Here is a 144179-nt window from a genome sequence, read left to right as displayed (position 1 = left end):
GATGCTGGTTATTCAACAATTGATACGCGCTGACCGGACAGGTTTTATGCAGGGGAGACAAGTGAAAAGTAATGTTGGATTAGTTATTAATGCACTAGAATACTTGGGAGGGAATGATCAGGTTCCTGCTGCATTTGTGTTTTTGGATGCTGAGAGAGCTTTTGGTCGAGTTAATTGGCAATTTCTGTTGAGGATGTTGCAAAGGATGCAGATAGGAGTTTTTTGTGGTCAATTAAAGCAATGTATCAACAGCAAACGGCTCGGATCATGGTCGGTGGAAGTTTGGCAGACTCTTTTTGGATTGGAGGGGGTGCAAGACGGGGCTGTCCTTTGTCCCCACTATTGTTTGTTGTAGCTTTGGAAGTATTGTTGAATGGGGTACGGGGCTTGGATGGTCTGGAAGGAGTTGGGGTTGGGCAGCAGGAATGCAGAGTGCATGCTTTTGCAGATGATTTGGTCATAATATTGGAACAACCGCAGGAGTCTGGTACGGTTTTGATTGGCGTGATTGGTCAGTGTGGTCATGTGTCTGGTTTTGAAATGGACTTGGAGAAAATGGGGATGTTGGCCGTAAATATGAATACTGAACAAGAGGAGGAATTGGGAGGAATGTTAGGATGTGGGGTAGTCAGGGAGGTCGGGTATCTTGGAGTTGATATTTCAATCTCAAATGGGAAATTGTTTGAGTGTAATTGTGAACCTCTCTGGCATAGTGTGCAGGTGGAGATGAAAAGGTGGGAGAGGTTGCACTTGTCTTTGCTGGGAGGGGTGGCGGCAGTGAAAATGAATGTCTTACCTAAATTTTTGTTTCTTTTCCAGGTGATACCTGTGCTCGGAAAGGATGCGAATCTTTTAGAATGGCAGAAGGGTATCGGTGGATTTGTATGGGCGAGAAAGAGGCCGAGAGTGGAGCTGGAAATGATGCAAGATGCATGCGAGAGAGGAGGTTTGAAACTGCCCAATCTGGAGCTGTATTATGATGCAGTGGTGTTAGCCGTAATTGGTGGTTGGATCGATTTAACCAATGGTGGGATATTGAATATTGAGGGACATGATCTGGTATATGGCTGGCACGCTTACCTGTTATTCAACAAAAAACTGGACGGGAACTTTAGGAGTCGTATTTTGGGAAATGCTTTGTTGCAGGTCTGGAAAAAATATCAACATGGACTGGGTGACGGGATGCCCATGTGGGCAATTCCTAGACATGCAATTGAAAATATGAATATAGCACAAGGACGGGATGGAACTACCTACAGACAGCTCCTCATTTTGGAAAGGGGGGGCACTACAACTAAAATCCTTAGAGGTACTGAAAGAGGAGAGGGTGGTTCAGACATGGTTCCGGTATGGGCAATTGCAGGCCGGGTGGAAGATAGATCAAAGAATTGGTTTTATCCAAGTTGAGGATAATCTATTTAGACAAATGGATAATGCATATAGACAGGATATATAATGCATATAGACAGGATATATAATGTTATATTGTGTTTCTATTTTCTGGGGCCTTGTTGACAAGAGGAATTGATGCAATTACTGTTTAATGCTGTATGGTACTGGCTATGTACAGTATACATGTGAGTGTATGAAAATGAAAATGAAAATAAAAAAAATTGTGAAAAAAAATATTTTCCTAGGTCACTCCTTTAGTACGGTTCAGTAGAAAAAATGCACAGTGTTGTCCGCAGGTCACAGCACTGGGGTGTTGCAATTGGCATTGGTGAAATGTGTACTTCTCAGCTTGCTGCTCCAAAAACATCACTATGGTGTCAGGAAAGTCATGGCTATCGGGAGGTCTTCCATAAGAAACAAACAATTCACCATATCCTGGAGATGGAAAGTAGAGGGCCAGCCAGTGTTCCCCAGGAAGAGTGTGAGGATGCGTATTTACGATTATCCAAAAGGTCTTTTGGTGATCTGTCTCTGGGGTAACAGGTCACAAGGGTAGACCCCTAGAAAGGCCTTATTTCCAGAGAACAAGTGGAGGAGCTGCTGTGTATCCATACTCACATATAATCAAAAAGTACATTCCTTGTGTGACTTATTTCAATAAGGTTTTCAAAGATTGCATAGAGTATCATGTTAACGGTGTTGGGGAGGGCCTGTGCAAATCTAATTTCGGCTCTGAGGTTGCCGTTCCTGATCAATGAATAGTGCTCAGAGCATCCCTGATCAGGACTCAAGTCAAAACAATACAAAGTATACCCTTGCTTAAACTCTTCCCGGCTGATTAACATCAGTCTGTCTTTCATGCTTTTGCCTGTTGCTTGCACCATTTGCATGTACTCTCTCACAAAAAGACCATGCTCATAATCGGGCTGAAGAGGCTTTGCAAGGATCTGTTCGCCATCACAATGCAGGGTGCAGAAATTGACATTGCAGTGTTAAAAATTGAATGGATTTCTTTCATAATCCCCACTAAAAGCTGCATTGGCTGTGGAAGAGATTAGATCCAGCCGAAGCGGAGCTCTTATCTCCGGCCAGTTCTTCTCAGCTGCCTTTTTTTTTTGGCAGCCCCAGACAGGCTAGCCCCCCCCAGGACAAAACAAAGTTTTTTCAAGCTAGATTTGATACGGGAGGGTACCACCCCTGTGAGATTTATGCTTTTATTACTATCTTAAATACCAGCACCATTCGTCTTAAAGACTTCTTTGTTTAAATAGACTTCAAAATGGCGATTTCTCTCCGTGGATGATTACTGGATGTACTTAGCCGGGTTTATCTTCCTGCAGACCGCTCCTTAACAAAATAAACTCTTTTTCTTTGGAAATAGAGGGGAGCGAAGCGCTGCTTACTTGTTTATTTATTATGGCACCCAGATCAAAGAAGCGTCTTGCTACAAATGTGTCTAAAGAATTTAAAGAATCTTTTTTGGAAACACAGCCTTTGTCTCCTACGCCCTCTACTGGAGAAGTTTTAACACAGGAATATCTCTTTAAAATATTTAATGCCTTTAAGCAAGAAATTAAGGAATTTGTATTGCAACTTTATGATGATCTAAAATCTAAAGTTAATCAAATGAAGGCGAATACGTTTGCAGCCGTGTCTGCCCTGTCAGATTACTCTGCTGAAATAGAGAACAAATTGGAAAGTCTGGAGAAGGCTAATTTTAATTTGACTACCAATATTCAAATTTTACAAGAAAAAATTAGAAATAACGAAGAACAGCTTATGATGCTAAATTTTAATAGGAAGGCATTTTCAATAAGAGTCAGAGGATTCCGTGAAAAGGAGCAAGAGAATTTGAAACAGACCTTTGCTGAAGCCTTCAACCATGCGCTGGGAAGCCCGGGACTTAACTTTGATTGGCAGATTCGGAAAATCTATCGCCAGAACTCATTGATAGCGGAACAGCGACAGCTCCCGAGGGACATAATTATACATTTCTCTACAAAAGAATCTAGAAACGCGATTGTGCAAAAGTTTCATAATAACAGTCTCCGAGTTGATGACCAGGACGTGATTGTCTTCAAAGATATAGCTTTCCAGATGTTGAAAGCAAGAAGGGACTACACTTTTTTAACTAAAGAGCTTAGGAGTCAACAGATTCGATACAGATGGGAGGCCCCTGCCGGCATCACGGTTACATTTGAGAATCAAAGATTTCGTCTTAACTCTGTTTCGGAGGCTCAAGATTTCTATTGTAGGATTCTGAAGGCGGGACTTCCTGACGCGCTTGGAAGAGAGGAGAGACAAGCGGAAGGAGAAAGCAAACGGCTGGCCATGCGGCTGCAAGATGGAGGGGGTAGCCCCTCCTCCCTCGGAGAAGCAGAAGAACGCAGATCGAGAATTTAGATACTTCAAAAGACTTCCTAAAGTTGAGGACTGAATGGGGGTTTGAGACCTCTCTCCGGTAGAAAAAGTGGACTAATTTTTATCAGAAGGGAAAGCTGGGTGAAACTACTTTGAGCTAGATTCTAAAGTAACGTTAGCATAAATTTGATAGTGGTTAAAATAATGCGGAATGACTTATGTTGTTTAAACTTTGTTAGATGGGACTATTTTAAAATAGAAGGTTAACTGACTCTTGCTGAAAGTACTATTTGAATATGATCCATGCTATTTAACTTTTATTTGAAGGGAAAGTTGGTTGTAATAGTTCTGAGTTACTTTTCAAATAAACGCTAGTATAAATTTGATAGTGGTAAATATTAGACAAGCAAGAGATGAGGGTAAAATGCATGTGGAATGAACTACGTTATTTGTGGTAAATATCAGACAAGCAAGGGAAGAGGGCAAAATTTACGTTGTTTAAAGCTTATTAGAACAGGAAGCCGCTTGGGATTATCTTAAGATAACTGTAAAAAGAATGCGGAATGATTTATGTTGTTTAAACTTTGTTAGAAGCGACTACCTTAAAATAGAAGGTTAACTGACTCTTGCTGAAAGTATTATTGGAATATGTGGAATGATTCATGCTACAAATCGCTCTGAGTTATATTTTAAACAAATGGTAGTATAAATTTGATAGTGGTAAATATCAGACAAGTGGGGGATGAGGGTAAAATACATGTGGAATGAACTAAGTTATTTAAATCCTATTAGAAGGGGAAGTCGGTTGGAATTATCTTAAGATAGAAATTGATTCCTGTGTAAAGTAATATCTGATCTACGCTGCTTAACTTTACTAAGAAGGGGAAATCTGGTTAGATTATTTTGAATTACTGTTTGAAAAAGGGGTAAAGAAAGATCATTTACGTTGTTTAAATTTTACTAGAAGGGAAAGTTTGATTACTTGTCTGTAAAGTTATATTTGAATATATGGCATGAACCACGCTGCTTAAATCTTATTGGAAGGGATCATGAGGTTTAGGAAGGGAACGGGAGAGCCTACAGAAGGTCGGGGTAAATAGCAAAGAAGTAAGAGATGAGAATAAAATATAGATAGAATGATTTATACTATTTAAGCATAGATAAAGATGGGGGGCTGAGATCAACACAAAGAGTGGTTTCTTTTTTTCTTTTTTCTCTTTTCTCTTTTCTTTTTTTCTTTTTTTTCTTTCTCTGCTTTTCTTTTTTTTTTTTGATATATTACTTTTATTTTTTAATCCATATGTATACAAGATATTTTAGATAGAAGGTAGTGCCAGGTGTGGGCCCTGGGAAGTTGGGAGGATTAGGGATGGGGATTGTGGGGGGTGGGGTGGGGGGGTGTTAACATAGTCTTAATAAGAACAAGAATGTATTTATATACGGTGGTTCTTTTTTTTTATTATTATTATTATTATTTTTTTTCCCTTGGTTCACTTTACTTTTATCAGATCAAACAACACTCGAATAAAGGCATACACCAAGGAGGGAGGTAGAGGGAAGGAAGAGGGAGGAGTAAGGAAGGAGTAAGGGGAATGTAAGGAGTAAGGGGAATGTAAGGAGGGTGTCTGGGGAGTAAGGGGAGAAGGAAGGTTTGAGGGGAAAGGGAAGTAGGAGGGGAGTGTTAGAGGGAGAAAGGAAAGTTGGAGGGGGTAGATGGGGTGTATGGAGGATGCAAGGGTTAGGTGGGGTTGTGAATGATGAGTTGTGTTTCCTTTTTACTTGTTCGTTTTATTCCCTTTTTCTTTTTTTTTTCTTTTCTTATAGTAAATACCCTGTATATAAATGATTGCAAATGGAATGTGAAAATTGAATAAAATATTTTATATAAAAAAAAAAAAAAAAAAAAAGCTGCATTGTCCACAAACCCAATCACTAATTGTTTAGGCAGTTGACCTAGAAATAGATTTTCCTGATTACACACAAGACTACCTGCGGGAATGCTGTAAACCTTCATCCCCACTCGATCAATGGGGTATTTGGCATTGGAGGTTAGCAAAGCTTCTGCATGGCCAAGGCGCACTCCCGGGGCTACTTTCACACGTTTTACAAAGAGAGAAGCTGCCAGGAGTTGCACTTTGTAATTCTCATTGCCATCCTTCATCACGTAAAATTCATTTCTGCTTCTTGTGAGTTTGACTTTCACATCTATGCCATTAATTAGCAGTCTGTCTTGAAAAAACAGATCGCTATGCAGAGGCTCAAGCAGGTCCCATTTTCGACTACCGGCCGGGCGTCTCGCTCTCGCTTTGAAACCAGAGTTCCCAGCCGCTGTCAGTAGAGTACTCTCCATGAGATCTGAGTCATCTTTGTAAAATCCCCCAGAAGTAAATTGGGTGCCCAATGCATCACCACCAAAGTTGAGAATCAGTTCAATTACGGCCCTATACGAATAGCAATGATGGCTCTAGGTAATGAGTCGATCTCCCAAGGTAACATCCAGCTGGTTAAACAGAGATGCTATGGGGTAGTTGACCAGGGCCACCCTTGCCCCATCATCAATATCTGACCCATCCGCTTTTACAATCTTGCAACTCACATACAGGAGGGTGTTGTTTAAATCCGTGTAATGCTCACCATGCCCGGTGATAAAAAATTCCAGGGGTCCGTTGGGCGTTAGCGCTGATAAAGGGGGGATCTCGATATAGGTACTGTTTTCAATACTGGTCTGTGTAGGCGCCAGTTGAAAAAGATCCAGTTCAGATTTGACACATTCCTCTGAAGCAGAATGAATAAATGACATAATGTATTAGAATATGTCTTCCTTGTCACAGGGTTTCCTCTTCTGCACACGTCTCCTCTTGGTATGATGGGGCTTTTTCACAAGTCTTCTCTTTTTAAATGGAATAGGCGGTCCCGATGCGTAATTCTTCCTGGCTATGGCTAGCCCTGACCCATCCTGCCCATTCTCAACAACACAGGATACAAGATGCCCCACAACATCTCTGGTAATGTTTTTGGCAGCAGATTTCACATGCGGTTTTATGATTTCTAATCCTCGCCTCAAAAAAGGCATTGCTTTTTGAAAAAGTCCACGGAACAACCCTCCTAAACCAGTCCCGTACATAATGAGGGCTCCTCGGAAGCCTGGAAGGCCTCCCCCAGCTTGTGCCCTGTAGTAAGCCACATAGTCTTGAGGTCTCCCGTGCTCCTTGTTTACAACCATCCTTCACTTTTCCAAGGCCTAAAATGAAGCTTGACAATCACCTTCCCGTGATAAAAATGCACGTTTTTGTCCTGGTCAGTTTATATTTCTATATTAACGGTATCAATGTGATGTTTGCTGACTGGCACATAATGTGGACGGTCATAGGTCATAGTTATGAAATCATTGTCTTGTCCCTGCACAGGTACACAGCGTAGTAACGGCACATAGAAGTCACCTACTATCTGGAGCTCTACAATGTCTGTGTAAACATATAAGGTGCTGAATCCAGGGAACATACCTAACAGATGTCCAAGTTCACCACTAACTAGAATGGTATGCGGTTCATCTCCTTTAAGATTAATTTTCCGACCCACTGAATCATAATATAGGGTTGTCTTATGTCCATCCTTGGCATTTGATATAAGTTTGTTCATATTTTCTAACAGTTGTCGGATGCTATTATAGCACCCGCTTCTCAAAGAAAAATGCCATTTCTTTCTCTCATTAGCAATTTCAAAATATCCAGGAGATGTTAATGTATGCCAGCTAGGTGGATATTGTATCTCTGCTAGACCTACTTCCCATGGCCCTGAAAGATCCAACAATCTCGCTAATTGTATAGTAAAATTAGAATTTTTGTTTTGGGGGGAAAATTGCTGCTGATTCATTGCTGGGGAGGGTGATGTAAAAATCTGACATTTCAAAGATGTTGTACTTCAGTAGCCTTAACCCAACTGTTGAACTTCTCTGGCCAGCCATTCCATTTGACTAGAAACTCTCTGTGTCTCCCCCGCCCTCTTTTTTGGATAATTTTCTCTATTCTGTATATACGCTGTTGGTCAGCTGGAACCTTTTGGAGCTCCTCAAAGTAAAAAGCCCCCTCTACCGGGTCACCCGTGTAATCATTTAATCTATACACCACTCTTTCCCCCCTTGTCCCCAGTTCTTTGAGGATGAATATCTCATCCGTATAGGTTTGCTGATACCCCTTTTCAAACTTACCCTTCAGTCTAGATACCCTGACATGATCCCCCACCTTAAGACATTTTTCCTTTCTTTTACTTTTTAAATTTACCCCATAAAGTCTCAGCCACACATCCCTTTTGTTAGACAAATTTACGGTTTTAAGAGCAGTCCCAATGCTACGATGGTAAGTGCTATTGTACCCCTGAAGAGTGTCTGCCAAAATGTTGATGGGTATTTCTAGCTGTGAAATATCTCCAGAGTTTGTTTTTTAGGGTTCTATTAAACCTCTCTATAACTGCTGCTTTAGTTTCACTATGTGTGACAAAATGATGAATGCCATAACGTGCTAAAAGTTTCTTCAGTGCCGTATTCAAGAACACTTTACCTGCATCTGTCAGTATTTTTTGGGGTGCACGTCCTGTTTTAAAGATATTCTGGAAGGCGGATGTAACTTCCCTCCCTGATTTATCAGATAAAGGGGAGGCCCAGGCATATTTAGATAACCACATCGATAACTGCTAAGATGTATTTTTTTCCATGGTTTTCTTTAGAAATTTTGGAGACATCTATGAGGTCGGCCTGCCATTGATGATCTAAGCCGGACACTATGTTTTATTTCTAGGAAAATTAATTCTTGCAGGCTTATGAAGCATATAAGCATGTTGCCCTGACAGCCACGTCTTGACTTGCTTCATGGTCAGGTTTTTATCATGTTTTCTAGCTTCCTGGAAAAGGGTATTTACTCCTCCATAACTCCCTACATATCCTGGAATATAATAAATATGGCTTAGAACCTTTTCATGCTTCATTATATTGAAAGAACACTGACAAATGGGGCAAGCATTGACATTAACACAATCTTTTATTGGCTATACAGAGTTCAGAGGGTCATGTCCCCTCCATCAGAAAAATATCCCTCATCGCCACTATCAGAAGCAGAATAAAATAGCATAACATGCTATTTTACAATTCGTTGAGTCTGTATTCCACAAATCATGTCCACAGTCGCAAGCAAACCAGTCTTTACACAAATTGCAGCTCTTTAACTCACTGTTTAGATAGCGTGGGCTCTGGGATAGCTCAGAACCCCAGTTATACTCTAGATCATAAAAATCTGCAGAAGCTTTATGACCACGGCAAATAGCACTGGAATATAAAATCGGGGTGTCTTGGAGAGTTTGCTGTCTAGGAGTTATTATTTTGGAGTCTGCAAAATATAAACCGCATCTTGTTAGTGAGTTATCCACTCCAGTGTCATTTACAACATCATAAATAAAAAAAACATATTTACTGGTGTATGGTGCTTTTTAGATACAAGAAATTTTTTTTGAAATAAAGATGAACAAACCTGTTTTTATTTCCTAAAATACTGACAGGATAGCCTGAAAACCTGACTGCAATTTGAAACATGTTGTCTGCATAAAAACGGCTCTGTACTAAATGACATCATCGTACTCCTTCCCTATATTAATATATAATGATTTAGATATTAATATTCAACAAAAAGAGTGAGACTTTTTGAATTTCCAAGGCATCCTCTCTTATGATCAAGGGTCAAAAATGGTCCTGACTGTTGTCTACTAGTATTAACAGCTACTAAATGCCTTCAGGATCAAGAGAGGGATAGAATACAGGCAATCCTCATCTTACAATGGTTTAATGACCATACAAAGTTACAACACACTGAAAAAGTGACTTATAGCTGCTTTTCACGACCGTTGCAACCTATGGTCATAGGGTCAAAATTCAGATGTTTGGCAACTGATTCATATTTATGATGGTTGCAGTGTGCTGGGGTCATGTGATCACCTTTTGCAATCTTCTGAGAGTCAAAGTAAATGGGGAGCCAGATTCGCCTAACAACTGTGTCACTAACTTAACAACTGCAGTGATTCATTTAATAAGTGTAGCAAGAAAGATCACAAAAATAGAGCAAAAATTCACTTAACAGATGTCTCATTCAGCAATTTTGAGCTCAATTGTGGTTGTAAACCGAGGATTACCTGTACTGGAGTTGAGGTGTCGTGGGCTGATTCAGCATGGCTTTTCTTGCATTTCATATAATAAGTTCATAACATAATGTGATACTTCTAGAATTATGAAAGAGAGAGAATAAATATGGTTCTTTTTCTCTTTTATTTGATTCAGAGGAAGATTACAAATTGTGCTTCCTTGATGGAACTGTGTTTTTCTATTTTTGATTTTACTTTAATTCTGAAAAAAAAACCAATGCTATTCAGTTATTTAACACTTGTTATAGTGCATGTGATACATCAAATAGAAAAGGAAAAAGGAGAAGCATAAGACTCTTCTATCAATGAGTCGTACATATTTTAACATTTTTAACATCCTAGTAAAGTGATCCTTATAAAGCTTCTAATTGGTCAGAACAGGAAAACTGGCCTATCTTGTTTTTGCAAAACTTTCATGAAAACAATTGTCATGAAGTACTCTCCACAGATCACCTTTAGAGTTAAAGTGGCCCATTCAATTGTTTCCCATATAATTAAATAAATAAATAAAATGCTTAATGATCTGGGGAGCATAGAGAAGAGAGAAGTTTCCTGAGCAGTTTTCTTGGCTGGGTACTATAATGCTGGATTCCAGGAAGCAAATCTGTGCCTTTCAGAAATAACTCTGCAGTTCTACTATAGTACTCATAATAGTAGCTTCTCACATTTCATAGAAAACTTCTTTTGAAACTGACAACAGTTTCAGAAACAGTTTTGTTTGTGTATCTGGTGCCTAAAACATCTTGGTTCCCATTAATAAAAACCAAGGGGCTGATATTGCTTCCATTAATTTATCCTCATGGGAATTATGGAAGGAACCTATAAATCATAAGGGCTGTTATTTAAAATAGATACTATCTTAAACATGCAGAGTAATGAAATGTTTCTGATGATTTTTAAAAGGCATTTTCTAAGGAGTTTCAAAATTTGATATCCCTATCATTTTCATTTAAGAAAATAAATACTTAGAAAATTGTCTATGAGTCTACTTTTGTTCAATTAATGTGTAGTTTTCCTAGCCAATAAAAATTAATAAAATTTATTTGCCCTTGAATATTGTCAACAATCAGAACAGTTGTAATTTGAAAAATTCTCCGTTGTTTAAAAATACCTCATTTCATTGCAATTAATTTTGAAAACCAAAACAATATTGATAGTTCCATAAGGTGACCAGATTTTCAGATTGGTAAAGAGGGACACCTTTGACCGGGGGGGGGGGGGGGGGCTTGATTAAAAATTTTATATGGAGCAACAAAAATTTTCATACAACACAAAAATAGTATTGTAATATTTTTTTATTTCAACATAACTACAATTTACAAATATAATACGTTTATTTACATTTATATTTATTAAATATATTGACAAAAATTATGTACAGAATAATTTTACTCTGGCATATTTCTCACTTGAGTGATTATTTTTTTAGTACATTGCTGTCATTGTTTAAAAGGTCATGAAATTTTTCACACAGATTTGTTAAATTATATTTGACACATAAAATGGCTTTCAAAGTCTCAACACTTAATTGTGATTTTTCTGATGTCCACACTTGATTTACCGTAGAAAAAACACGTTCAGTCGCAGTATTAGTTCCCAGACAGCGCGTATTCCACAATTTTTAATACATTATTGTATGAAATATGGTTTGTTTGAAAATGATGAAATATTTCTAGCCATTTGTTCTCTATTGTCGTTTTTGCTGATGCCCAAGATTCAACCTTTTCCTTATTCATATATTGTTTTAAATATGATACCTCAGTAAAAAGATTAGTTTCAGAAATATCACTATTTGGGAAATTTTGATTAATATGATCGAATGATTTTTTGCACATCATGCCAATCAAGTTCTTTTTTTAATGCAACCCAATTAAAATGTTCAATATCATTATAATGTACTGTCCACTCTTCTAAATAATCTACGCAGTTACTATAGAACTTTTAAACATGATTCATGGTGTCTGCACGATTTATTGCACCTTGTTCTTCTAGCTGCCTTATACTATTACGGATAGTTATGGGAATAAAAATATTTTCTAACCACTCTTGACACTGAAATTTTAAATTATTAAGTTCATTTGCTACTTCGATTACCGAAATTTTGTCACCTTCAATAAATTTTATACTATTTTGAAAAACAACTGCTTGATTGTGTACAAACTCTAGCCAAATTTTTGAAGATTCTTTTTCAAAAAACTCTTCTAAAATTCTAGGACATTTATCCTGTGATAGAAAGTAGGACTTCAAAGGATCGTATATTTGCAAAATTCTTTCGACAGCTGGCAAAAGAGCTAACAGCACATTTTGCTGTATCCAAGTATTTTGCGATATTTGACTTCCGCATTTTCACAAAATTCTTTAAGTATTTCAACGTGCACAGTGTATATATAGAAATAAGAATATATTTTAACAATAATATTTTCCACATCTATGGGCAACAAGTCAGCAGCTGTTTGAATGGCGTTATGTATTATGTGCGCTGCACAACCAACACCAATAATGTTTTGATTAAGCTTTTTGTTTAATTTATAAAAAATATTATTTGTACCTCTTCTTGCTTTTCCTCCAAAATTTGCATTCGTATTGTCTCCACAATATGCAATTATTTTGTGTTTTAAATTGTTTTGTTCCAAAATATTAACAATGGAACTGAAAATTATTTCAGAAGTTTCGCCAGGCAAAGAAACAAAATCTAAAATTCTAATTTGTATTCCAGTTCCCGAATCAAAAAATCTAATAAGGGTTGGAAATAATTTGATATCCTTATGATTAGATGCATCAGAATATATGGATACAAAATTAATTTTCTCTAGATTTTTGTTTAATTCTGAGAATGCATATGGGGAAAGCACATTACGCACAATTGCCTCGGATTTTGTTCTAGCACAGGTAAATTTTTTGTTGAATAAACTTTTTGACAACTTGTGATGTACAGTCCATAGATCTGAAGGAATGATTGTGATTAATAGCATGAAAAGACATAAGTCCTTCTGCTAATGCTAATTTCTTTTCTTCATCTGCATACGTTGGTTTACGAAAATATTCCTGCATTCTGGAGGAAGATGCAGCAGCATCTACATATCTTTTATGTTTCTGCGTCTCCAAGTGCTTTGTAATATCATGCCTCCCACCGTGCGAAATAGAAAATTCACCATTACATTTCTCACATCTTACTATGTGATCGCTTTTGGTTGTTTTAAGAAAAGGAAATTCACGTCTTAGATCATCGTTGAATTTGCATCCTCTTTTCTTACTCATTATGTTAATAATCTAAAGAAAATTAAAATTATATGATTTTATACGATATAAAATTCAACAAGGGTGAAACACACCAAATCTGGCAAAGCTGCCTTGCACAAACCTGGCCTGCCCATAGAATAGCAGCCACTTTGAGACACATAAACCTGGTCTGAACATATTGCATCACAAAGAAAACATTTGCAAAAAGGAACATTTCTTGTAGTAAATATATTTTATAAACAATTTAAAAATAAAAATCCCCCCAAAATAATAAAAAAGGTATTCTATAAATAAAAGAAATCCTTAAAAACCATTGTTAAGTATTACACCAGCAATAATTTATACTGTCACCATTTCAAACTATTCCACACAGAATAAATTAAAGTAAAATCATTTTAAAAAATTCTATACTCAATACTTTGAAATGGACTCAGGAGTCATGATTGACACTGAGTGAATTTGCACTTTTAATAATCAGGAAGATACAATGGCATTGAAAAACGTGACTAATGACCATTTTTCACACTTAGCGACCATCAGAAATACGAATCTGTTGCCAAACATCAACATTTTGATCGCGTGACCATGAGGATGCTACAACGGTCGCTAAGTGTGAAAATGGTCGCTAAGTGTGAAAAATGGTCATCAGTCACTTTTTTCAATGCCATTGTATCTTCCTGATTATTAAAAGTGCAAATTCACTCAGTGTCAATCATGACTCCTGAGTCCATTTCAAAGTATTGTGCATAGAAATTTTAAAAATGGCTTGTTTAAATTTATTTTGGATAGAATCTTTTTTTAAATAGTCTAAGACAATTTAAAAAAAGAATCAACACAGAATAACACTATTTTAAAAAATCATATGCACAATAAATAAAATATTATTTTAAAATACATTAAAAAAATAAAAGAAAAAAACCTGGCTCACTTACCAGCAGGCAGGCAGAGTCAGCAGATCTTCGTAGCGATGGATGGAAGCACACAGGGAGCCTATATACGCAACTGCAGTAACAATGACAATGATGAAGGATTGGATTGAGTTAAAGAATAAAATAATTCTGATCTGAGAAGGCCATGACCTGCAGGCAGGCTGGCATAATTTCTTATGGAATGACAAACATAAAACGCACAAATACTTTCAAAATCATTTAATTAGGAGAACTTTACTGCAACAATGGCTCAAAATAAAAAAATCCACTATGTGAAAACCCCAAATTGGCTATCACCAACAGAAAGAACGACACACCCAAATTTTACAGATTGGAACAAAATTCTAAGATACAGAGATCTAATTGACAGACAGGGAAATTTAAAAACAACTGAAGAATTGGCAGATCAGAATATGAAAGGTGATTGGCTAACCTACCTCCAAATTAAAACTAAATACAATAAAGACACTAAAATATATGGTATTGAAACAGAACCACACGAATTGGATAAAATTATTCAAAGTCTGGACAGAAAGATGATAGGGAAAATATACAAATTCCTCTTGAAGTATCAAATGGAAGAGGAAATTGTAAAAGAACCAATGATAAAATGGGCACAGAACTTTGGCTATAACATTGAACTAGACAAATGGGAAAATTTTGGGGGAATAAATTTAAGAATGACACTATCAATCCCATACAAGGAAAACCAGTACAAAATGCTTTATTATAGATGGCATCTGGCACCGTCAAGGTTGGCCAAAATTTCAACAAAGGAGAGCGAGGTGGCGGCGGCTGCTTCACCTCGCGCAGAGAACTTCCACTCGGACGGAGTTTCTGCCGCCTGGCGTGGCGGCGCCTGTGCAGTGCCGCCACGGGTGGCAGAAGCTCCGGAACTGAGTGGAAGTTCTCTGCGCGAGTAAAACAGCTGCCGCCACAGGAGAGCGAGGCAGCGGCGGCTGTTTCACCTCACACAGAGAACTTCCACTCGGACGGAGCTTCTGCCGCCCGGCGTGGCGGCGCCTGTGCAGCGCCGCCATGGGCGGCAGAAGCTCTGGAACCGAGTGGAAGTTTTCTGCGCAAGGTGAAACAGCCGCCGCCGCAGGGGAGGGTGGCGGGAAGCGACCACGCCTCGCGGACTCGCGGCGTGGTCGCTTCCCACCGCAGCACAGGGGCCGCCACGCCGGCAGAAGCTCCGGGACCGAGTGGAAGTTCTCTGTGCGAGGTGAAAATCCGCAAAGGGGGAGAAGGAGGAGAGGAGGGCTGTCTCCTCCCCCCAGAGCCTCTCGATTCCCACCGGTACCAGTCCATTCCATTACTCACCAGTGAGTTAAGCTAAGCCTAAGCAGCTGCAACCAAAACAAAAGACAAAATGAAATGGAGACTCGCGCAGGCATGCTAAGCTAAGCGGAGTCCAGGCCAATCAGTGAGCGGCAGGCTGGGCTGGCTTAGATTTTTGTGTAGGATAGAATGGAATGAGCCAGCGAGCTAGCTGCTAGCAGCTGATGGGCGGGGGAGCGAGGGAGCTGCGAGCGCCAAAATAAAGCGTGTTTTTTTAAGAACGGCCCAGGATACGGGAAAATTTATGAAAAGGCGTGCCTGTCCCGCCAATTGCGGGACGTCTGGTCACCCTATAGTTGCATTATATAGAATCCACAGCAGGGAAAAACTAAATATGATCAATACAATTAATGTTTATCAAGGTAATTAGATAGCTTACTTTTAAACACAAGGTAGAAAACATAGGTGTTTTGAGTTCAGCGTGTAAAAACATTGATGAATCATTCTCTAGCACTTTTCCAAATATATTATTAAAAATACCCCCAAATTTTCAAATTTAATTTCAAAATCTATCTATCAAATGTTCATGGCCCTGCTGAAAATACAACCTTTTACAAATAAGTAATCGTCTGAACTGAAAAAGACATATATTTTAAAGCAATGCTCCATTGTTATCTGACTCGCACTGATTATAATCAAGTTATATAATCCTTCAGTTGATGAACCTCAAAATCCATTCTGTCATGCCGACACTCAAAAATGTATCCCAGCATTTGATTATGCTGCTGGCACAAATACTTTTAATGATTCATGTTTACACTAGATGTTGTCATTAAAATAGGGACCTCAACGAAAAGAAATTGGACATGTGCCCTGGATGGAATTAGCAGTGAGGGCTTTTCTTAATTGAAAAGATTAAAAAGCCTGTAAAAGTAGAATTTAATCAGTGCAATTTCCTTAAAGTATTTCAAGAAAAACAATAATAACTAATCAGTATTCATATATTATTTAAAAACAGTTGCTTAACATGTCTGAATATGTCATTGAAGACACTATGTTCAATTGGTGCACTTTGCCTTCAAATTCATCCCTAATAGTGCTCCACTTCTTGAAGAATCCCTCTTTAAATCATCTGGACATCACATTATTCTGGTGATTATCTTTTCAAAGAGGTCTTTCTGGGCCACTTAACATAGTTTATAGCAATTTCCCACAGGCTATCTCTGTTGTCTTTCCCCATTTTACACACTGATGCACAAAAATTATACCCAGTCATATAGTGCTCAAAATATCGGGGAGGGGGGGATGTCATTATTTTTTCATTGGTTTTTACAGAATCCACAGAATACCAGCAAACACATGCACTGCAAAATCTGTATTTCTGTATCTTTTGTAGGATTGAAATCTATTGTAAGCTACTACATGAAATTTGTTACACGTGGCTCTTTAATAACCAGCCTATGTAATTTTAGCATTAAACATAAATTTCAGATGAATCAAAATAAAGAGCTGATTGGTTCCATTTTGGCAAAGCTCTTGCATAGCAAGAAAGAACATGTGTCTTGATCTGATATTCAAATATGTCTGGTTGATTTATATTTCTTCAGGCCATGTAACAACCGACAGAATTGTAAAGTGAGCTGTTTCTCTGAAAATGTTAATTGCTATGATTAGCCGAGGTGGCGCAGTGGTTAAATGCAGCACTGCAGGCTACTTCAGCTGACTGCAGTTCTGCAGTTCGGCTGTTCAAATCTCACCGGCTCAGGGTTGACTCAGCCTTCCATCCTTCTGAGGTGGGTAAAATGAGGACCCGGATTGTTGTTGGGGGCAATATGCTGACTCTGTAAACCGCTTAGAGAGGGCTGAAAGCCCTATGAAGCGGTATATAAGTCTAACTGCTAAGTCTAACTGCTATTTTAATTCTTGCAGTCCCAAATGCAAAATAAAATTAAAACATGGAGAGTGTCTTTTGACAGCAGTTAGATTCAGGTGGAATAGTTTTCAATTACTTTGGGTGTTTGTTCAGCTTTAAAATTTCAATAAATCTACATTATATTAATGTTTTTAAGATAAATGCTCTGGAAACATCTTTTCACATTTTAACTCAAATTTTGATAAAACTAAAAAAAAAAAAAAAGAATGGATTTATTTAACACAACCATAGGAACCAATGCAATATGAGTTCTAGTTTCTAAGGTCTAAAGACAGTGAAATATGCCAGAATATCTTGATATAAGTTTGTGATGTTTCAACTGGTTACCCATGTTTGTGTTTATTGCATTTTGAATCTGGGAAAATGAAAGTAGTGTTTCCCCTTTTCCTGTGGGATTATGATGATAATTACTTCTATTATTGCCAGTCCAGTATTTTGGGAGGAAAAAAAAGCATGTTCTTTCACTCTGGGCATACAAATATTAACTGTAGCCATAGTTTTGATACTTAAAACCTTTTACTGTAGATGTGTCATGTGACAGCCAAAGCATATCAGGGTCCCTACAATGTCTCTAGGATGGTGCAGGAATTTCTCATTCATTTAAGTTATACACACTGAGACTGACTGAAGCTCTTAAAAGGGACCTCAGGGAATCTCTGCCATGCAGACCTATTTGAGTAACATTACTTTTATTTATTTAAATCCATTTAAACTTAGATTTAGGAGAATAATTAGAATTGATAGAATAGACCAGAAACGGTAACCATTTAACTACTTAATAAAATGGAATAAATCAAAACCAACTTTAAATCCTTTGCTGAATCAGGACTTACATAAAAACTAATTTATTAAAATCTGTTGGAATTTGTTGAGATGGCCTATCCTTTCTCTATCTGTTAATTTTCATTTCTGCTGAGACTGCAATCCCCCAAATCTGTAGCCAGCATAGGTGGACACCAAAAATTCCAACTATGGAAGGCACAGAATGAAGGTTGATGTATAAAAATGTTTCATAAATATTTCAACAATATGATCTGTTATACTGTACAGCCTGTATGTATGGTCACTTAAGGTTAAGATTGGAAAAATATCAACATTCATACTGATGACAAGAACGTAGCAATTTTGAAAATATAAAGAATAAGGAAAATTGGCCAAGATTTATCAGCACTATTTGTGAATGTAGGAATAATATTTAATGTACATTAAAATATTGTTAAGATGTATCTGTCCTGAGAAATCTGTTTTTATCTGCACCTTGTTTATCTTGACTGATCTAAAAAAAGCTAAAGAAATGGACCTGGTTGTATTTGGATGAAAAAGTGGCAGGAAATACCAGCTATAGATTACTAGGGAAGGAAAAAAGCATGCTGGAAGAAGGTACAGGTAACCCCAGGTTACGAGGATTCCCTTAGTGCAGTGTTTTTCAACCTTTTTTGTGCAAAGGCACACTTTTTTCATGAAAAAAATCACGAGGCACACCACCATTAGAAAATGTTAAAAAATTTTAACTCTGTGCCTATATTGACTATATATAAAGTGTTTTTCACACTAGTGTGCCGCGGCACAGTGGTTGAAAAACACTGCCTTAGTGAACGTTCAAAGTTATGTGATAAGCGCCCCCTAGCATTTATGAACAAGTCCAAAACTATAAAACTTGCAGCACCATGGCAGTTGTTCAATCTTATGAACAACCGCAGAGGCTCTGCAACATTTGTCCTGCAGTTCGCCATCCAAAATGGAAGTTTGGAGCGGGCCCTTCCCTCCGACTCTCTGTTTTGGCCTCCAAAGACCTCGCTTGGCAAGTTGCAAGCCAAATGAGCTTCAGAGGGGTGGATCTGTCTTTCCAAACCTCCATTTTGGACAGCAAACCTCCATTTTGGACGAGGCCTGTGCAGGCCTAAACGGAGCTCCGATTTGGATGGCAAAGTGCCAGGCAAGGTTTGTTCACACCAAAATGGAGTTGTAGAGGGGCACGCGCAGCGGGAGACTGGAGAGATCACAGCTTGCTAGATCTTCACATGATAAGTGACCTGGTGCGACAGGTTGAGTGGGGGGAAAGCAATTGTGGGGAACATGATTTTATTTTAGTGGGTTGAGGAGGCCTTGGGTGGTCTTAGGCAGGTGGCCTGTTCCATTACTAGGCCCCCATGGCCTTTCCCACCCTAAAATACTCATATGCACTTAACGAGCCTCACATTCGATTAGCAAATGCATGGGCGAAAGAGGGAGTGATCCCATTTAAGGTACAAGATTCACTCCCATGGGGCTTCGAGGGGAGGGGCTGCCGCCGTCGGGAGCTCAATAAAGCTCCTGCCAGGACTCTGGTTCGTATATCTTACAAGATCTATAGATATCTCCCCTTTCTGGCAGAAAGGGGCAGGGAGAAGGTCAGTCGTTAGGATCTCTTTGTAATTCATAGCTTTTTTTTTGCTGTGAATGGAGAAGAGGTTCAACATTAGCTGAGCCTTTACTCCGGCCAGTTTTCCGCGCTGCTTTTTTTTTGCAGCCTAGGCAGATTGCCTCCCCCCCCAGGACAAAGCTAAGCTATTTAAAAGCCAATCCGGGCGGGGAACATTCCCGAGGAACTTTCTCTATTACTATCTAAAATACCAGCTTCAATTTCGCAAAAGGCTCCCTTTCTTTTTTAACTGCGTCACAAGATGGCGATCTCGTAGCTTTTGTGTTTGATCTGACGCAGCTAACTGACTCTACCCTCCTGAAGGCCTCTCCGTACTAATTGCTAAAAGATTATCTGAGGGGAGCACAGACTTTGATTTTTGGCTCGCTGGATTGCTTGTCTTTTAATTTTATTCTGGAATGGCTCCCAAACTTAAACAGAAGCGCCTTCTTAATAATATATCTCTAAAAACTGCCATGAAGCCGCTACCCTTGTCTCCTACACCCTCCACGGGAGAATTGCTAACACAAGAATTCCTTCTCAAAACGCTTAATGATTTCAGACAGGAGATTAATCAACTGATTTCGGATTTATCTGATCAATTTGATGCTAAAATTGCTCAGGCAAAGCAGGATATGATCGGAGTAATGACAGTCATGACAGATTATATTGCTGAATCGGAGGACAAATTGGAACTTTTGGAAGAAACTAACCTTAATCTGATATCAAAAATTCAATCGTTAGAACAGGAAATTGAATCTGCACAAAAAGAACTTGTCAAATTAAATTATAACAAGACTGCCTTTGCCATACGTGTTAGAGGACTGCGTGAAAACCAACAGGAGAATTTGAAACAGACATTCTTTGAGGCTTTCAGCCGCTTGGTGGGAAGTCCTGGACTCAACTTTGATTGGCAGATTCAAAGAATTTACCGCCAGAATTCCTGGGTAGCAAAACAGCGACAGCTTCCGAGGGACATAATAATATACTTTAATACAAGGGAATCTAGAAATGAGATAACACAGAGGCTCTACGGAAAGAGGCTGAGAATTGACGGGGACGACTTGGTTGTTTTTAAGGAGATACCATTTCAAATGTTAAGAACAAGGAGACAGTATGCTTTCTTAACCGAAGAACTCAGAAACTCTCAGATTTCATATAGATGGGAAGTCCCAGCTGGTATTACAGTTACATTTGGCAACCAAAAACACCGCATTAACTCTGTCTGTGAAGCCCGAAAATTTTACTACGAGACCCTGAAGGCGGGACTTCCTGATTCATCCGGATCTGGGGAGAGACAGGAAGAAGGAGAAGACAAACAGCGAGACACGTGGCTACAAGGTGGAGCGTGTTGCTTTTCTCTTCCGGAAGGGCAGAAGACTAAAGAATAAAGACTAAGCGATGTTTTTAAAGCTTTATGATTTCCGTCTGGGATAAAATGGAAAAGTGGCATATCGATGATGAGACATGGAGACTGAAAGAAGCGTTGCTGATTGGGGACATATATTGTACAGAAATTTTGTCTGAACTCTAACTTTAATTGCGCATGAACTATTCTTTCAGGCGAAGAGAGCGGAAATTGTGATCTTTTTGAGCTGCGGTTTGGGACAAACGGAGTTGGGAGGTGCGTGGGAGAGGGAAGGGCAGCGAAAGTTTAATTAGATTACATGGGGCTAGAACGTAAGCTGATGTTTGTTTGAGTTGCTATATCAATATAAGGTTAAGAAAGTTTGGTCGGAGAATCTTCAGGAAAGTGGAGTAAATATAGGAGGAGCAATGAATGTGGATAAAATATATATGTGGATATGGATAAAGGCAGGGTGGAAGGTAAAAAATTTATATGTGGAGGTGGGTAAGGATAGAAAGGGAGGTGTTGGAAATGAAAAATGAAAGAAGTATTTGAGTTAATGGTGTTATAGAAAGGTTTGGATACTTGGATAAAAAAGAGATAAATTAAAGGTTTGAATAGATAGACAAAGCAAGGAGATTTTTAGTTGGGGAATTCTAATTGATCAACTTACCTGGCTCTAATACAGTTTGAAACCCTGCAAGTAGTAAAATAATCGAAATTTGGAATGAGTCACATTGATTAAGATTTATAGATAACGGGAAGCTGTGGTAATGTAGTGGGTTTATGACCCTTTTTGTTTCTTTCCCTTTTTTTTTGTGTGTGAGTGTGGGTGTTTTTTTTTTTTTTTATTTTCTATTATTTTTCCTTTTTCTTTCTGGCTTCACTTTTATCTTACTTTCTTTTAAATTTTAAAGTTAGCTGGCCTTATTATACTTAAATGCTTGTTAAAGAATTATGCCGGGCATGGGACCTGCGAAGCCGTAAGGGGGTTAGGGAGGGGGGATTATAGGGGGGAGGGGGGAGGGTGGAATTACAGTTTCAATCCTTAGAACAATAAGAATTCACTTGTGTACTGTCGTTTTTTTTTCTTTTTCTTTTTTTCTTTTTCTACTTTTATTGTAAAAAACAAATTGAATTGTATGGATACACCAAAGTGGGGAGAAGAGGGAAAGAGAAGGGAGAAGTAAAGAGGGAGTGAGAGGGAATGTAAGGAGGGTAAATGGAGGGAGGGGGAGATGTCTGAGGGGGAAGGGAAGTAGAAGAGGGGAATGTTGGAGGGGTGAAAGGAAAGTTGGAGGGGGAGAAGAGAGGGTGTATGGGGGAATGAAGTGTTATGTTGGGGGTTTTTTTTTTTTCTTTTTTCTTTGTACAGTATATAAGTGATTGTATAAAATGAAAATGAAAATGAAATAAAATATTTAGATCAAAAAGATTCACTCCCATGAATCCTCGGGTTACGAATGGAATGGGCAGGCTCCATTCCATTCGTAACTTGAGGACTACTGTAATTGAACCCACTGTGATTTTATGCATGAAAACTGATGGACATATTAATGAAATCATCAGAATCAAGCTCAGTTCAAAGGAGACTTTATCTTACCTTATTTGTATCAAAGCTGCAGAATACATAACATTTGGGATGCAGTAAAGTAGGGGAAAATTAGTTAACCCAGAAGAAAATATCTGCACAGTCAACAAATGTGAAGTATGTGTGCTGTTGAGAGTTTTTAAAACTATAATGAAGACTGTGCATTTTATTCACCTGAATATCACTGTTCAGCAGTCTTTCCCAAACTGGTGCTCTTTGCTGGGATTGCAACTTATAGAATTTCCAACCATAATAGTTTAGATCAGTAGTTCTCAACCTGTGGGTAGCGACCCCTTTGGGGGTCGAACGACCCTTTCACAGGAGTCGCCTAAGACCATCCACCTCCACCAGCGTCGCCCATGCTCAGGAGCGCATCCTGAAGCAGCAGGTGCTTGAAGAGCACTGGGTGGCGAAGCAGCCTCCTCCTAGCTCCGATGCCGCCTCATCCGGTCTCCACACCAGGGAAAGGCCGAGGCGCTGAAGTGGGAGAGAGACGGGTTCTTCTGGGTAGTGGATCAGCCTCAGCTCCAACGGACCGTCTGAAGCGAGCACAGTCGGCGGTGCCGCTTCAGCCCAGCTGCCTGCACAGGGGCTCGAAGGCACCCGGAGAGCAGTAGACCGGCGGGGCAGTCGGGCCACCTGATTCAGCCAGTGGGACAGGCTTTCGCCCAGGCAGGCATATGCTGGGATTCAAGCCGCCTTGGGCCTGGACGCTGCCTTTGCCTCCCCCGCCGCCGGTCCTGTCCTGCAGGCTAAACTGAGCTTGGAGGCTTTTTGGGCCCCGGGAAGGGCTGACAGGAGAGGCAGGAGGGGAGGATAGGCCTCGCCCACTCATTCCTTCCGTCCTGAGGAATTCCACTCGGGACGGAAGTACAGTTCGAGGTAGCTTAAGCCTCCGTTTAAAATCCCATTTAAAGGGCAACTTCTTAATCTGTGTTTAAGAAAGAAAGAAAGAAGGAAGGAAGGAAGGAAGGAAAGAAGGAAGGAAGGAAGGAAAGAAAGAAAGAAAGAAAAGGGAGGGAGGGAGGAATGGAAAGAAAGAAAGAAAGAAGAAAAGGGAGGGAAGAATGGAAAGAAAGAAGAAAAGGGAGAGAGGAATGGAAAAAAGAAGGAAAGGGAGGGAGGAATGGAAAGAAAGAAAGAAAGATAGAAAGAAAGAAAGAAGAAAAGGGAGGGGGGAATGGAAAGAAAGAAAAAAGAAAAAGGAGGGAGGAATGGAAAGAAAGAAGAAAAGGGAGGGAGGAATGGAAAGAAAGAAGGAAGGAAAGAAAAAAGAAAAAAGAAAAGGGAGGTGGAATTGAAAGAAAGAAGAAAAGGGAAGGGGTAATGGAAAGAAAGAAAGAAAGAAAGAAAGAAAGAAAGAAAGAAAGAAAGAAAGGAAAAAGAAAAGGGAGGGAGGAATGGAAAGAAAGAAAGAAAGGAAGGAAGGAAGGAAGGAAGGAAGGAAGGAAGGAAGGAAGAAAACTAGGTGGGTGGGAGGGGAACAGAATGTAAAAAAAGTAAAATTAACAAAGTGAAACTCATGTAAACCACGAACTGCTCCTGGAGGCAGCAGGGAGGTCGTTTTATCCTGGAAAATCCCAGCCTGGCTGATCTCCCAAACCAAGATTGGCAGATTAATCACTATGCTTTAATTATGTTCAATTTGTAATAATGAAAATACATCCTGCATATCAGATATTTACATTATGATTCATAACAGTAGCAAAATTACAGTTATGAAGTAGCAACGAAAATAATTTTATGGTTGGGGGTCATCACAATATGAGGAACTGTATTAAAGGGTTGTGGCATTGGGAAGGTTGAGAACCACTGGTTTAGATGCTGTTGGCTTGTATTTCTGAGAGTTAAAAGACCCAAAATATCCAGAAAACATCAGTCTGAGAAAAGCTACTCTTGTGAGACAGCATTCAATATGGACAGAAATATAATTTGAATAGTAGTTTGCGTGAATAACAAAGTGCTGACCAGTATCCAGCTTCCCATTAAGGAATAATATATTACTATGAATTGTATCATTATGGGACAGCAGAGAATCATAGGATGTCACATAGGCATGTTTATTCAATTTGGACAGTTTTCATAACTTTTCAAATAGTAGTACTAAACACTTTTTCCTCATGCTTAATACAGTCATCCGTCCAATTCTTAGAGAATTTATAAAAATATTTTTCATCCAAGAATCCTGATAAAGGTAAAAATAAGTATTTTATAGCAAACAATGGACAGACACACTAGTTAGGAGTACACCTTATAGCATCTATTGTACCTTTAAATGTATCCTTGAACTGCGATAAGAGAATACCAGTTTAGGTAGGAGACTCCCATTTAGAATCAACACATGAAGAATCATTAATAATCTTTTCACTCTTTATATTGTGTTCTAATATCCATTAACAGCCAGTTATTTTTGAATATGGCATGGCTGTTAACAGTTGGAAGCCTTCTTTTACATGTAAGGTTTTTTTTAAAAAAAAACATGCATTGTCAAACTCCATATTGTAGACAATCATGTCACACTAGTGGAGATCAGTGATGTCACCACTGCTACTAAGACAGGGTAGGAGTGGTTTGCTGCTTCTTACATGGTGAATTCTACACTGGAATGCATAACCAGAAGAGAGCTACAATCATGGCTTCTTCTGGCTCCTGTTATTTCTTTTATTGCCATTCTAACCTCACCTTATTTGCTGAAAAGAAAAGAAGAAAAGAGAATAAAAGAAAAGGAAAGGAAAGGGGGAAAGAAGAAAAGAAAAGGAGCCACTAGGCAAATGAATAAAAAAGGAAGAAAATTTGTTGAGAAAAAAGCTGTGGTAGCCATACGAACAGGAAATTTTAAAGGTACAATGAGATCTAGAGTTGTCCACCTAACTCCTCCTGAAGAAATTAAGTTTATAGTAAATGCCATGCATTCTTTAGGAATCACACATTTTCACTTCTTTCTTTCTTTTTTTCCGTATTATGTTGCCCATTTTAGACAGGCAGTTAATTTCCTTTTTTAAGGTGCAGAAGCATCTTTCAAATCTACATGGCTAACTTCATAAACAAATCCCATACATTAGTTTGACATGCTTTACATTTACATTAATCACCTTTGTTAAAATGACAGAACTGAAACTGGTTACTTTCAACAAGATAAAAAGTATTTTCAGTTCTCCCATAGCAGTGCAATGTTGTATGTTTGAAAATTGCAGATCTTATGATATTATAGAACAGCAAGGAACTGAGTAACATAGTAATTGTCTGGTTTGGGTAAGTTTAAATCCATGCTAATGTAAAACTAACTCACATTCCAGGCAGCCACCATTTTACCCCATGTCTGCAACCCCATTATACACATTTTTTTTCAGCTTGACTCAGCTTTTGTTGTGTGTGAATGAAATAATACCTTTAGGAAAACAAATGGGATAATTTTTTAACTTACTAGATTTTCAAAATTAAAACCAAAAAACAACACATTTGAAAGAAGTTGCTGCACCTGCAAAGACACTCTTTAAGCTTACTATGAAATACAAAAAAGTGCACTCTTCTATATCTACATATAAAACATATTAGAAATAAAACTTGTGTAAAATGTTTGCTGTGCAAACTATAAAAAGTCAGTCAGTCCATTGTCTTTCCTAATATTTTAGGTCGGGTCCTCTTGCTTCCTATTGCAGAGAATCACTGTTATCCAAGGCCAGCCCACTGATATTTGTAGTTGAGAGGTCTGTTCCATCATCTTCCGTGCTGTCTACAGATTCATCCTCACTTTGCCCTGCCATCATGACTTGCTGAACAGCCAAAGTAGTACCATCAGATGAAAGCGATTGGAGACTGTCTACATTCATGTTGACGGGAGCTGTAATTGTTACAACAGCCCCTAAAAATGGATAAAAGTACAAGTCCAGTTGGAAAAAACAATGAGATATTTTTAAAAACCCACAACTCATTACTGAAATATGCATTGGAAATGAATTACAATTACACGTACCATTTTGTCCATTCTTTTCCTCAGTAAGCACTTTAATGACATTTGTTCATTTTGCTTTATTCTACTTTGGACTAAATAAGAATTCTGAATTTTGGAAATGTTAAGGTGCTACCATCTTAAAGTAGCATTACAAGATTTGCAACATCTGGAGCAAATGTTTACATACCGTGTTTCCCTGAAAATGTTTGTTACAGTGTGTTATTTTCTTTTGACCCCTGGAATAAACACTTGGCCTTATTTTCGGGGAGGTCTTATTATTTTTCAGGTGCTGTGTTGCAATATTTTCGGGGAGGACTTATTTTTGGAGGAGGGCTTATTTTAGTGCATGCGCCCAAAAGCCCGATTGGGCTTATTATCCAGGGAGGTCTTATTTTCAAGGAAACAGTATACTAAATGGACATCAATAGTTAAGCTAATATGCGAAATTTGTGACATATGGAGTTTTTACTTGTGGAGAAGCCCCATTAAATGCCGGAACAGGGATATTTAGCTTCAATCCACTGCTATAAATGTACTTGTCTAATCATGTCTACTTTGGCAGATTTAATCATTTCTATTTTCTATGCCATCCATGAAAACGTATTTAGTAAATTAAACCTATACCAATTCATTATTTCCATTAGGCTTTATACAGATAAATTGAATATATTTACATACTGACTCATCAATCAGTAAAGTAAAACATAAAGTAGTTTTTAAAAGCAATTTAATGAAGTAAAGCATCTGCTTACCATCTGACATAGTAAGTTCATTTGATTGATGCTGAGCTACTCCTGATGCAATGGAGTCTGGCCAGAACCTCTGAACTGGTCGGTTTTGGGCTGTTTTCTTCTTGGTTTTTGGTGTTTCAGAACAGCTGGAATCCAACATTGGCTGGAGAATTCTCCTTCTAGCATTGATAAACCTAAACAAGGGTAAAATGTAAACTTCCAAAGTAACTTTAGAAATCTATGAACAAATTATCATGTTCCTTTCTGTAGCTATGCTTTGCAGATTCTTCCCCATCCTTAGAAGAGCTTTGTCCTGCAAAAGTGGCCAAATGGCATCCAGATTGGTAAATTTGGGCAATGTGTTGAAATCCTCCCAGTTGCTTGGGAATCCTCTGACCATGTACCAAAGGTCTTTCAAACTGGGTTTCATCAAACAATCGGAGGAAGGCCACAATCACCCACTTAAGGCATTCTTGTGTCACAATGCACAATGAAGCTATCCAGATTTGAGCATGTGTTCTAAAGGACCTTCAGGCTGGGTGGTTTGGGCCTGAACTGAGGTAATTTGCCAATTTCTTCTCAAAATTCCCAGCCTAATATTTCCCATTTGGCGTTATGAGGTAAATTACATATTCCCAACACTATCCAAATTTCTCTATTGCAAAATACACTGATTTTTTTTCACAGACTATGAATTTGTAGAAAATAAACACGCAGTATAGAAATTATAAAGGGACACAGTGGCCTTGCTGTTAAGATGCTGGGCTTGTCAACCAGAAGGTTGTGGTTCGAGATCCAAGCAATATGTGATGGGATTAGCTCCCATTCTTGCCTCAGCTCCTGCCCACCTAGCAGTTCAAAAGCATGCAAATGCGAGTGGAGAAATAGGTACCACTTCAGTAGGAAGAAAACATCATTCTGCGAGCTTTGGCATATAGCCATGCTGATCACATGATCATGGAAGCGGCTTCAGACAATGCTGGTTCCTTCGGCTAAGAAATGAAGATCAGCACTGCCCCCTAGAGCCAGATATAACTGGATAGGGGAAACCTTTACCTTTATAGAAATTATGGCAGTAAATTGAGACCTGGGTTAAAATCCAAATTTCCATTTGATCACAGGTGATTTTTTTCAGGGGGTAAAATATGATGAGATCTACAATGTACATTACTTTGAGTTTCCCAGAAGGAAGATGAGATAGAACTATAAAATAATTCTGTTCAACCTACCAGTTGTTAACCTGGAGTAAGGTAAGATTTGTTTGTGCTGCTATCTGTTTTTTCTCATCTTCTGTTGGATATGGATGCTACAGAAAGAAATATTTTCATTATTCTTTTTGAATTAAATTTATTTTTAAATAAATTACATTAATCATTAAAACAATGTCTTAGTTTTTATTACAACTATTCATATCCCATTTTTATAACCATCTGTCCAAAGAAGTTTATAAACAAGATAGTAATTACAGCTAAGAATACCATACATGTTATTTAAAACAAAAATGCTAGAGATTCAGTTAGAGGGGTTGCTGCTGCAAGTCCAGCAAAGGAGTCTCTGTGGTGGGGATCAGCTTTTTTACTCTCTTTTTTAAGAGATATTTTCCACAAGGCAATCAGTGGTAACATGTTTCAAATTTCCCTTACAGTATAAAAGAAAATTGAAATTGAAAAGAGATTTAATATTCCACAAGCATTTTAGTAAAACTTAATTGTCCACTAATAAAATAAAATATGACCAACTAAATTAAAATTTCTATAATGCATCCTGCAGTGATTTCAACTATTGTCATTTAATTCATTTGTACCTGCTAAGTTCTTTTAATTCCATTAAAAGGGTGTGATTTATTAAAGTAATACTAATGTGAGGACAGTACTCAGATTTCCATTTCCCAGCAATTAAAATCCTGGTGGTATTAATGGCCAACTTATAGTATTCGTCATACTTCCAAACTTTTCTAATATTAGAAATTACAGGCTCATAGGAAATCTCCTTCCTAAAATGCTTGATATTAATATTCAAATTATTTTTATGTGCAGATAATCACAAAAGAAAGAGCAAATTTTTCTACTATTCTATTAGAATTCTCTCATGATCAGCATATTGATGATACTTCACTCCAAATTGATAGTTCTATGAAGCATACACCTTCAAACTCTTGCAAGCAGTCCAAAAAAATTCATGCTTCACAGTATAAAAAGCTGCTAAAAGATCTAGGAGGACAAAGATAGTTGTGTCACCTCCATTCACAGGACCAACCAAAGATCATCCATGAGATCAACTAATGAAACTTTTGTCCATGGCCAGGTCTGAACTCAAGACTGTCAAGGAACCAAATAATGTGTATCTTCAACAGCCTTCTGCCACTTCAGTCCCCATTTTCAGAAAACCTTCCTAGGATGATAGTTTTTCAGTTTTATTTCATTGGATTTTAACAAGTGAGTAATCCAATGTCTCTGCAAGGCCCTTTGGCACCTCCCTTTTCCTCAAAAAAGGTGTTGACTACAGCCAGTGGTGGGTTTCAAAAAATTTTGGAATCTATTCTGTAGCTGTTTTGTGGAAGTGGCTCGGCAGTCATGTGACTAGTGGGAGTGGCTTGGCAGTGGTGTGGCCAGGTGGGAGTAGCCAACTTGGAAAATGTGGTGAAACTTACTTAACAATGCTCTTGCTCAGCAACCAAAATTTTGGGCTCAATTGTGATCATAAGTTTTCTTTCTTTCTTTCTTTCTTTCTTTCTTTCTTTCTTTCTTTCTTTCTTTCTTTCTTTCTTTCTTTCTTTCTTTCTTTCTTGTGTCTCTCTCTCTTTCTTTCCTCCCTCCCTCCCTCTTCCTTCCTTCTTTCTATCTTTCTTGTGTCTCTCTCTTCCTCTTTCTTTCTTTCTCTCTCTCTATCCTTCTTTATCTTTATCTTTCTTTCTCTCCCCCCCCCCCTCACACACACATCCCTTCCAGTTGGTGAAAATTTCTGTTGAGGGCGTTTTTTAGAGGCTTTTTTAAAACAGTTAAGCAGAGTCATCCACATGGTGACTCTGGCAGCAGCTAGCTCAGCCTACCTCAGCTCTTGCCTTTTTCCTTTTACATTTTTTTTCTTTTCATGATGGCAGGCAAGAGCACAGTTGAAATCCTCTCTGAAACAGCTGGAAAAGGTATATGTGTGGGTCGGAGGGAGGGGGAGGAATTCAAAAAGTTTGACTGCATGCAGAGCCACATTGCCTTTTCAAACACACACAAACACACACACACACACACACACACACACAGACATACACACACACAGCTGGATAAAAGTATATAAGCCCAGCTTCACTGATTACAAGTTTGAAAAGGCATCATGGCTCCACCTGCAATCAAAGGCTCGGATTGGAAGGTAGCAGGGGAATTGGGGGGAGTATGGCAGAGGAGCTGCTTTCAAGCCATTGGAAAATATATCTAATTCAACTTCTGTGTTTGTGTTTGTTTGAGAGTGAGTGAGTGAGAGAGGGATCCAACTTCTCTGTGTGCGTGTATCTGTTTGAGAGAGGGGGGAGGGAGGGAGAGAGGGAGGAAGGAGGGGGAGGGAGAAGAAAAAGAATGAAGGAAAACTTTTTTGGAAAGGAGAAAAATAAATGCTGTCGCTTTAAATCGGAACTGAGCATGCCTGGCTGTGGAATTCTGGGAGTTCAAGTCCACAAGTCTAAAAAAATTTGAAACCCCTGTGTCAGTGCCTCACCAGCCATAAACCTCACCGCACGACACTGCTAGAGAGACAGTAAAAAAAATTTTCCACAATACATTTGATGACAAATATCATTTCATTATGGATATAATAAAAGTTGTACAATGCTGTCTCCTTTAATCAAAACCATCAGCACTATGTAGTACCCATGGATTAAATGTTATAATTAGATAGACAGAGTATGTATGTAATATAAAATAAAAAACTTGTGGCAACATTTATATGAACTTTCAGTTAATGAATAAGCTGATTATGACTACATAAATCACAGGATAAATGTATGATCTTAAACTAACAACACATGGGGCCCCTTTTGACTATGGAGTACATTTAGTAAAGCAAATCACATAACAATCCTGCTTCTGCATACAGCTAAACATTTTATACAGTGAATTTCTCCCAAACCCTGAGGAAGTGGTTAGACTGACAGAAACTTAAATATAATTCTCAAAAGACTACTGATTGAAGGAGCACATGATTTAAAAAAAAATCCTGATACAAATGAAATAAAACCAGAAAATCACAAGTTTACCTAAGAGCATTTACTGAAAGTCTGATTCATCTTTCACAAATCAAGTGGAACCATAGAAATAGACCAGTGATGGCTAACCTTTTTCTAAAGGTGTGCCAAAATTGTGTCTGTGTGCGCTATTGTGTGCATGCGCGTGCTCCACCCACCTTCACGTGCAACCCACCCACCCCAACATGGGGGAGGCGAGTTTTCACCCTCCCCAGGCTCCGGAGGCTTTCCTGAAGCCCGGAGAGGGCGAAAAACAGCCCAACAAGAAGTTAAGGAATGAAATTCTGGTTGGCCTGTCAGGCCTGTTTTTCGCCCTCTCTAGGCTCTGGAGGCTTTCCTGAAGCCTGGGGAGGGTGAAAACAGCCTCTCCCAGACCTCTGGAAGGCTGAAAATTAGCTGGCTGGCGTGCGCATGTGTGCCAGAGCTGAGGGCTGCTGTGCTGGCAAATATGGCGATGCATGCCACCTGTTTGCCATAGCAGAAATAGACTTTAAAAAGTATTGTCCTTCCTGAAATTGGTACAGGAGAAAATAGCCAAGAAAACAAAGAAATGGATTGTTGGATAAATCAATGCAGAAGTCTCACTCAAAGTACAAATGGTCAAGCTTAAATTATTGACTAGTATGTGAAGTCCTAGAGAAAAGACCAGAGAAAAGGCAGATGGGAGTCAATTACAGCAGCGATGTGTGCACCATTGGAAGATCTGAAGGAGCAAACTGGAAACACTTCCTCCTGGAGAAAATGTGTGTGTATAGTCATGAAGACTCAGTCCAAATTGATGGCACATATTCAATTAATCAATAAAATAAAATTATAATCAGTAAGAAACTTTTTTTTTAAAAAAGTGTTCCCAATCACTGAGATAAATTCTTACCCCTATATGCTGGAAAAGCCAAGATCTCATCACGTTTGTAGCATGTTTTGGAAGAACGCCCCTTTTATTCTTTGATGATCCATCATCTTGATGCAAGATGCTTAAATCTTGGTTTAATTGTAACTGGAGCTAAACAATAGAACTTTATTAAAACACCATAAACATCATCAAAAAATTCTTAATATTTCACAAGAATAATTAAAAAGCACAACTTTTGTATTAAAAGTAGAAGGAGCGTGACACATGTACTATTTCATATTGAATGCAAAAACTATTTCAGTGCTATCAAATTATGAGAAAAAGTTCTAACCCTATGCTCACTAGATGTTTTCTATGCACAAGGAATTTTACTGAAATTTTATTTTATTTTTTGGTTCGCGTGCCATAAGAAGGGGGAGCGTATGGGGGTCGTGCGCAGGCATGCCGCACCCATAATGCAATGTGCGACACACACACCCCAGTGTGCATGCATGCATGACAGGCGCTCCCCCATTTTTTGCACGCTTTTTTTGCCTTCATCAGGCTCCAGAGGCTTTATAGGAGCCTTCCAGAGGGCTTAAACCAGCCCTACGAACAAACCAGAAGTCCGGTTTGCTCGTAGGGTCGTTTTTAGTCCTCCGGAAGCTTCAGGGAAGCCTCCTGAAGGTCCCTGAAGCCTCCAGAGGGCTTAAACCGACTCTACGAGGAAACCAGAAGTCCATTCCCGAACTTCCGGTTTGCCTATAGGGGCGATTTTTGATGCTCCGAAGGCTTCAGGGAAGCTCCTGAAGCCCCCAGAGAGCCTCCGGGGGCAGGAGAGGCTCTTTTTATCCTCCCCAGGCTCTTATAAAGCCTCTCACGTGCCCTGAAAAATGGCTCCGCGTGCCACTTGAGGCATGCGTGCCGTAGGTTCGCCATCCCGGGTATAGGAAAATGCTCTTTTACTTTTTTCCCCACATTTATTAAAAATATATAAATTCATCGTATAGACAACCTATTCCACATCTTATTAAAATCCTGGCTTCTTCTACTTTAAACCACTCTGTGAAATGAGTAGAACAAACCTGTGAATTCTGGATCCTGATTGTTCCAGGGGACAGTGCTTGTGTTACTACTTGTCCTTGAGGTGTGACCACTGTTACTGGCTGATATACTGTGCCACCTTGAAAGAGTGCAGCAATCAAGAAAATAAGAAAACAATAGATAAAAGGTTAATTGATGCTTAGTTATTATTAAATATATATGTAGCTGTGGTTAAAATACAAAACTATTTTTAAAATGCAAAAGTGAATATTTTTTCTGATTCCATAGAATGCTTTAATTTTATGGAAGCAGAAATTCAGTTAAGATTGCCCCCAAGGTCCAAAAAGTCAAGATGGCAGTCTCAATAGTGCAACTGTTTATGGATTGAGTTTCAACTTGCTTCTCCTGAGGAAGTGGACAAGGCCATGGGAGCGGTGAGTGCCTCCACTTGTATACTGGACCCGTGCCCCTCCTGGGTGGTCTCGACCAGCAGGGAGGTGACACGTGGCTGGATTCAGACGATAGTTAATACTTCTCTTCGGGAGGGATCCTTCCCGCTCCTCCTAAAGGATGCAGTGGTGAGACCCCTCCTGAAGAAACCTTCTCTGGATCCAGCCATTTTGAGTAACTATCGTCCAGTCTCCAACCTCCCCTTTGTTTTGAAGGTTGTTGAGAAAGTGGTGGCCTTTCAACTCCAGCGGTCCTTGGATGAAACCGATTATCTGGACTCCTTTCAGTCCGGTTTCAGGCCTGGTTACAGCACGGAAACTGCTTTGGTCGCGTTGATCGATGATCTCTGGTGAGCCAGGGATAGGGGTCACTCCTCTATCCTAGTGCTCCTTGACCTCTCAGTGGCCTTCAATACCATCGACCATGGTATCCTTCTGCGGCGGTTATGGGAGGTGGGAGTGGGAGGCACCGTTCTTTGGTGGTTCTCCTCCTACCTCTCGGACAGGTCGCAGTCGGTGTTGGTCGGAGGGCAGAAGTCGACCCCTAGGCCCCTCAATTATGGGGTGCCACAGGGTTCGGTCCTGTCCCCCCTCCTATTTAACATCTAAATGAAGCCGCTGGGTGAGATCATACGCCGGCACGGGATTAAATACCATCAATACACGGACGATACACAATTGTATCTGTCCGCCCCGTGCCAACTCAGTGAAGCGGTAGAAGTGATGTGCCAGTGCCTGGAGGCTGTCAGGGTCTGGATGGGAACGAACAAGCTTGCACTCAATCCCGACAAGACTGAGTGGCTATTGATGCTCCCTCCCAAGGATGGTCCACCTATTCCATCTCTTAGCCTGGGGGGTGAAATTATACGCCCCTCAGAGAGGGCTCGCAATTTGGGAGTCCTCCTGGATCCATAGCTGACTTTAGAACATCATTTGTCGGCTGTGACCAGGGGGGCCTTTGCCCAGGTTCACCTGGTGCACCAATTGCGACCCTATCTGGAGGGAGGCCCTTCGGATAGTCACTCACGCCCTCGTCACCTCAAGACTGGATTACTGTAACACGCTCTACATGGGGCTGCCCTTGAAGAGTGTTCGAAGTCTTCAGTTAGTCCAGAACGCAGCCGCGCGAGCGATTGTGGGTGCACCTAGGTACACCCACATTACACCTATCCTCTGCGAGCTGCACTGGCTTCCTATTGGTCTCCGAACACGCTTCAAAGTGCTAGTCGTTACTTTTAAAGCCCTACATGGCATCGGACCTGGCTACCTGAGAGACCGCCTCCTGCCAATTACCTCCCATAGACCGATTAGATCGCACAGACTAGGCCTCCTCCGGATTCCATCGGCCGGTCAATGTAGGCTGGCAACCCCCCGGGGGAGGGCCTTCTCTGTAGCTGCTCCGGCCCTCTGGAATGATCTCCCTGTTGAGATCCGGACCCTTACCACCCTTCCGGCCTTCCGTAAAGCGACCAAGACCTGGCTGTTCTGGCAGGCCTGGGGCTGTTGAATTGTCCAGCCCCACCCTAGGTTGTGATTGTTGTTGTAATTTTAAACTGCTGTTTTATTTTTGTATCCCCCTTCCCTTTTTTATTGTAAGCTGCCCGGAGTCTTCCGAGAGTGGGCGGCATAGAAAACTAATAAACTAACTAACTAACTAACTGAAGCCCTGCTCCTTTGCATATGCATGTGATTTCAGTGCATAAACAAAAGAGTCATGGCTAGCAAAACCTGCATTTTTACTTCTTTAACCTCTGTTGTGTATGTGACTAAGAATATTTTTACTATATTTGATATTATTAGACAATTTAGTGTTGTGAATATTTTAAATTACTCAAATATATATTTTTGCCTTCATTTTCTTTTCATTATTTCCTAAGAAGGGTAAGACTAGATAAATTACTCTTTGAAGAATAAAGCTATTGTTTAAAATGCTATTTCATTATTTCAAGATAAATAGATAGCATGTATTAAAAATAATGTTTATATTAATTTTTCTCTTTAGAAACTATTAAAAAACCAGAAACACAAAAACACATATATCCACATACTTAGATAAAATGCAACTTTTAAATGTTTAATGTTTCTTACCTGCAACCGTTGCCATAGTTACATTTCCCTGCTGTAGGGCTGATGCAGGTACCACAATCCCCTGGGGACTTAGTGTACCTGTGATGGCACTTTGAATTGGCTAGAAACAATAACAAGAAGAATTACATAGCGTTATATTTATGAATGTTCCCATGATTTCAGTTAAATTATTTTAAATCAGAGAGAGATTTGAAAAAAAAATAATGGTATTGACAAGTATGATTAAAAAAATATGTTATGAAAACAATTTCAATGAAAAGAATAACTAAGCAAGAAATAATAGTTTGCCAATATGTATGTTGATTCTAAAATGTTAGCTTTCTTTCCAATATTGAAACATTCATAGAATAGTTTAAACAATCATAAGAATGTGGAATTATAACTAAACCACACCATAGTAATACTACTCCTAACATAGTGAAAGCTTGAATCTGTGTATCAAATTGGCATGAATATTTGAAAATAGCTATCTAGGTATTTTTTTAAAAAGGAAGAATAAATAAATTGTACAGATTTTCAGTCGTAAAGATCTCCTGAGCATTTTAAACCTGAGCGGCAAAGATGATTTTTTAAATATGCTAAAAGTTCAGATTTAAAATATTTATCTAAATTAGTAAATCATCGAACAAAATACAATTAATATATGAAATACAAGAATGCAATTTAATAAGTTGACATGAGGTTGACATGAAATATTCAATGAAATTCAATGAGCAAATATTAATTTTCTAAAACGATATATTAATATTTTAAACTATTCATAATTAACTTAATTTTCTTCTGTAAGTTATAAATATATGTTTCCAATGGATTTCTAGGAGAGTTCTTACAGTAATGAAGATGAATACCATAAACTATTTAAAGGATTTATTTTTTCATAGTACTTATATTATTCCAATCTCAAACATGTCTGGGCAATATTCAATATCCCCATCTCTACCACCACCCCAAATAAAATACTAATACTAATACTAATAATGAATAACTAAATGCAAATCAATATTAAAAACAAACCACCAAAAAGCGAGGATCAAACCAAGATAGTTGGCATCAGTCATGCAGCTAAGGTCAAAAACATGTTGAAATAAAACTTAAAATTTGTTTATGGAATTTCAGGAAAGTGAGAGATGCTTGGAACGTGGGGGGAAATGTATCCCCAAAGGTAAGGGTTCTTTCAGAGAAGGCCTGTAATAACCACAAGAATGGCGAGAACTTTCAGGTCAGCTCTTGAGGACCAGACTGAATGGGCAGAATCAGTTTTGCAAGGTATTGTCCAATATATCCTGGTATTGCACTGTTAAGAGTTTTTTACATTTAACATCAGCATTTTGGATTGGCCCTGACAGTCTACTCATAAACAATATAGTGACTTTAGTAGAGATATAATGGGGAAGGGTTAGAGCAGAATGTCCATTAAATCCAAATGTGATTTTATGCATGTATTGTTGACCTGTGCATAAATGGTAAGCACATGGGCAGAAACATTATCATGCAGAGATTTATTTTTTGTTGTATTTTATCTCCAATAAACTCTGATCCAATTAATGAAGAATTTACTTTGGCAGACCTCATTCTGAAATTTAAATAGAGATAGTCCTCAACTTATAACCACAACTGAACCTAAAGTTTATGTTGTTAAATGAGTTTTGCCCCATTTTACTATCTTTCTTGCCACAGTTGTTAAGTGAATCACTGCTGTTTTTATGTTAGTAACCTGGTTGTTAAGTGAATATGGCTTCCCCATACACTTGCTTGTCAGGTTGCAAAAGGTGATCACATGACCTTGGCACTCAGCAACAGTCATAAATATGAACCAGTTGCCAAGCATCTGAATTTTGATCACAAGATCATGAGGATGCTGCAAAGGTCGTAATTCTAAAAAATTGTCACAAGTCACATTTTTCAGTGCCATTGTAACTTTGAATGGTCACCAAATGAAGTTGTAAGTTGAGGACTGTATTGGTGCCCATATTACTTAGGTTTAAACAGAAATAGTAAATTATGTAACTATCTGAATTGGGGGGAAATCACATAACTTTCATTACTATTATAAAATTTAATTGCCAATTGGGACACTTTTTACAATAATTATACTATTATGTAGCAAAATAAAGGTCCCTAGGTCAATGATGGACATTTATAAGCCATATTGTTTCAGGTTAGCTTTTTATGCCTTCAATTAATGCAGTGGTGGTTGATCTTTTGATCGCCAGTGCCTTGTCTTGCTTAATGTATTTTGGGTGGCTGATTGATTATTTAATTTTATTTTATTGGATTTACAGAGGACGTTCAGAGTTTTGGTTGTTGTTTAATTATGTAAAGCCTAAGTTTTAAATATTAGAGTTTCTCATTATTTGTCATCGTAACAGGGCAGAAAAGAATGCAATTAAATTTTAATAATTGTGGTAAGTGGTACTTGGATGTGCAAAAAGGGGTAACAGTCTGCATTCATGTTGACTTAGTCTAATATTTGCAGCACATTTTCTTAAATTCCTCTCCCAACATAAAACAGCCAGGAAAGGAAGTATTTCATGAATAAAACATGAGATGAGTGATTCCTACTCATTTATATTTTTCAACTAGTTTCTTATGCACATGGTTTCTTGTGCTTAGATTTAATTACTGAATCGGAAGAACTTAATGCTCTGAAGTCTTGTGTATATGATGGAGAGCTATCAAGAACTTTCTTCCTCTACTGATAACTCCCTATTATGGATAGGGCCATTATTTACAATGAGATGAACAAAGCCAACCCAAAACTTAGGCCAAGGAAACAGTGCCAAAGAAGTGTAATGATAATTGTGTCAATTTTGCTCTACTGCTCACATTTTCTGGTGACTCTTTCCATGAAGACAGCTGCTCCAGCAAATCCAAGCTATCTTTATCATGTTTAAAGTTGCTGGACTGCAGACAAAGAGTTAACAAATTATAGTCATTCTTTAAGAATTACAATTTCATGTACCGGATTACTAAAAACTGCACAAGGGAAACCTGGTATCTTTAATAACATCACAAAGAGTTAAACAGTGCTAATTGGTAAGTCATAGATCATCTATTTTAAAACTGCATTGTTATGCATTTAATCAAATTATTAAGATGGTATAAGATTTTTAAAAATCTTCTTTTATCTAATCTGATTTTTTTTTTGAATATGGTACATTACAAAGCAATTAAGAAAATATCCTTCATTTGTTATGAAAGTTACCTGGGGTTGTACTGGTGAATAAGGACTCCCAGATTCCCCACTTAGCAGAGTTTCACTGTTCATTTTAGTCTTTAGACATGCAATATAGCGACTACAAAAATCTTTACAGAGCTCATTAACTTTTTCTAGCTCAAGCAGATGAATTCGTAGAACCTGAATTGCTTTTACCATCTGAGGATAAATAAACAGAATTTTAAAACAACATACAAAAATGTCTTCATTTCATTTACATTTATTGATGATACTGTATTTATATCTGGCCTCCCTGACAGAGTTTACAATAAAGTTCAATGACTATAATTTACAACCATTAAATGAAAAATGTTATTAAATACACAGAATAAAGTAACAAAATAATAGTAGTAGTAGTAGTAGTAGTAGTAGTAGTAGTAGTAGTAGTAGTAATAATAATAACAATAATAATTTAATAATAATAATAATTGATCACATACTCAGCTGCTGTAAAAAAATCGCACAGACTGATTATAAATTGTGGCACAATTCAGTAGCACAAATTATCCATTGGAATTTGTGCAACAATTATAATATTAAAACAGCAACAAACTGGTGGGAACATCAGCCTGAAAAAGTCACCGAAAATCAGATGGTCAAGATCTTGTGGGATTTCCGTATACAAACGGACAAACTACTGGCGCATAATACACCAGACATCACACTGGTTGAAAAAAATAAGGTCACAATCATAGACATCGCAATACCAGGTGATAGCAGGGTCGCCGAGAAGGAACATGGAAAAATCGCAAAATACCAGGACTTAAAAATCGAAATTCAACGACTATGGCACAAACCAGCAGTGGTAATTCCAGTGGTAATTGGTACACTGGGTGCTATTCCAAAAGCATTGGAATTACATTTAAAACCGTTAAAAATTGACAAAATCACCATCAGTCAAATGCAAAAAGCCGCACTGCTTGGATCTGCACGCATATTACGAAAATACGTTATGACGTCCTAGGCCCCTGGGTGGGGCCCGACTAGTAACCAATGCCAAATCCGGCGAAACAACTGGCTGCTGTGATACAATTGAATAATAATAATTTTAAAAATCTGTTTAAAGAAATAGGGCTTTACCTAATGTTAAAAGTGGATTGAATAATTTGTTCGCAAATTATTGAAAAAGTTGTTGGCAAACAGAGTTACTATAAGTATTTATATTCTTGTCTTTCAGTATAGTACAAGGTACCATAGTTATAAAGTACACAGATAATTATAAATAAAAACAATATACATACATACATACATACATACATACATACATACATACATATATATATATATATGCTGGTCTTGTTGTATTCGGGTCTTTTCCCATGTAAGATCTCAATATATATACACGGATCCTGGTGTAACCAGTACGGTGCAACGGGGCCCGGCATCCACCACATGAACATGCGCAGCAGCGTGCACACACACAGTGTGTGCATGCGTCCTTACCTCCTGCGATGCCTCCATGATGCTCCAGCTGCTCAGCGGAGCATCGTATAGGCACCGTACGCTTTGTGTGCATGCATGGAAGTGCTGAAGAGCTCAAAGTCCGGTAAGGAACGCGGGCGGGTGGCTGCTCCAGAACACCGTACCGGAAAGGTATCCAGTGCTCCCGGCAGGGACTGGTACGCCCGTACCGGGGCGTACTGGTTGTAACCCACCACTGATATATGTACACATACACAAACAGATTTGGTTTCCAAGCAGGCACACTTCATCGCTTGCTCAGGGTTGCCGTCCGCAAAGAAATTAGCAAAAATGTTTGTGAAACACATTTATCGCCTGCATGGGGAGCCCAAGAGGATCATTTCAGACCGTGGAGTCCAGTTCACAGCCACGTTCTGGAGAAACATATATATGTTTTATGTATTATAAAAGGTATTACTACCTTTTGCAACAGATAGCATTTTATAGCTATATATATGCTGGTCTTGTTGTATTTGGGTCTTTTCCCGTGTAAGATTGAGATTGTCTTGGCAACGTTTCACTCACTATCTTCAGGCTGGTCTTTTCGGCTTCGTGTTTGTGTGAGTAAAGTGTGGTCAGAACTGCCGGCATAGTCAGCTCCATAGGCTCACCTCTACAGAATCTTGCCAAACTCCTCACCAAACAACTCCAACCCTACGCAGAATCCATCACCTCACACGTACAAAACTCACTCCACTTCATAGAAACAATAAAGAAACATAACCTGCAACCTAGCAACATACTCATGAGCTTCGATGTCATATCCCTCTTTACCCAAGTGCCTATAAAAGAAGCCTTGACAGCTATCCAGAACAAACACAACCCCCCATAAACACATCCTGGACCTGACCAACCACTGCCTAAACGACACATACTTCATCCATAATGGGCAAAGATACAAACAGATAGAAGGAGCACCCATGGGATCACCCCTCTCACCCACCATCACAAACTTATATATGGAACATTTTGAAACTAACGCCTTAGATAAATCTGAACACAAACCCAAACTCTGGCTGAGATATGTTGATGACACTTTCGTGATTTGGCCATACGGGAAAGAAAAACTGGACAACTTCCTCACACATCTCAACAGCCTACACCCCAAAATACAATTCACTATGGAAATAGAAGCAAACAACCAACTTCCCTTTCTGGATGTCCTAATCTACAAAAAACCCAATGGCACACCATCTACCAGAAAAAAACACACACCAACCGATACTTAAACGCACAATCCCATCACCACCCTGCACAGATCAACTCTGTAGCCGAGACCCTCATCTCCAGAACCAAACACCTAGCCGACAAAGACCACCTGAAAACTGAATTACAAACTCTCACAAACATATTAATCTCCAACGGATTCCAAAGAAAAACAATTACCAACCTAATCCAAAGGGAGACTCCCCTCAAAACCGAGACACAGAACAGGACAACGGCATCGCCTTCCTCCCTTACTTCAAAGGCACCACAGATAAAATCAGCAAAATTCTCCACAAGCACAATATCAAGACAGCCTTCAACACTGACCAAAAAATAGCCTACATCTTAAGAAACCCCAAAGACAAAATCCAGCTAGGAAACCAAGGAGTCTACAAAATACCATGCAAAATCTGCCCTGCAACATACATAGGACAAATGAACAGGAAAATAAATGCACACATCGCAGAACACAAGAACGCAGTAAGAAAAAGAGGAAAAAAAAACTTCCTCCCTTTTCCAGCACCTTAAAGCTACAGGACATGAAATTAATTTTGAAGGAACCAAATTAATCTCCAAAACTGAACACTTCAACAAGAGAATAATTATGGAAGCTATCGAAATAGAGAAACACCCCCACAGCATGAATAAACGTGACAATACCTCCTGCCTACCAGACATCTGGAAACCAGCCCTAGTCAACAAACGAGCCCCACCCACCACCCAGGCCATTACAACACAAAACAACAACGGACACATGGCGAGTGAGACCTCGCTGAAATGTTCCCAAGACAATCTCAATCTTACACGGGACATGTGTGTGTGTGTGTGTGTGTGTACGTGTACATATATATATATATATACATGTATGTATGTATGTATGTATGTATGTATGTATGTATGTAGAGAGGGAGAGAAATATTTCCTACATGGCTGTTTAATGTAATAGAAATGCTAGGATTTAAGAGGAAAAGGGTAGCTGGGAAGGCTTTTCCCTCCTCTTTAATGAAAACAACCATTGAGAGGATCTTTCTATTAATTTCACTTTAAATACCGAAGTCATCTAGAGAAGGCTTTCTGAAAAGCATACTATACTGCTACTCAAATTATACAACAGAATTCATATCAACCTTGTGTTTGACTTTCATAAAAAAGTTGGCTAATGCTGCTTTACTTTGCAATACAGGTAGTCCTTAGCTTAAAATTATTAGTTTAGTGACTGTTCAAAGTTACAACAGTACAGAAAAGTGTACTTTGTACACTTACATTGTGCAAGTGATTTATGAACATTTTTCACATTTATGCACATTGCAGTATTCCATGGTCACATGGTTAAAATTCAGATGCTTGACAATTGGCATGTATTTATGAAGGTTGCAGTGTCCCGGGGTCATATGCTCACCTTTTATGACCTTCTGACAAGCAAAGTCAATGGAGAAGCCAGATTCATTTAACAACCATGTGACTAACTTAACAAATGCAGTGATTCATTTAACAACTCTGGTAAGAAAGGTCATAAAATGAGGCAAAACTCAATAACTGTCTTGTTTAGTAATGGAAATTTTGGGCTCAACTGTTTTCATAAATTGAGGACTACCTGAATATTATTTAACTTAACCAGTTCATTAAACATTAATTGGGATACAAATTTTACTAGATTGGTTATCTTTTTTAAAAAGGCTTTATTTCAGTGCTTTCTGAATTCCTAGTTCATTTAAATAGATAGGCACTTTGCCACTTCATTTTATTCTCTACATTAAACTGCTTATCTAACAAAGAGAGGGAAAAAATAAACTTCCTTGGGGGAACAATCTCTTTTACTAGGGGCTGTGGTAGTTTGTGGAGATGCATAACTTGTTTATATGAGGAGATGGCCATATTTTTATTGTTTTATATGTTAACTACTAAAAATCATTGGAGTTGGACAACCAAAAAGGTCAGTTTGCCAAGTAACATTTGGAAATGTATGCTGAAATACTTCCTTACTTTGATCCATATTTATGTGTTACATTGGCCATGTTGGAAACAAAGAATACTTTATCCCACATTTCAAGGAAAGAAATAAAGCATCAAAATAAACATAATTTTAAAATAGCAAGATTTGTACAAATACAACAAAAGAAACATAAATTAATGTCACTTTTTTCCTCAAATGCTTTTACTTACTAAATTATCCGTTTCTGGATCTTCACAAAAAAAGGGTTTTCCTTCCTTCTCCTGTTTCCTAACAAAGTTTTCAATATCTACATCAAAACTTGCAGATGTTGTGCCCTCTGAACCCTGTGTAGATTGTTCGCATTTTTCAAATAACAGTGCTAATAAGGGAAACAGTGGATGCCTAGGAATTAAAGATGAGCAAACTATAAGACTATAGAAATTCTAAGCCAATATGACAAAACGTGTATATTTTAGATACTGCATACATAATAAAATAGATTACATTAACTATTATGATGCTGTCTATTCATGGCTGATCTAACCTGGAATGGGAAACTAATCTTTTATTTGCTGTTTAAATCTATTTGTGCACTGTTGGGAAGAAACTAGGGTATATTGCATTCTCAAGTCTAAAATTAATTTTTATTGTTACTGTTTTTTTTTCATGTTTCGAGCACCAAGTGTTTGCTCATGATTGTGGTGATACAAATATAATGAATGCAAATATTTTAAAATCTATATTCAAATAGAAACTCTTAATCTGAAATAAAGATCACAAACCTTACTTAAATAAATAAAATGTGCACTGCTATCTTATGCCAGTTCAGTGAGTTGTCAGTCTGACTTTAATAGAGCTTACGCACTTGTAAACATGCAGAACATTGTAAGTAATAAGTAATAAAATGACTAAAAATATACATCCAACTTAATTATGAACTCAAAATACATAATGTTTGTTTGTGCGCCTGCTGTTAAATGTTTGAGTTTAGGTACCTTTTAAAGTACTGATTCTACATTGTGGTTGCACTGGGATTGGTATCTTTACTACACAATTTTATACTAGCATTGTATAGGGGTATACCTGACCTTGCCCAAGAAAATAAAATTGCAGTAGTTTTCAATTTTGGCTAAAATGGTGAAACATAGAGGAGTCTGGCTACTGAAAGAAAGAAGGCTTCAGAATCCTTTCCTCTATTGAGTTTTGTATGGTCTCTTTCAACCGTGATTGTCTACTACATCCCAGAAACTTCATCCTTAGTTTGAGAACAATCATTCTACAGATTAAAGACAATAATATACTTTACCACTTAAGACTGGTCAACAGTACTACCTGTAAATAGCTTGCTTGTCTGCATCCATCGGTGTCTGAGATTCAACTGGGGAAGGACTCAATCCTCCTGCATCTGTTTCTAAACAGTTTGGATCCTGCTCTGTTTTTAATTCTGTTACTACTTGCATTTGCTGGAAAAGAAAGATGCTTTATATTGCCAGCTCCACTGAAAATGGTTTGTCTTCCAAGCAAAGTTGGTATGACTTGGCAACTATACAAAATGTACAAACAGTTAACAAAAATAGATAGATGGATATAGGCATATGATCTTTCTTATATCTTTTCTCAGTAAGTAATTGTGGTTGATCATAAATTGAAGATATGTAATATAACAGACTCTCTTAACAATCTTCCTCTGTCTTGCTGTTGATATACAAGAATTTCCTTCCTAAGCTGTTCCTAAAAATGTTGTATTCACTTCTCCATACAATCATCTGCAATCAAATTCAAGTGTTATTTTTTATGTTACTAAGACCTATGTACATGAATACACAGATCAAAAACATAAAAAGTTTAAATATTCTTCCAATTAAAAAACATTAATTATTAAGATAAACATTTCAGATTGGCACAAATCTATTACATTTGTTATGACACAGGATGTGAAAATTTTTGAAAACTGAAAACCTAATTCAGTCAGTTAATAAATCAACAGTTTCAATATGCGAGCTACATTTACTTGATCTAGAATTTTGCACATTTAATTGTTTAATTTTTAAAAAATCCCTCCCACACACCCCCTTTACCCTATAAACTCATTTATATATCTATAGCTCCAGTGAATTCATTGTTAAAATCTTCTCCATGTACAATTTTGCATAAAAACTCAACTATGTTTGTATTTCAACATTGGCATAAAGTTGGGAATTGGGCAGAAAGATCCAAAAAGCATTTCTTTCTACTTATCTAGGGATTCATAAACTGCAGGACCTCCTAAGATGAATGTGTTAGGAGGTTCAAGCTAATGGATGGCATACTACTACTACTACTACTACTACTACTACTACTACTACTACTATTATTCTGTGGTTAATCTTTGGTGAGATTCACAGCCTGGTTGGTAGCTCAACAGCTCGATTCCTAACCAAGGACCTAGGAACTGTTAAGGTAACGTCGAAGGATATAAACTGTTCCAGGTAGGGTGGTTTTTTGTAGAATCAGAATGTTCAAGTCTGATAAATTTAAAATTTCCAAATAGCGAGGTAGCCCTTTGGGTATTGCTCCAAGGACTCCAATTACAATCGGGACAACACACGATTTTTTCCCCACAGTTGCTCAACTTCAATTGGCAAGTCCTGGTACTTTGGGATTTTTTCTTGCTGTTTATCTTCAATTCGTGCATCTCCAGGTATTGCAATGTCAATGAACCATACTTTTTTCTTTTCAACTATTGTTATGTCAGGTGTGTTGTGGGCCAAGTGGCTGTCAGTCTGGATTCTGAAGTCCCACAAGATCTTGACTTTCTCATTCTCTAAAAGCTTCTCAATCTGATGGTCCCAGTGGTTTTTGCTGAACTCAAATCCGAACTTTTGGCACAATTTCCAGTGAATGGTCTTAGCAACGCGGTCATAGCGTTGTAGGTAGTCAGTTTGTTAAATTTTGCTGCACCCACTGATCAAGTGGTCAACTGTCTCATCTTTCTCGTTACAGAGGCGACATTTGCTGTTGGTGGTAACATGTTGAATTTAGTTTGTGGCTAAGGCTTGTTCTTAAGCTGCCAAAATAAAGCCTTCTGTTTCTTTTTTCAGTGCTCCTGATCTTAACCAGTTCCAAGTTAACTTTTGGTCAGCTTTGCCTTCAATACTTTTCAAGTATTGGCTATGCATAGCTTTGTTTCTCCAATGTTCAGCTCGCTTCTCAATTACTTTTTTCTTATATTCAGCTTTTGACTTAGTTGTCTTTAAAAGCCCTCCTTTATTTACTTCCTTAATCATTGGTTCTTCACTTTTCTGGATGTAATCATTGAAGCTGTGTTTTTTTTCTTCCACAGTCTGTTTTACTTGTAGGAGTCCTCGACCACCCTCTGCTCTTGGCAGATATAATCGGTCAACATCACTTTTAGGGTGCAAAGCATGATTCATTGTCATAAGCTTCCTTGTTTTTCTGTCCAAATTGTCCAACTCCATCTGGGTCCAGTCAATTATTCCTGCAGAGTAACGAATCACAGGTATAGCCCAGGTATTTATGGCTTTTATGATGTTTCCTCCATTCAATTTGGACTTTAATATCTTGCAAATTCATCATTGGCTGAAGTTAATTCCTTGACTTTATTATGCATTAAGTCAGAGGCCTCTAAAATCCCCAAGTACTTGTAGCCTTTTTCTGGTTTTACTGCCTTTATCATTTCTTCATTCTCAAGTTTTATTCCATCATCTTCTATGACCTTGCCTGCTTTGGTTGCCATTGTTGCACATTTGTCAATTCCAAACTGCATACCAATGTCTTGGCTAAGTTCTTTTGTGCTTTCAATTAATACATTCAGTTCAGCTTTTGTTTTGCCAAACAGCTTCAAATCATCCATGTACACCAAGTGCGAAATTTTGAGTCCTTTCTTTGCAAGTTCGTATCTACAGTTCATCTTCTTCAAAATGATTGTCAGTGGTAGCATTGAGAGTATAAAAAGTAGGGGTGAAAGGGTATCACCCTGGAAAATGCCTCGTTTAATTTCAACTTCATCCAGTTCTTCTTCATTAGCTATAAGCTTCGTTTTCCAGAGGTTCATTGAAGTTTCCATGATTTTTTGTATGTTGCTGCTAATGCCAAAGATTTTCAGGCATTTCTTGATCCAGCTATGGGAAACTGAATCAAACGCTTTCTTATAGTCTATCCAAGCCATGAACAGGTTGGTTCATCTTTTCTTTGAATTCTTTAGGATTAGCTTGTCAATCAGCAGTTGGTCCTTTGTTCCTCTTGAATTTTTGCAGCATCCTTTCTGTTCTACAGGAAGCAAGTTATTTCTTTCCAAGTATCCATAAATTTGGTTTGCAATGATACCAGTAAGAAGCTTGTATGTTGTTGACAAACAGGTGATTGGCCTATAGTTTCCAGGATCCCTTCCTTTTTCTTTACCTTTTTGGATCAAAAATGTCCTTCCAGTTGTCATCCATTCATCATTTTCAGGTGTTTTTAAGATCTGGTTCATTTGGGCTGCCAAATTTTTGTGCACACTTGTAAGTGCCTTTAACCAGAAGCCATGTAACTCATCTGATCCAGGTGCACTCCAGTTCTTCACTTTTCTTGACTGTCTTTGCACCATTTCTTTTGTTATTTTCACATCTTCCATTTTATGCACTTTAATAGAATCCTCAATCTATTTGATCCATTTTGCATTTCTGTTGTACATCTTGTTGTTTTCCCACAAATTCTTCCAGAATTTCAGAGCTTTCTCTTTATCAGGCTTTTTATTTGTTGTTACTCTATCTCCACTTTCTAAGCTCTTATAAAACTGGTGCTGATTTGCTCTGAACTGTGAGTTTTCCTTGAATTGAGTTACCTGGTTTTCATATCTTTTAATTTTTTCAGCAACAACAACAACCCTCTGCTTCAGCTCTTCAATTACTATTGCAATCTCTTTATTCTCTAAATTGTATCTTGCTTCCAGGCTGCTTTTGACCTGCTTGTTCTTTAGCTGGCCTTGCCTTAGGTTCTTCAAATGGCTCAAGTCTCCACGAAATTTTTTGATCTTCACTTCCAACTGAATTTTCCATTTAGGCTTCCTCTTCTTGCCTCTTTGGTTCTTTTATATTTTCAAACCCAATTCTCATTTAGGCTTCCTCTTCTTGCCTCTTTGGTTCTTTTATATTTTCAAACCCAATTCTTTGGTGGTTATGAAGGCTATTGCATACATCAGCTTGTTTGTTTCAGCTAATGTAGGGGTTTGAATGGTTTGCACAGCCTCATTGACCTTTTTTACTACCTTTTTCAATTCTTTCCGGTTCACTTGGTTCAGCTTTGGCAAACGTGTTATTTCAGCATCTTCCATTTGATGCTTTATTTTCTCAGCTAATTGAGCAATATCTGTTGGTGTTTGTTCTTCAGTGCTTCCTTGTTCTTTATCTTCATCCATTTCAGCATCCTCTTCCTCCCTTTCTTCCTCAATTTGCTTTTGAGCCTGCAAATCATTCTTGATGTTACTCTTCTTTGTTTGTATACTCAGACCATTAGTTGCTTTCTCTTCGATTCCTATTAATTCTGCTGTAGTGAAAAATTGGTGGCTTAGAATTGCACGTCGTGCGTCCATTAGCCTTTGTTCACTGATTGTCCATGTGGTTCACCTTCCAAATCTGATGCATTCATTTTTGAAATCCACGTTTTGCTGGCTCAGACTGATCGGAAGCTTTCATAATAGAGATGTTTTCTTCCCTAGTCCAGATTTTTTGCTTTTTCATTTTTTCTTCCAGTAGCTTGTCAGCCCATGCCCTAGTTGCCTAGCAGAGGGAGCTGAGCCCTGTAGCTCATTTTGTGCAGAATGCCCAGGAGCCATAGCATCCAACAGAACCCTTGTTAATCTGGGCAATGGTTCAACTGGCATAAACTTCATTTTTTTTGTATTCACCATATTTGTATGGGTTGTGGAGCAAGTTTTATCTGGCCCTTCACCTAAGACCTGTCTGATATGGTTGTACCTGTTCAGCATATCCCTTAGGATCATTAGAGCACGCAAGCCACTCCACCACGACAAGGCAAAGCTCCTCGGTCTGATTATTATTATTATTATTATTATACAATTGTATCACAGCGGCCAGTTGTTTCGCCGGATTTGGCATTGGTTACTAGTCGGGCCCCACCCAGGGGCCTAGGACGTCGTAACATATTTTCGTAATATGCGTGCAGATCCAAGCAGTGCGGCTTTTTGCATTTGACTGATGGTGATTTTGTCAATTTTTAACTGTTTTAAATGTAATTCCAGTGCTTTTGGAATAGCACCCAGTGTGCCAATTACCACTGGAATTACCACTGCTGGTTTGTGCCATAGTCGTTGAATTTCGATTTTTAAATCCTGGTATTTCGCGATTTTTTCATGTTCCTTCTCGGCGACCCTGCTATCACCTGGTATTGTGATGTCTATGATTGTGACCTTATTTTTCTCAACCAGTGTGATGTCTGGTGTATTATGCGCCAGTATTTTGTCGGTTTGTATACGGAAATCCCACAAGATCTTGACCATCTGATTTTCGGTGACTTTTTCAGGCTGATGTTCCCACCAGTTTTTTGCTGTTTTGATATTATAATTTTTGCACAAATTCCAATGGATCATTTGTGCTACTGAATTGTGCCGCAATTTATAATCAGTCTGCGCGATTTTTTTACAGCAGCTGAGTATGTGATCAACAGTTTCATCAGCTTCTTTGCAAAGTCTGCATTTGGCATCATCAGAAGATTTTTCGATTTTGGCCTTAATGGCATTTGTGCGGATAGCTTGTTCTTGCGCAGCCAGGATTAGTGACTCTGTTTCTTTCTTTAATGTACCTGTTGTTAACCATAACCAAGTTTGTTCACTGTCCACTTTATCTTTTATTTTTTCCAGAAATTGGCCATGCAGTGCTTTGTTCTGCCAACTCTCCATTCTTGATTTTATCACATCTTTTCTGTATTCTTGTTTCGTCTGTTGGGCCTTCAGTAGATTTTTGTTCTTTACTTCGATTAATAGATGTTCTTGATTTTCTTTTAAATAATCAGCCAGTCCATGTTTTTCTTCTTCAACTGTTTGCTTCACTTGTAATAATCCTCTGCCACCTGATTTTCGGGGCAGATATAGTCTATCAGTATCACCACGTGGATGTAAACTGTAGTGCATTGTCATTAGTTTCCTGGTTTTTCGGTCCAAAAGGTCCAAATCAGCTTGTGTCCAGTTAACTATACCAGCTGTGTATCTTATAACTGGTATTGCCCAGGTATTTATGGCCTTGATTGTATTTCCACCATTCAATTTAGATTTTAAAATTTTCCTAACTCTGTTGGTGTACTCTCGCCTGACAATAGTTTTTACTTTTCCATGCTTGATGTTATCCAACTGCAGAATGCCTAAGTATTTGTAGGCTTCATTTTCTTTGCATTTAATTAATTGGCCATTGGGCATTTCAATTCCCTCACATGCAGTGATTTTGCCCCTTTTTATGGATACAGTGGCGCATTTTTCCATGCCAAACTGCATTGAAATATCGGTGCTGAATACTCGGACTGTGTTTGTCAATGATTGGATTTCTATTTCTGACTTTCCATAGAGTTTCAAATCATCCATATATAGTAAATGTGAAATTTTTTCAGCTTCTTTGGCTGTTTGGTAGCCTAATTTCATTTTTTTTAAGATTACTGATAGTGGGATCATTGCGATGATGAAGAGAAGAGGTGAAAGTGAATCACCCTGGAAAATTCCTCGCTTGATATTAACCATTCCGTAGATCTCATTCCCTACTGCCAACTCAGTTCTCCATTGTTTCATCGCCTTTTCAGTAAAGGATGTAATATTTTTGCTAATGCCAGTTGTTTCTAAGCATTTTATGATCCAACTATGTGGCAGTGAGTCAAATGCCTTTTTGTAATCAATCCAGGCCATATTCAAGTTTGTTTTTCTGTTCTTACAATTTTCTAATATCATTTTATCAATTAGAAGCTGATCTTTTGTGCCCCTGCTCCTTCTTTTGTTGCCTTTTTGCTCTACTGGCAAGATGTTGTTTGTTTCCAAATAATCCATCATGTTATCTGCAATAATGCCTGTGAGTAATTTGAAGGTTGTTGGCAAGCATGTTATTGGTCTGTAGTTTTCAGGTGTTGTTCCTTTAGTTGCATCTTTCTGAATCAAGTATGTTTTTCCAGTTGTCAACCATTCATCAATTTGGCCCTTTTGTAAAATTTCATTCAGTTGCCTGGCCAATATTGCATGTAAACTGGTCAGATATTTGAGCCAGAAGCCATGTAATTGGTCCTTTCCAGGTGATGTCCAATTCTTTACCTTTTTAACTCGATTTTTGACCATCTCAGTTGTTATTTCTAATACTTGCATTTGTTTGTTGCCAATGCTTTTCTCAAAGTCATGTATCCACTTTGCTTCCTTGTTGTAGTCCTTTGCATTTTCCCACAATTCTTTCCAGAATTCAACTGTGGCCTGTTTTTCTGGTTTTTCACTTTTGGTGTCACCATTTACATTAAGACTTTGATAAAAACGCCGTTGGTCTGATCGAAATTGCTGATTTTGTTTATATTGGATGATTCGTGCCTCATATCTTTCAATTTTTCTAGCTGTTGCTGTTATCTGCTGTTTTACAATCTCTACAGCTTCATTGATGTTTCTTGTATCCAATCTATATCTCCTGATTAGCCGATCTATGATTTTGTTGTTTTTAAGCCGTTGCTCATGCATGTTCTTTAAGTTACTAGCATCTGCCCTTAACTTTTTGATTTTTTGTTCTAAACGGATTTTCCACTTTGGCTTTGATGCTTTTTCTGTTGTGTGACTAGGTACTTTAATTTTAATGCCTAGTTCATTAGTGACTATTACAGCTGCGCTGTACATTAACTGGTTTGTTTCCAAGATGGATCCCGGTTCAATTGTTGAAAACACTGCATTAACCATTTTCATGATAGGGGCCAAAATTTTCTTAGGCACAGTTTTTAGTGGTGGTAAACGTTGCCTTTCCTCATTAAGCAGAAAATGCTCCATGATCTTATCCTTCAATTCTTTTTGTTTTTGAGTTAGTTCATCAGTTGGTTCAGTGATAACTGGTTCTAGTGGTGGTGATGTTATTTCCTCCCCGAGAGCTTCTTCTGGGAGTTCTACTATAATGTCTTTAGTTGTGTCTTGAATATCAGTTATTTCCGCTTGTGATATTGTTTTTGGGGTTTTGCAATTTGCCTGAATTTCCTCATGTTCAACTTCACTAAACACTTTATTCCGTATAATAAATCGCCTTTGATCTGCTAGTCGTTGTTCACTAACATTTGAATCTGGATATTGTTGTTTCCATAATTCATACATTCTCTTTAAATAGCCTCTTTTTTCTGGCTCTGAGTTGTAGTAACAGGCCATTATGGCACGGTTTTCATCTGCACTATATTTTTGTCGTTTTGTTGGCTGGTCCACTTGTAGCCCACTTGTCGACGGATGTCCAGGGACCCCAACATCCGCCGCGGCCCTTGTTAACCCGCGCGACGACCGATGCGGTATGGAATTCTTATTTGTTTTTTTCACCATATTGTATGGGTTGGCGGGGGTTTTTTTACGGGACCAGATGCCAACCTGACCCCAACCTTCCTCCTTTCTCATCCGGGCTTGGGACCGGCAACGGCGGAGTTTTATTATTATTATTATTATTATTATTATTATTATTATTAATGTGCCAATGAGACTTAACTAAGCATCTTTCTTAGTTTGTAACACATTACAAATCCAAAGATTTTACTGCTACTAATTTGTTTGGAATAAAAATCTAATCTTGTTTCAGGGCAAAAAAGATGAGTGGTTTTCATTTCTAAGCAATAATAGCCCCTAGTTAATGGCAGATTTCTATTAAAGTGGCCATAATTCATTTTATAGTAGGTAACGGAAGAAAACTCATCAGTGAAAAAGAAAAAAACACAGTTGAGAACCTCAACAGTATCCTTATTTGAAAATCTGGGCGTTATGAGGAAAATAAAATCAATGTTGTTCATTCATTCATTCATTCATGTAGCACATATTTATGTAGGCACATGTAATGACTCACAATCTTAATAAAACGTAACTAAAACAACTAAAAACCATACAAAAACAATTATTTAAACACTATCAATAGCTGAATATATTTGTAATATTCAATACAATTTTCCTCCAGAATACTTAAGGCAAGGAAAAGAACTTAAATTAGCAGAGGCAAAAAGTCCCTGTTTGGTTCCTAACATTTTTACCTCAAATGATTATTAGGAAGTGCAGCCATTCACATTCCACCTTGGTTATATTCACACTTCATGCCTACTAAGCTTTATTTTATAATCCACAATATATTGGTAGAATCTGATTGACTCTTCTTGCTTATTTTCTTTTGACAGTGAGAAGATTCAAACAATTGCAGAAAGTCTTTCAAGATATGAATTGGATTCAATGAATCCAATGATGAATGAATTTGGATTCTGGATCTTTAACCCCTTCACAATCCAATGTTGAGAAGAGATATTAATTGGAAAATTATATGACAATTATAAAGAAAATTATAAAATCAATTTGCATATTATACTAAAAGACCGTTGGCTTACCTGAACGGTCATTCTCGGGGCACTGCGAAGAGAGTCCAAATGCTGGGTTAACACAGCCTATCTGCCCTTGGACTGAGTGATGTTTTTGTTGACCACGCCTCCCTTTGCCTGCGCATGCTCAATTCGAAAACGAAGGAACCGTCCTGTAAACATTACAGTCAATACAGCCACATCGTTCAAAATACAAACACCCAGGTGGGTTTGGACTCTCTTTGCAGTGCCCCGAGAACGACCGTTCAGGTAAGCCAACGGTCTTTCTCCAGTGCACTGCTCAGAGAGTCCAAATGCTGGGACATGCCCAAGCTATTGAGTCCCAGGGTGGGGAAGCGCCGGAGCCTCTGGCATTTCAGCCACTCTTTGTAATACTCTTCTGCTAAAGGAGGCTTCGGCTGAGGCAAAGGTGTCAATCTTATAGTTTCTAATAAAGGCCGTGGGGGAAGCCCAGGTGGCCGCTCTACAAATGTCTAGGATAGAAGCCTGGGTTGCCCAGGCTGCAGACGTAGCAGCGCTCCTGGTGGAGTGAGCGGTGACCCGTCTCGGAGCCGTCTTGCCCTGGTGTTCATATGCCAGTTTGATGCAGGCACGTAGCCAACGTCCCACAGTGTGAGAGGAGACCTTGCGGCCCAGGGACGCAGGGAGGAAGGACACAAAGAAGGCCTCTGACCGGCGGTAGTCTTTTGTTCTCTTTACATACGTGCGCACCGCCCACCTCACGTCCAGCTTGTGCTACTCACACTCCTTAGGGTGAGAAGGATGGGGACAAAAGTTGGGCAAAATAAGCTCTTGAGTCCTGTGGAACAGAGAGTTAATTTTCGGAGCAAATGACGGATCGAGTCTCAATATTACTCTGTCCGGGTGAACTACGCACAAATCCTCCCTGACAGAGAGCGCCGCAAGCTCGGAAACCCTGCGAGCGGATGTAATGGCCACCAGGAAAGCAGTTTTGATGGTGAGGTGGCGCAGACTGGTCTTTTTCAAAGGCTCAAATGGGGCTTTGGTCAGGGCCTTAAGCACAAATGGAAGGTCCCATGACGGATACCGGTGAACAGCTGGAGGGCTGATGTTTGCTGCTCCCTTGAGAAAGCTCTTGATCTGAGGGAGTTGACTCAGTGAGCGAGAGGAGCCCTTTGCCAGGATGGTAGACAACGCTGCAACCTGGCGTCTGAGGGTGCTGACCGCAAGGCCCTTATCCAGACCCTCCTGCAAAAAGTCTAGTGTCTGAGGAATCGAGGCTGAGGAGGCCTCTATGTTTCTAGTCTTGCACCACTGTGAGAAGGCGGCCCAGGTGGCATCGTAGATTCTAGTCGTAGAGGGTTTCCTGGACGCTTGGATTGTTCGAATGACCTGGTCAGAGAACTTTTGCTTTCTCAGGAGCTCCCCTTCAAGTGCCAGACGGCTAGCTGCAGCCACTGGGGCTCCGGATGGGCGATGGCCCCTTGGCTGAGGGCAATTTTGTCCCGGGGGATTCTCCAAGGCCTCTGAACTGAGAGACTGACCAGGTCTACGTACCAGGGCCTTCTGGGCCAGAAGGGAGCCACCAGAAGGAGGTCTGCCTTTTCGGTCAGGAGCTTGCTTATCACTTGAGGAATGAGCGAAAGTGGAGGGAAGGCATACAGGAGTCCCTGAGGCCACGCTGACCTCAGTTCATTTGTTCCCTCCGCCTGGGGCGAGTGGTAGCGACTGAAGAAGCGTGGGAGCTGTGTGTTGTTGTGTGTGGCAAACAGGTCTACCTGTGGCTTGCCGAATCTCCTCGCGATCTGCTGGAACAGGTCCGGATGCAGGCGCCACTCCGAGTGGTCGATGCGTTGGCGACTCAGCCAGTCTACCTCCCGGTTGCTTATGCCGGAGATGTGATCTGCACTGAGAGAAGCCAGATGACGTTCCGTCCACCTGCCCAGCGCTTCTGCCTCGAGCATGAGGGCCTTTGATCGAGTGCCCCCTTGTCGGTTTATATGCGCTTTGGTCGCCACATTGTCTGTCATCAAGAGTACGTGAGCCTCTTTTACTAGAGCGGCGAACTTTCTCAGCGCGAATCGAGCTGCCCTCAGCTCCAGCCAATTGATGCTGTGGGCAGCCTCCCTCTGAGTCCATCGTCCCTGGGCTAGGTGGCCCTGACAGTGGGCGCCCCACCCCAGGAGGCTGGCATCCGTGGTGACAACTAGCCTCTCCGGCTCCTTGAACAAGCAGCCCTTCTTGACTGCCTTGGATCTCCACCATGCCAGAGATCGGATCACCTTTCGTGGGAGCCGAACCCGTCTGAGTGAGTTGCTGTCCTTGGCTCTCTGCATTGGCAGCAGAAACCACTGCAGCTCCCTGGCATGAAGACGAGCCCAGGGAACCACCCTCAGGCACGATATCATAATCCCCAGGAGCTGGGACAGCTGAATGATGGGTACCGACCTGGCAAGGCTGCAGTGCTTCACTCTGCGTCTCAGGCTGGACAGCCGGTCGGGAGAGAGGAATACCTGGCAGGAGGTGGAGTTGATGACTGCACCCAGGTGCTGTATACAGGTGGATGGCCGGAACTGACTCTTCTCCATGTTGACAGAGAAGCCATGGTGCTGCAGGGTCTGCACAGTTAGAGAAACATCGCGGTGTGCCTGCTTGGTGGTGAGAGAATGGATGATTATGTTGTCTAAATAACATTCTAGACGGACCGGATGGTTGCGGAGATGAGCCGCTAGCACTGCCAGGATTTTGGTGAATGTTCTGGGCGCAGATGAAAGCCCGAAGGGAAGTGCCCTGTATTGGAAATGTTTCCCTTCCGAACAGAACCTCAGGAACCGCCTGTGGGCCGCATGGATGGGGACATGCAGGTAGGCCTCTTTGAGATCTATTGATGTCAATAGGTCCCCCTCCCTCACACAGTCCAGGATGGAGTGGAGTGACTGCATCTTGAACCTCTTGTAAGCGAGATGCTGATTTAGGTTCTTGAGGTCCAAGATGGCCCTCCCCCCCCCCCGAACTCTTGGGCACTAGGAAGAGGATCGAATAGAAGCCCCTCCCCTGCTGACCCCTGGGGACTGGTTCTATCGCCTCTATCTCTAGGAGATGGCGGATTTCTGCCCTCATGCGCTCCCTCTTTTCTGGGTTCCTGGGGGTAGGACAGCGGATAAACTTTCTCTGGGGAAAGGTTAGGAAGTCCAGGACAAGGCCCCTGCGAATGGTGTTGAGGACCCACTTGTCCGATGTTATCTCCTCCCATAGCCGACCCCCGATGGGGGGATCCCTGTGACCGTCACTTTCCTTTACGAAAGGGCCGGGATCCACCACTGTTGTTTCCTCCTCCTCGGAAGGTTCTCCGAAAGGAAGACTGGGGTTGGTTGGCACGAGCCCCGAAGGATCTGTCTTGGTGCCTATTCCCCCCCTGCCTGAAAGGGCCTCTGATAGGAGGAAGGGTGAGAAGCTTGCCCTGCTTCCTGGCTCCTGTAGGGTCTCTTATGAAAGGACCCCGCCCCTTTCTGGTCACCTCTTTTAAAGGTTGCAGGAAGAATCTTGCGTTTGTCCTTGGTTTCGGTGACAAACTTGTCCAGGGCTCTCCAAACAGAAGACCCCCTTTAAATGGGGCCGATGCCAGCTTCCATTTGGCCTTCATTTCGGCCTGCCAATGCCTGAGCCATAAAAGGCGGCGGGAGGTGATATTGGAAGCCAGAGCTCTGGAAGAGAATTTTGCTGCTGTCAAGGTGGCATCCGCCGAATACTCGACAGCGGTAATAATCTTGGTCAGCTCATGGCGCCACCTAGATTTCCTGGGCGGGGGTCTGGACCTGAGTTGGCGCAGCCAGAACAGGGTGGCCCTAATAAAAAAGGAGGCAGAGGTGGATGCCTTGATGGCCCAGGCAGACGCCATGTGTGTTTTCTGACACGCCTTTTCTGACCTCTTATCTTCTGCCTTGAGTCCCTCTAGGAGTTCGGCTGGCAGGTTGGAATTGGAAGTTAGAGACACGACTGGGGCATCTACTTCCGGGAATTTGAGGATTTCCTCCATTTTATCTTCTACTGCATATAGAGTTCTATCCCCCCCACTGGGGTTGGTCAGGGTGCCTGGCTGTAGCCACTGGCGCTGTACAGCGTCCATAAATAGGTCTGGCACAGGAATGACCTCAGGAGTTTCTACTGTCTCCTTGAATAAACCATGCTTAAGATCCCTGGAAGTGGAAGCCTGAGAGGCCTCGGGTCTGGAAGTGGGGCATAACTCTGTGGCCGTCATGGCTTTGTGCAAGATAGCCTTGAATAATGACGGTTGAAACAGGCCAGAGAATTTTGGCTTGTCAGGGGTGGTGTTTTCGTCTTCGGAAAGGGTGAAAATTTCCCCTTCTTCCTGCTCAGAACTTGATAGCCCAGAGTGAGAGGGGCTTGAAGATGGGGAGGAGGATACAGGCTCCTTAGAGGAGGAGGCCCTAAGTTTGTGTTTTTCCTTTGGGGCCTTGCCTTTGCGAGAGCCCTTGCGCTTAATGCCTTCAGCTATCCCTTGGGAAATGGCTAAGGAAATTACCTCCCTCATTTCATCAGAAAGAGCAGGACTTTTTCCCTTTTTTTTCTTTGGCTTACTGGGCCTGCGCTGGCTAGGCCTGCCTGAGCTGGATCCACCCTTCCCAAAGGGGGAATTCTGGACAGAATCTCGTTCCTCTCCGATGGAGGAGCTAGGGGAGTCGGGGTACCCCCAAGATGCTTCAGGAGATGGATCCCTGGATGCATAGTTATCCCCAGACAAGAATTCACTTTCCCCGGGGGATTGGGCCTCACGATCAGGGGAAGCTGACTCCCTGCTGCGACGGTCTGGGCTGCTGGGGCCTTGAAACCTCCCTGGGATCCACTGTGGCTCTTGGAGAAGACCTTTCAAGTGAGCCTTTGTGCCCTTTGCCTTTAATTACAGAGGGATCCAGTTTGCTGCGCTTGCTGGAGGGCCCCACCTGTTCCTCTAAGGCCTCCCTGCATTCCTCAGCCATTTCAGGTCCCCACGTGGCCTGGAAGATAGCTGGAGTTGGGATGGGCACGCGCTGGCCTTTGAGGCCAAAAGCGCTGGCAGAATCTACAGGAGGGAAGGGCCGCCTTGGGGTCGGATCCTTCCTCCCACCGCCCTCGGTTCCCCAAGACTTAGCTTATTTTCCGGAGGGAGAGACTAGCTGGCTCCCCAGGCTAGTCCCCAGCCTCCTTGTGGCGTTCTGCGATCGCTGAGGGCTGGCTGAGGTTCCTCTTGGGCTGGCTGGCTCGTCCTCCTGGCTTCCTCCAGCGGTCTCCGACTTGCTGTCCTCGCTGCTCGCACGCTCCGCTCTCTGCCGCTCTGCACAGTGAGTCGGAGCGATCCAAAATGGCGGGGGGTGCACGCGCAGCCGCTTCCCACTCTTTCCAACCCTGAAAAGCACGCGAAGGCTCCAGCCATCGCTGCTGTTGCCGGGCAAAATGGAGCAGGTGAGGGAATCCTAGCAATCTGGCTCGCCGGCTTTAGAGCCTTCTCAGAGCCTTCGCTGGACCTTTCCTCCCCCTGGGACGCCCCTGTTCCAACAGGGAACTTGGTTTATCCCACTAATTGCTCCCGTAGCTAGCCAGCCCCCACTGTGCAAGCTTTTCCAATCCACTGCAGTAACAGCAGGGAAGCCCGGTAGCCCTTCTCTTAAAGCGACAGAAGCCTCAGTGGAGGCAAATAGACAGACCTGATGTAGAAGCGTGATTTCCTCTATCTGAGAATTTAAACGTGGTCCAAATTGGGAAACTTTTTCCAGCCTATCTGACCTTAGACTGGAGCTCTCCCAAAACAGTCCTAACTCAGGCGGACTGAGTTTTCGAATTGAGCATGCTCAGGCAAAGGGAGGCGTGGTCAACAAAAACATCACTCAGTCCAAGGGCAGATAGGCTGTGTTAACCCAGCATTTGGACTCTCTGAGCAGTGCACTGGAGAACAAACCAGAAAATATTCCTTGTAATCTGTTTAACTATTGCTATTGGCAAGAAGAGTCAAGTAGACCAAGTTATTTAACCTAGACTCATAGAGAGATAATATCCAATATGGAATCCATAAACTGTGTAAAAAAAGAAATGGATAATGTTCAAGTCAGAAGCATGATTTTTGTATTCTATAGGTAATTCATATATGAACTTTTGTAAAAATGACTTACTTGTTGCCCATCTTGATAGTTGTCTATACTTAATGTCTGCGTTGCCATCATGGTTGCTGAGAGTTGCTATGAAGTCAAATCATGTTTTAGTTCAATTTTTTTGCTGAAAAGAAACCATAAAGAATATTAGTATTTTTAAAGAAAATTATAGAATTGTTGAAATCTGTGTGCAGTTGAAAAATGTGTTCTTTCATATATATGCCTGTTACTGTCATAAAATACTGATGATCATAATTTTTGTGCAAATTGTACATGGATTTTCACATGCTAAAATAAAACAGAAATGTACCACAAAAATATGTGAAAGAAAATAATGCAAAACCAACCTTTTGGGAATTAGGAAAATGTTCTTTCAGATTATTCTGTTGAATGACTATGGGTACTGGTGCAGTCATGAGATCAGATCACACAACAAAGTGGTTATTTTTAAATCCCTGTTAGCAAACTAGAGTACACTCTTTCTCTCTGAAGAGTGTTCTTGGCTAAACCAAGGCACAAATATTAACTTTGTGATGTTTCTCAGATACAACCACAAACTTTACTATTTATTTGTTGTCACATTTACAGGCACCCACTCATTTAGTTCTTCTCTCTCTCATTCATCATATCCTTAATTTACCCCAAAAAAATGATTTACATTAAGGTGACCAGATTTTCAGATTGGTAAAGAAAGACACCATTGACCGGGGGGGGGGGAGGGGGGCCTTAATTAAAAAATTTATATTTTGTCAAAAGGTCACCCCAGGACACTGAAACCAGCATAAATACGAATCTGTTGCCAAACAAAATTTTGATCACGTGACCATGAGAATGCTGCAACAGTCGCTAAGTGTAAAAAATGGTCGCAATGGTCGCTAAGTGTGAAAAATGGTCATCAGTCACTTTTTTCAATGCCATTGTAACTTTGGTCACTAAAGTGATGATGTTTGCTGCATATCAATAGAATAAAAAAGTTGTTACACTCCTACTTGGCAGTTTCAATATACAGCCTCAATTGTTCTAATGTAAGGTCAGTTGTTGCTACTTTTCAATAGATAGATGACAGGTAGGTAGGTAGGTAGGTAGATAGGTTTATTCTGAAGATAAAAGTTTATGTACACCAGGAACTTTTGAATGAAAGCTGGGAGAGGAAATTGGACAAATGAACAGAATAGTATAGTACTCTAAAGCAGTGTTTTTCAACCACTGTGCCGCGGCACACTAGTGTGCCGTGACATAGTGTAAGGTGTGCCGTGAGAGAATTACTTTATATATAGTCAATATAGGCACAGAGTTAAAATTTTTTAACATTTTCTAATGGTGGTGTGCCTCGTGATTTTTTTCATGAAAAAGTGTGCCTTTGCACAAAAAAGGTTGAAAAACACTGCTCTAAAGGAATAAATGTGCTCTCGCTAATAAATGCACAGAGCAAAGATTTATAAAAATAGAAATGTCAGTATGAAATTACAAGCTATTACCTTATGTATTAATTAAATATATATCCTGCTTCCCCCCCCCCCCCCCAAACTCAAGGTGGCCTGCATGGTGCCATCTCCTCCAATTTTTTATCACCTTCTGAGTTAAGCTAAGTGAAGATACAGGAATAACCAAAGTCACCTACTGTATTGAGTTTCTGTGGTTGAGAATAGAGCAGAGCCTGACTTCCCACATCTGACACCTGCTAGAGGCTGTGAGAGTTTTCTTTCTGAGCAAGAAAATTTTGTGACGAGCCATGTCACAAAATCTATTAATGAAAGGATAAATCCCTATTTGCGAAATAGCCAGAATATTCTCCCAAAATTTAAAAGATTCCTCTTCTGGAATTACAAACAATGTCTAAAAGCGTTCTACCAGAGAGGGAGTATGATCATTAAGGTGGAAGAGTAGAAATACAATAGAGAAATTCATCTTCAAGTTTTCTTTTGCTCTGCTGGGGGATTGGGGCAAGTCATTTTCTGTTAGCTCTACCTACTTCATGAAAGTATTTTGGAAAAATGGGAGAAAGGAGGTGATGCTTTGAGTTCCTAAATGGAAAAAAGGAATATATATCTAAAAAATAAATGTTAAGTCAGATTTTTCCCTGCAAAGTATTCATGAAATAGACCAGGTTGAAAAAAAAATTCCAACAAAATTACCCCTAATCAGTTATGGAATAATTAAGGCTTACTCTGAAGTAGTTAAATATATAATAATTATGCTAACTAATAATATAAGACTGTAGGAATTAATATCAGTAGCTTTTCTACTGTCCATAAGCTATTTTCTTAAAATTTAGGTGTGAATGCTCTATATTATTATTTAATGTTGACATACCAAAAAGATGCACACAAAGACAATACAAACAATTGAAACTACAGGTAGTCCTAGACTCAACAACAGTTCATTTAGTGACTATTTAAAGTTACAACAGGACTGAAAAAAGTGACTTATGACAAGTTTTTACACTTCTAAATGTTGCAGCATCTCCATGGTCATGTGATCAAAATCAATGGATGGACGGACCATGCAGACTTTCTACATTCTTAGCCTATTTTCTCAAAGTTTCTGATAAATCTTCTGTCTTGAAGCTATTATGATTGTTTCATCTAACCCTTAATGGTGAATTAGGGTATTGGTTTGTTTTTTAAAGCACTAATCTTGCTTCCCTTAGCTTCCCTGCCTTCACCCACCACCTGCACTAACCACCACCCCATGCCTCCCCCACACATCACATTCCTTACCTGGGACTCCAGCCACCTCCCTAAACACTGTCAGTGTTTAAATTCAGATTATTGTACACCAGAAAGTCTGAATTTAAGTTTATCATATGAATAAAAATGAAAATCATTCTTGCACTATAATGAAAGGGGTGTATATTTCCTGGGGACAATTTATACAGTTATTTAAATGAAATAAAGCAAGCAGACTCCTGCCATAGTGCAGCAGTAATGCTAGGCATAAGATTAAAGGAAACAAGCTACCCCAGGGGAAAAAATATTCACTCTTGAGCTGCTACAATTCCTGCGGTTCAATCATGTGGCAGAGTTAAACATAAACAAGCCAATATTATTCCAAATTAGCGATGATGGTGCAGTATCCACAAAATTGAGGAAACCTTGAGGATAACACAGGTAGCTTATGTGACAGGAACAGCCATCTTAATTGTGAACGTCTTGGGATCAGCACTTTTTGAAAGCGAATTGTCTCTAGAGACAGCAACCCTCCCCGTATTTATCGGGTGAAACCAGCACCGAAAATAATACAATTGAAAACACCGCTTAGGCTGGAAAGCATCTTTAAAACCAGCAAAAAAAACAAGGCCGCCGTTTTGGCTAAAACCTGTTGATAAACTACTAAGCTGTTGCAACAAATTATCCATACAATATTGTGGCTCAGACGAAGGGAACGAATCAGTCAGGAGCCGGTTAAACGTGCGGGGACAACAAAGGAAAGTTGACGAGCGCATTCCTGTGGCCGAGACCATCACTCCGTGCTTCCTTACATTTCTGTCAGAGGAAAGGTCACAGTGTTGTGTGGTAGGCGGAGCTCGGAACACAACAGAGAGGAAGGAAAGCGGGCGGGTAGTATTGGCTCCTGCGAAGCGGAGCCTTTAGGGATTTAGGGAAGGGAGCCAGCCGTGGAAGGGAGTGTGTGGGGCCGTGTGTGTGCGCGCACGCAGACCAGCCACCGGGGAGTTGCGTCTGCCTTTGCCGAGGGAATATGTTGCTGCTGCGGTGGTTGCTGGCCTCCCATTGCCAAACGGCGCCTGAAAGCCATGAGCGGTGGACGCAGCCCTTGGCGGCTTCTAGCAGGGGACTGTAGCGAGCGTCTCTCCCTTTGGCTGCAGCTTCCTTTCCTCTCTCCGCCCCGCTTCTCTGCCTCTTCCTGGGGATCGTGGAGGAATCTTGGTCTGGCATCATTGAGGAGAACCTGCCAAGCAGCGGCGGCGGCAGCAGCAGCAAAGGCAGCCAGGAAGGTCCGATCCTGGCCCGAGAAGACCAAGGCTACCCTCCCCATCTTCTAGCGGTGGGTATTTGCTAGTGATGAGCCTCGAAACAGGCGCGCGGCGGGTTCTCCTCAATGATGCCAGACCAAGATTCCTCCATGATCCCCAGGAAGAGGCGGAGAAGCGAAAAGCAGCTATAGCATCCGCCGGTTCCTCTGGCGCTCCCACGGGTTGCTGGGTCCTGGAGCCGTTGCCCTTTCCTTTTTTTCTCCTTTCGCGTGCTCACTCCCCACCCCATGCAGGCGGCGGAGGGGAAGGAGTCTCTGGTGGCTGCAGCAGCAGCAGCAGAAGCGGTGGCGACGGCTGGAGCACAAATCCGGGCAGGTGGCTCTGGCTCTCCCTTCCCCGAGCATATCCCATTGCTGCTGGTGCCGCGGCAGGAGGAGCGAGCAAGCGAACCACCGACCGACCCCGCGCGTCCCATCTCCGACTCCAACTCGGCGGGCGAAGGGGCGAACTCTCATTAGCAGCGGGGATGGTTAAATGTTACATCAGAAGATTGATGGGGTATTTTAGAATGCAATCAGTGCAGTAACAACTAAACAGGCAGGCATGCCAAGTGGCACAGGAAGGCAAGAATTTACCAGGGGCTTTTTAATTAGGGGTGGAGGGAGATGGACCTCAATTCAGGACCGCGTGAGGGAGTCCTGTTTTTTCAAGCAAGAATTCTCAAAGAGCAGTTGCTGCCGCGAACGAAAAGCAGCTTTTAACCCCAAGCGCGATGCCACGAATGTCACTATTTCCATCCGAGCCGCCACCGCAATCCTTGCACTCCGGCAAGAAAGCGGAAGCGAGAAGAAAAAAATAAATAAATAACCACCCTCCCAAGCAGCCGGAGCTTGCAAAGGGCGACGTTGCAATGAGGGTCATACTCCTGACCCTCTAAAACTCTCGGGAAACTCCTTCGCAGCCATGGGGGGGCGGGACCCCGTCACAGGAGCAGCCCCACTGGTGGGAGAACGACGGGACAGCTACGAAAAGGCACAAGGGGGGGGAAATTGACATCAAGGGTCCGTCCCACCGCTCGCCTTAAAGCTCTCGCCTAGTCAAGCTCTGGGGTTGCAGCCGCTGCTCGCCATTCCCTCAAGTCAGAGTACGGAGCGCGCGCAAAACCCTGCCATGTGGGACTCCCCACAAACCTCTCGCATATTCCTCCCACCCCCCCGCTCGCTCCGTCTTACCAGATTTCGGGGGGTATCTGTAGAGGGAATTGGACGAGACATCCACCTCTTCCACTCCGGCGTTCTGCCGGCTGGTGAGTGCTCCCATGCTTCAGGCACGGCGGAAGAGGGTATCCGGGGTTGCGGAGGGGGGGCAGAGAGGAGGGGGGTGCGTCAGCTTCCCAGTTCATGGCAGACCTTTTCTAGCCGGCGCAAAGGACTTCCCCGGACTTGCTTTGCTGGGCTTTAGTAGAAAGGTAAGCAACTTCAGAGCTGGTGTCGGGCCGGCAAAGGCTTCCCACTGCCGGCATGACTTTGAAGTGCGGCTTGCTTTCCGCGCGGGCCGACGTGGAAGGCAAGCCAGCCCTTCAAAGTCATGCCGGCACTTTAGCGTGCCCCTCGGCTGACATTCAGCGAAACATGTTTCGCTGAATGGCGGCTGAGTTCTAAAGTGCCGGCATGACTTTGAAGGGCTGGATTGCCTTCCGCGCAGGCCGACGTGGAAGACAAGTGGCAAGCCAGTCCTTCAAAGTCATGCTGGCACTTTAGCGAGCCGGCAGGCAGGGCTGGAGCGAATGAGCGTGCTCCATCCTGGTGGGTGCATGAGCGGAGCACTTTTCCAGCGCTCCTGTGCCTGGAGAGCTCCGTTTGCATATGAGCCCGGGATCCGCCGCTTGCGCTCCCTTGCTCCGCCCCGCCACCCACCTTCCCTATCTAAGGGCTCCTCTGCCTTCCTCCGCGCTCTTCCCGCCCGGACGCCCAAAGCCTCTCAGCCCGCCCGGCCCGGGGCGAGTCAGCTGCAGTGCAGCAGGCGGCGATCCCACCACCATCCTCCCGCTCACTCGCCCTGCCTGTCACTTACTCTGAGTTCGGAGAAGAAGCGGCGGCCCCAGGTGGCTCTTTTCGCGGAGGCTTTCCCACGGCTTGTCCGGAAGTGGGGCTGGAAAGGCGAGCTCGCTCCCCTGCCCATCCGCCTGCTCACTCACTACGCTACCCCGCCCATGCGAGCGGCAGCGAGTTGAAGAAGGCACCAAAATTAAGCAGGATCTTTTGGAAATGGCACGGGACACGGGAAAAATTATGAAAAGGAGTGCCTGTCCCGCCAAATGCAGGACATCTGGTCACCCTAATTTACATGTCCCACTCAGCTGTATATTTTCACCATGTGGTTTTGAAAATGGCCATATACAGGCTAGAAGTAGCCGTTTTTGCTATGGCAAGGATGTTCTTTTTAATCACCACAGTTTATATCTGTGTAAATGTGGTTTGCACATTTTATATGGATGAGTCAGTCCACATAGATAACAACCAGTCTTTGGTGATTCTTTAAGCTACTATGTATACTGCAATAAGAATAGGCAAAATACATAGTTTTTCAAAAATTAAAGAAAACATGCAGAAGTAGCCACATGAAAATATTCTATGTAAGGTAATATAAATTGGTTTAGAGTCATTAACTTATACAATAATCTGTATCCAATAATGGTGTTGGTGAAATAGCTGTTTCTTCACTTTGCTTTACACATTTTTAAAAACCTCCAAAATTATCAAAAGTAAAGGAACACTGAAGGAAGCAAGAATCTTCAGAAGTTATTTTGCTCTGAGATTGTCATTCAAGAGATATATAAGTTGGAAACAAAATGAAAGAAAACAAAATAAGGACATTATGAGCTCAGAAGGAACCACAGAAATGTCATACCCGGTCAATACCAATGCAGGAAAATCTGCTTCACATTCAGGTCATCATTTAACAGTTTTTAAAACAAAGAACTTCATTTTATTGAAATACAATATTGTCAAACAGATATATTATCAGGAAACTTTTTCAACTATATCCATGAAGTGAAAAATATTGTCTGTGTCGTTCCTGGGGGCGTGGCCTGTTGCCGAGGAGGGCTCCACCGAGCTCCTCAGAGATCTGGTTTGTATATCTAAATAAGATCATAGATAGCACCCCTTTTTGGCTAAGAAAGGGGCAGGGAGGATAGCTCCGTAGGCTAGGGTCTATTCGTAAGCCACAGCCTTTTTTCTTTTTTTTGGCTGTGGAAAGAGATTAGATCCAGCCGAAGCGGAGCTTCTATCTCCAGCCATTTCTTCTCAGCTGCCTTTTTTTTTTTTGGCAGCCCCAGACAGGCTAGCCCCCCCCCAGGACAAAACAAAGTTTTTTCAAGCTAGAATTGATACGGGCGGGTCCCACCCCTGTGAGATTTATGCTTTCATTACTATCGTAAATACCAGCACCATTCGTCTTAGAGACTTCTTTGTCTAAATAGACCTCAAAATGGCGATTTCTCTCCGTGGATGATTGATGTACTTAGCCGGTTTTATCTTCCTGCAGACCGCTCCTTAACAAAATAAACTCTTCTTCTTTGGAAATAGAGGGGAGCGAAGCTCTGCTTACTTGTTTATTTATTATGGCACCCAAGTCAAAGAAGCGTCTTGCTACAAATGTGTCTAAAGAATTTAAAGAATCTTTACTGGAAACACAGCCTTTGTCTCCTATGCCCTCTGCTGGAGAACTTTTAACACAGGAATATCTCTTTAAAATGCTTAATGCTTTTAAGAAAGAAATTAGGGAATTTGTATTGGAATTATATGATGATTTAAAATCTAAAGTTAATCAAATGAAGGCGAATACGTTTGCAGCTGTGTCTGCCCTGTCAGATTACTCTGCTGAAATAGAGAACAAATTGGAAAGTCTGGAGAAGGCTAATTTTAATTTGACTACCAATATTCAAATTTTACAACAAAAAATTAGAGATAACGAAAAACAGCTTATGATGATAAATTTTAATAGGAAGGCATCTGCAATAAGAGTCAGAGGATTCCGTGAAAAGGAGCAAGAGAATTTGAAACAGACCTTTGCTGAAGCCTTCAGCCATGCGCTGGGAAGCCCGGGACTTAACTTTGATTGGCAGATTCGGAAAATCTATCGCCAGAACTCATTGATAGCGGAACAGCGACAGCTCCCGAGGGACATAATTATACATTTCTCTACAAAAGAATCTAGAAATGCGATTGTGCAAAAGCTTCATAATAACAGTCTCCGAGTTGACGGCCAGGACCTGATTGTTTTCAAAGATATTCCTTTTCAGATGCTGAAAGCAAGAAGGGATTACGCCTTTTTAACTAAGGAGCTTAGGAGTCAACAGATTCGATACAGATGGGAGGCCCCTGCCGGTATCACGGTTACATTTGAGAATCAAAGATTTCGTCTTAACTCTGTTTCGGAGGCTCAAGATTTCTATTGTAGGATTCTGAAGGCGGGACTTCCTGACGCGCTTGGAAGAGAGGAGAGACAAGCGGAAGGAGAAGGCAAGCGGCTGGCCATGTGGTTGCAAGATGGAGGGGGTAGCCCCTCCTCCCTCGGAGAAGCAGAAAAACGGAGATCGAGAATCTAGACATTTCAAAATGCTTGCTAAAGTTGAGGACTGAATGGGGGTTTGAGACCTCTCTCCGGTAGAAAAAGCGGACTAATTTTTATCAGAAGGGAAAGCTGGGTGAAACTACTTTGAGCTAGATTTTAAATTAACGTTAGCATAAATTTGATAGTGGTAAACATCAGACAAGCAAGGGATGAGGGTAAAATTTACGTTGTTTAAAGCTTATTAGAACAGAAAGCCGGTTGGGATTATCTTAAGATAAGTGTAAAAAGAATGCGGAATGATTTATGTTGTTTAAACTTTGTTAGAAGGGACTACTTTAAAATAGAAGGTTAACTGATTCTTGCTGAAAGTATTATTTGAACATGTGGAATGATCCATGCTATTTAACTTTTATATGAAGGGAAAGTTGGTTGAAATTGCTCTGAGTTACATTTTAAACAAATGCTAGTATAAATTTGATAGTGGTAAATATCGGACAAGTAAGGGATGAGGGTAAAATGCATGTGGAATGAACTACGTTATTTGTGGTAAACATCAGACAAGCAAGGGATGAGGGTAAAACTTATGTTGTTTAAAGCTTATTAGAACAGAAAGTCGGTTGGGATTATTTTAAGATAATGTGTAAAAAGAATGCTGAATGATTTATGTTGTTTAAACTTTGTTAGAAGGGACTACTTTAAAATAGAAGGTTAACTGACTCTTGCTGAAAGTATTATTTGAATATGTGGAATGACCCATGCTATTTAACTTTTACTTGAAGGGAAAAATATCAGACAAGTAAGGGATGAGGGTAAAATGCGTGTGGAATGAATTACGTTATTTAAATCCTATTAGAAGAGGAAGTTGGTTGGAATTATCTTAAGATAGAAATTGATTTCTGTGTAAAGTAATATTTGATTTACGCTGCTTAATTTTACTAAGAAGGGGAAGCTTGGCTAGATTATTTCGAATTACTGTTTGAAAAGGGGGTAAAGAAAGATCATTCACGCTGTTTAAATTTTACTAGAAGGGAAAGTTTGATTACTTGTCTGTAAAGTTATATTTGAATATATGGCATGAACCACGTTGCTTAAATTTTATCGGAAGGGATCATGAGGTTTAGGAAGAGGAACGGGAGAACCTACAGAAGGTTGGGGTAAATAGCAAAGAAGTAAGAGACGAGAATAAAATATAGATAGAATGATTTATACTATTTAAACATAGATAAAGATGGGGGGCTGAGATCAACACAAAGAGTGGTTTCCCTTTTTTTTTTCTTTTTTCTTTTTTCCCTTTTTTTTCTTTCTCTGTTTTTTCTGTTTTTTTTTTCTTTTGATATATTACTTTTATTTTTTAATCCATATGTACACAAGATATTTTAGACAGAAGGTAGCGCCAGGTGTGGGCCCTGGGAAGTCGGGAGGATTAGGGATGGGGATTTGTGGGGGGTGGGGTGGGGGGGTGTTAACATAGTCTTAATAAGAACAAGAATGTATTTATATACGGTGGTTCTTTTTTTTTTTTTTTTTATTTCTTTTTTTTTCCTTGGTTCATTTTACCTTTATCAGATCAAACAACACTCGAATAAAGGCATACACCAAGGAGGGAGGTAGAGGGAAGGAAGAGGGAGGAGTAAGGAAGGAGTAAGGGGAATGTAAGGAGTAAGGGGAATGTAAGGAGGGTGTCTGGGGAGTAAGGGGAGAAGGAAGGTTTGAGGGGAAAGGGAAGTAGGAGGGGAGTGTTAGAGGGAGAAAGGAAAGTCGGAGGGGGTAGATGGGGTGTATGGAGGATGGAAGGGTTAGGTGGGGTTGTGAATGATGAGTTGTGTTTCCTTTTTATTTGTTCGTTTTATTCCCTTTTTTTTTTTTTCTTTTCTTATAGTGAATACCCTGTATATAAATGATTGCAAATGGAATGTGAAAATTGAATAAAATATATTTTTTTAAAAAAAAATATTGTCTGTGATATCCATCACTGTAGTACAATTGTTTCTCAACTGAATAACTAAATCTCTCACCAAGCTGGGCATTAAGCCTTTCAGGGTGTATCTTCCCTCTTTCTGTGATCATATTATTTTCTTATTCTCAAAATAATAAGATATTAATTGCTAAAATTAGGAGGTTTTAAATAAACCTGCCCTATATTTTTTAATTTTGCATGGAAATATAATTCAAACAATGAGGATCAGGATGCTGTATTTTTTTAAAGAAACAAGTTCTAGTGGTGAAAGGGATATTTTATATGGCTAAGACGTTTGCCTAAGATGCAATACAGCACAGGTTCGAATCCCAGTAAGGGTATGGCTAGCTGATGAGAGCTAAATAGCTTGAAATAGATCTATACTATACGCTGCAGCCCTGCCTGCCGGCACGCTAAAGTACCAGCATGACTTTGAAGTGCTGGCTTGCTGCTTACCTTCCACGTCGGCCCGCGCGGAAGGCAATCCAGCCCTTCAAAGTCATGCCGGCACTTTAGAACTTTATTTATCTATCAGCAAAAATAAAAAACACAAATATAACAAAGGCAACAGTAAAAATATTGGGTTTCTGTCATGATGGACTCTTGTGACGAGCCGATTGACAGATGATGGAAGCAATTAGCTTCCTCCCATAATTGGGGCTTACCAGGGGTTGTGACACTAAATATATACCTTCTTCCTTGGCTTCAGCTGATAAGGAGGAGACCTGTGGCATAATGGCTAAGACGTTTGCCTAAGATGCAATACAGCACAGGTTCGAATCCCAGTAAGGGTATGGCTAGCTGATGAGAGCTAAATAGCTTGAAATAGATCTATACTAGTCTCCCCTTATTTATTTATCAGCACAAATAATAAACACAAATATAACAAAGGCAACAGTAAAAATATTGGGTTTCTGTCATGATGGACTCTTGTGACGAGCCAATTGACAGATGATGGAAGCAGTTAGCTTCCTCCCATAATTGGGGCTTACCAGGGGTTGTGACACTAAATAAATAAATAAATAAATAAACAAACAAATAAATATACATACATACATACATACATATACACACATACATACATACATACACACACACACATATATACATACATACATATATATATATATATATATATATATATATATATATATATATATATATACACACATACATATACATATATATACATACACATACACACACACACATACATATGTAATGTAGCAGCATACAAGAATATGAGCAGATTATCACATAGCACTTCTCTATTTTCAGTGGTTCTCTCTGGAGATATTAATAGAAAATATTGCAATTGCAATCTTTAGGCACACAGATCTGCAAGATATTACACTGAAAATAATTTGGCTAATGGTTAGTAAAAAAAAATTCCAAGTCAGGACAGTGGAATTTCCTCATTGGATTATTTTTGATATAATAACTATGATCAGCAAGGTTTTGGCTTTTGGGTTTCTATTTTGTTGTAACATAAATAGTGCTTACCAATCAAAGCTTGTCTCTCTTCTTAGCAAATGTCCAGTTTTTCAATTACTTGCCATACTACCCCTCTGGTATTCATTTCTTGAGAAGGGTATACCTAAGTAAGCAGCAGACCAATTTTCATTTAGTTGAACTAGTTATAACCATTGAAGCAACAATTACTTTTTAACTATTTCACAGTTGTACTAAGATAATCTGGGGAAATATAGCACAGAATTTCATCTTTAGTAGAAGAAAAAGCCCAACCAGTACATGATTTTCCCCAAAAATTCATATTGGATATATTGGTCAGGTAAAAATAAATGTTTATGGAAAAAAAAACATGTAACAATAGATTGTAACAGAAGAATAAAAAAATATTAGGAAAAGAAAAAAGTTTGCAGTGTTACATTTTTTATATTTAGAGAAACATGAAAAGAATGGTAGAAGAATATACATGTGACTTTTGATAATACAATCATATTCTTTGGAGAAAATAATTTATATGCCTTTGCATGAGCAGAGAAATAAGAATAGCAGATTTAAATTATTTTTATTAAAATGGAAAACATTTTCAAAAATGATGTAATTTTTAAACTTCAGTCATAATTTATAATTTGAATTTTAAGTAGTACTATGTTCACAAGAAAAAAGAATATTCAAACTTGAAATTAGTTCCACAATTATATTTTTACATTTTCAATTCACTTTCTGATGACAAATCTTAACACGTTTGAAAATGTTGTTAAAATCTGAGTTGAGCTTGAGGACTTTAGTTGACATTTGATGATTCTTGGTGCAGTTACTATGGGTCCACTAATATCATGTACATATTTTGGGGTTGAATCTAATATTTGCTACCTTGTCTTCTTTGGAATTGATTGCTGTATTTTACAACCAACAGGTGGTGATTTCCACCAATGAAAGTGAGCATGGAACTTTGTGGAGATCTCCAAACCACTGTTATTTGTGCTTTTGAATTTCATCCACTATCATAGGTTGGTTGCTGTACCATTCATTGTTTCATTTGCTATTTTATCACAGATTGAAATATTAATATTTGGCATAGGCAGAACATTTGAAAAATCTTTGGATTTTCCAAATCATTTTGAAGCAAGGTTCAAAATTCTGCACCTTACAGTAACAGCAGTTATAGCAGTGATGGCAAACCTTTTTCACCTCGGGTGCCAAAAGCACGTGCACTTGCTGCGCATGTACATGTGACACACACATACCCCGCTACCTCCATGCATGTGCGCACAGCTTTCTTGGACCCTGGGGAGGGTGAAAACGGCCTCCTCTGCCCCCCCCCACCCCGAGGCCAGAAATAGCCTGTTTTCCAGTGGGCCTGGTAGGTCCTCCTCAGGCTCCAGGGGCTTTCTAGGAGCCTGGGGAGGGTGAAAAACGACCCAACATACAAACAGGAAGTTCGGGAACTGACTTCCGAGTTGCCCGTTGGACTATTTTTCTCCTTCAGGAGGCTTCCCTGAAGCCCCCAGAGGGTGAAAAGCAGCCCAACGTGCAAACTGTTAGTCCATTCCCAAACGTCCTGTTTGCACGTTGGGCGGTTTTTCGCACTCCGGAGGGCGAAAAACAGCCAGAAATCAAGGCCAAAAATCAGGGCAACGCCTCGTGTGCCCTCAGAAATGGGGCATGCCATAGGTTCGCCATCACAGATCTATAGCATTAATGATAAACAAGCATATTGGTAACAATGCTTCCACTGCTTTTTCTTTCTTGCCAGAGGAACTGTGTCAATGCTTGATAGGCCAATTTGATTATTGACATTGGCTGTGGTAGCTGGTTTTGTTTCTAGACAACAGAATCAAAGTATTAAAATTGTTCAACTTCAAAATTTGCTCCATCAAAGTGGATGACGAAGAGTTTCAGTATGAGTGTGTGGATTATTAAGCAGAAAGGAAGATGTAACTACTCCACTCCAGTACATACAGGCATTTGATCTTGAACAGAATTTCATGATTCATTGTACAGCTGCTTCAGGAGGCTATTTTAGCAAGCTTATCTTCTGCAATTGGTGCCACTGAAATGCTGTTGCATTTTTGGATTACTATATTTTAACAAATACCTTACTCTCAATTGAGAAAAGGCTAATAGGGTTCTTCTTAATTATATTAAATGTCCATCCTACTTTTTAAATACTTTTTTACTACTGTAAATTGGGGTGCAAGAATTAGTGTAGAAAATAGCTGTATTTAAAAATAGTGTAGACCAGGAGTGTCAAACTTGTGTTGTCATGGCAGCGTCATGTGACCTATCAGGACTTTTTTCACCTTTGCTAAAATGTATGTGTATATGTGTGTTTGTGTGTGAATAAAAAACTAAATACCACTAATGTGGAACATAAATTTAATATTCTCATAACTCTAAAATCTATTAAATTAATAGTCAGCCTTTTATTCCAGAGCAAAATTTTATTTATGTATTCAATTTATACGACTAGCCACTTGACATAGTATTCTGGACAGGAAACTCTTGAAGCAGCATTCATATCTGTATCAGTGCAACCCTCCCCACCCTGCAAAATGATTGAATACATGGATAACATTGGTCCTGCAAATAACAAAGCCCTGTGCTATGAAGGGATTAGGTGATAATCAGCACTTTGAAATACATCCAATAAAATTGGGCCTTATATCAACATTCCAGGTAGAATTGCAAACAATTAGATTCCTATTCAGAAATACTATTACATTGTATTTGTAAAAACCAGCATTTCTGAATTCTTAAGAGAATTTGCAAAGTGTTTTGCATAATTTAAGGATTTATGTCAAAACACCTTGTTATATTTGTGATCCAAATTAAACTCATTTACACATTCCACAAAGCACTTTGCCTCATTGGCTATCCCAAAGGAAGCATATTTTGTGCATGCACATACATGCCCAGAAAATCTCAAGAGAGCCACTTAGTAGCCATACTTGGATCTGCTTCCTGAAGCTACAGCTGCTCCAAAACTCACAGCAGCTGCTTTCAAATGCTCAGAATACACCTCTGCTGGGATGGCAGATGAAACAAAGCAGAAAAATGTCTTGCAGAATGATTTTCAGTACGCAATTAAACAATCTTGACTTTGTCAGTGGGATGGGTGCAGCACAAAGCACACAACTACATTATGTTCCTTTCAGAGAGAGTAGCTGATAGTCTTGTAAGTGAATTATACTTATTCTATTTGAAGAGGAGTCTACCAATTATAAACAATGCCAAAAACAAGTTACAGATAGTCCTCAACTTACAACCATTCGTTTAGTGATGGTTCAGTTACAACAGCACCTTAAAAGAGACTTAAGACCAGTTTTCACTTATGACCACTGCAGCATCCCCATGATCAAAACTCGAGCACTTGGCAACTGACATATATTTATGATAGTTGTGCTGTCCTGAAGTCATGTGATCACAATTTGTAACCTTCCCAGCCAGCTTCTGACAATGGGGGAAATCAGATCATTTAACAACCACATAATTCACTTAAAAACTGTAGTGATTCACTTAATAAAATGAGGTACAACTCCCTTAACAACTTCCTCACTTATTAATAGAAATTTTGGGCTCAATTATAGTTGCAAGTCATGGACTACCTGTACTTTTACCTTCTTCAAGGAACTAAATATTTTTATTAGTGGAAATACAAACTGTTACAAGAAAAAAAACCAGTGTGTGGTTACTTTTTATTTTGATGCTGCCATTATACAATATCATGTTTGTGATAGATTATGTTATCATATTATGGTATTGTTCAAGCAACTCATTCAATGGATTTTACTTGGGAATAAATTACTACTGCTTCAGCAGGTCTTGCTCCTAAATGCGTGCTGAATATAGCATTTGTAAATTGATATGTCAAATCATAATATGATTTAAGAAACCGAGGCGTGAACATTTGTGTTCAATTCTCTTTATATTCTCATTTAAGTACCATCCAGTTAACAGATTTGTGTGTGATCCCAACTCCAATAACCAATAGTTCATGTACCTGAACCTTGAATACTTACCTCAAATCTATAACTTAATTTTGCTTTAAAATATTTTATGTTAATATTGAATGTAAGGTTGAAAGTAATATCATAAAATTACATTATTTTAATAAAATATCATAGGCAAGTAGTGTGCAGTGATGTCAATTATATTTCCCAAAAGAGTAGCTCAAAGTTGTAACTCTTAAGGGGGTAGGAAAATTACAATTGGAATGAAATCATTATCACCAAGAGTTTTAATTAAATTTAAGTTTAAAAAAAAGCTCTTTAGATGTGGTCATTAGCATACTACTCAAATACCAAATGTAAGGCCAATTCATTTTTTAAAAACACATGCTTTATACACAGCATTAATAAAAAAAAACATGAGGCCAGGTAACTGAAACATTTAAAACAATTTAAATTTTTGACTCAAGTAACAAGTTGCAATAAAATAGTTTTGCAAAAGGATACCAATGTATAATTTCCTTGTACCTTCATTTCTAGCCCCATTGCCTTGTAATTATAACCAAGTCTTTAATGTACCCCTAAAATAGTTAAAATATTGTAACTCTTAGTTATATAATATGTTTATATAGTTAACTATATAATAGTTAACACTAATTGCAAACTGTGGAACTGGAACTAAAAATAAAAGTATATTTTAAGATGAACATTTAGTTTACAATATGAAAATGATCATTCTTAATAACACGAGGTAGGGTCCAAGCTAAAAGCAGTATGACAAACAAACAAAAACAGCAGGAATAACAATACTTATAATATATTAAACTTTTATGCCACCTGACTCTCAACAACTGGACAGTTCACAACAACCAACCAAAGAAATGCACTTCTGGATTGTTTATTATTAGATTGATACCCTGCCTTTTGAAATCAGAAAATTAATGAGAATTCAATTGATTTCTATTGTTCTATTATTTCGAACTGCCAATTTATAATTTGTTAAGAGATTCAATATTTTGCTTACCTCAGTGACATCAAAAATAAATCCCAACATGCAAGCAAAGTTTACTATTTTATGTGGGAATTGTATTATTGAAATTATGATGAAAAAAGCCATTTCTAGCCAACACTAATACAATAACTTGTAGCTCAGTAAAATTACCCACTCCTACAATCCTCATTTCTTAGTACACGAATACTCAGGAATTTTTCCTTATTGTTCATCTGTAGTATTTACCAGGACATTTAGTATTATGCAGCACTTTGAATTCAACCCCCAAGGTGTTTTTTTTTCCAAAAATGCACCAAATGTGGTAACTTTTTTTGCATCAATCCCAGAAAGATACAGCTGTTTTAAAATATTGCAAATCAATGCTACATTTTATTTCCATACACTCAAAGCAGTTACTGAAGATTGAATTTGAAGCATTTCATGGCCCTATTCAGCATTCTAAGCATCTTGGTTTCAAGACTTTATTCTAGCAGTTAGCATTAGAAGGCTAAAAAATGCCATGTGACTCAATGTTTTCAAGAATGGAGGATTTCTTCAGCCTTATATATATTCTTGGCGGCCTCCACTTGTCTATCAAAAGATGAACCCAATTCTCACCGAGATTTCAGGAGCTAATGATTAAGTAAAATTACTTGAGTAAGAACTTGGCTGTAATATGCTGTATTATTCTCCCAGCTGAAAAAAAATTATACAAAATTTGATAATATATATCCATCCGCTATATTTATGCATATTAAAGTTCCATTTTTTTCCAAGCAGAAAATTTGTGATCTGAAACAAATCTTTTGATATTTTAGTGTAAAAACTGTATGCATGTTCAATGGTCATGTGTGCAATAAATTGCAAATGTCGCTTTGATTATTAAAATTCTATTACTATAGGTAAATGTCAAGATTTGCACCTAGAATTTGTACAGTCATAAATCCTTCAAAATCTGTGTTTAAACTAATTATGCAACATCATTTGTATTATTGCTGTTCTCGGTACACAAAATCAAAATAAAGGAATCTAAAACGTCAAATGTGCATATTGGAAGAAGGTTCTTAGTATAACTTTGAAAGGTACAGTTTGCTCATTCATTTGAATGCTTAATGTTTTAACTAATGAACTGGAAAACTAGCATTCTTTTTCAAGTTGCAATCTTCAACTATCACAATAAACACGGTTAGTGGTTATCACAAAATGTTTACCAATATCAAACAGGGCAAGAAGTACACATTATCTGCTTGCATACTCAACACTTAGTACTTGAATCAAAGAATAATTCGTATTTCCAGGTCTGCCAAGTTCTGGCATTAACATCATGTAGTACCTTTTTCAATTTAGCCAGGGGATATAAATTCGTGGGAGACTGTCTGCTGGTTTGAAAATGTATTATAAAATTCTCTTCTCCCTTTTGAGAAGTTGAGTGGAGAGTATGCGAATATAAATATATATAATTTGCATGACTGAAAACAGGTCGCCAAGCACCCAAAAACGGCTCAGAAACGAAGCAGCAATAGAACTCCCCTCCACGTTTATTGTTGACAACCAGATTACAATAACAACAATACCCTCGTATTTCTCAATACTTCAACTATGAATCCCCCCACGTCAATTCACGTGCAAAAGAGGGATTATTTCAAGCTCCGAAAAGGCAGCTGCGAATCTGTGGAAAAACGGAGGAGGGATGGAGAGGGCTTTTCTCAGGAGCCCGAGCGAGTTAAAAAAAAAAGAAGCGACCGAGGAAAAGCGGCTGTAGGGGAAGCCCCGCTAATTGTTCAATTCTTCTTCTACTTCTCCATGTCTACAGGAATGCCCCCGAAACGGCCCCTTTAAATACCGCCCTCGCGGTTCCCCCATACGCCCACCCGTCGCACCACGAACAGCTGCTGCCCTTTTCTCTCCCACCTCCCAACTCGAGCGCGCGACACCGCCCCCGCCTCGATATGCGCGCGCCGCCGGCGCCGACACCTCCTCCTACCAAAGCAACGGCCAGTCGGCGGCTGTTCCAGAAACTTCCTCACTCCCCCCTCCCTTTCCTTCCTCGCTCCAGACCGCCGACGCCCCTAGCCCCCCTCCGTGTAAGTTACGGTGCCTATGCCCCTATCCCGCTTTTCCATGTTGCGGGTTCACCTCCCCCCATGTTCCCCCACATCCCGGATCTGTTGGCGCAATTGAGCCAAGCCCGCCGATACTGGCGGCGGGCGCGCCGTGATGGATGGCTGGATGGCTAAGAGCAGGTTTGAGTGACAGCGCTTACCTGGGTGCCAATCTTCGTCACACTGACAAGCGGCTGCAGCAATCGGGACCCGCACCGCCGCGACGCGCGTCACCACGCATACATAGGCTTGACCAATCGCAGGGCGCGCCAGGCAAGACGACAACACGCTTCGAAAGACGCCTCATCAATATTCAGCAAGGGAGCGGGGCACGTCGTGTTTTTAGATACGCCCACTCCGGCGAGCGCCATACTGAAGGGGCGGGGCGGCAAAAGAAGTACCGTCCCCTTGGGCCTGGGCGCAGGGCTGAATTGCCTTTAGGAATACTCATTAGGTTGGGGGAGGGTGCCACCCACCTCTCTTAGCTTGAGAGGTGGAATAGGTTTCCTAGCAAGGCCGCTGCAGATTTCATGGACAAAGCTCATTAAACGTTCCGTTTCTTGGCGCCATCGATCCGGACCGAAGGCGCTTGTGACATCACATCGTGTCCCCCCCCCTCTCCGTTTGTGATGGCCGGGGTGATCCTGATGGGCTAAGGATGTAATACAATCGGCAAGGTGCGAAAGAGCTGTTCCACAGCTTAATTCGTTCGTTACAAAAACAATACAAGAGTAAATGCAAATATGCAGTAGATTCGAATTTTATAAATGTTATACATTTTTAGGGCTATAATAATTAATTCAAGACAAATACATTGTCTAATATTGCCGACTTGTCAACTACTATTTGACAACTATATTTAACAGTTAACTAATACTTGTATGGAATACACACACATACAATTATATTCATTTCTTAAGATAGTACTGTATGGTGATTATATGGTTTTCCTCCTTTAAAATGTTAAAAACTGCTTAAAGTTCAGTAGTATGGTATGATTTCATTTACATATTTTAGTGTACACAATAGGTTTCGTACAGAAGTGAGAATTTTGTGGGATCAGTTCTTTCTTCACACCATTCTCACGTTTAGCAGAAGAAGAATAAAAATAACCAATTCCTTAATTTTGTGTTTGTGTGAGCAATTCCTGCTTGGCAGCAGAAATTCTGGGCTCAACTGTGGTCATAAGTCTCGGACTATCTGTATAAGCAAGGACATCAGCTGACTTTACTGTTCACATCATTTATAGTGTTAGAAGAAATGTCCTTCTGGTTCAGTTCCAAGTGTGGGAAAAGACTGGAAACATGGAGGCTGTTTGGAAAGATGGTTTACTAGTGAACAGATCACATGGCTTGAGCTCCTGAACAGAAAGGGGAGATCATATGTTTCAAGATGTTGGGTGAAGAAGAAAAGAGGCAGAGATGCTGACAGACCCTGGTGTTATGTCCTCTCTCAGGCCCCACCCCACAGCTTCCCATTCTGTGTAAGAAATGCATTCTGATTGGTGGTGAGACTCCCAGAGGATACTGCAGGGGCAACTCTAGGCTGTGCTTCTGCTGGATGATTCAATCCTCCCAAGTGCCATGTGATGAGATGGGTAGAAGGCTAATACTGCCTTCGTTATGTAGAATAGACTGACCCAGGCCTTTAATGTCCCAATGACAAAGGCGGGGACTATTAAGAGTGAGTCTGTTTCCTGCCTAAAAACATGTTTCTCCATTTCTTATCCAGGGAAATATAATATTCTGCCTTTTCAATATTTCCCGGGATATTTCATTTTTCTAGGAAAGGGGTGGGTTTTAACTTCCTACAATTGAAACAGGTAGTCCTTGGATTATGACCATTCATTCATCAATAATTCAAAGTTATGGTGCTGAACGAGTGATACTTACGACTAGTCCTCAAAGTTCCAGACGTTGTAGTATGTTCACAGCCAAATGATTGCAGTTTGGGTGCTTGGCATCTGGATCGCATTACTATTGCAACATCCCATAATTATGTGATCACCATTTGCCACCTTTCCTGCTGGCTTCCTCATTGATTTTGCTTGTGATAAACCAGTAAATAAGGCCACAAATGGTAAGCTGCTCCTGCTTTTCCTCCCAAGAAGCTCCTCTCTAGAGTAGATCACCCACAGCATCAGATCCCCTACTAGCCTGTGAGCCCCACTGTCCCACCTGCCCTCTGTAGCGTCCACCTCAGAGGTGGTATTCTGCTGGTTCACCCCGCCCACCTCCCCAGACATCATCAGATACTCTGCGCAGAAGCGCCTTGCACGAGCAAAGCAAACGCGCATGTGTGAACAGGTTCCAAACCAGTAGCGAAGATTAGAGCATTTCATGCCTGATCCACCTGGAGGACCCCAAATCTACCTGCATAGTAATTGCCCATGGACACCCCTCCCACCTCCTATGGCATCTGCGCATCACCCTGTGCTGCTTGCCTGGGATCCCTACCTCTTCCTGCTTATCAACCCATATAATCCTGAGAGTTGAATGGCACCCGGGACTGCCAGAATTGCCATTTCTAAGTAATGTGATTATATGATGTCACACTTTATGACTGCATCGCTTAGTAACAGAAGTCACAATCCCAATTGTTATCATAACCTGAGGACTACCTGTACTGATATACATTCTTTCCTGCCTGACTTAGTTGTTTACCATACAGAAATCAGTGTGAATGAAGCATAAATCTTATTATCTTCTGTTCTCTATGAAAAAAGCAATCTTTCAAATTGAATTTGACTCCTTGTAACTTCATGCATATATCCCATAGGTAAAAGACTCAATTACAAAAAAATAGTTCATGTTCAAAATATTCCATCATTGCTTATGTTTGTCAGAAAAGTGTATCAATTCTAACAATCTGAAATAAGAGATTATTCAATAACCAAGTGTTAGATTTACTAATTCCTGCAGTGTTCAAGTGTTCTGTTTATGGGGAAATTCTTTCCTTTGAATAAGCAAACTCTTGCTCATCTTGAGACTTTTGATATAAATAGGGCATGTGAAGAAATTAACCACCATCACATTAATAAGCTTAAAGAAATCAAACACTTAGAAGTATGGAGTAAGCAACTTTGAGAGTATCTTGTCATACTGTTATGATTTTTTTCAGCAAGGCTCCATCTTACTATGTTCATATATATTGTAAATCATAAATAGTTACAATTATGGTAATAAAAATACAGGTATTAGACTCCTAACAGATTCTTGTAGGAACAAATAAAATAACGAAAGGTTCAGGCTATTTTTGGGACCAAAGCAAGTAGCTGGCCTTACTGGAAGGTTCTTTGCATTGAGAAAGGGATATCATGATAGTTCAAATTAATGAACAGAATTAAGATCTCTTTCCAATAAGAGGTTCTGTGGTTGATTGGAATATTAATTCTAAGAATATATACACGCTTAGGCAAAAGACAAAAATAACAGGATAAAATAAAAACACACCCAATGTAATCATTATTGGCTTAATTCCCTTTTATCAAGTGTTTGTCCAAAATGAAAATGGGCTGGTATTGATGTTGGAAAATGCTTGGCCTTTGATGCATTTCTCAGAAGATCAGATGCAGTTGCTGTGATTGCCTCCCCAAGTGCCCTTGACCCTCATATGTATTATACTGCTAATACTGCAATAACAGTTTTAGTAAATCCTGATAAGCAAATTGAGATGAAGAGATAATCAATACTAAATGCTAATGCATTTTCAGATTTTCATTACATTTGCATAATTTTACATGGTCAGAATAAAATACTAATTCTAAATGACATTATTATAAACTTGTGAGAATGTTTGAAATGGGAAGGTGAGATAAATATGTAATAATAAATTAGCATTTCCAGGACATTTCCTAATCCTGTATCCAGGATTAAGAAATGTATGAAAATTATAAACCCAATAAACATATCTTTATTTACTGTTACTACTAATGTAATTATGCATAGGAAATCATTGTTTACTAATGTCATTTAGATCATAATATGCGTGATTAACATGAGGTAAACTTTGAGGCTTCCGGTTGACATCGCAATGAGAACGGCTAGAAAATAGCAGCCAAGCCTTGCGAAAACCAGCTGTAGGGGTGGTGAAGAAAGGAGAGGTGCTTCACTGACCACGAAGAACTCACAATTTCCTCGTTGCGTCTGAAGCAAGTTCTCCCAAACAGCAGCAGGGATGATGACCATTTTTGGCAGTCACAAGCTGGGACAACTGGGACTGTAAGATTTGTGCTGGATCGGTTTGTGGATAGAGCATTGAAACTGGTGAGATAATTACCAACTTTTGCTCTAAAGATCTGATTTACGTACAAGAATTTTAAAAAAGAACTTCTAAGAAAGCGGCAATTAAATACACGGGGGCTGAAAACCAAGAGTTGAAAGAAGCCCAAGGGAAGCTTTAAAATACAGAAAGCCTGAAAAAAGCTTAAACATTTTGAAAGGTGATTTTCGGGAGAATGTCAGTTGGTCTTAGCTGAACTGCATGTCTCTAAGTCCCTGTGGGAGGAGTCATTGATGGGTTATTCTCAGACCCCATCTGCCTAGAGACTGAGGTTAAAATCGAGGCCACTCCCCTCTGCCTCACTTCCTGGCTCCACTTTTAATCGAAGGTTGGTGTTGTAGGAGGAATCTGGTAAGGAATGGTAAGGAGCAACAACTGGAACACAAGAACAACAACTACAACAAGCCCAAAACCGAACTGACCAAACTCAAAAAATAATGCTCAGGCCCTCCCCACGTCAGCGCCCGATTAGGGTGGGAAGTGACTCCTCCCACAGGGACTTAGAGACATGCAGTTCAGGTAAGACCAACTGACAATCTCCTAAGTGACCCTGTGGGAGGAGTCATTGATGGGACATACCAAAGCTCGATGTCCCAGGAAGGGAATCGGAACCCTGAGCCTCCCGAGGTTCCAATACTCTCTGCAGAATACGCCTACCAAAAGAAGCCTCCACCGAAGCATAAGCGTCCACTCGATAATGCCTGATGAAAGCCATAGGGGAAACCCAGGCTGCCGCCTGCAAATATCCTCTATGCGTGCCTGAGTAGACCACACCACTGACGTGGCCGCACTCCTTGTGGAGTGGGCCGTAATGCCAGCTGGCACTGTAAGGCTGTGAGCTTCATAGGCTCTGGTGACAGCCAGCCTAATCCATCTACTTATGGTAGCAGAGGACACCCTAGCCCCAACTGGGAAGAGGGCCCTAACTGGCTCTTCTCAAAGTTTACCGAGAATCCCAAGGACTGCAAGGTTCTAATAGTGACCTGAAGGTCCCTCTGCAGCCCTAGGGCTTGCTAGCCTGTACTAGGACATCATCTAGGTAACATTGAATTCAGATCGGAACGGCTCTAAGGTGACCCGTGATCACCAAATCTGGATGATTTGTTCCTGCAGTAGGAACGGCTGCCCCTCCCTCGAAAAGGCCACTTCTTGGGCTGTTGGTACCAATTCTTGTCCCTGTAATGTCTATCCCCCTGTCGAGAGTACCTAGGAGGGGGGTACCTCTGTTGCTGCTAGTAGTCCTGCTTTGGAGGCCGATATGCAGGCCTCCTCTGACAGGGCGTCAACATTTGCTCTGCCCTTTTGGAAGTAGAAGGCAGGATCTTATGCCTGTTCTTGTCTTCCAACAGGAGCTGATCAAGGGAGGCTCCAAACAGCTTGTTGCCTGAATACTCTGCTGCAGCCAGGTTCCACTTGGACTGAATATCCACCTGCAACCACATAACCAGAGAAGTCTCCTGGACGCCACCGACATAGCAAGCGCTCTGGAGGCGTACTTGACCGCATCAAGTGTGGCATCCGCCGAGAACTGAGCAGCCGCTGTAAGCTTAGCAACGTCCTGCAAAAGGTGTACCTCTGTAGCTGGAACCCTCAACTGCATCTGGGTCAGCCAGAGAAGGGTGGACCTATTAAAGAAGGAGGCCGCAGTCGCAGTCTTGATCATCCATGTGGCCACCTGGAAGTTCTTGCGCAAAGTCAGCTCAGCTCTCCTATCCACCACCTTAAGATTGTTGGTGATGTCACCCATCACCAGAGACGAAGAAGCCGCCAAAGCCGCCACAGGTGCATCCACCATCGGGATCTGCAAAGCCTGGGATAAACTAGGATCAAGGTTATACAAACGGTGATCATTGCCACCTGGGGTGGGAAAGGCTGCGGACTTGCCCACTGGGACTTGAGAACCTCCATGAACATAGGGGGAGTAGGGATTTCCTCCTTCTCCACAGGAGGCTTGTGGAACGCCCCCTTTTTTGCACTTGGGGCAGGGGTGGCCACAGCTGTGGGAGTCACCTCTAGGTCCACAATGGCCTTGGCTTTGCGAAGAAGGGAACTTGAGCTTGCTGCTCAGCGAACCTGATGAGCCCTGTGCCTCTGTGCACATGACCCCAATGGTGCCACCGATCCACGGCTCGATTGTGCTGCCAATCTGCGGCTCAAAATGTTGGAACGCCAGAAAAGCAGCTCGAGGCTGTTCCCCGATTCACAGGGAGAGTGCCTCTACACGTAGCCCTAATCAGGGAGAGCAATGGCTTTATTAGTAATCCTACACATTTGGAATATTGAAGTTATTGATAGAATAATGAGTAATTCTTAAAATATTAAATATTAGTAATTTAGTATGGATAACAAATACATGGCGCAAAGAAATGTTATCTAAATGAATTAATGGGGAAAATGATTAAAATGTATAAAGAGAGAATAGCATTGTTGAAGTTGGAAGATTAGGATAATACATACTTATTTGCATTATTATTGTTAGTATTGTTTAAAAAAGATTTGATCCAGTCAATACACTGTCCACAAAATATGTATGGTGTGAAAAGTAAGCTGTAAATAAAACATGTTTAAAAAAACATGAGGTAAACTTTTACTTCAGTTTAGCTTTGTTGTATAAACCCTATCAATTTTAATTCATGTGGCTAATGTTTATCTTTTGGTAGCATCATCAGCCAAAACATCAATCTCCATACCTCAATTCAGTCAATGAGGTATAAAATACCATAATATAGATTTCTTAAAATTAAGCTAGACTGGAATCCAAAGATAAGAATGAAAAGCAAGTCCTCTTGCCATACCATTCTGTTCCTTTATTGTGGCAGATATTTATATATAAAAACCTACTGTATTTAGATAAAAGTACCCTGATTCCTCTTGGCTTTATAGTATTTGCTAATTTCTTTTATAGCTGTTGATTTGTAGTTTTATGCTTTTGAAGCTTACCAAAATGGCTTCTTTGAAAAAATGCTTTATTAAAATGAACCATGCTACAGTTAATCCTCTTTCACCTACAAAGGCTGTTCTATTTCTTTTTGCAGCATATCCAGATTTTTTAAAAGATAAAAGAACAGTTAGCAACTATTGTAAGAGGCTATAATAACCCAGAAAAAAGTGCTCTCTGCATAGTTGCTCTGGTACATTACACAAATACTTAATGTAACTCCTATATTGTCCAAATTAAGGATAATTTGGCAATCTGTTTGCAGACTTACAAAGGCACTTTCTCCCATTCTAAGTGAATGTCCCCTCTTTTTATCTTTTCCAAAGCTGAGGGCTTCCAGATGAATGGTGCTCTTTGTTTATATTTAGAGAAGCTTGTTTGCCATTTTGGAAAGAAAAGTTCACTACTTTTAAAATAATTTTTAGCTATGGATGCAGGATATATTCTTTTCGTTTGTATTTGAGTGGGAATTTACATAATGTCACATTTTTTAAATCACTAGAAAATTGCAGTTTTTCAAAGAAAGTTCATCAACATATTAGAGAGAGGTCTGCATATAAATGAATATATTGATTACCATAATAAAAATATATTATATTAGGGAAAATTACTTGCAAAATATATAATACAGAATGTCAGTGTTTGGACAAATATATATTAAAATACATAGAAATCTTATGTTGCATTGTCCATACTATTCTAGATACAGTTGTCAGACATGGGCGGAATATATTGTATTTTTAGTCAAGTAAATACATATTTTAAAAAGACTTCATATATAACTGATATAATGTACTCTGATTTTAGGAAAGATTAACATTTCATGCACATAAAACAATTTTAAAACAATGTGTGTTAGATATTAAGAATGGAGCAATAGGTTCCTCCAAGGTCCTCCATTCCGGCAGGAAAATACTGGAAGCTGACTGGCAGAGCTGTCTGACAGCTCCCTATAAAAGGGCTAGCTGTCAGACAGGCTAGTTCTGGATCTGTACATAGTTGCTGAATAAAGAGCTGTTGTTGTCACTGAAGTCTGAGTCCTGTCTCCTCCGTTTACCCTATCTAACACTGGCGACCAGGATGGGATCGGAAGACAGCTAGGCAAAAAGAGCTGACAACACAATCCAGCAAAATCCCCGTCAAAGCGATTAACGTTGGGTGCCAAATGGCCATTTTGAGCGGCAAATTCAAAGTGGCATCAGCTTATCAAAATGACTATGCATGCCTCACCAGCTTCCTAAGATCCAGTCACAGAGCACTGGGACTCCTACATGACCAGGTTCGAGTGTTTCATGGAGGCCAATGACCTTTTTTTTTTGAGAATTTTTTTAATTGTTTTAGTTAAACAAAAACACACACACACAAAAGAATCATCTTTCGTTACATCTTGTAGAAAGCGTATCAATTGGTTACGAATATATTCCGTGTGTTTCTTCCACAATCCTTACATATACTTCATTCAAATCGAGTTGTACATTTTAAGTCAAGAAAGTAAAGATTATTTATTTTACTATCCCTGAACCACAATTCTTATTTAATTACCATTATTAAACATGTTTTTATCTAGAATCATTTATAGTTAAAGACTAAGGTGACCAGATGTCCCGATTTCAGTGGGACGGTCACGCTTTATAACAATTTATCCTGTGTCCTGGGGTGTTTTAAAAAAGTCCCGATTTTCTGGCTTCATGTTGAAAGCCCAGTGGATTTGCTTAAGAAATCCTAACCGGGACAAGACAAAAGACACCCTGTCTAACCTCTCTCTCTGTCTCAATACTTTCATTGAAGATATTAAAAACGTTAAAGCAACAAAACGCCCCCCCCCGCGCCCCTTTTACTCACTTTTATAAGAAAAAATGACCAAGTACCATAGAGCTGCAGGAAACACTTTGCCTAGAGTAGTTAGCTAGCAACTGTTACTTCCTGGATTTCCCTGATGGGAGGGGCACAGAGGTTGGAGGTAGGCTCGTGTGGGAAAAAATGGTGGCTCTAATTTTTCTTTGAAAAATATTTCCCTGGGACTATATCACCATTTTAATTTGCTCAGTTCTTTGTATTAACATCTATATCATTTTGGATTGACTTGGAGTTTCTGCCTGCTGGTAAGTGTGCTGGGTTTTTTTCTTTTATTTTTTAATGCATTTTAAAATAATGTAGGTTTTTAAAAATGTGCAGCTGCTGTTTTTTTTATTCAAAACAATATGTGTAACACTATGATGTGCCATGGAAAAATCATTAAAAAAAAACCTGAAAGAACAAAAGGGTTTTTTTAGGGTATTTTCCTGATCAAAACTATAATTGTTTCTGCATGACACCCTTAATCACAAATAGCCAACTACACTTCATTCTAAATAGTTTTATTTCCTTTATTGTATGTGATTACTCAAGTCCAAAAACTGAGTTAATTGGATAAATTCAGCTCTACAATTTACTAAATATACAGTTACAGGAATTTCATGTATAGTATGCTGTCTCTTAGGGTTTATTGAACATAGGAGAATAATATGAGTGGGATTTGATGTAAAATAAGCTCTTTTAATGAATTCAAAATCAACACAGCAGACAAGACATGGGAGTGAAGATAATACACATTTTAACAATTTTTTTTTTCTTTTAGCCATCAAATACTGCAGCTAGTGTGTCAGTAATAATAGCAAGACAGGCATAGGATTTTCCAGCCAGGTTAATTTTACTTTTTTATGGTTTTGATGTTGTATTTAATTTTATTTGTATTAGAAACTTATGAAGGCTGTGCAACATTTTGAGGTGATATAGAGTATGTAAAGGCATGAATACAGTAGAACCTCTAGTCACAACCATAATTCGTTCCATAACTTTGGTCGCAAACTGATTTGGTCATGAATCAAACCTAATTTTGGAAATTTGGTGCTTACAAAAAAAATGGTGCAAAAGGGGAAATCAGCAGCGGGGGGGGGGATGTGAATATTTGGGTCAGAAGCGTTCGTGACCAGAGGTCATGTGATCAAAATTTTGATGTTTGGCAACAGATTTGTATTTATGATGGTTTCAGTGTCCTGGGGTCATATAATCACCTTTTGACAAAGTCAAATGGGGAAACCAGATTCACTTATGCTACTAACTTATCAGCTGCAGTTAGTCACTTAAGAACTGTAGCAAGAAAGGTGGTATAATGGGCTTAGTGACCAAAGTTACAATGGCATTGAAAAAAGTGACTGATGACCATTTTTCACACTTAGCGACCATTTTCACACTTAGCGACCGTTGCAGCATCCTCATGGTAACGCGATCAAAATTTTGATGTTTGGCAACAGTTACAATTTATATTTGTAAATTGTAGTTATGTTGAAATAAAAAAAAATTACAATACTATTTTTGTTGCTCTGTATAAAATTTTGTTGCTCTGTATAAATTTTTTAATCAAGCCCCCCCCCCCCCGGTCAAAGGTGTCCCTCTTTACCAATCTGAAAATCTGGTCACCTTACTAAAGACACAACCACCTACTGGCATTCATTTGCAGTTTCAATAGATCTCCAATAACATTACACCTTTATGACATATTCTAAAACAAATTCAGTTAAGTAAGATATCTAAGCATTTCCACCACCACCCCCAACACACCTGTATGTATCATTAAATATTATCCATTAACACTTCTTTGTTATTATTGTAGTTGACTAAAAATTATTTACTGTTTATCTCACCTCTCCTCTCCACAGGCCCACACAATATTATACCTTTATAGCCATCTTTAAACAATGATTTATTAATACGATTTATAGGTCTTTTCCCTCAATCCCAAATTAGTTAATTACATGCTAAGAAAATAAACATTAAACATCTAAGACAATCTAAGAGATGTTAACATTTCTACGTAACAATCACCAAAAGTATACATTAGCATTTCTATGGCCCGGTTATTTATCCTAACTAAGGTTAACATTTCACTATTGGTATCATAGTAAATTACATGTTAACGAATAAACATTCAATGGTAATCTAGAACAGTCTATAAAGTACTAAAATCTCTACTTATTAATCATCAATAATTAACTAGCTTTTTTTCATCAACTAGCATTATTAACCAGTGTCTTTCTAGTAACAAAATGGTCTTTTGTCTCTCGCCAGCTGTTCTGTCAATTCTCTTTCCAGGATCTTTCCAGGGTTTAAGACTTCTCTCCGCACTTTGTAGCTTAAAAGATCTCTCATGTAGTTTTGTTGCCCTTGAGTTGTTATTAATGTAAGCTTAACTTTGGTTGTCAGGTTTATTTCCGGATAGATTTGTCTTATTAACTCCATCTTTTTCGCTCTTTCTTTTTCTCCTGCATCTTGGAGTTTAGAGTGAAGCACCAAATTATCAAAGTCACTTTTCCAGCTTCCCCTCTTTCCACCTTCACTCACGTTTACTCCATTAATAAGTTCATCTAACTTCTTATCTTTGTTTTCTATATTTTCATTCGTTTCTTTAATTTCTGGGGCTGCAACCCCATCATCTTTTTTTGTGATACCCCATAGTCTGTCCCATTTCTTGTCAAATCTCTCAAGTCCTTCTGAGATGTTTTGAAGTCCAGCCAAAATGTTTTGAATTATCAAGCTTTCTTCATCTGAATATTGATCCATTTTTAGAGTAAAAAAAATAATAAAGAAAAAGCAAAGAAAGGAATTTGGTACTCTCTGCCACACTAGCCTGTCACAAGTTTTTGAAGAATATATCTATTTTTATTTTAAATCTTAAGCAGATGTTCTTTTATGGTTTTCAAAAAAAAGGGTTCTAATCTTTTTCTTTCCTTTTCCAATTCTTGCCAAAATATTTTCCACATGCACCAGCAGTACACTATTTGTGACCTTGAGTCTTTATCAGGTTTTAAAAACAAGTTCCAAACCCTTCTGTTGCAAAGTCAGTGTAGTCAAATAGGAGTGAACAAAGGATACATTGTTACAACAGCAAAAGAAAAAAAAACCTTCAGACTTGGGCTTCCAAGTGGCAGATTCAACTATTTTTTTTAAAAAATTTCCTTAAGTAGCTTCAATATAACAAGTAGAAGGAGAAGTTTATTAAAGTAAAAAAAAGTTTTAATTTAAGCGAAAAAAGTTAAAGTAGTAAAAAGAAATAGAGGAAAAAAGATCAGTCCCTTCACCTCAAGCAGAGAAACAGGAAACGTTGCAATCACTTCAATCCACAAAACATTGTTACAGGCAAGAGTAAAAAACTTTCTAAGGCAGTCCAATAGGGATTAAATATGCCACTTTGTTCTTACTTAAGGGACTAATTTAGCTTAAGAAAAAAGTTTCTTAGGGCAATCTTCTAAAAGAAAAGGAAAAAAACCTCACCAGATGCAACACTTTCACTTCTCTTTCTTTCCAGAGCCGTCTCCAACTATGTCAGCCTGGAGGCTGCCTGTTTTCCGCCGGTTGGAAGCACTTCCCTTGGGTCGATCAGGGACTTTGTGATGTCCCTGCGACCAGCAAGGTCTTGTCTTCCCAGTCACCGTCTCTTCGGGACGGTTTAGGTCCTGCCGGACCATCCAGGGGCAAAAGTGTCATCGGCAGATTCGGACTGTCAAGTCCGCATGATGTAACGTTGCGACGTTGGCTCCTCCTCAAGGCCAATGACCTTCTTAGTCTATCGGACAACAGGAAGAGGGCTCTCTTCCTGAGTTACTGTGGGCCTGAAGTTTTCAACACCGCAAAGGCACTGTCCAAGCCAACCCTGGTCCAGACAATCAGCTAGTCCTTACTATAGAACACTCTCAAGACACACCAGGGATGTGCAATCAGGGGAGGAGGGGCCTCACCAGTGTCATTAGGAAAAGAAAAGAAAAATTAAAAGGAAAAAGGCTAAGGTAGTTGCTGCCAGAGTCACAGTGGATGACTCTGCTTAGTGCTAACTGCAGGGGGAGGCGAGAGAACTACGGGCCTCCTTTGCATAAGGAATTTTTGGATGTGGGGGGGCAAGGCAGCGGAGCTCCTTCATGTTCATCCCCTTCAGGGCTTTTCCCGTCTCCAGGACATTCCTGAACTGCACAAAGGCAAAGCCCCGGAGCTTCCCATCAGGCTTCCTGGGCAGGGAGGCTTCCAGGACTGTCCCAAAGGCAGTGAAGGCGCTCTTCAGCTCCTCTTCTGTGCACTTGAAGCTGAGGTTGCGGACGATCAGCCAGGCCTTCTTGGGGGGCCCCCTGGCCTTGGGAGACTCCGGTGCTTCCCAGGGGGCCTCTTCGCCACCGCTGCCTTCTCCTGCCGCCCTCCGCTTCTTCTTGGGCCACGCCAGCACCAGGCTGACCCGGCAGCCACCGAAGATGCGGATTTTGCTCAGGGCCTGCTGCGCATCCTCCGGCAGGGAGAAGCTGATGAAGCCCAGCCCAGTGCACGTCTCTCTGCAGGGCACCGTCATGGCCACCACCCGTCGCACCGGCCCTGCCTGCCCGAACTCCTGCTCCAAGTCGGTGCACGTCTCTCTGCCGGGCGCGATCATAGCCACTGCCCACCACCTCAGCCCCCGCCTCCTCCATCCCCGCCACTGTGTCCGACAGGCGTCTCGCGTTTATGGCGGACATAAACATGAGATGCCTGTCGGACACAGCGGCAGGGACGTTGCTTCTCGCCGCTGCCGCGCTCTTGCCTCACCAACCGTAATCCTCACCGCACGTCACTGAGACACACTACTCGCCAAAACTATCCAGATTTGTGCAATGGCACAAATTTAATCTGCGCAACCAAAAAGAAGGGGAGACCATCAACCAGTACATTGCTGTGCTTTGCAAGGCCGCAGCGTACTGCAAGTTCAGAGACTTGGACGAGTTGCTGCTTGATCAAATAATCTGTGGAATGAGGGACAGTAACTTTGCTGCTGCCAAAGATGAACCTCATACTATAGATCGAATTGGATGAGTCCAGAGTGACAGAATCATCAACCAAGTCTATGGAAATGCTCCAAAATCATGGCAGCCCAAAAACACACGCCGAGCTGTCATGGTGCATCACAAGACTACCGAACACAATTTCTCATCTGACAGTGAGGACAAAGTTGCTGCCTTTGTTTGGAAAGGAAAAAAGCCACCGTACGAGATCAAAGGATGTTTCCCTTCATGTGCAGGTTGTGGAGAAAACCATCCGAGGGAAACCTGCCATTTTAGAGACACTATCTGCCAGAGGTGCAACCAGAAGGGGCACCTGGCCCGAGTCTGCTGTGCAAACCTACCAGCCGTGCAACAACCCAGACCAGCGACAAATCAGCCGGGACAACCAAGGCCACTCATATGTGAGACCTGGAAACCACAGTGGAAGCATGAAAGGGCAGAAGCAACAGATGCATTCCAGACCAAGATTTGGCAAGCCAGCATGCCAAGAAACAAGAAACTGCATGTAACCATCAGGATCGAAGGAGCTCCATGCCGTATGGAAATCAGCACGGGTTCATCCCAAACATTGTATCCTGGGCTACCCTGAAGAAGGTCATCCCAAGCCTCCAGAGGAACCAATGGGGGGGGGGAGAGAAATCCATGCGTTAGAGGAGAAGACTGAGCTGCTAAAGACTGCCTTTTTCTTCCCTGTCTAACGCATGGATTTCTCCCCCCCCCCCCCATTGGAAACCAGGCAGCTGTCAAAGAGAAGGAAGCACACGCCACATGGGCTTCTTTCAACAGCTGAAGGAGCAGGAGGGGAGGATTGTTGCACGCTCCCTTTTCTTTGACAGCCGCCTGATTTCCAATGTAGGGGGGAAATCCATGCATTAGAGGAGAAGAGAAGGCTGAGCTTCTGCTAGGGACTGCCTTTTTCCTCCCTCTCTGGATCGGGCTTCAACATTGCTCTAGTCTGGGCTCCTGAAAAAGCCCCCACCACTGGCACTCTTTGACACTTTGAGGTCAAAGATATCCTGGATTCCAGAAAGCATAGGAAGAAAGTACAGTATTTGGTCGCTTGGAAACATTTCCCTCCCTTACAGTCTGAATGGGTTCGGGGCTCGGGATGTCCAGGCTCCTAAACTCCTACAACTGTTTCACACTGAATACACTGTTTCACACTGAATACCCCAATAAGCCTTAATATTATTTTACTCACCTGTATGTAGATTGCTTCTATCTTGCCTATTTTGTCTTATGTTTTTTCCTTAGGGCTAACGCTTCTACTGCAAGAGGGCCAAATGTCAGCCGGATCTTCATCATGGGTGTGTGGATGGATTAGATAGATAGATAGGTAGGTAGGTAGGTAGGTAGGTAGGTAGGTAGGTAGGTAGGTAGACAGACAGACAGACAGACAGACAGACAGACAGACAGTATGAAGGTGCCAAAGAATCTTCACTTGGTGTAATAAAATAAATACCGTATTTTTGGAGTATAAGACGCACCTTTTTCCCTCAGAAAAGAGGCTGAAAATCTGGGTGCGTCTTATGCACTGAATACAGCATTTTTTGCCTCCTGAAACCCCATCCCCTTCACCAAAATGGTTGTGCATAGTCTTTAGGAGGCTTATAGAGTGCTCCTTGGGACGGGGGAGGGCAAAAATGAGTGAAAAACAGGCCAATTTTTGCACCCCCTAGCACCTAGGAGCACTCTATAAGCCTCCTAAAGGTATGCATGCCCCCCTTTTTTTTACATACAATGGACCAGTTTTCGCAAAAAATGGGCCATTTTTTGCTCATTTTTCTCTCCCCCAAGTCCCCAGGAGCACTCTACAAATCTTCTAAAGGCTATGCATGCCCCTTTTTTGACAAAAAAACCGGCCCAATTTTGTGAAAAATGGGCTGTTTTGGGGAGGTCTGCAGAGTGCAAAAAAATTTTTTTTATTTGCCTCTTCAAAATCTTAGGGTGTCTTATACTCCAAAAAATACAGTATGTCTTGTTTGCTTTCAAATGCTGTACACAGTAGATAAATCAAAATTTTCTTATACTTCTGCTGTCTCTTGGGTTTGACATAATTCTGCTTTATGAGCCATGTAAATAGAAACCGTCTTGGTTTTTTTGTGGGGGGATAGGGTTGCTTGCACCTAGAATGTCTCCATTAATAAAAATCAGTGCATTTTTGCTTCATGGGGTATTTTATATATGGGAAGACTTGAATAACTCCACTTTGTGTTTAATGCAATGTAATTTAATGTGAAACCATTCTTACAAATAGTTTCCATGTCTTTTTGTTTAGGCAAGTTTTCTTCTCTTTTTTTTACCCAATGCTATTTTAGAAGTAATGAATGCCATTAATTTTAGAACTATCGGTTCAAAATGCCATTACTGGTTTGGCTGTTATGTTTTTTTGAATGCCAAGTATCAAGTGAATTGATTTTAAAATAACAATAAACATTTTCCTCAGCTGCTGATTATCTTCCTAATCATACATTAATGAGGAAGGAGAAGCTGACATATCTGTCTTATATGAAACCAACCTAATGTGGCCCTGGCAGCAAATTCTGTATAGTACAATGTGGCAAATGCATCAAGCTGTTGATCAGTTGGGAGACAGGTTTAGAAATACGAACTAAAAATACTCTACAGGTCAATGTTTACTTCTAAGACTGCTAAAGGTAAACTAACTGTATTGATTGCTATACATACATACATGCATGCATGCATGCATGCATGCATACATACATACATACATACATACATACATACATACATACATACATACATACAAGAACTGTTTACATTTTATAAGGTTGTTTCATGACTGGATTCATACTTTTGTGTTTATCATTCTTGTTTTAGTTCTCCTTATCTGCTTCTCTTAGAGGGCTGAGATTTCCTCCTTAGGAACATCAAAACAAATTATACTGCCAGAATTCATTGGCACTAACTGTCTTGACTCAAAGCCTAATGCTATTACAAGACCAGCAACAGCTGCAACAGTAATACATCTGCAAGTCATTTGAAAGTAGGACAGAAACTATCCATTGCAAAGAATTGTATAAGTGCACAACCATTAGCAGTATTCCAGTAACCATGCAAATAGATTCTTCTGCCCTTCCTCTTTAATTAGTTGAAATATCTAACACCCTCTTTTTAATATATTATTAAATATCTTAAACATCTAATATATTATTAAACATTGCTAGAATTTAGATATTGGCCACACATTTGGGATCACTAGGTGAAATTAGTTTGGTGTCTTTGCTGTTTGTGAAGTTGAAACTAGTGGAATGTTTATTATTCTGGGAATGCCCTCTACAATAGTTAAATTAGGTTCCGTAGGGTCTTCCCAAGTCTTTGGGGCAAAACTATGGACTGCCACAAGGAGCAGAAATCTGCTCATGGAATGCTGAGTTTTTGTTCATATTCAAATGAACATTAAGGTTTCTATGAAAGAACTCATACACAATGCTTTCCTACACCAGTCCCTGCCCAAGCCTACTCTTCAGTCAGGGATATTAAATTGCCACTTTTCCTTTTGGTATCATATTTAACTTTTCTACAAGACAATCAAGAATATGCAGAGTTAAATCAGTTTTGTTTTATAAAATACAAAAATATTAGTTCCTGTGTTCACAGTCTAGCAATAAGGGTACTTTTGTATCGCTCACAATTTAGCAATTAATATGATTTCTGTGCAATATCATAAGTTCATGTGCTCTTCATTTGGGGGAACATATTTTTTGGGATAGTTTATCTTCTCTAATATGAATAATATGTAAGATTTGTATGTGAATATTAGAATTGTGCCAATATTTAAAGATTAGTTATGAGGACTATTCAACTGATTACCCTTTCTAGTTGAATTATCATTTTGGACAATCAATTTACTATAACAAATCTGGTGCTTCCGGATTTGCAGATTCACAAACATGCTATGCTTGCACAAACACACTTTTTGCATAATCAAATTTATTGACAACTGAAATTGGATCTTGAGTTTCAGTGTAGCCCTTGCCATTTCTTATGTATAATGTATGGAGATTAAGTGAAATATGATGGTGAAAAGAATGAGGTTGTGCATCGGTGCTTTTCATCCTGGAGTTGCTTTGCAGCTGTTCCTTCTGTCAAAAGGGTTCCAACACAGAGAGCAACTCTTGCTGGACAAAAGGTTGGTGATGAATAGTTTAAGGGTCAAAAGCACAGGGAGAGGAAAAGTTCTTCATGATCCAAACTGGAATGCTGTGCATCAACTTGCTATCTAATTTGGCATCCAATTTAAAGAAATCATATTACAAGTCATGTAATCCTCCAGTCCTGTTTGAAAAGGCAGCGGGTATACAACTGTGAACTCCACAACCTTCACTGGATTTCAGACATTATTTGGTTTGCATTATGTCAAGATATGCAGCTCTGTGAAACAGTAACAAATACTTAATAGATCTATGTGACTTAGGGAAGTTTTTCATTAATGTACCTTGGCCTGCAGAAAAACTATATTCTAGTAATAGAGCAAGCATTTTGAATACCCTGGAGTCCAGATTCAATTCTTATTCCCAGTCAAGGCTCTACTCCCGTCTAGAACCCTATTAAGTTGCTGCCAATAATGTAAGCTACTCTGAACTAGATAAACCATATGCTAGCCATTGTAAGGCAATGTTCTACATTACTGATTTCTAGTCTGATGTCCTAACCACTATACCAAACTGGTGCTGCAAGTTGACCCTAAAAAAGAAGCAGTTATTCTTCATTTCAGTAACTTCATTTTCAGTCCTAAGGCTGGTGGTCAATGTTCCCTCTAATTTTTTTTCAGTGTGGGCAGAAAAGTATAGTGTTTGAGCGGCATATTTTCATGCCTGAGCACCTGAATTTTTTTCACAGATGTCACCTAAGACAACAACGAAATCAGTATTATTTGAAACTCAAAGTTATGTTTATTCAAGGTACCCGCTTAATTAAAAGTATTATATAATATCAGTATCACTTAACAACGGTCCTGCTTAGCAACCAAAATGTTGGCTCAGAAAGTCTGGCATTTGAAGCATGCAAGTCTTAAAGTGTTGTTACAAGATCCTTGCACCCCTAACCCTTTAGAAAAAAAATCCCAGGGGTCTTCAAACCTGACAGCTTTAAGATTTGTGGACTTCAACTCCCAGAATTCCTCCTCCAGTCATGTTGCGGCGACGTCATCTGCGTGGATCCATTTTCGTTTTTTTTCACAGGGGGCAGGGCTGCCGCGGAAGATGCCAATGAGCCCCCGCCGCCACTAGAATAACTGCTGCCACCGCCGCCTCCTCCTCCTCCAACATTACCAACACATTTTCTGCCCAGCGCTGCAGCCGAGGTGAAGCAGCCAAAGCTCCCGCAGGAGCCCCTGCCCATGGCAGTGGTGGTGGTGCCTCTCCCTCCCCTCGGAGCACCTCAGCTGGGCTCTGGGTTACCCCTGCCGCCGCCTCCACCGTGCTTTTGAGAAGCCATGAGGTCTTTTTTTCCTGCTCCCGCCCCCTCCGCCGCCTTCCTACTAGCTCCCGCAGCCTCATGGCTCCTCAAAAGCACGGCAGAGGTGGAAGGGGGAGGGATAACGCAGGGGCCAGCTCAGGTGCTCTGCGTGGAGGGAGAGGTACCACTGCCACGGGCGGGGGTGCTGACCAGAGCTTTGGTGGCTTCACCTCAGCTGTGTCGGGCGGCAAATCCGGAAGTGCTGTTGGAGGAGGAGGAGGCGGCAGCAGATATTCCCCTTCTGCCTGTGACAGAAATCACTGCGCGCGGTTAGAAACGGCTGCGCGGTGTTTTCTTGCCACGTGCGCAGCCGCGCACCTTAGAGGGAACAGTGCTAGTGGTTGTACTCATTGTTATTAGTATGGTCATTCTTATATTTCATCTTAGTCCCATTTTTTTTCACTGTGTACCTTGATTTTCATAACCAGATCTTGCACATTGTTTGCATTTTTAGAAAAAATAGAGTCACCAGATAGTTCAGGTGAAGTTTATTATTCTTCACTTAGTTTTATCTTTTTCTAGACTCGCTCCTCTCCTCCCTTTCTCAAAATCTCCCTCAACATATATATTAAACATACTGTATACAATTCCAACATCTATGGGTAGTCCTTGACTTACAACAGTTTGTTCAATGGCTGTTCAAAGTTGTAACAGCACTGAAAAATGTGACTAATGACAGTTTTTCACAGTTACAACTTTTGCAGCAACCCCATTGTCACGTGATCAAAATCCAGATGCTTGGCAACTGCTTCGTATTTATGACTGTTGCTGTGTCCCAAAGTCATGTGATCACCTAGTGCGACCTTCTCATGGCCTTCATTCTTATTAAAGGCACCCAGAACAGTTATTGAATAAAAATAGACTGACATACAATCTAGAAAGAAAGGAAAAGATTATGAGAAGGAAAAAAGAACAAGAAAATTCTGGCATTCATTTTTAACAGTATAATTCTGATGATGGCCAGATTTCATGGAACTGACTTCCTCAGGTTGGCTACAATAGATCTACTGCTACAATTAGTTTCTTTCTTAATTATTTTAATATTTGTATTAAGTTACTAAGGTTTTTTTTTTTGAGAAAAAAGAAAAAGAAAGCTTTGAAAAGATACATCCTGCCCATAAACAAAGAACTTAAAATGCATACTAATTTTTTCCAATATTTCTTTAATCAGTTGTAAATGAGTATAACATTTCAAAACTAGAGTTTTTGTAAACATCCATGTCCTTCCTTCCTTTCCCCCTCCCAACAGCAATAATCAGCACAGTATAAATAACTAGATTAGGAATTACAGTAATTTCTATCCAAGATGTTAAAGATCTACTCTTATTTAACATTTATGGAAAGTTAGAACAACTTTGTTCAAAGAACTCCAAGTTTCAGTTATGAGTTTATATACTGAATTATAACCCAAGTAAGGTTTCTAAGTTAAACGTTTTGGGAGATATTTGTATTTTTTCAATACATAGTTATTTTGAGAAGGTATATTCCCAAATTTAATTAGCTATTCCTCTGCAGAAGGAACTGTACATATTTCCCAATAGAAAGCACAGAATATCCTTATAGCTGTTGCCAAATATGAGCTACTTTTGTATACTTTGTATGAATGTAAGGCTTAGTAATATTTAGTAAAAACAGATTGAAAAAGAAATTCAACTTTTAGAATTGTTTTCATTCAATTATAAATTGTTGAGCTTCAATTCAGGAAGTGATGGGGAACAAAAATAAAAATGGAGAACTTTGATGTCATTTGGGTCATGAATGGGAGCAAATATTGCAAAATTCAGTCTGAAAACTCCCTTCTTCATCTTCCTTCTTCATATTGAATTCATTCCAAATTCCATAAATTTTTCATATACATAGTTAATTTATTTCCAATCTGTCTGAGGCCAGAAATTTTTGACTAAAATGTTGACATCCCAACAGGTTCTCTGAAGATATACAATAATATACGATTTTTTCCCAATTTTTACCTTTATTTTTCAGTTTCAGATGGGCCAATAGTTGAAAATATTTTAATTTAATTCATGAAATCATTTTTCACCTCCCCTGCCTCCAGAACATCTCTACAGACAAAAAATGGGCAAAAACAACTCAGTTTTTGGCCCAAAACAGATGAAAACAGCCCGGTTTGTGGCCTCCTGGGGCATCTGTGCACCCCATTTTTCACGTCCACCATCTCCAGAATGTCTCTGCAGGCCAAAAATGGGTGAAAATGGCTTGTATTTTGGCCTCCTGGGACACCTGTGTGCCTCATTTTTCACCTCCCCCACCTCCAGAATGTCTCTGCAGACCAAAATTGGTCTTACCTTTCAGTTCCAGCCTGTGGGGCTCGCGAAGGTAAGTCTAGTGCTCGGCCGAAGGGTGGGCGAGGTGATGTGGGCAGGGCAGCCTCATGGTCCTGTGCGGGTTGGATTAATGGCTTTGGTGGGCCGCATTCGTCTCCCAGGCTGTAATTTGAGGACCCATGACCTAAATGAAATGCAGTAGCTTTCTTGAAAAACATTTGCCCAAAATGTTATACTTCTCCTGAATATACCTTGAAGTACAAGTAATCCTCGACTTACAACCATTAGTTTAGTGACTGTTTGAAGTCACAACAGCACTGAAGAAGTGGCTGATGGTTTTTCACGCAACTATTGCCGCATCCCCATGGTCACATGATCAAAATTTAGACGCTTGGCAACTGACTCACATTTATGATAGTTGCATGCCTTGGGGCCATGTAACCTTCTGACAATTAAAATCAATGGGGAAGCCAGATTCACTTAACAGACATATTACTAATTTAACAATTACAGTGATTCACTTAACAATGGTGGCAAGAAAGATCATAAAATTGGGAGAAACTCATTTAACAACTGTCTTACTTAGCAACAGAAATTTTGTGCTTTAAGGAAATATCATTCCTTTTAAAATCTAGTTATTTACATATATAATCCCCCCCCCCGAAAATCCTGTTGTTTTTGAACCTTAACTTACTGTTACATAGCATTCTTTCATCTATTTCTAGTTTAGATATCAAATTTTATTCTCCTTGTTGGAATTCTACCAGATCCAATGATATTTGTAGCCATAAAGGGTTGCAGCAGCTGCCAAAAAAGCCAACACAGTTCTAGGCTGCATAAACAGAGGGATGGAATCAAGATCACGTGAAGTGTTAATACCACTTTATAATGCTTGGTAAGGCCACACTTGGAATACTGCATTCAGTTTTGATCACCATGATGTAGAAAAGGTGTGGAGACTCTAGAAAGAGTGCAGAAAAGAGCAACAAAGATGATTAGGGGACTGGAGGCTAAAACATATGAAGAACGGTTGCAGGAACTGGGTGTGTCTAGTTTAATAGAAAGAAGGACTAGTGGAGACATAATAACAGTGTTCCAATATCTCAGGGGTTGCCACAAAGAAGAGGGAGTCAAACTATTCTCCAAGGCACCTGAGGGTAGCAATGGGTGGAAACTAATCAAGGAGAGAAGCAACTTAGAATTAAGGAGAAATTTCCTGACAGTTAGAACAAGTAATCAGTGGAACAGCTTGCCTCCAGAAGTTGTGAATGCCCCAACACTGGAAGTCTTTAAGATGTTGGATAGCCATTTGTCTGAAACGGTATAGGATTTTCTGCTTAGGCAGGGGATTGGACTAGAAGACCTCCAAGGTCCCTTCCAACTCTGCTATTGTATTATTGTAAAGGAGTGGCTCATGCCATCTTGTAGCAGTTGCAAATGAAGGAACAATTCCTCATTGCCTATAGCAGAAATGTTTATTATAAAACTTGTTAGCTAAGTTTTCTTCCCGCTTTAACAACCCTTGACTTTAGATTATAGTGAATTTAAAAGAAACTTTCCCCCTTTCTTCTTTAAATTTAAGTAGACCTAACTACCTATATCATAAATCAGAACAGAAATACAAAGATTTTTGTAGGTTGCTATAATGAATGTGCTGTATGCTACCTGAAATGGGAGATAAAACACTGTGGTGGGAATGACATGCATACAGTTTTGATTATAATTCATAATTAGTAATTTATATAAACTAGTTATTTCTGGATTTCAACAGTAACTCTTTGATGGTTGAGAAGACACATTTAAGGGCCCTTCAGGGATGCTTCAGAACATGTATGAATATGTACAAACCATATCTTTTCATATTATTAAAGACGTTTTTTCCAGACTTTGCACATACAGATTGCAGCAGATTCTGGAGCAGTTGCATAAACCTGCAAAAATACACCCCTTCTATTCCCTCATCTAAGTTGTTTATAAAGATATTGAAGAGTTCTGGGCCTAAGATGGAACTTGTGGTACCCCACTACTTACTTCCCTCCATGTAGACGTAGTACCCTTAAGGACTACCTGTTGAGTACGGTTTGTCAGCCAGTTACAAATCCATCTGATGGTGATACTATCTTATCTCACTTTTTTCTAGCTTACCAAGTAGATTGTGGTCCACCTTGTCAAATGCCTTGCTGAAGTCTAAATATGCTATACTTAGTATAATTAGATGTAGTACATTTATGAAGTAGCTCTGAAATAAAAATTAGATGATGTGAATATTCAATCTCTCCCAAAAATATACATGTGAAACACACTTGGAAACCTGGTATTAGCTTTTGCATATTAGTGTATTTGTTTTTCCCCAGATGGAACTAACCAGAAATTAAAATATTCAATACTAAGTGCACTCTTGTCCATACACAATTAATAATGGAGGATATGGATTGGTAATGCTTTGCATTTGCTGGTTTTAATTCAAAGAAATGGGATAGAATTAAACAAAACAGACATACCTTCCAAAAGTCTTCCTTAGGTTCTCATAAGGACTGACCTATTCTTTGACTATAGGTAGTCCTTGACATAATTGAGCCCAAGATTTCTGCTGCTAAGCAAGTCAGCTGTTAAGTGAGGTTTGCCCCATTTTATGACTATTCTTGCCACCATTGCTAAGTGAATCACTGCAATTGTTAACTTAGTAACATGATTGAAAAGTGAATCTGATTTCCCTATTGACTTTGCTCATCAGAAGGTTGCAAAAGATGATCACATAACACTGGGAAAGTGCAGTTATCATGAAAACATAGCAGTTACTAATTGTCTGAATTGTGACCACATGACCATGGGGATGCTGCAACAGTTGAGTGAAAAACAATCATCATTTTTTTTCAGTGCTATTGTAACTTCAGTCACTAAACAAATGGCTATGAGTCGAGGACTGCCTGTGTTGAAGAATGTGGGGTCCTGATCATTTTTCCAGGTCTTGTTCTTAAGAATTTCTGGGGAAAATATTTCTATGCTCTACACTTCTTTGCAATGTTTTTCTTAAATCACTTAGGTTTAACTGCTAGATAATTCAGATTTTAGATCTTAACAGAAGCAATTAACTATGTTTATCTTAAAGCTCTGATTTGACCCAGATGTTCAGATGTTTAATTTAATATGTATTAAAGTTGAAACTAATTAGCATTTTTCAAAGTGAGCAATAGTAACTCAATTATAAAAAGGCTCTTAAATTTGTACTAATTACAATTATTACTATTGCAGTTATTTCAAACATGAAGCAAAAAATACCTCTCAGAACTAAGATTTCAGCATAAACACAGCTCTAAAATCATGCTTATCTCACATAAAGCAAAGCACATTTTTTTGCTGTAGAGAATATTTTTTTAAAAAAACTGGTAATGAAGCATGCTTGAAAATTAATCTCAAGAGCCCAGAATTATGTTTACTAGAAGTGAGGGGTTGAAAAATTAGAGCATGATGTTGTATTAAGGAGGTATATCAGCACTGCCAAGAGACAAATGTAGATATATTCTTTTTTTAATATATCAAATAATTGCAGAAACTGATTTCTTCTTGTTTTATTCATTTCTACCTGATCTGGCAAAGTGAAAACCTAGAAATGCCTCTTCAGCTGTTTGCAAGCTTTTGCAAATTTTTCAAGCTTTTGTTGCAAATTTTGGAAAGAACAATCCCCTATTCAAGCCTTTAATTTGATATTCATCTCCAAAACAATTTTCTATATCAAGTTAAATCTCATATAGAAATGAAGGGAACAGTGTTTACATGCCAATTCCCTTTACTTTAGCGCAGGCAACCCATCCTCATTCATCCATACTCAGAATCAGGCTTTTACAAACATCAAGCCAATTACTTTTATATCTTTTACAATAACATTATTCATTATATATTACTTTAAGATAAAATAACATCATTCAGCAAGTGGTACTAGGCTTCTAAAACTGCATCTTTAGCAAAACAAATACACTCACCATAATTTAATTAAAAATACTTCATCAGTATTCAATACCAATTAATTTGTACTATGCATGAATTTTATGAACCAGGATTATATATTTATCATATGTGCTATGATACTGCACAGTAGCATGAACTAAGAGAATTATCAAGTTATCATTTAATTAGAACTAATCTGTCATACAATCAGCAATAACTGAGGAATTAATGCTAATATTAATTTATAACACCCACAAACATAATATTTTGTGAGAATTTATTTATTTCCCACAATTAATTCAGTGTCTTGGAGAAAGCCTCCCAGAAGATGGCTGAGGCAGCCTGAATTTTGACAACAAAACATCAAAATCCACAAAAGTGAATGGTTGATATTCATGATGCTGTAGGTTCTTGTAGGTAGAAATGTCATGTGTTTCTTGAGCAGTTTCAGGTGATGGTCTGGCCACTAAAAGGAGAAAAAAAATATTGTAAACCCAGAGAACAGAAGCAAAGTTCCTAGTGAAATCAGGTTTTGATACAAATGCAGATGTATTACTACCACTGAAAGTTATTACTATCAATTATGATCACTGTGCGGACCTTGATAAGTTGTAAAAAAAATACTTTCAAGACTTACACATACCATTCAGTTGTGAATGATGCCAAGTTTGGGTAAGTAGGGTAAATATGTGAGGACTGGAACTATCAATCAAAGCAAAGTATTGCAAAGTACCTTCTCCCAATTTGGAAGGAGGAGGAACTGAGGAGAGAGGGATTTGGAAGCTGTAAGTGGAAGGATAGGTGTGAAGGGGACTCAGAATCCTTGCCTAGAAAAGCTTCTGTGTCATACAGATAGAATTATGAATATATTAATGCTGGGGAAGGTAAATATTGATAGACTACAGATATGCTGAAATATAAATCAACATTTGTATAGCCCATTTTCAACTAGTTAATAAAATAATTCTTTTTTAAACATAAAGAAGTAACTGTAAAGTCTTAAGTGTATGCTATTTTCCTCTTAGTTATATTAGCTCAGAAAACTAAAGAAAAATTATAAACAACGAAGGGGGTTGGTGATTGCTACAAGAGAAGTAGATCCTTTAAAAAAAACACCTCCCAGAAATTAATTGGATTTTACTTTAATTTTGAAGAAAAAGATAGTAAGAAAAGGACACCCACAATAGAGATGGAACATGACATAGGATGGCAATGCTGGGAATTGAGCTGCTAGAATAAAAGTTAGTGATAAGGAAGGACAGCTTAAAAGAAAGACAGAGTAATACCAAATAGTTTTAGCAATAGAAGTTGTTCAGAAAGTATGTAACTGGAAAACACAGTAACATAGAACAGGTTCTGGACATAAAAGTTATTATGATTGTGAAAGTACATGATTTACATGTGTGAAAAACATATCCACATTTCACAGAGTCAAGAATATAACAATGTTAAAGAAAATTTGAATATCTAGTATTAAATTGCAACTGATTATCAATATGTTAGTTCTTTTAAAAATCAGGAATAAACCAAAATACATGGAATGATCATTTCCAAACATGTAACTGAAACTCCATTAGCTTCCAGCACCAAATAGGCAAACCAGTGGTTTGTTTTTCTAGCAATAGAATATAAACCAAAACATGCATATTCTGTTATAAATCCAGAACCATATCTTTTCAAAGGAGTTTTTACATCAGACAGATAAACAGTGTTAAACATGCTAATTGTTCTTTTACTTCACAAAAGCTACAAATACGTTCAACCTTCAATGAAATTTTATTTTTAAAAAAACCTGGGTTTGACATGAAGCCATAATTTATTTAGTTACTGTTTGCTGAATGAGCCAGAAAAGCCTGGTTTATGTATCATTCTAAATGAACATTATTATCTATATCGTTAATTGTATCATTCTAAATGAACATTATTATCTATATCGTTAATTGTGTTTTGTTTTGTTTTGTTTGCCACTTTGAATACTTGCTGGAATATGAAGGCAGGGCATGACTTAAGCATAAACCACTGCTTGAAAACTATAGTGATATATTCACACACTGTACAAAGCTAAAACCAAACAAACCATGCATTTACTTTGTATGATATGAATCCTGTCACTGATTGGAATCTGGTTGTAACATGAAACTAATCATCTCCAGTTCTCAATAGTAGAACACATTTACCCTTAATTTATATGGCTCAGTTTTGCACTCAACATATTAGCCCTCTGCCCCGCCTCATCATAAATTATAAAAGGAGTGATGCTTTAAATAAATAGTTTTAAAGTATAACATATAACATATCATCATAAAGGCCTAGATAATAATCCAAAATTTTGAGCTTCAAATGTTCTGGATAGACACTTAACAATTCTTCCTAGTGATACTTTCTTTATAGACTTAAGTACTCAGATTGATTTTTAATACTGACAGGACAGGGGATTTTAATGTTTGGGAATGAATGTTATCTTCTTTTATTAACTGCATACTTTTACAACAGAATTGAATTATTTTTCAATAATTTATGTCCTTAACAGTGTTTAAAACATTTAGATTAATGTAAATATACAGGGAATATTGGATCTGTACCTCTCAGTGTTCAATATTCTGTATTTCTACAGCAATATTTAATAATTGTTGAAGCCTCTTCCACTGAAATAATTGAAAGTTACAGTACTATTTCCAGCTGGATGTCTATTAATATTTATCTATGGCTTTTAATTATATTATAAATACTCTACCTATATACAATTGCATTTTAATAGACTATTATTTATAGCCAGATTTAGAAGTTTCAAATTTCACCTTCTCTTATCCCGTTCCAATTTTGTAGACTAGCCAAGCTAAACTGAAAGAGAGCCACGACATTCTTTTCTGCCATTATTTTTCCAGGCACTGCTGCCCCCTTCTGGAACTTAAAATAATTGAGGATTTGGGTGTGGGTGTTAGGTATTAAACTACAAAATCTTTGAGGATATTTATCACTTTGACTTGCATGTTGAATTTTAAGTTTTTTATTTGTTAATTCATATTACAACTGGTATCTAGTATTTTCTCTTTGTATATAAATGGATTTAGATTATTGAAAATAATAATAGATCTTAAAAATCATATTGATATATACTACAGAATTTAAAATATAGAAAAAATGAACAGGGAAAGCTTCATGGGAAGGTTTTTAAAATATGAAGAAAATTATGTTTACTTTAGGAATTTATTTGGGGTATTTTGAGATTAAGAGAATATTTTAAGAATATTAAAGAAATGAAAGAGAATGAAAATTCAGATAACAAGAGAGCTGAAAGAAAACTATCTGATGTAAACATGCATCATAATGCTTAAATCACTAACAGTGACATCTTTGCTAACCTATAGGCACTAATTTTCTTCACATTCCAAGAAGGTCGAAGTAAACTTGTTTCCTTACAGAACTGATTTATGTATCTATCAAAGGGTTCAAGAAGGAGTGAAAAAAAGTAAAAAGTATCACATAAACAGCAAGTTCCAAACAAAAAGCAACATTAAGCTATGAGCAAGTGCAGATAGAAGAAAAGTTTGAAAACTCAAAAGTCTATAGCGTGTGCTTTAGCAAGTAGGGACAAATAAAGGGTTATTTCTTTTATGAAGACATTTTCACGTGGTCATCACAGTTTTGAATGTTCTAAGTTCCCTTAACATTTCAAACAAGAAACAGTAGCAAAAATAGAATGTTGTTTCCTCCCCCTCCCCAAATCTTCCATTAGCACCTTTAAAGCTTAATAGGAGAACCAGAGAACGTAACTGTAAAGGAGTATAACAGTTCATCAGCAATGTGAAAAGGCCTTCTTTGGAAAGTACATTAGGAAAGCAGGAAGAAACATTTCAAGACTTTACTTCAAATAATGGGAAAGTCAGAATATAGAACATTTGCCTATATAAATCCTTTCAACAACAGAACTAATGCAGAAGAAGATAAAGTGATACCCTGTAGAGTGCTTTGTTTTTCAATTTGAGCTTCTTCTGGGATGGTCTCCTCCTTCAGGGTGGTTTTTATCACTGGCATTCTTTCCCTTGAAACTTCAGGCCGTGGTTCTTCAAAAATTCTCTCTTGCATCTCAGTTTTTTGCATTTTCTTTGTAATTTTTTCATCCTGTTCCAGATTTTGTGATATATTTTGTGGAGGTACCAGCTGAGTTCTCCGTGGATCAGTTTCAGAGAGAGATACTTCCTGGCTTCCAGACGAAACTTCTATTGGCTTTTGATTCTCTGCATTCACTATTCCTAAGTTCTTACTCTTTAAATGTATTTCTTTAGACCTTTGTTGTGAAGCAGTTTTTATCATATCTGATTCTAACTGCTTGTTATCAGTTGTCCAGCAGAGTTCTTTATGTCTGTGTGGCTTCTCTTTGAAGTCATCATCTTCAGAATCAGAACTAGAGTCTGATTCAGAACTTGATGAAGAAAGTAGCTCTTCGTCTGTTAACCTCTTCCCTAAGCCTTCTGTGGAAGAGAAAACTGGTGTTCTCTCAAAAGGAAACTCTGCCTTCTGAGGAAACATTACCAAAGTTTTCATTGCCAAGAATTTTCTCAGATCTTCATCTGTTAATTTTACAGCTGCATCAGGTTTACAGTTAGTTATGACCTTCCCCTTATCTGTAAATTGTGGGAAAAAATTAGGAGACAGCTTTTAAAAGAAAACCAACCTCCATTTTGGGCAGGTTAATAGTTGGGTTTGCTCTTTCAGTACTAATTCCAGCTGGCTAATTTCAATTTCTGTTGGCACAGAAGATATTATAATTTCTAGATAAATATTTTCAAGGCTATCACTATGATATGTAATTCTGGTATAACTGATCTGTGGAATTAACTGATACAAAGTTCATTGCTTCAGAAAAATATCTACTAGATTTCATATCAATATAAAACACTTTAAAATATGTCCTTTAGTTTAAAATATTTTAATTAAATTTATATGCGGCCCATCTTACCATCCAAAGCAACTCTGGGCATCTTACAATACCATAAAAACATAAATATAAAGCATTAACAAATGTTTCTTCTATGAATAATATTATTAGCATATTATCAGCATGATACACTTGGACACCTGGCTGTTTATAAACTTTGTCAGACATACACTGATCCAATCTGTAGAATAGAACACTTTCCTATTGCCACAACTGCATATTGCATTTCATGTTGCAATATTCAACTATTTCAACTGTGATAAGCAACATCATGTTTCAAATCAATCAATCTATCTATCTATAATTCAGAATATATAATAGACTTGAAACATATGATATATAAATATATCATTAATAAAATAAAAGCCCCTCTATGAGGAAGATGTGTGATTAATGTTTGATATTATATGTTATCTAATATTGATATCAATATATATGTGCATGCATAATATACACATACACAAGACTAAATATTATACACAATATACACACACACACACACACACACACACACACACATATATAAACCTATTGATATATAATATAAAATTTATGTAATTATAAAACTAGTTTTTCAACGTATCAATGCATTTATGTATATAAATTAACAAAATCACAAGATCATGTCTGATTTACTTCGGTCATATCACATGTGCAAATTCACTGGAAAAGTCAATAGCAGTTAGACTTATATACCGCTTCATAGGGCTTTCAGCCCTCTCTAAGCGGTTTACAGAGTCAGCATATTGCCCCCAACAACAATCCGGGTCCTCATTTTACCCACCTCGGAAGGATGGAAGGCTGAGTCAACCTTGAGCCGGTGAGATTTGAACAGCCAAACTGCAGAACTGCAGTCAGCTGAAGTAGCCTGCAGTGCTGCATTTAACCACTGCGCCACCTCGGCTCTGGATGGCAGGTATGCAGAGAAATTGTTTTCAAGGCTGTTTAACCATGCAAAGCATAACAATGAAATAAAGATATGAGGCTTTGTTTTTTACGTAAACAGTAATTGATGACAAATTACTAAATCCTTTTTAATGTTTTTGGAAAGAGGTATTTATGCATATTAGTGATGCTTACAAGGTTTATTAGCACAAAACAATTTTGCTTCTTTAGTTCCACATTATAGCACTGGAAAACCATGAGAAGATTAAGTTCTAATGCTTTTTAAGTCGTTCTCTGTCTTCATTTTTTTCAAGCTACTCAAATAACTGACAAACTTTTTGATAAAGACAATATGAGCTTTTAATAATTATTTTAGAACTGTTAGATAAAATAGAGTTACAGAACTTAACATCATAGACATTATGCTGCATTAATCATCCAACTGTAATAAATAGAGAATAAATATTTTAAAGCATGATACACAAAAACCAATTATGCTGCATTTTTTGAAACCTGAATATTAAATCATGTTAATTTTAATTAAAAAATCATAGCTACTTAAGTTGTCAAGTTCTGACTTATTGAAACCCTAATGATATAAATGTTTTTTCTTGAACTACATATATTAAAAGTTGTTAGAAATTGCTATATAGAATGTTATAGTTCATGATGCAGGAAAAAAAGCAGCTTTTAAAACTGTTAAGGAAAAATGCTGGCATTCATGCAGGCAATATTTTAAAGTCAGTGTGATTATGAATTTTCCAGAGACTATTTTCCAGATAGCATTCATTCATTATATCATGCAGAACAGTAAATTTCTTTCAGACTTTCTATGATCTCATATAGAATCAAATTAAATATTATATATTTCTTAATTAATTTAAGATTTGTATGGCCCTTTATTTTAAAACAACTTTCACAACAATAAAATTATAAAAATAGTAAAAACATAAAAAACTAGAAACTCGCACTTCCATCAACCTTCCTGGGCACTTGAACAACTCTCCGCAGGCTCCACCTATTTACTGTAATGCCTGCAGTTTTATTTGCTTTCTGGAAGCCTAACAGGGTGGGAGTCTGTCACATTGCCAGGAAAGTGTGTTCCATAAGTTAGGGACAGCTATGGAAAAGGCATACTTCCTAGGTCCCACTAGATGAAAATATTTCAGAGAAGGGACCTAAAGCGTGCCCATTCTATCCAATCACATTGATGACTGATACCTTCAAAGAGAGGCAGCTTCGCAAATGGCCTGTTTTATACCACATAGAACTTTAAAGTTAATGACTATCAATTTGAATTGCACTAGGGAGGAAATTGAAAGCCAGTGCAGCTTGTGCAACAGGGTTATAAAACCTGCAAACCCAGAACCACCCAACATTATGTGTGCCACTGTATTCTAGTAACTTCCAGGTTATCTTCACTGACATGCCTGAGAATAGCATGTATGGGCATGCACTTAGCTCTTCCTATGAGATCCTTAAAGAAAGCATCAGTGGCAGAGGGTAGTCACATGGATCAAAAAAAAAGATGCAGCTCCTATAAGGTATTTTCAATAGATGTTATGTGGGCATTCATGTATATTCTGAGTCACATTACTCTTTAAACCTGGATTTGTATAGAGTTATATAATACCATTATACTATCAAGTTTATGTTTAGCAAGTCAATTTTTAAAATTTTTATCCAGTATTATGCAGCAAATCAAAGAATGCATGAAATGAAGATATAAAGGCCTTTTAAAATAAAGTTAACCTGCTAAAGTTAGATGACACAAAAAATAATTTTTATTTGCTCCTCTCTTTGTAGGTACAGGTAGGTAGGATATAAAATAAATATTTTTTTAAATGGAAAGTGATAAAACACTTGGAATGGATGGATCCACATTGAGTGGTATAAGACAGTTAAAGATTTTTTGCTGCCAAAATCCTGAGAATTTTCTGATGAGATATTTCATAAAGAAAAGCAAGATATTTTAATCAGACCTATATTACAGTTCTACCAATAGCAGGAAAAGACTACACTCAAGTGTGCTAATTAATATCCAATTTCATTGCTTAATATTGTATAAAGATATTAAATTTCTATATAGTCATATTTAAAAATAAATAAGTACTTTCCCATATATTTTGGGTCTATAACTCCTAACATTCAAAATTAGCATGGAATTACAATCCCATCATATCTTGAGGTCATTACATTGGAAAGGATAATTTAAAGGCTTGTGAAAGTCTTCATATTTGGTTAGATGTCAGGCCTCTTGTCTATGATATCAGAGATTCATAGCTTGCGTTTTTGTTATGTGATTTGAATGATATGATAGTTATTGAACAGATAGAATTTATTTAGTCTCTTTATTTTGCCTATGAGAACCCATACCATTGTTTAAAAATAAAATATTTACATATATCTATCAAATAGGATTTTTAACAGCTTTCACTGATACTACTGAGAAGTTTGCTTAAATATTAATTCCTACAGAGTCAGCTCTAAGAACAGGAAGAGGCAGGCAGAAAGGGAAAAAAAGGATAATGTAGAATTGCATGGATGAGGAAAGAAGACTCGGTGTATGTGTGTGTGAGAGAGAGAGAGAGAGAGGAGGGGCGAGGGAGGGGGAGAAGAATAAACGTGGGTGACTTTTTTCCTTTCCATTTAATGGATTTTCCCATGGGAATTATGGTTCATGGAATGGCAGTGCAATAATATTTTATTTTAGTTTTAAATGTAATTCTTTTGAGTAAAAACATTCATCTTATAACAAAACCAACATATCAGCATAATGTATTTTCATATTAAATCTTCACATTCTACAAAACATGAAAAATAGCAATTGCTTAATTAATGTTGTTTCAATAATAAATATTTTCCTTGGCAATAAATATTTTAGATTGTCTTACCTTTTGGGATGCCTTTTTTAGAATTACCTGGTTTGGTGCAGAGATAAAGAGAAGGCATACTTCGTACACCCCATGCTTGCTGTGATACAGCCTATAAGAATCAGGAAAAATACTTGATGAACATTTTTTTAATTAGCATGTATTTTTCAAAAATATGTAAGGCATACAATAACAAGCTCATGAAATAGTGATAATAAAATAGCTTAAAAATTCCTTGTGAAACATTCTAAAATCTTATTTTCAGTTAAAGGAAAGGCTTGTTACTATACAAAAGGTAATTCTTGACTTACGACCATAATTGAGCAAAACATTTATGTTATGTGAGACAGTTTTAAGTGAATTTTGCCCCATTTTACAACATTTCTTGCCACAGTTGTTAAGTGAATCACTGCAGTTGATAAATTAGTAACCTGGTTGTTAAGTGAATCTGTCTTCCCCATTGATTTTAATAGTCAGAAGGTTGCATGACCCCGAGGCATGCAACTGTCATAAATGTGAGTCAGTTGCCAAGCATCTGAATTTTGATCATGTGATCATGGGGATACTGCAATGGTTGTGTGAATAACCATCAGCCATATGGGTAGGAAGCAACAGATGAAATTACATTTAATACCCAGGTAATTAGCACAGATGCTCCTCAGGGTATCTTCTGTCTCTGTATCAACTATTGCATCTTTAGGGATCCCTCTGTTAAAGTATTGAAGTTTTCAAATGATACAAGAGTCATTGGTCTCATTCAATATGATGATTAGTCTGCATATGAATGGGAGGTTGAATGGTGATGCAGGCGGAACAACCTGGAACTACACATGCTTAAAACTGAGAGTGGGTTTTAGGAGCCCTTCTATTCTACCACCTCTTACTATATTTGACTGCACAGTATCGGCAGTAAAGTCCTTAAAATTTTGGGGTTCCATAACCTCCCATTAAAAAGGCACAACAAAGAATGTTCTTTGACCCAGGAGCTGTTGATATTTATTCAACAGATAAGTATTAATTAGCAGCTAATAATTGAGTCTGAGGAATTATTTGTACTTTTATAACTGTCTGGTTTGCTACAGCAATAAATAGGATAGGTAGGACTCCAACAGATACTTAGGGCTGCAGAAAGAACAACTGCAACCAACCTGCCTGCCTGCCATAGAAGACGTGCATATTGCAGAGTCAGAAGGGCTGAGAAAATATCTACAGACTCCTCACATTCTGGACACAAACTGTTCAACTCCTCCCCTCAGGAGTCTGTTATAGTGCATTGCATGCCAAAACAACTAGACCCAAGCTGGAAATAGTACTGTAACTGTTTTCCCTTGTGCAATCACTGCTGAACACCTAACTCTCACAGTACTGTCAAATGTCTATGTATTTACCCATATTTATGGTATTAGTATTATCCTTATCTTTAGTGGCCTGTTATTGGTATCATTACTATGATTATTATGACTATGTTCATTGAGAGCTTCTGCATTGTGTGTCTAATCACACTTGGCCAAATAAATATTCTATTCCTATTCGATTCTATTAAGAAATGAGTTGATAAGTAAAATTCAAGTCAATTCAGCCAGAACTCTGCAAGAACTCAAGCAACATCAGATCCTAACATCATACTCATCAGAAACTACAACTGGTCCACCCTTCAATAAGTAAAATATTGTCAGAGAGAAAATTTGGATACCACAAATATTCCTGTCCTAATTATACTAAAACAATTAGAATATTTTTTTTGTCAGTTTTATCTACTCTCTCAAGCAAAGAAATACATATTACCGTATTGCTTGAAACCTCTCATTTCAGGCAACTTTCAAAATAAAATTCACTCTAGCCACAACTGAATCCAAGAGCTCAAGGTGCTGCATATGAAATCTTAACATTTTCTTTATAACACTGCTTCTAGTCTCTATCTTTCGGTCTCTATGGCTCTTTTTCTCTTCCCTGCCCCAAGGGTATGTTCATTTCAGTTTTTTCTCAAAACTATTAGCTATGCATTTGATAAAGTGGGCTGAGATTCACGACAATTTATAAGATAAGAATTGTAACCCTTCTTGGTTATGTTTTTACTCGCTAACAGTTTATTCTTCGCCTTGCAGACTGGAAAATAATCCTCGCGTACAGTCTACATCAAGATAGTAGTAGATACCCCGAGTAAAATTAGATGTCCTGAATCAAATTATATCAGCTTCAACTTCAGGTCAAATCCAGACAGACAATAAATAATTACTGGCACAGACATATGACAGAGCAACTGCTCCTGGCTACAGGCGGACACCTAATAGGAAAACGGAATCCACAAGTAACTCCTTAATGAATCGAATTCTCCATTACCTTAAACGCCGCCACACGACCGTAGCGAGTCACCAGGGAGGCCGCCATCTTGGCGTCTCCCAAAACCTGTCCGGTGTCCTCCTTTGGCCGCAAAGAAAAGGTTCCCATCCCATTTTCCTTCCGGAACCGCCGTCCGGTGGCACGTACTGTACGCCCCTCACGTGGGTAGGAGGTGATTGTGTTGCTTAGTAGCGGCGGGAGCTGGAATGGAGAGTTCCCTTTAGTTTGAGAGATAAGGAGAAGTGGATAGGCTATCCTCCGTTCCGTGTACTTCTAAACCCAGATGGACGGACGGACATGGACAGAGCTTCTGCGTAAAATGTTGGAAGGATATCCTTGGATCATTGTCTTCAGTACAATATGGGGTGGGGGGGGGGTGTCCTTGGTGCTATCTGAGCTTGTTTTCTTGCAGACGTTTCGTTACCCAAACTAGGTAACCTCATCAGCACCAAGGACCCCTGATCTCAACCCTGAGCTGCAAATATTGCCCTTAATGAGTGCATTTCCTTCCCTTTTATTTCATTGTCTTTATGAAGGCGCCTCCCCCAGGGCATTCATTGTCTCGAGACGAGATTATGGAAACCTATGGCCTATGGCTGTTGGAAATATCAAGACTTTTCATCTTCTGATTATCACCGCAAAAGGAATAAGGAGTAATTCTAGTCCCATTAGCAGTTGAGGTTTCAAACAACAATACGCTCGTATCTATGACAAGCCGGCCTTTTCTGAGGTCATCATTAGTAGGCCGTGGAATGACATCATTAGGTGGTGACGATTCCCGGGCGCCCCCAACGTGGATCTGGGCAGGACGATGGAGGTGGCTGATGTTGGAGTCGTGAGTGCTTCTCCGAAGCTCCTCATTTGCGAGGGTCTGATGGTGGTTAGCGGCGGCACGAAGTTCTTCGCCGCTAATTATAAAGAGGCCAAGTGAGTGAAAGGGTTTGCAAGTGTCTGAAAGACTGGAATTTAAAAAGAAACTCTCTAGATCAGTGTTTCTCAACCGTGGCAACTTTAAGTCCTGTGGACTTAAACTCCCAGAATCCCCGCGGGGGAATTCTGGGAGTTGAAGTCCACAGGACTTAAAGGTTGAGAAACACTGCTCTAAATTAATACTTCCGTTACTGTTAACAGATGGATACCGATTGGCATAATGGGAATTGTAGTCCAATATATTATGAAGAAATCAAATAGGGTGGGGTGGGGGGCTAGTTTAGATATTGTACATGCACAGGCCTGACAGTGGAAGTCTGGCAAAGAGACAAAGGTAAAGTAATACGAGAAAAAGGGAGAGTGAAGCTTCTATCAACTGTGCACACTTAAATTATGAGACTATTAACATGAAAAAAGAGCCAGTTTGTTGTGGCCCAGGCTGGTTTTGGTGCACAGAGCTTGACTTTGGAACAGGCACTCTCCCTCAGCCTTAGGAAGGAGGCAATGGCAAATAATGACCAAAAAACCTTGTGAGGAAAACTGCAGGGACTTGTCCAGGTGGTTGCCAGGAATCATCAATAACTAAAAGGTACCAAAACAAATTCAAAACCCACATTTGGAAATTTTCAAAAAGCATTGTTTCTTTCCAATAGTAGCTATAATTATCTTTCACAGTGATTCAATAACTCTCTAAAAGCCTTTTTAAAAAAGTATGAATTGAGTGTGATGGAAAACTCCATTCCAAGTATCTGTATGGGGACAAACTCTTATCAAGCACGATCTACGTAGGAAATTTCTGACCACCTCTTAAAGTCTTCTCTTTAACACTTTCTCATTCACAGGATAGAGGAAGGCACAAAATATTGTCTCTATTTGAATAGAATCTAACCAATATCTAATTAATGGAGAACATTTAAGAGACCAAATGGAAATATTGAGAACTTGTGGACATTTTAATTTATTGTTAGATTTCTACATAGATTTTTTGATGAAGGTATTTTCTTTGTTATAAGATGTATTTTTCTTAATAGACTTTAGGGATCCTGTGGATATAATATATCTTAATTTTAGCATAGAATTTGACAAATGGTGTGATAGTAATCTGATTTGTAAGTCAACATAGGCTATTGGGTGTTTGTTAATTAGCTGACAAATGTTAAGGTTGAGAGTTGGAGGAAATACTTTGCAAATTTTAGGTCAAACAAAACGGTTTGAGATAACAGTGTAGAAGACAGAAACAAAAGAAGTGGGATGAAAGAGTACTTGAAGCAATATACAGCGGTGTGAAAAAGTCCTGCATGCTTTCAGGTTTAAGCTGCATTTACATGTTTAATCAACTTTTCACTCATAGAAACCACAGAAAATTAGTACTTTGATGAAAATTTCTGTAGTCTGATTGAGATGCATAATTTTTATTAATATAACCAAAGTCTTTTTAAGGTTTTGAGTGAGTTTATGTGCTAAAACAAACACCACTTGAATTTTTGAGAAAGTTGGAATCAAAAGTAGCCAATCAGCAGCGAGCTTTGATTGACCAATCAAAATGCACAGAACCTAAATCTATGAGCCAATCAATGTTGTCATACTCTCTAACTATAAATAGGCTTCGAGAAATTTAATTTAGCTCTGGCTGTGGGCAAGGATGAAGGCCTTTGCTTTCACCAGTACTGAGCAGTGGCATCGCATCATTGTGCTTCATGAAGAGGGTTACTCCAGTATAGAAATAGCCAAGAGAGTGAAATGCCATTGCACCACAGTGAGCAGAGTGGTTGAAAAATACTAAATATCTGGTTCAGTTGATGATAGGCTCTGCTCTGGAAGACCAAGAAAGTCAACAAAATGGCAAGATTGGGCTCTGCAATGTATTTTGATGACTGACAGGAAGCTCACCTCACCTCAGATTACAAGAATTTTGGGGTGAAACGTGATGTAAAAGTGTGCACAAACACAGTGCGTCGCAGACTGCTTGCCAGAGGACTCAAAGGCAGGGCTCGAAGTAAACCTTTGCTTACAGACGCTCACTGTTCTCGTCAACATGCTACCTGTCTGGGAATCAGTGCAATAAGTATGTCAGAAGATTTCCAGCTGAAGAACGTAGGCCATACTGCCTGTCTATCTGTGAAGCATCCATTGCACGTGATGATCTGGGGCTGTATCGCTGCTTCTGGTATTGGTCGGATACAAATCATGCAGGGAATCATGAATTCCAAGCAGTATGTTGAAGTCCTAGAAAAGACCATGCTTCCTTCAGCTCAGCAACTTGTAGGGAAGGAGCCAAGTCCATCCAGCAGTGGATGAAGAAGCATGGTGTTCGACTCCTGGATTGGCCAGTTCAGAGCCCGGATTTGAACCCAATTGAGAACTTGTGGGCCAAGATTGGTTACGAAATAAGCAAGAAGCATCCGAAGACCAAGCAGGAGCTGATTGAATCCATTATTGCAGCCTGGCACCACATTGTCACCAAAGATCACGTGCAAAGGCTTATACATGCCAAAGCGATACCGCCTGGTGATAAGCAATAAGGGCTGGCTAATTTCATATTAGTAACCATATTACTAAATGGTCCTTTTCAGGGCCACAAACAATAAAAATGTTAACAAAACACTAGCATTGGCTTTAGTAATTGCAACACATATGCCACTGGCTATGCATCAGTTAATCTGTTTTCATAGTCATTGTAAGCATGCAAGAAAATTCACAATCCTCATCCAAACAGCATCAAATTGCAAAAAGCTTATGCTTTTCACTTAAAAACCACCAGTATTTAACTATAACAATACCTGCATAGCAGTTAGCATAAAATATCATAAAATCAATGGCCTATCAAAAAATGTCGTAAACTGTAAAGCATGCAGGACTTTTTCACACAGCTGTACTAGCTGAAAAATAAAGGTAAAATAACAGTAAAGTAGAAACATGAAAAAAGAAATCAAATGAACAGAAACAAGATAGGGCTATATTTGGCTTGATATTCATATTCTGAAGAAGTATTTTGATATAGCTGTCCACATTGAATATAAGGTTGCTGGAAAGGCAAATTCAGTTTTACTCTGTATCAGTAGGTATATTGCTCCACTGTATTTGCATTGATCATATTCTACCACAAGTACTATTTTCTGTTCTAGGCTTCATATTTTAATAAAGATTCAGAGAAATTGGAGTAGGTGCTCAGAATGGCAACAAGTGAGATTAGGTTTATGTCTGGAAAAAAATAGAGGTATAGGTTGCTAACCTATTGGTACAGGAAACATTGCTCTGTTTTTTAACAGTTCAACACAAAATTGCTTCCATAGAAAATATGTATGTGATGTATATTCATTTACTTGACAGCAATGATGATCTTTTCATTTATGACTGTAGTGCTGCAAGCAAAAAACTTCAAGAAAAACAAAAAAGGTGAGATGGTTAATTTCCCAGGTATATAGAACATTACCATGAGGAATAATTGAATCTATAATTAAGCATCTCTAGAGATCCTTCTGGAAAACATGGCATTTACCTCTCTTAGATACCGTATTTTTCAGTGTATAAGACGTACCTTTTTTCCCTCAAAAAAGAGGCTGAAAATCTGGGTGCGTCTTATATACCAAATACAGTACTTTTTGCCTCCCAAAGCCCCACTCCTTCACCAAAATGGCTGTGCATACCCTTATGGAGGCTTTCAGAGAGCTCCTGGGAGCTTGGGAGGGTAGAAATGAGCTACGAATGGGCCATTTTTTGCTCACAGCCCCCAGCAGAACTCTATAAGCCTCCATAAGGCTATGCATGTGATTTTTTTGACAAAAAAACGGGCCTGTTTTTGCGAAAAATGTGCCATTTTTGGGAGGTTTGCAGAGTGGAAAAACTTTTTTTTCCTTTTGGAAAGCTCTTTAACTGACTGATGAGAATTATATTGATCAAGTGCTGTGCCAGCTACCTATCTACTGTATTTCTATATTTCTCTCTCTCTCTCTATTTCTCTTTCTCTATCCCTCTCCCTACCTACCTACTTACACTCTCTCTCTCCCTACCTATCTACTGTACTTCTCTCTCTCTCTCTCTCTCTCTCTCTGTCTGTCTATCTATCTATCTATCTCAGTGTTTTTCAACCTTTTTTGTGCAAAGGCACACTTTTTTCATGAAAAAAATCACGAGGCACACCACCATTAGAAAATGTTAAAAAAAATTAACTCTGTGCCTATATTGACTATATATAAAGTAATTTTCCCACGGCACACCTTACACTATGTCACGGCACACTAGTGTGCCGCGGCACAGTGGTTGAAAAACACTGATCTATCTATCTATCTATCTATCTATCTATCTATCTATCTATCTATCTATCTATCTATCTATCTATCTATCTATATCCCTCTACCTACCTACCTACATTCTCCCTACCTACCTACTGTATTTCTCTTTCTCTCTCTTTATCCCTTTATCTACCTACCTAACTACTCACACTCTCTCCCTACCTATCTACTGTATTTCTCTATCTCTCTCTATATATCTCTCTCTATCCCTTTACCTACCTATCTACATAATTACTCTCTTCCCCCCCCCCCCACCTACCTACTGTATTTCTCTCTCTTTCTCTCCCTCTATCTACCTATCTAATTTTTTTAAAAAATTGCCTCTTTAAAACCTTGGTGCGTCTTATACTCCAAAAAATACGGTACCTATCTACTGCATTTCTCTCTTTCTCTATTTTTCTCTCTCTCTATCCCGCTACCTACCTACCTACACACACACACTCTCTCTCCCTACCTACCTGCTGTATATCTCTCTATTTCTCTCTCTCTCTATCCCTTTACCTACCTAGCTACCTAACTACTCTCTCTCCCTCCCTACCTACTGTATGTCTCTCTCTCACTATCCCTTTATCTACCTACCTAGCTACCTACCTACCTACTCCCTCCCTCCCTCCCTACCTACTGTATTTCTCTCTCTCTATTTCTCACTCTACCTACCTACCTACACACACTCTCTCTCCCTACCTACCTACTGTATTTCTCTCAATTTCTCTCTCTCTCTCTCTCCCTCTACCTACCAACCTACCTACTCTCTCTATCCCTACCTATCTACTGTATTTCTCTCTCTCTTTCTATTTCTCTCTACCCCTCTACCTACCTACCTACCTACATACATACATACATACATACATACACTCTCTCTTGCTCTCTATCCCTTTCTCTACCTAACTAACTAACTAACTAACTAACTAACTACTCTCTCTCTCCCCCTACCTATCTACTGTATTTCTCTCTCTCTCTCCCTGTCTATCCCTCTACCTACCTACCTACTTTTTTAAAAAATGCCTCTTCAAAACCTTGGTGCGTCTTATATTGCGGTGCGTCTTATACTCTGAAAAATATGATAAGTATTGCCTAAAAGAGGAAAGAATCTGCAGTGGCTTTTTTACCATGATAGCAGTTAAAATGCAAAGTAAAATTAAATAATTAAAATAAATGCTAAGAAACAGCTTCCCTTGTTTCTTTATTTTTTTACCTCAAAGGTGCTTTTTCAAGAGGCAACTGGACTTTCTGGGGGTTTTTTTTTGAAGACTTTTGTTTTACTTCTCATCCAAGAAGCTTCAGTTAGGTATTATACCAGAAAAATATACTACAATTGCTTCTTGGATGAGAAGCAAAACGTCTTCAAAGAAAAACCAGAAAGTCCAGTTGCCTCTTGAAAAAGCACCTTTGGGATAATCATGACCTAGCTGACTGAGAATCTCCATAGACATTTAATGTTTTTACACAATCAAAGAATGGATGTTCTGTAAAATAATTGAAAATATTATCTCAGAAAATATAATTTGAAGTACTTGAAATGGTTTATTTTTGAATCAATTGTTCCATGTTTTTTGTCTTTTTAGTGAGGATGGAAAGCCACTTGACAAAACAAATAATATCCTTGCCTGTGCATTTTCTTCATCAGGGAAGTATTTTGTTCTGACTGATGACAACAAACAATTAATTCTTTTCTGCTCAAAGCCTTCCTGGAAATGTCTGAGCATAAGGTATGAGAAGGAAAATGTTTTAAAATATCTTTATAAATCTAAGCATTAGTAACAGAAATTGTTATGCATGTTTTACATAGGGAGCCAGTTTGGTGTATCAGTTAAGGCACTAGGCTAAAACCCAAAGACTGTACATTTCTTAGTATTAACGCTCCTGAGTGACTTTGGGTCACTTACTCTCTCAGCCTTGAAAGCAGGCAAGGGCAAACGTCCAAGAAAACTGCAGGGACTAGTCCAGGCAATTGCCAAAAATCAAGTCTGTGTTGTTGTGTGTGTGTGTGTTTGTGTGTACATATACATACGTACACACACACACGCAAACACACTTTCCTTACCTTGTTATATTAAATTTACTGTTCTGCTTGGATTTATTTCTTAGCTTTATTGTTGTGTTTTATGTTTCCTTTGTCATTCCAGCTGAAGAACAGCCTAGAAATATTTTTCGGTTGCTCTGCAAGCTCCTTTGGATAAGCCAATGGCTTCATAATCACTTTCCATGACATTGGCAAATCTCCCAAACTATGCCCAGCCTCACATACTTGTGACATAAGGTTTTTTTTGTTTTTGTTTTTTGCCGTGAATCTAATACAGCTGCTTCCAAGCTGATGTCTCGGGCATCTTTTCCAATCATTTGTAGAATTCTAGGAGATTATGGATGTTATAGATTTGTTATGCTTTCATTGGTCACATGTAGGCCATGTTAGGTTCTGAAATTCAAAAATTTTGAATTATGTCTATTTTTTTTTCAGACCTGTCATGAGAAGATGTACCTCCCTGATAATAACATCTGCAGAAGATAAAATTTTGGTTGCTGACAAATCTGGCGATGTATATTCTTATTCAATAATAGAACCAAAAAATGCAGGAACAATTGAGCTTGGACACTTGTCTCTTTTGTTGAATTTGGTACACATGAGTTTTTAATGGATATTTCCAATAATATATTTTATTAAAAGCTAATCAAATTTAAGTCCGTCTTCATTAGGCAGAGAAGGTATATTACAGATCTGTCAGATAAAGAATTCTACCTGGCATGATCCAAGAAGAGGGCCTTTTGTGCCATTGCCCCTGTCCTCTGAAACATTCTCCTGACCTTCCGGAAAGGTGTAAAAACTTTTTCTGAAATCTTGTTTGGGACTCACGTAGCTGCATGCAGGCATGAGGCTGGTTAGTGTCCCGAAAAGCTCTCTCCCTGCCTTTTAATTAACTTTGACACTGATTTTTAATTCATCCATGCTTTTTTAAAAAAAATGTATATACTGTTTTTTTATGGTTTGATATTTCATCTCTACACAGCCCAAAGTCACTCAGAGGGAGATAATAGGCAGTTTTGAAATTTGATAAATAATTTGATAAAAAAGAATAAGTCTTATTTTTTTTCCTCCCAGAATCACTCCTAGGAGGTAATTTGGGCTGAGAAGTAGTGTGTACTGCATAGTTACTTAATGTGTTCAACTCTGTCAAATGAGACTAACAAATTAGATGACTTTCTATATATTAACAATTATTAAGACAAATGCAAATATATGTAAACAGGTTTGTAAAACGTTGTACACTGGTAATTTTTAATTATTCCTCCCAGTCTTCCTCAGATTATCAGTTTGAAGTCATACAAATTATACCATTGGTGGGTGGATGATTATGCCTGAACATACCATTCATCATATTTCTATTGCTCTATTATTGTTAGACATTGAGTCCTGATGACCAATATATTGTAACAGCTGATCGAGATGAGAAGATCCGAGTTAGTTTGACTAAAGCACCACATGTTATAGTATCCTTTTGCCTGGGTCACAGAGAGTGAGTAACCAAAAAAAAACCCTGTTTCCAATGTGATTGAAAGGCAACTCCTCCTCTTTGCTAACATAAGGAAACAAGAAGAAGGAAGCCATATTTAAGCTCAAGTTTAATAACAGCTAGTATTCTAATCAATCTCTTGGGATTAGAAATGCTTTAGACTACTTAAGAATAATAATAAATGTTCATTTCCTTGGATGATTTTTAAAGAATCCATTCTAGCTCTGATTTGGGAAGAAATAAATGAGTTGGTTGCTGAGGGAATTCAGATTTTCAGAAAAGCTTATGTTGTTATTGTCAAAATGTAGCTAACATGTCATCCATTAGAACATTCCCTAGCCTAAAAACCATTTGTTAAAAAAATCTTGAGTATTTAAAATAATTATTATTTTATTTTTTGTGCATGTGAGTGCATGCACATCCTTTCTGCATATATGCTGATAGTCTTAGTCCCCAATGAAGGAAAAGAATTGAGACTTCTCATTTCTGCTAACCTCGCAATTTGAAATCATGCAAATGCAAGTAGATAAATAGGTACCACTTCAGTGGAAAGGTAACAGCATTTTGTGCACCCTCAGCATATATAGTCATGCCTTGTTTCTAGTGGTAATAAATTAGTAGTCTTAATGTTCGAAGAAACACTTCACTACGAGATTGCTACTTATAGCTGTAATATAGAAATCTACATTAGTATGATACTTGAAGTCCCAATACATCAGCTTGAAGTCCCAATACGTCAGCTTGATCATGATCATGAAAATGGAGGTCTGCAATTCACTTTACAGTTATACATTACCCTTATTCTAGGTTCCCCACCACCACCTTTTATTTGTCACTGTTATGTAAAAATTGGAGAAGAATGTATTTCAAGAACCTGAATAGATTGCTGGACTATTTTAAAAACTAATTTAATAAAAAGAAAAAAAATATTGGGACAAACTTTTTATATGCAGATTTTTGTATAAATACAAGGAAAGAGATCAGTCTAGGTAGAAAATTTCTTGCACAGCTGTATATACATATAATTTTACTCTTTATTGCTTTTGTTTCAATTTATTTTTTTTCTTTCTAGATTTGTCAGCACAATATTGGTACTGCCAAACCTTCCTGACCTTCTTTTATCTGCCTCCGGGGTATGTAGATTATCTGGGATTCTATACATCTAGAATGTTAATAAATGCTTAAAAATGCATTTTTTCTTTCCTCTAATAAGTAAAAGATTCAATTTCTCTTGCTGTCTCTCATGTTTTTGGCTGAAACATAAAGAATGATTAACATTGTAGGGAATTTTCATTCTCCCATGTGTTTTACACCACATTATTCATTATTAATATCTACTTAAACTCAATATGAAATATAGTAATGATTAGAAATCATTAGAAATTATGAATATCCATTGCTCAATATCCATGAGATATACTGTATATGCATGCATCTAAGAGGGATTTTAAACCATTGATTGAATTTATAATTATGCTAACTCACAATGTGCTTTTTTGGTTTTTTGCTCATCAAATTGTATTTTGCACATTGTGGTAATTTACACATCATGACCTAAGCTTAAGGTTAGGTGTGGACCCAGCCATTATAGCTTGTTTAACCACTCATATGGTTAAGCCCTCTCTAAGCGGTTTACAGAGTCAGCATATTGCCCCCAACAATCCAGGTCCTCATTTTACCCACCTCGGAAGGATGGAAGGCTGAGTCAACCTTGAGCCGGTGAGATTTGAACAGCTGAACTGCAGTCAGCTGAAGTAGCCTGCAGTGCTGCACTCTAACCACTGCGCCTTTCCTTTGGCAAAAATAATAATTAGCTTATCTCTTGAATTTCCTAGGATGATACATTGAGGCTCTGGAAGTATAAAAGTGGGAAAGAACTACATTGCTTTCAATTGAATAATTTGAATATAAATGAAGCTGGTAAGAATAAGAAGGTAATTATCTTTTGGGTGGATGTTCTCTATAATATGCATGTTTCCATTTTTCTTTGCTTTTTTTACACGTTTTCTTTTTTTGAATGAATTTGAGAGCAGGTTTATGCTACTGATAATCAACATTTGATTCTATAAAATATAGGTTTTTTGGTAAAGAATATTTTGAGAAGTAGCCATTGTAGAATGCAATTACTTCACAACATGAGTACACTAATATTTAAAACTTTAGAAATGTTTTTTCGTGTTATTGGAGGCTTACTTTAATTTTTCACTCATTTTAAATAAATGCTATTGGGTTGATCTCAGGATAGTATGAGAGTATTTTGTCTGGGGAATGCTAAATTATTCCAGACGAACATGGACAAGCAGATACTCTGTCTCTCTGTTGTACTAACCTCCATTGTGTAGACAGATGTACTGATATTCTAAAAATTGTAACTAAACAATTGTGCAGTGGTTATACCAATCATTCAAGAACATTTTCTTTTTGCATAGTAACTATTTATCCAACTTCTGCCCCCTTAGATGTTTTGCGTTTTTCATCTTGCTGTCTTTGCTCAGAACAGAAATCAGGGTAGACTGAATAAGAGACAGCTTGTCTTTGTTATTAAAAAAAACCCTTGATGTGTATGTTTTTGATCCAAGGTTTCTTTTACTACTGTTCTTCTATGTCTTCCCACACATTAAAAAATTAGCTCTTGCCAATTACGTTTACATTTCTTTTCCTCCTCAGAAATATGCTGTGTCAAGAATAGTTTATTGTTGTGAAGGAAATTACATTGCCATTTTATATGACTGGTAAGAGGAAAAATATAATTACTGTAGAGGTAGCACACAGTTACATTATTTCATTACAAGCTATGCCTGATTTCTGTAAAGTTTATATTTAATAGGTAGTCGTCAACTTACAACCATTTGTTTAGTGAACAGTTTTTATATTTATGACCATTACAGCATGCCTACAGTCATGTGAAAGTTGCCGTATCCCTTGATCATGTGATCACTTTTTGTGCCCTTCTGACAAAGTTTATGAAGAAGCCAGATTCACTTGACAACTATGTTACTAACTTAATTGCAATGATTCACTTAACAACTGGTTAATGGTTGTAAAATGAGGCAAAGCTCACTTAATAAATGGTCTTGTTTTTTTTAAAGTAATCTTTATTAGTTATACATTTTTTAAAGAGTAAAACATACAAGTACAAATACAATTTTAAACATACAACACCCCCCCCCCCGCGGTGACAGTCATTCACAGCCTAACTTTTTGTTTTTCTTTCCTCATTGTTAGGTCTCTAAGCCACATCTTCTCATTACAAAATTCAGGGATCTGTTACAATACCCATGTTCACTTTTAGTTCCCATTGTTAACAACTGCTATTTAACTTTCCCCGTTTTAAGTCCCTGCTGTTTTCCTTGTTTAGCAATAGAAATGTTGAGCTCAATTCTGGTCATAAGTCAAGGACTACCTGTATTATGGAATCAGTTGATCAAATGACTTAAGATATGGTGATGAAATACAGGAATAATATGAAACGTATTTGAATTAAGGGATTATAATAAGAATTTATAGATGATTTCTAATGAATGTTGACATTGTGAAATTACTTCTACTTCATAACAAATATTGGAGATTATTCCTTGAAATATTACTGTAGGAGTTCCTTAAGGTGGCCATATTGCAAGTGCCAGCCGACAATAGAGATAACTTATCTAATTTTGCAGAAATTCTAAAGTTTCAGTTGTATATTTATTTACCTAAGAATAAGCTTTAATAAGTTCAACAAGAGTTACTTCTGATTAGATGAGAATTAATCTATACCAGGGTCTTCAAACCTGTCAACTTTTAAGAGTTGTGAGCTTCAGTTTCCCATGCTGATTGGGGAATTCTTGGAGTTGGAGTCTACAAGTCTTAAAGTTGTCGAGTTTGGAGACCCCTTTACTACACTTCACATATCATTTTCTTAACCATGTGGGAATCATTTGATGTATTTGATGTAGGAAACTTGATGTATAAAAGTAACATAATGTTGGTTGTTTCTAAAAGTATTCCTGCAGTATCCATCTTCCAGCTTGACGCCGATGCTCAGAGCTTAATTTCTAAACAGCACATAACCTTAAGCCACAAAGGTTGGGACATTGCATTTGAGGAAACAGGTGGGCTCTGGGTACTGCAGGAAAATCAGCAAATACCTCTTCTATTCTACCAACACAAGGATGGACAGTGGCAGGTGAGAGAATGTTTATGATCATAGACTGCTACATGCATTTTTAATTCTGTGGTTTAGGGCAAAAGATTCTGGCCAATTGCTGAATTACTATGGTTGGTTTACTGTGCATTTCCGTAGTGTAATACTTCAGCTCTTTAATGATTTTTCTATGGTGGTTTGTTTTGCTAGTTGTAAACAAGAAAATATAGTTCAATATAGGTCCCTCAGATTAAAATTTAGAGTATTGTTAGGCTATTGAACTAAGCCGCTATCTCCCACTCAGCATCTTCAATTATATATTTATAATTGAACATGCTGAGTGGGAGATAGCAGCTCAGTTCAAATCATAACTAAAATTTATGTATGCGGTATATAAAAGAAAAAGATCAGAAGCATGTAAATGTTACTTTTTTGTAACATCTGTCCTGCCATTTTGTTGGCAGCAGGGCTTTTGGTTTGTTAGAATATTACACCTTGGTTTGATGATTTCTCAGTTAAACTTGGGAAAAAGAAAACAAGGAGTATAGCAGCTCAAGCTGGGAACCCTATGTGTATGTGTGCATAGTTATAAACCTAGTGTAATTGTGGGTCAATACATAGCAGTCTAAATTAAAAAACTAGATCTGCTGTTAAGGAAAAAGAAGCACTGACCTAATTTACTTATTTTTCATTTGAAAGTAGTATATCTTCTTTGTTGTTGTTGTATAACTTTATGAAAACATGGAAATAGGTCAGGCAAAACAAAAGATTACGGGAGCTGTTCTCAGTACAAGCCAACCTGTATGAAAAGCCCCCTGCTTCCTATGAAATTTTCAATAGCTATTGTTGTTCAATTTGTTTTGTTTTGTTTTCAGCCTGTTATTGACAAGAAAGAATTAGTGAAAATGTCCAAGTACATATGTAACTATTGGAGAATATTTGAAGGTAGGAAATATGAGTTTAACAGACCAAACAAATACTTTACATGGAGGGTCTGACTACGATTTGGAGAATCCATCGCTGAAGCTGGCTTTAGTTTTAGCTTTGGTTTCTGCATGAGCATTGGTTCTTGGAGGTGGGAGAAGTTATCTGGAAACCTCATTGCTTAGTGTTTCTCAACCTTGCTGACTCTGAAGACGGGTGGGCTGCAGCTGGCTGAGGAGTTCTGGGAGTTGAAGTCCACCCATCTTCAAGTTGCCAAGATTAAGAAACACTGCTTTAAACCACAGGGATCAAGTGTTAAAATGCCCAACTTACCGATACCACAGAAGAATAACATAATACCATAAGAACATAACAGAGTCATTAGATTTACCCCCTCCTGCTAAGAAGTAGAATGCTGTGCACAGAACTTAACTGTATCAGCAGATGAAGAAAGGGGACTATTAAAACGACAGTGATTATTGAAGATAATTAACATCTGGTTAATAAGTCCTCCTCTTAATACCTAATTAGTGTTGCTGCTCCTATGAAAATGATGGCACCTATATATTTTTGTTACCAGCATTTTAATAGCCTTTTTCCCTCTTCCCCTTCTAAAGTGGAACAAATCTCTTTTGATGTAACATATTGAAAATGAGTAAGATGGATGGGAATGAATATTTCAACCATTTTTAGAACAGTTGCTGAAATAAAAAAATCTACCACAGAGTTAATTTTGTGCAGTCAGATAGAAAGACTAATAGATATGTAGAGCTGGTGATTATTTTGTTTGCTGAGGCAGATAAGTATTGCAATCCTAATGGTAGCTGTTTTTAGATCTGCTCAGTAATTGAGTAAAGTATCAGTTAATAGCATCCTTAAATTCATCTTGTCAGTTAAATTTGAACTACGTGATACTTACCATAAACCTCTAATGGGTATTGATCTTTGCCAGAATGAGAAATACACTCCTATGACATTGTATGGTGAGGAATCAAGCAAATTCTTATTTTGACAAAAAACATCGGAGAAAAGAGAAATTGTCATAGAATTACCATGTATATTGATCAGTTTTTAATCCTTCACAGTTAAGCAATTAATCTCTCAAATAATGGTAAACAAGCTCTTTGATGCCTATTGGCACCCTTAATGTTTTAGGAGAGGTTGGGGCAACCATGTGATAGATTCACAACATTTATGAGTAAAACATAGTTTGGGAGATATCTTTGGTTTTTAAAATGCTTATTTTGGGAGTTTATAGTTTTAGCATTACAGTTTTCTTTCAATTTTTAGATTTTTGACTGTTTTCAGTAAAGTGGGAATATTTAAGCTGCATATGACCCAGAAGCTGCAGGCTAGTCATTCCTCATTAGCCCTGCTCTAAAGGAATCAGAAATGTGTTTTTTTTAATAAAAAAAAGTAGATTGTTAATAGCTACTGATAACAACTGAATTTACTATTTTCCTCATGGACATTTGGAGAGAGTAAATAACCCAATAAATGTCTTTATGCAAATGACATACATTATATTATTTGTCACTGTTATAAATTACATAATTTGTGCCCTTTCCACAACAATATCACAGTGCATGTGATGTCACATTGACCTCTATTGGACACCTCTCCTCATTGTTTGTATATTAGACTTTGTCTCTCCTTCCTAATATGTACTTTAGTTAACTAATTGAATCTATCCTCCTTTTTCTTTGACAAGTGACTGGGAGGATTAGCTATCTTAATAGTGCGCTGCACCAACTAAAAGGGCAAGAAATTTGGAGAGTTTCTAGTCCAAATGTGCTGATTTGTTCTTTTGCTAATAGTTTGGATATGCTTATCATTAACCAGCATGGGCCAAAGTTTTACTTGTCATAAACCAATGGGATGGAAACAACTTGGCTAATTTGATAAAATGATTGCTGCCAAGTAGCAAATGTGGGAAAAGCAAAAACTTTGCGTAGCTGAAATTGGAAGAGTTTTTCTCTCTCCATGGTTGGAGGTAGGTTTATAAGGACTTAAGTATCTGTTCTCATTTTAGGCATAAACAAAATCCCTACTTATAAATATTTACTAATTTGCCAGGCACTATAAAGTAATTATTACTTAAAATTCTAACTTACTCTACATTCTGCAGGTGCTATGGACAAAGAGAGCTGCTTCCAAAATCTCTACAAGGCTTCTTTTGATAATATGTCCATTTATCTAAAAAAGAAAGAAGAGAGACTTCAGCAGCAGAAAAATAAGAGGAAAGATCCACAATATGAATCAAGTGAACAGACCAAAAAAGTCAAAAGTGAAGAGTTGTCCTGATAATATTCATTGCTCATCTCATTTCTGAGTTTGGAAGAAGCCCAATGGAAAACAAACTTTTCCTTAGGCATAACTGAAATTAAATCTGCCTGGTGGTTAGTGTCAGTATATCTCACTCCTGACAAATGGCAAAAGAACTAACCTGATTAACAGGTCACATCCCAGTACCTTTAAGTAATTTGTTTCTAAATGTATGGCTTTAAAATGTTGCTTGAATGACAGTGTTGCAAGTAATACCTAGAAAAGAATCATAACAAAGAACTTTCTCCTCCAAATACAGTTGCTCAGCTTTTCATCCTCAGCCAAGAATATGCTTTCTCACAATGTCAAATGGACCCAAATCATTGCATAGTGGCAAACCTCTACCCACCCATCTTCTCTAGGAGTTGAGGCAATATATACTGTATACAGGTAGTCCTCAACTTATCTCCACGATTGAGGCCAGAATATATGTTGCTAAGTGAGTTTTTCCCCGTTTTACAACTTTTCTGGTCACATTTTGTTAAGTGAATCATTGCAGTTAAATTAGAAACCCAGTTGTGACTCTGGTTTCCCCAATGACTTTGTCAGAAAGTCTCAAGATTATCACATGATCTGAGGACATTGCAACCATTGTAAATATGAACCAGCTATCAAGCATCCAGATGTCAATCGCATGGCCATGGGGATGCTGCAATGGTCGTAATGGTCCATTGGTGGTTGTAAGTCACTTTTTTCAGTGCTGTTGTAACAGCATGGTCAAGGATTACCAGTAGTTATATAAGAAAGAAGCTGGCTTACTGCTATAGTTCATGGTCAAGCCCAATTACCCTTGGAATTTGGTATCTGAAGATTTTGTTGAGTTCACTAGTAGATATGATCTACTGAATCATAGAATCTATCAGAAGGAAGCCCTTAAAATGACTTAATTCCAGTTGTCTTTAGTGCACTTTAATAAGTAGAAACAAATGAAGTGTTAAGATAGTTTATGATAGCTATATTATTACAACAAATGGTGTCAGCAACAAGCTTCAGTGGTGCAAAAATACACTATCACTTCATGTCACAAATCTGCCATTAAGTACTGACATAATAACATCTCACTAGAACATAAGTGGCAGTATTTGTGTCATGATTGGCACTGTAGTTAAGTTGACCTCTTTTAACAATGAAAAGGTAAAGGAGCCCCTGTGAATTGATTTTACTCTGCTAGTCGTAGCGGACTACGGAGGGCTCTGCTTATCTCCATTTCAAGGCCATTGAGCTAGTGCTGTCAAAGATGTTTCCATAGTCATCTTGCCACACAATTATTCATTTTAACAGTAAAGGAGTAATAAACATTTGGAACATCTATTTTAGACTGTATTCAACCAAAGTGAAGTTTTCAATTTTTTTAGACCAAAGCTTGCAATTTGATGTTAATAACTGCAGTATTTGAGTAATATTTGATCATCATTAAAATACCAGATTTTGCTGTATAGGTGATAGCAATTTGAATGCACTTGATCAGCCTCTTGTTTTGTGTATTTAAATCCCAATTAGTTACATGCAAAATTAAGTGTAAAATTCAGATGATTGTGGATACTGCCCCCATTTCCTTTCCAATTATTTTGCATAAAGAAAATAGCAATTTGAAATATTTGTATAGATTTTGACTATGCAGAGAACAAAGCCACATGTTTTGATGCCTGTCCAATTGACATAATTTCTATCCACATGAGACAGATTCCAGAAAATCCATGTATTTTTAAAAATTTGATGCTCAGGTAGGTAGTTTAGTCTAGCTAGTTTTGTCTGGGTTAGTTTTATAGATGCTATTTCAGGATTTTGTTTTTGGAATGTATGGGTGGTTAATAGAAAGTGAGAAGAGCATTGTGGAAAGCATTAGATGTAAATGGTTTGAGGCAGGAGTACATGGAATTGGGAAGTTGTTCTGTTTCAGGTCACACACAGACACAGTACTCAGAAGCTGATTTAACAGCAGACAATGTAATTCAAATGCCTAGCAGAAAGTGCTTGCTTGCAAAATGCTAATTACAGTCAAAGAAGCGATAGTTTAATTCAAATATGTTCTAAGACTGACATAGTCAAATCAAGTTGTCAGCTAGTCCAAGAATCAAAGAGTGACAAACAAACAGAAACAACAGCTGCAACTAGGATTTTAAATAGTTGTTTCCAACAAAGGCTGCAAGCAAAGCAGCTACCTAAATATGTCTCTGCAGACAACCGGCTGCAATTACTCATCCCCTGCCCAGCAAGGGTCTTCACCGAGGAGTGCTGCTCTGCTTGCCTTGGTATATGTCTAGGCCTGAAAGTTGTTCCTCATCATCTGATTGGGTCCAGCTGAACAGGAAATGCCTGTGTTTAGCAGTCTCATTTGAATTCTGATTTCCCAAGATTCAAGATCAAGAGTCAGATTCTGAATCATGGCTCAGTAGCTAAGGTGGTAAAATAAGAGAAAAGGGGAGATTCATAGCAGAGTGGAGAGACTGTTTATGGGGTGCAGACCTAGAATTGGAAAGTGAATAATAAACCTTTGGATTGAGACAGAAGCATTAGTAGCAGCTGATGTATCACCTTTTACACAGAAAATTATAAGAATATAGCTGTTAAAAAACAGTATGTGATGAACAGGCTGTATCCCATCTGTAAAGATTTGGTTGCTTAATCTTCTCATACATTGTGTGGTATTTCTAGACCAGGAGTGTCAAACTTGTGTCATCACGTGGCGTATCAGGACTTTCCCCCCTTCGCTAAACCGGATGGGGGCAGGGGCAGCACATGATGCATCTGGCCAACGGGCCACAAGTTTTGACACCTCCTCTAGACCCTTGGTGTGCAAAGTTTTTTCTTTGCATTTGTTCATAGCATAATAGTTCATTGTATAGAACTAATGAATTTTTTTTTACTCTTCCTTTTGTATTAATCCTGTAATTAAACCAGGTGTGGCCATGTTATAGTGAAATGAACATCTGCACATTTAATCAAGTAATATATGGTCAGAAGAAGTAAAAACGTACTTTTCCTTACTTTGTTACACTTCTTGGCTTGAAGCCATTTTTCTCCTGCCTGGTAAATTTCCAGGAAGAAACAACTTAGAGCAGTGCAGCAAGATGTTTCATTTAGTATAACAAATACTGTATATCATTCCTGTTCTTGGTCATACCGATTTGGCTTTAAAAAGCTTTCTAAGATCTCATACTGATATTGCCAATTATTCATATGATGAAGAGCACCTCTGAGTTATGCTGAATCAAAAAGATAGCTGAACTACATTTAAGAATGATTACATTATAATAGCTTTTCCAAAAGCCTGAGAAGCATAGAATTAACTTTGATGTATTTATGCATAAAACATGTATTACTCTTACTATCTACAAAGCACTTGAATCTTGTCCTATTTTGGCAGCTGCAATTTAGTGTGTACTTATAAGCAAAAATTCCTGCAATTAATTGCAGGTGCAGAATAGTGCTTGAGATAACAAGAATGCAGAGTTTTGATCACAATAGCTCCTTTTTTAAAGACCTAGTTTATTTTAGCTACTCTTCAATCTGCTTTCTAGTCTAGGACACACTTCCCAGGTGTAGAAAGTGCATTAGTAATTCAAGTTGAAAAGATATCAGGGCTAATGTGCTCTTCAGTTTATTTTGTATTGCTCTAGTCACACAGACAGTCCAATCCTATACTTACCAAATCAAACCACTGTTTGGTTCCTATAATTAACAGAATAATCACATTGAAATAGTCAAGAGTGGGATGGTGAAAGATGATAATGACATGATTTTAAACAGTGAATAGTTCTGTATAAAAAAGAAAAAAATCCCATGACTCACTATGCCCCATAGCATTGCTTAAAAGTTACTTTTCTGTTTCTGAAGTAGTGGGGGGGGGGAGTAATTGATTTCTCCAGGCATCAAACCATGGCCTGAATGCAGCAATAGCACTTAGACTTATATACCACTTCACAGTGCTTTACAGCCCTCTTTAAGATGTTTACAGAGTCAGCATATTGCCCCCAAGCAATTTGGGTCCTCATTTTACCCATCTCGGAAGGATGGAAGCCTGAGTCAACTTTGATATGGTGAGATTTGAACTGCTAAATTGCAGGCAGCCAGCAGGCAGCAGAAGTAGCCACTTTTGTGCCATGTCATAACATTGCCTTCATCTCATATTCAAAACATAACTCTGATAGCTCCTGGTATGTTTGTGAGTTGTTCCAGTTTTGAAGTACCATTTTCTTTCTTATGCAAGCCATAGTAGACTAAGCAAAGTGGTATCCTTTTTTCCATCAAAACCTCCCTTCCTTGCTATGTCTGGATCTAGGAATGAAAGGAATCAGAGCACTTTGGCCTGATTGAAAAAATACCAGGGGTTGAGAGAGATCAAAAATTCCTGAATGACCCTTGAGAGTAATTTTAATATTGCCTCCTAAGTCATGCATGATGGTATACAAAGATAACAATTTTTGGTTCTAAATATTGTAAAGAGAAGCATACATTCCATCCAAATGATTGAGCCAAGTAATTTAAATTAAATCACGCAACCATTTGGACCAAGTAAACAGTGTCAACTTCTTAGATTTTTATAAGTTTCGCTGTTGAAAGTTTATTGCTAATCATTTGTAGTGGCTTGTTCTCATACAAATAGACATTTACTCTATCCTTAAGTCAGAAACCCCTCAACCTCATGTGGGCTGTAAAAGCTGAAATATGTAAAAGAAGGAAATGTTAATAATCTGTATGAGATGCTCTGAAGGAATGTAATGCTTTTGTTTTTGACATGCTACGTAATACTTGATGCTCTGACCTAAGGCTATTCAATGGGGGAAACCCAATTTAACCATTTAACCAGCCTTCAATTATCACTTCTCTTAGTAGATGTATAGGTTACTTCCTTAAAATATCAAAACATTAAAACAATATTAAAAACTGGAACTACTAGTAACAAAATAGAATGTTATCCTATTGTTTTCCCATCTCCTTTAACTAAAATCAAATATGGAGATGTTTGTCCTAGCAAGCTGATAAAAGCCAAAACTAGGTGGGCCTAGTTAGGAGACCTATGTATACAAGATGGGGAGGAGGAAGAAAAGCACTTTTGCTTAGTGTTATGAAATCAGTAATAGTAGATTATTCTATAGTTTTTGTTTTTTTTACTGCTAAAAATAATTATTAACAAACATACCAGCTTAAAACCAATTTACAATATCTGCAATTTAAAAGGTAGGCTAATAGTTACAAAATTGTTATCATGTACATAAATTAAGCCCAGCTAGGTGGCAACACCTTGCTGTTCTTGGTTATATTAAATAACTAAGTAAAAGGTACGTCTGAGAAGTATGTAGATCAAAGGTGGTATTCAGCAGGTTCTGGCCAATTCTGGAGAACCGGTAGCGGAAATTTTGAGTAGTTCAGAGAACCGGTAAATACCACCTGACAGGCACTGCCCCCATTTATTCTCTGCCTCCCAGCTCCCAGCTAATCAGGAGGAAATGGGGATTTTGCAGTAACCTTCCCTGAAAGTGGGGAAGGAATGAAGATTTTACAATATCCTTCCCCTGTAGTGGGGAGGGAATGGAGATTTTACAGTATCCTTCCCCTACCATGCCCACCAAGCCATGACACGCCCACCAAGCCGGTAGTAAAAAAAAAATGAATCCCACCACTGATGGGAGACTACCAATCCCTAAAGTTAAGGATTTGGGAAAGAAAAAAATGAACAAAAAACCCCCATCAAAACTAATCTGAAGGAAGTACCTGTATTATATTACTTGGATATGTTTGTGAAATGAATGGAGCTGAGCTTGAAAGATTATTATCTAATTTTTCAAACACATAAATACACAGACATACATGTCAAACTAAGCATGTCATCCATGCAGGATCCAATCTGAGTTGGTCACCGTGACCAGAGATTTAATCTTACAAGCTTTTGGACTTGTGCTGGAGCCCACCCGCAGGGAACCTCTCTCTGTGCGTATAGAGAGAGGTTCCCAGAGGTTGGGCTCCAACACAATGTTTTTATATTGTAATATAGTTTTAAATATTCTGCTTCTGTAAGCTGCCCAAGTAACTCTTATGTACAGTAAATAAACAAACTACAGTAAATAAACAAACAAACAAATAGAACAGCTTGGTAAGTATGCCTGGAAAAATTTATAATTTTGATTGAAAGGACACAAGAGGCAACAATGACCTAAATCTGAGATATTTAATATGACTTTATGCCAAAAAAGAAATATACAGATCATATTTTTGATCTTTAGCAAGTAACTGAGAAATAAATTTTATTGCACATTTTGTGGTTTTGAAAAAGGATATGATAAAGTGAATAGGCTTGAATTACAGAACACTGCACAGCTGTAAATTGATTACCGAATGTGGTAAGAATGCAATATAAAGCATGCATGAGAATAAAGAAATGGCTTGACATTGAGCAGGAATTAGACTAGGATGTATGAGACCACCTTGGTTGTTCAATATCTCTGTAAAAATGTATAAGAAATGCTTATGATGACCTTAGAGAAGTATTGGGGACATGAATGTACATGTAATTTTTATGTAGACAATACCATGTTGTTTAGTGTGAATTTGAAATATTTGTATCTTGTTAGCATGTATGATGCAGTATTTAAAATTATACTGATTTAATCTCCTAACCCTGGTCAAGATAAATCTGGATTGGCAACTGTGTGATACTTTCTAAATGACCAGGATCAGGAAGCATCCAAAATCATGGCCAAATTTTAGGTCATGACAGTGAAAGTCAGTAATCTAGCTAGCTTAGTCATAGGTACAAATACACAGATTTATATTCTGTATTTTCAACTTTTTTGTCTATGGCCATATATTTTAATAAAAATTAAAATTATGACAGGAAAAAAGCAGGCTTTTAAACACTCTTGTTAACCTATTGGAGCTGTTGGAGGTCATAAACAGCAATTTGAATTTTGCTCTCAAAGACTGGTAGGCTTAGTGTTTAGCTGCTAAGAGTATAATAACAAGTTAATATGCTGATATATAATGGCAATGAATAGAAAATGCAGGTGCAAGCTCTTTACAGTTTTCTCTTGCCTCAAACCATTTTTTCTCATATAATCATCTTTAATTTGGAGAGGGAAGCAGCCCAGAGATTTGTGATAAATATCAGAAATACAATAACAGAACACGATAGCAGTGTATTTTGGTTTCATTTTAAGAAGTTACAGCTGTTTAGAAGAATGCATTTTAATTCATTTGATGCATAAGTGCCTCCAAACAACAACTCATAAATAAGGATATTTTCAACCTTCTTCCTCAGAAGTGGGCTAATTACTAATTGAATGACTACAAAATTGTGCAAAATCTACGTTGTGGGTGGATTAAACAATATTCTTCATCACCAGTAATGGATTAAAAAACAGCAAATCATTCATCCTAAACACATGGAGAAATACATTAAAATCCAAAGATGAATACAAGTTATGGTCCTCCAAAGCATCTTACCATAATGAACATGGGGAGATTATTATTCAGTTAAGTGAACCAGCTTTGTCTTCTGACAAAGGAAGCCTGGCATTTATTTCCTCTTGTGTGGAAGAAAAGTTGGAGCTCCCACCTACATATTTCCTTTTGTGTGTGAAAAGAATTGGGTTTTAGCAAGCTGCATTTAACTGGCAGGCATATGACTTGGAAGTGTTCTTCAATAAGAAACATTCATGTCCTTGGAATGCAGCACCTTCCTTATGTGTGGCTCTGTATTTATAGTAGAACAACTTGTGAAAGTTCAGAGTAGAAATTCCATGCATTCTCATTTTAGTAACACCTTGATGGTAGGTGAAGAAGAAGATAGGTAGTTGGTATTTATTTCTCTTTAATCATTGTGTTCATCTTCAATGTATTTTCTAAGCATCTGTTTTGAAGAACTGAAACATCACAGGTATTTCTCTTTCCTGTTTTGTACATATTTCTGGTGCTCATCTGTATTTATTTAGGAACATGTGTTAGCTGCCCCAATCTGGCTGACTGGGCAGTATATGTGAGTAAATCGGTATAAAGTACTTCAATAATTAAAACAAAGGTAAAATCTCTGGTCCTGGATTGGATCCTGCACAATTAAAACAGTCCATTGCGACTCCCACATAAGCGCAGTTATACAATTAAGCAAAACTTTGGACTAAACTCAGGAATACGCCCAACATTTTATTTGTCTCTTATGCTGCCTATCACATTTCTTCCCAAGATTTTTCATTTATTGGTTAATCTTGACTTGGCTGTCAAAACTCAGTGCATCATACAGAAGAGTCTTTGAGGGTCTCTTTGCACCTCATTTTATCCCAGTCAGATAAGATATCTTTTCTCATTGTTTTTTCACACATTGTGTAAAGCCAAATTTCCTGTGTATATCAAAAGTCATTAGCTGTGGATAGCAATAGGAATAGCAATAGTGGATAATAAATGATAATAAAGACCACATGGTACACCAAGTCAAAATTAAATCACATTGTAGCTTAACATGGTATTTGAACTAGACCCATTTTTTAAAAAAACAGTTCATTTTGCCTATTCTAGCTTTTGTATGTGTTATGTGTGCATAAGGCACTGTGTTGTTAATATCCTTTGGCCCATTGGAACACATGATTTGAAAAGATCCATTAGCTGAGCAGAGGTTCCACTCCAAACTGGACCATAATCATTCTCATCTTTATAAAATGGTTACCAATCTCTTGGCTAATGTAGGCAGACATCTGAAGACATCCTTTCTGTCAAGATTATCCACCTCGGACACCTTACTTTGAATGAGATTTGTTGGCTTGTTTTTGAAGATCCACTCTATCCCATCTTGCGATTTACCCAACTGTGAAGATTTTAACAAGTAAACTGCAATATTCCTTATTGCAGGATATCTACCACATGAGGTAGATTTTTCTTCAAAGAAAAAAATACTGCAGGCATACCAATTTTGGTTAAACCAAATCTTGCCAATGGTTCACTAGACGAACATAAGCTTACTGAAGTGTTATGTTTGTAGATTATTTCAGACAACTATATAAGACCAAATGAGTCTGTATAGCAAAAGAATTGAATAGTGATAAAAACTAAAGAAGGTAGAAGAAAAATACCTACTCCAAGTGCAGCTTTAGTTGTTGATTATACTACTGCACCATTCGTCCTTGAAAGAGCAGTGTAGTGTAAGGTGACCAGACGTCCCGCTTTTGGCGGGACACACCCGCTTTCCAATGCATTTTCCCGCGTCCCGCCCGCTTTTTTAAAAAGCACACTTTTTTTGGCGCTCGCAGCTCCCGCCCATCAGCTGCTAGCTTGCTGGGCTGGCTTATCGTTCTGTTCTCTATCCTACCAGATGAGCCAGCCCAGCAAGCTAGCAGCTGATGGGCGGGAGCTGCGAGCGCCAAAAAAAGCGTGCTTTTAGCCTTTTACCTACTACCTACAAATTTAAGCCAGCCTGACTGGTGAGTAATCTAATTCTAATCGAATTTTCCGCTCGCCACGGCAGGAGGAAAGGGTGGGGCAGCTGCAGCCGCCCGCGGCAGAGAAGTTCCACGCGGTTCAGGGGCTCCCGCCGCCCGGCAGAAGCCCCTGAAGCGCGTGGAGGTTATCTGCGGGCGGCGTCCGTTCGTGATTGGGATCGATCGCCGGGGCAGCCTCTCGCTTCCGGGGCTTCCTCTCGCTTCCGGGGGTCCCGCCGCCCGGCAGAAGCCCCTGAACCGTGTGGAAGTTGTCTGCGGGCGGCTGCCCCTCCTCCTCCCTCTCCTCCTGCCTGCGGCCGCGAGGAGTCCGTTCGTGCAGAAATTGCCCGCCCCGGCTGAGTGAATTGGGATCGCCGCGGCAGGAGGAGAGGGAGGAGGAGGGGCTGCCGCCCGCAGACAACTTCCACGCGGTTCAGGGTCTCCCGCCGCCCGGCAGAAGCCCCTGAAGCGCGTGGAAGTTGTCTGCGGGCGGCTGCCAGCGCCCCCACCTCTCCTCCTGCCTCTTCGTGAATGGGATCGCTGCCTCCGAGAGCGTGGGAGCGGCTGCGAGGAGTCCGTTCGTGCAGCGCCCCCACCTCTCCTGCCTCTTCGTGAATGGGATCGCCGCCTCCGAGAGCGTGGGGGCAGCGGCAGCTGCCCGCAGACAACTTCCACGTGCTTCCGGGGCTCCCGCCGCTCGGCAGAAGCCCCTGAAGCGCCTAGAAGTTGTCTGCGGGGCGGCTGCCAGCACACCCACCTCTCCTCCTGCCTCTTCGTGAATGGGATCGCTGCCTCCGAGAGCGTGGGAGCGGCCGCGAGGAGTCCGTTCGTGCAGCGCCCCCACCTCTCCTCCTGCCTCTTCGTGAATGGGATCGCCGCCTCCGAGAGCGTGGGCGCAGCGGCAGCTGCCCGCCTGGCAGAAGCCCCTGAAGTGCGTGGAAGTTCTCTGTGGGCGGCAGCCGCTCCGCCCACCTCTCCTCCTGCCTCTTCGTGAATGGGATCGCCGCCTCCGAGAGCGTGGGCGCAGCGGCAGCTGCCCGCAGACAACTTCCAGGCGCTTCCGGGTGTCCGCCACTCGGCAGAAGCCCCTGAAGCGCCTGGAAGTTGTCTGCGGGGCGGCTGCCAGTGCACCCACCTCTCCTCCTGCCTCTTCGTGAATGGGATCACCGCCTCCGAATGCGTGGGAGCAGCCGCGAGGAGTCCGTTCGTGCAGCGCCCCCACCTCTCCTCCTGCCTCTTCGTGAATGGGATCGCCGCCTCCGAGAGCGTGGGCGCAGCGGCAGCTGCCCGCAGACAACTTCCACGCACTTCCGGGGCTCCCGCCGCTCGGCAGAAGCCCCTGAAGCACGTGGAAGTTGTCTGCGGCGCGGCTGCCAGCGCACCCACCTCTCCTCCTGCCTCTTCGTGAATGGGATCGCCGCCTCCGGGAGCGTGGGAGCGGCCGCGAGGAGTCCGTTCATGCAGCACCCCCACCTCTCCTCCTGCCTCTTCGTGAATGGGATCGCCGCCTCCGAGAGCGTGGACGCAGCCGCTGCCGCCCGCAAACAACTTCCACGCGCTTCCGGGGCTCCCGTCGCCTGGCAGAAGCCCCTGAAGCGCGTGGAAGTTCTCTGCGGGCGGCAGCCGCTGCGCCCACCTCTCTGCCTGCCTCTTCGTCAATGGGATCGCCGCCTCCGAGAGTGTGGACGCAGCGGCTGCAGCCCGCAAATAACTTCCACGCGCTTCCGGGGCTCCCGTCGCCTGGCAGAAGCCCCTGAAGCGCGTGGAAGTTCTCTGCGGGCGGCAGCCGCTGCGCCCACCTCTCCGCCTGCCTCTTCGTCAATGGGATCGCCGCCTCCGAGAGCGTCTCTTTGGTTCCCTTCTCCTCCTCCTCCTCCTCCTCCTCCTCCTCCTCCTCCTCCTCCTCCTCCTCCTCCTCCTCCTCCTTTCTGGAGCCCCTTCCTCAAAGATTTGGTACCAAAGCAATGGCGGTGAGGTCGTGAGGAAGTTGTGTCTTTTGGATTTTGCTGCACTGTTGTCTTTTCAATGGTTCTCAGACTGGTTGAACCTTTAGCAGCTGGGGTGATATTCTTTACTGTTAAGGTTACAATTGGATGTGTTGAACGAATCTTAAAAGATGAAACTTTTATTAAAACGTTTGACTTAACTAAAAACGTCTTCCTTTTTCTTCTTCTTCTTAAATATGATTTATTTATTTATTTTTACTTCAGAAGTTTGATGACTGTTGTACAAACTAATCCAACCTAAATGTAGAGGAGGAGAAGAAGGGGGGGGATTTAAAAAGCGCAGAGGAAAAAGAAAAGAAAGCATGAAGAAAACATAAAGAAAGGGATGGGAGGGAGGGAAGGAAGGAAGGCACTTTATGTTGAAACAGAAAATATTATATAAGGAAGAAAATGGAAATAACTTAGGAAGGAAGGAAGGAATTGCAC

The 144179-nt window shown here is 39.2% G+C and overlaps 3 protein-coding genes and 1 long non-coding RNA gene across 12 annotated transcripts; 2 read left to right on the top strand and 2 right to left on the bottom strand.

Annotated features, from left to right (window-relative positions):
- Window positions 1-24700: 24700 nt before the first annotated feature.
- On the bottom strand, window positions 24701-79688 carry PKNOX1 (PBX/knotted 1 homeobox 1). Of its 5 annotated transcripts, none has more exons than XM_087721708.1 (13): window positions 79599-79660; window positions 72431-72524; window positions 60480-60582; window positions 45136-45346; window positions 44034-44205; window positions 39192-39362; window positions 38813-38890; window positions 35987-36086; window positions 33491-33588; window positions 32448-32576; window positions 28572-28648; window positions 27364-27536; window positions 24701-26521 (listed from the first exon to the last, which is right to left on the bottom strand). In XM_087721708.1, exons 4-13 carry the CDS (start codon window positions 45261-45263, stop codon window positions 26310-26312), a joined length of 1338 nt encoding a protein of 445 aa, XP_087577834.1. In that variant the 5' UTR covers window positions 45264-45346; window positions 60480-60582; window positions 72431-72524; window positions 79599-79660; the 3' UTR covers window positions 24701-26309. The 5 variants fall into 5 exon arrangements, with proteins under 5 accessions (XP_087577834.1, XP_087577832.1, XP_087577833.1 ...); XM_087721706.1 differs by having other exon boundaries at window positions 45136-45266; XM_087721707.1 differs by lacking the exon at window positions 72431-72524 and having other exon boundaries at window positions 45136-45266; window positions 79599-79688.
- A 145-nt stretch (window positions 79689-79833) lies between these two features.
- LOC148044415 (uncharacterized) lies at window positions 79834-86643 on the top strand. The gene is made up of 3 exons (XR_015697512.1): window positions 79834-80114; window positions 83413-83702; window positions 85068-86643. It is a non-coding gene; the product is annotated as an uncharacterized LOC148044415 (long non-coding RNA).
- A 13466-nt stretch (window positions 86644-100109) lies between these two features.
- Window positions 100110-116435, bottom strand: NDUFV3 (NADH:ubiquinone oxidoreductase subunit V3). Its single transcript, XM_014063966.2, has 4 exons — window positions 116241-116435; window positions 113922-114012; window positions 109160-109828; window positions 100110-105669 (listed from the first exon to the last, which is right to left on the bottom strand). The coding sequence occupies exons 1-4, from the start codon at window positions 116346-116348 to the stop codon at window positions 105503-105505; spliced, it is 1035 nt and encodes a 344-aa protein (XP_013919441.2). The 5' UTR covers window positions 116349-116435; the 3' UTR covers window positions 100110-105502.
- A 69-nt stretch (window positions 116436-116504) lies between these two features.
- Window positions 116505-135330, top strand: WDR4 (WDR4 tRNA N7-guanosine methyltransferase non-catalytic subunit). 5 transcript variants are annotated; one of them, XM_087721704.1, is made up of 11 exons: window positions 116505-117167; window positions 120531-120566; window positions 123090-123171; window positions 123921-124077; window positions 124862-124974; window positions 126044-126104; window positions 126807-126905; window positions 127639-127703; window positions 128953-129136; window positions 129970-130039; window positions 132147-135330. In XM_087721704.1, coding segments are annotated over exons 1-11 (1044 nt in total). In that variant the 5' UTR covers window positions 116505-117166; the 3' UTR covers window positions 132323-135330. The 5 variants fall into 5 exon arrangements, with proteins under 5 accessions (XP_087577830.1, XP_087577829.1, XP_013919437.2 ...); XM_087721703.1 differs by having other exon boundaries at window positions 123028-123171; XM_014063962.2 differs by having other exon boundaries at window positions 120501-120566.
- The last annotated feature ends 8849 nt before the right edge of the window (window positions 135331-144179 follow it).

Source organism: Thamnophis sirtalis, unplaced genomic scaffold (genome assembly GCF_051295495.1).
Source record: "Thamnophis sirtalis isolate CommonGarterSnake01/CBP01778 unplaced genomic scaffold, rThaSir2_p1.2 scaffold_8, whole genome shotgun sequence".
Lineage (NCBI taxonomy): Eukaryota > Metazoa > Chordata > Lepidosauria > Squamata > Natricidae > Thamnophis > Thamnophis sirtalis.
The sequence above is the reverse complement of the archived record's forward strand: the minus strand, read 5'-3'. Positions and strand labels throughout refer to the sequence as shown.

Coding starts and splice junctions, on each gene's coding strand:
- PKNOX1 (XM_087721707.1), bottom strand. CDS start 60,530: ATGATGGCAACGCAGACATTAAGTATAGACAACTATCAAGATGGGCAA. Junction 33,589..35,986: donor AACTATGGCAACGGTTGCAG/GTAAGAAACATT, acceptor CACTCTTTCAAG/GTGGCACAGTATATCAGCCA. Junction 32,577..33,490: donor TCAGGATCCAGAATTCACAG/GTTTGTTCTACT, acceptor TCTATTGTTTAG/CTCCAGTTACAATTAAACCA.
- WDR4 (XM_014063959.2), top strand. CDS start 117,052: ATGGAGGTGGCTGATGTTGGAGTCGTGAGTGCTTCTCCGAAGCTCCTC. Junction 123,172..123,920: donor TGGAAATGTCTGAGCATAAG/GTATGAGAAGGA, acceptor TTTTTTTTTCAG/ACCTGTCATGAGAAGATGTA. Junction 130,040..132,146: donor CTATTGGAGAATATTTGAAG/GTAGGAAATATG, acceptor TACATTCTGCAG/GTGCTATGGACAAAGAGAGC.
- NDUFV3 (XM_014063966.2), bottom strand. CDS start 116,348: ATGGGAACCTTTTCTTTGCGGCCAAAGGAGGACACCGGACAGGTTTTG. Junction 109,829..113,921: donor TAAAAAAGGCATCCCAAAAG/GTAAGACAATCT, acceptor CACAATTTACAG/ATAAGGGGAAGGTCATAACT. Junction 105,670..109,159: donor AAAACAAAGCACTCTACAGG/GTATCACTTTAT, acceptor TTCTCCTTTTAG/TGGCCAGACCATCACCTGAA.